General features: G+C 37.8%; 4 protein-coding genes and 2 long non-coding RNA genes across 7 annotated transcripts in view; 3 read left to right on the top strand and 3 right to left on the bottom strand.

Annotated features, from left to right (window-relative positions):
* The first annotated feature begins 1,537 nt into the window (after positions 1 to 1,537).
* Positions 1,538 to 4,777, top strand: LOC311295059. Its single transcript, XR_014628165.1, has 4 exons — positions 1,538 to 1,592; positions 2,457 to 2,497; positions 3,816 to 4,142; positions 4,297 to 4,777. It is a non-coding gene; the product is annotated as an uncharacterized lncRNA (long non-coding RNA).
* Positions 4,778 to 7,905: 3,128 nt separating this feature from the next.
* LOC311295048 (CD276 antigen homolog) lies at positions 7,906 to 10,680 on the top strand. Its single transcript, XM_084416230.1, has 4 exons — positions 7,906 to 8,087; positions 8,869 to 8,909; positions 9,840 to 10,172; positions 10,361 to 10,680. Exons 1-4 carry the CDS (start codon positions 8,077 to 8,079, stop codon positions 10,558 to 10,560), a joined length of 585 nt encoding a protein of 194 aa, XP_084272356.1. The 5' UTR covers positions 7,906 to 8,076; the 3' UTR covers positions 10,561 to 10,680.
* A 148-nt stretch (positions 10,681 to 10,828) lies between these two features.
* Positions 10,829 to 61,192, bottom strand: LOC311295003 (myosin IXB). 2 transcript variants are annotated; one of them, XM_084416170.1, is made up of 42 exons: positions 60,898 to 61,192; positions 47,629 to 48,525; positions 38,452 to 38,546; positions 35,311 to 35,373; positions 32,547 to 32,646; positions 32,365 to 32,465; positions 32,047 to 32,176; positions 28,501 to 28,590; positions 28,314 to 28,430; positions 27,794 to 27,928; positions 27,601 to 27,722; positions 27,383 to 27,524; positions 26,293 to 26,488; positions 25,940 to 26,015; positions 25,002 to 25,094; positions 24,136 to 24,249; positions 23,072 to 23,111; positions 22,447 to 22,563; positions 21,854 to 21,934; positions 21,566 to 21,676; positions 21,335 to 21,454; positions 21,087 to 21,236; positions 20,838 to 20,995; positions 19,683 to 20,744; positions 19,526 to 19,589; positions 18,412 to 18,530; positions 17,664 to 17,770; positions 17,404 to 17,582; positions 17,134 to 17,241; positions 16,523 to 16,693; positions 16,352 to 16,393; positions 16,159 to 16,270; positions 16,005 to 16,078; positions 15,735 to 15,927; positions 15,457 to 15,585; positions 15,273 to 15,378; positions 15,053 to 15,184; positions 14,841 to 14,964; positions 14,577 to 14,624; positions 13,263 to 13,378; positions 13,055 to 13,182; positions 10,829 to 12,059 (listed from the first exon to the last, which is right to left on the bottom strand). In XM_084416170.1, exons 2-42 carry the CDS (start codon positions 48,463 to 48,465, stop codon positions 11,635 to 11,637), a joined length of 6,627 nt encoding a protein of 2,208 aa, XP_084272296.1. In that variant the 5' UTR covers positions 48,466 to 48,525; positions 60,898 to 61,192; the 3' UTR covers positions 10,829 to 11,634. The 2 variants fall into 2 exon arrangements, with proteins under 2 accessions (XP_084272296.1, XP_084272295.1); XM_084416169.1 differs by lacking the exons at positions 24,136 to 24,249; positions 25,002 to 25,094.
* A 2,831-nt stretch (positions 61,193 to 64,023) lies between these two features.
* s1pr4 (sphingosine-1-phosphate receptor 4) lies at positions 64,024 to 67,302 on the top strand. The gene is made up of 2 exons (XM_084416209.1): positions 64,024 to 64,152; positions 65,541 to 67,302. Exon 2 carries the CDS (start codon positions 65,673 to 65,675, stop codon positions 66,840 to 66,842), a length of 1,170 nt encoding a protein of 389 aa, XP_084272335.1. The 5' UTR covers positions 64,024 to 64,152; positions 65,541 to 65,672; the 3' UTR covers positions 66,843 to 67,302.
* A 119-nt stretch (positions 67,303 to 67,421) lies between these two features.
* LOC311295056 lies at positions 67,422 to 80,822 on the bottom strand. Its single transcript, XR_014628161.1, has 3 exons — positions 80,749 to 80,822; positions 74,357 to 75,299; positions 67,422 to 72,279 (listed from the first exon to the last, which is right to left on the bottom strand). It is a non-coding gene; the product is annotated as an uncharacterized lncRNA (long non-coding RNA).
* A 33,208-nt stretch (positions 80,823 to 114,030) lies between these two features.
* LOC311294825 (GTPase IMAP family member 8-like) overlaps positions 114,031 to 121,896 on the bottom strand; it is a gene marked incomplete at its 3' end in the record, with an annotated part of 31,971 nt that continues 24,105 nt past the window's right edge. Inside the window, exons 3-5 of the mRNA XM_084415858.1 lie at positions 120,303 to 120,397; positions 115,853 to 116,446; positions 114,031 to 115,325 (exon numbers count right to left, since the gene is read on the bottom strand). Coding sequence (XP_084271984.1) covers positions 114,031 to 115,325; positions 115,853 to 116,446; positions 120,303 to 120,397 — 1,984 coding nt within the window. The remainder of the gene's footprint in view (positions 115,326 to 115,852; positions 116,447 to 120,302; positions 120,398 to 121,896) is intronic.

Below are 121,896 nucleotides of genomic sequence, written 5' to 3'. Positions count from 1 at the left end.
ATTCGCAAACAACACTTTTCAAAGCAAAAGATTTAGACCCGCAAAAAAGACAAAAAATTGTGTGTTTGTGATTAAGTGTTAGTTCTATACACAAAGAAAAATAAAGGTTTTCAAAGATTTACACGCTCTGCAAATAACTTTGTTACGCAGTATGTTTGATTGAATAAAAAAGACACAAGGAAACTCCACACTTTTACAGAGGACGCACCTTTATTAAAAAATCTGTTGTAACCAGAGATGCAGTGTGACTGTTGTTAACGGCTAATTCTAACCCTCACACACACAACACTTACCGACGGTAAGACGACTTTCTCAATTTAAACTGCACGATGTAGAGTTAAATATATAAGTCTATCATCATTAATTTTCAGTGTACAACAATGTACTCATGAGATTTGGAAGGGTTTTTAGGCGTGTGATATTGAATTAATGTTTCAGTTAGTCAGTAGGCTATGTACCATGGTTTACAGCGTAATGTGTGATATCATGATATTTATGTAGGCTATACATGTGCAATAGATTTATTTTATTTTTTTAAGAAACAACATGGACATGTATGAAATCAATGCTCTGTAACAGAAAGTCATATTTTGATTAGAAACCACAATTTGTTAAAATATTAATTGTTTGTTAATTTATGACAAACAATTATAAAATTTGTCTTATTTAAAATGATAATTACAATATTAGGCTAGTATATTTCCATGCTAAATTTGATCACTAAATCAATATCAGTCATTTTTAAAGCTTTTCCTCTTCGGTCGCCCTGCAGGTTGGAAGCGGAATTGTCCATTACCGCTGTCATAAATAATTTACGCTTTGGAATGAATGATGTCCACAGACAAGGTAGAGTTTGTTGCATGATTTCATGAAAGTATGTTGTATTGTGACATCAGAAACGAAGAAAAACGAAGTAATGACTATTGTAACGCTTGACGTAAAGCAAGTCAAATTTGTAATTTCTTATGTCTCATTCGAACTACAGAAATGTGACCCGGTTTGGCAAACTTGCATAGTGTGGTTATAGCAGATATAGGGCTGCAAAGCGAATCCAGAAGTGCCTTTCACCCCGTTACGACTTGATAAACCACTGATACGATTTTGGAAACATTATTTTAAGGTAAAAAAAAAAAGTTATTTAGTGTTGCTTTAAAGCCCAAAAGTTGTCGTCATGGTGAAACCTCCAAACATTTGGTCTCTCTAAAAATAATTTACATTTTTTTTCTTTTTTTTTTTAGAGCCCAGAATGTTCTTTTCAGGACATGGTGTTTGGTGTCAGACAAATTCACTAAAATATATTGTCCATTACAGTGAACACAAGTCTACTCCTGGGTCCCAGGAGGATATAACCACCACACCTCTCCTTAGCAAATGCACTTATTACACTGAGCTTTACTGTTAAGGTTTGGACTTTAATCGTTGGAGAACCCATGTGGAGTTGTGGACTCCTCCTATAAGAGGTGGAGGAAAAGTCCAGTCTTAACGTATTGCAGATTTGCCCGCTGGTATTTGAATCCCCTTATATTTCCAAACAGCTGATCTAGAGTCCGAGAGTATTCCTCACACACATCTGACTACAACATGCACCGACGGTAAGACTTTCTCAATTTAGACTGCACGTTGTTGAGTTTAATAACAGTCTCAGTGGGGTTTTAACATTAAGTTAATGTGTGATTTAGATAGCATGTAGGCTAACCATATTGAAATTGAGAAAATGATGGTTTTTACTACAAATAAAAAAAAACTTAATTGTAGTTAAACCATGGTAACCACAAATTAACCATGTTTTTGCGACAGTAATAGTTTAACCATATTTGACGAGACGTGTAGCCAATGGTCTGTTGTCTGACAGAAAATATGTAAATGAGAACAGCTTTTTTTGGACATTCGGCTGTATTATATATTAAAATACAGTGTATGAGCACGGATTATGAAAAAAACAAACATTATGCAGAATGCAAGTATAGGCTACGACGTGAATATAGTATAAAGCATGAAGAAAAATATGAAGGTAAAAGAGTAGCAAAACTCGAGAGCATGTAGATGTGAATTTGACAACTTGTACAATAAATATTCGTACGTGTACACTAAATAAAAATCTGAAGTTGAATGCTGAAGTCAAACACTGCAGCAGGGCCGCCCGCCCCCGCTTTCTCTCTCGCCCTCCCGCGCCTTTCTCTCTCGCTCTCCCGCGCCTTTCTCTCTCGCTCTCCCGCGCCTATCTCTCTTTATTTCCTTTTCTATTTGTGACTAGAGTTGAATATTGAACTTTCAAAAGAGCTGTCAAAGCATGATCAGGTGTTCAGGGTGGTCTTTCAAGTTTATTGTGCAGGGATATCACGTTATTGGAAAACAAATTTCGCATATGCTGTGCCTTTTTTTTTTTTGACATGGAAAAAATATTTTAGACTCACTTTATGGATTTAATACCAGCATGTTCTACTCATGGTTTGCAGATGCTGTTCCATCTGTGTGTTGATGTTGTTAATAGATACAGGTAAGAACACCCTGGTGAAAAAAATAAAATAATGTAAAGTATTACTTGCAGCCAGACTAATTCAGGATACTTCAAAACTTTAAGTTCAACTGTGTTAATGATTAGTTAACTTGAAGTTTGCTATTTTGAAACAACTCATTTTGTACCAAGTATATTTTAGTTGTATTTAAAGTGCAGTAAAGCATAACCTTTAGTGTACTTTTGTGTGCTAAATTGGAACAACTTCAAATATACTTGGTATACTTTAAGTATATGCTTCTGTAGTGACTAATTATATGCTTGATTAGTGATATTAAAGTGTACTTTATTTGTGTTACAAGTGCATTACAAATTCATTACGAGCGTCTTCGAAATACACAAGCCAAAGGCTATTATAAGTATATTATATTTGAGGAAAAAGTATATGCTCAATAATACCTTTGGCTTATTCCAAATACTACAAATTGCACACTTTGTCTTCAATAACAAATGCACATTAATAAACAAATATTACTTGGCTAACCTTATTTATTTTTTATGTTTTTCAATGCATTTATCATATGCTTTAATACTTTCTGAAAGCAATTTGTGTCCAGGTAATGAAGTGAATTCCAAGCATGAGGAAGTAAACTTAAACATTACTGTAAAATTGAACGTAAAATATACTACAACTTCAGCAATAATGTATTTTGAAAGGATACTTTCAATGCATTGTTACAATGATCAGTTTCAGTACATAGTTAAAAATATACTTAAAATATATGTTTCAGTGCAAATAAAAACACTTTTAAAAAATAAACATAATTTTATATCTTTCTAAAATATACTAAAGTACAATTATTTTAAAGTGTTGAAAGTTGTATAGTGAAAATAGGTGTGATGAAAGTATGATGCTAATATAATTTTTATATATTTAAAGATAGTAAAAAAGAATTGTTAGTATATGAACTATTGCAAAAAGGAATCTATTTCAAATACAATAAAGTATACTCTTTTTTTTCCATAGGTCAGTACAAACAGGCTAGCAAAAAGTTGGTGGTGACCACTAATACAAATGATTTACTTTGCATTTTTATGATGTAACACTTATTTCAATACATACTGTATTATCTGCAAAAACAATCTGAACTAAAAGTTAGCCTGTATAAACTACATTAATCTTTCCTCTTGCCTCAGTGGCAGCAGCGCTGGAGCTACATGAACAAAACATGATGAATGATTTGAGATGTCACATGATCAATGGCACTCACGTACATTTTTTGAAGTAAAAGTTTGCCTCAAAATTTTTCGACAGCACTAATTAATTATCAAAAATTAAAGATATAATATACTGTTTTAGCCTCTCAGCACAGGTTGGTTGAAGGAGTTGAAGGAGGCTCTGTCGTTTTGCTGTGCAGTGACAGAAGAATTGTACTTGAAGAAAAACAACTGACAATCCACTGGAGACACAACGACACCAGGAATGTATACGATATTATCCGTGGAGAAGTTTCTGTAAGAAACCAAGACCCAGCGTACAAGAACAGAGCAGAAGTTTTACCTGAACATTTCAAGAAGGGCCAGATCTCTCTCAAACTCACCGATCTTCAGCTCTCCGATGGAGGAACGTACATCTGTTTCGTTCCAGCTGTGGGAGATCTTCACAGTACACGACTGGTGGTCAAAGGTGTGTTGTGTTAACTATACTTTTGTTCAACAGTTTTAATTTCCATGTGTTTATAATCAAAGTGATTTAAGCTGTGCACTTATTTTAAAGTAGCCCTATTGTTAGTTCTTACTCCTAATAGAGCTTTGTTTTTGCTTGTTGGTTTGCCTCACAGAAAGATCATTCACAAAATGCACAACGGCTCAAATAAGAAGCGCTGGAACAAAAGCCAGGCTGGGAAGGACTCTGCTCCTCCTAATGTCATCTGGATTCATCCTGCACTTTAATTAAATATGAATTTTGACCGTTCAATGTAAATTTTTTATAGTTGAAACCTGTGTGTTCTGCTTTTTAATGTGCTGCTCTAATCTTGTTCACTACACAGTACACACCATTTAAATGAGAACTGAAAATTAATAACATTAATTACATAATAATATAACATTTACTTAAGTATTTCTTAATAAAACATAATTTATATGAAATCTATAAAGAAGGATTGGTTCTGACGACTACATAATAAGTAGCCTATATATGGGCGATTATCTTGTTTAATTAATACTTCATTTCACATTGATTTAAAACGCGCTGCCTTTTGGCCATATCTAACTTCTGAAACGGCTTACTGAGTGTAATATTCAATAGACCACGAATAAAGGAAAGTGTCAATAAAGGATTCCTGTGCTGGCGTCTTATTATTTCCAAGTGGAGCGGCATCATATCAAATCACCACACATCTCTTTAGCAAATGCACTTAACTTTATACAGTCTCTTACTGCCACCTGCTGGACTAAATAACATCCTACTCATTACACTGAGCTTTACTGTTAAGGTCTATATGGGGACACGGGAGACTGCAGACGGCATACGGCCCAGGCAGTTTTACGCCCCTGTTGTTCCTGATGCGTCCAGTAGGGGGATATACCGCGAAATAACATCATTAAATCGATGCTTGAAACTTACACATTTAATAACCGTCCCGTCCATAGACTTGACGTGACTAATTTAGTGTTTTTTGTTCATTTAAATATAAACGTTACACTGTAGACAGTGTAGCGATAGACAGTGGAATGATTGAAACAAAAAAGTGTCAAGCCACTTTGATTTATTTTGGCCACTGATGATGGGCTGTGCAGAGAAAATTGAAAATGACATTAAAAACATGTCCATGATGTAGCTATTGGTTTGGAATGCAGTTGAAAAAAGAGCTGGGTGTTTAAAGTTTATACAAGTCTAGAGAGAGAGAGAGATTTTCATTACCTTAAGTAGCTAAAGCAAACACACACCTTTATGAGAGATGTGCGATCAGAGTTTTTGTCCAAATCAGTAAGCTATTTTAAGAAAAATTTATATTAAGATATAAATTAGATAATTAGATCATCTCATTTACAAGAAACAACTCAAACCAAAATCTACAGTACATTTAAACCATATGGGACCAACGTTTTTAATGTGGGTTTTATCATATGACGTCGGAAATAATAAAAATATGGGAGTGAGTGTGCAGTTCAACTCTTTACTTTAGAGAGAGACATACATATTGTACATACATATATGCCTATTATAAATGTGTCTTTTGTGTGTTCACACTAAACAATAATAATAATTAAAACAAAAGTTCCAATAATGTTTTTCCAGAAACCATGTGGAGTATGTTTTAATGCAAGGAGCAAACAGGGTCTTACCAGACAACAAAATAAATTTTAAAATAAAATTAATTTTGAAAATGATTGAGACAAGAGCAAAGTAAAGAGAAGACTAGAGGCAGCTAAACCTACAACCTGACCGTCAAGTACTTTTGTCTCTCGAAATAAATTATTGATCCATCTAATGACATATATAGAAATGAATTTATATCTACCCTTAGCTAATCGTTTATAAATAATTAATGTTGCATCATTGCTAAACAACAATACAGCCTCCCCCTACTGGACGCATCAGGAACAACAGGGGCGTAAAACTGCCTGAGGCGGATATCTACCGGTCCAGGGGCCTCGTTTATAAAGCTTGCGTACGCACAAAACGGGGCTGAAAACATGCGTACGCCAGTTCCTGCGCAAAAGGTGGGATTTATAAAGAAAAACTTGACGTGAAAATATGCGCACCTACACGCAAACTCTGACCCATGCGTACGCACATTTTGGAGACGGAGCAGTTTGGCGACACCGATGGTGAGTTGGAGTTAAATGTCTTTTTGGTCACTTTTAGAATTTAGAATTAAAATTAAACATAATACAGACAGATAATACAAATATAATTTCACTCACCAAGCCTGTCACTTGAAGCAAATATCCATTCCTTCTTATGTCCGCGCCAGCGAGCGCGTTGGGCCGTTTAGTGAAACTGACGCAGTTTAAATAAATAAAATAATGATTTAAACTATGTTTTACTTCTGATATAAACATTTAGATTAAATATGCCATTCAAATTATGGAGTTAAACACTTAAACATGAAATCATACTGAAAAGTTACAACATTTTTTATATTCAATTCAATCAATAGAAATATTTGTTGTGGATGCGATTGTTTTTGAACACTTTTCCTGTGGCGTGCTTTAATGTTTTAACCACAGAGATAATTGCTTATCATGATAATACCAGATTGTCTGAGAAAATAGTTTCGTGTAAATAATGCCCAAGGCCTATCTGTTTCCATTAAAAATATAAATCAATTAAAAATACAATTCGGCAAGTGGAAAAGATTGAGAAAAACTTTCTCTGAAATGTATTTTACATTATTTGATTTATGTAGGCTATTCAAAAACAAGGCAAGGATAACTACTTGATTTGTATTAATGTAATGTTTCTTGTACCGTTTATATCATTTGCATATGATTATTCAAAATTAAAGTCAAAATTAAGTATGTGTTCTGAGTTTGTCACACCACAGAAACATGTGTTATTACTATTAGCCACCCAGCCAAATTTGAATGATAAAAAAAGCAGGCAAGTACATAAAATAAGCTATCAAAATATTGAAACCACGCCCACTCGCGGGAAAGCTGCCGTCGCCACACTCAACTGTCACCGCTACAGCCGGAATGGATGCTTCTAGGTTTTACAATGCCATGTTCGAGCCTGGACTAACGTTACCTACTATAATTATAACATAAGCACACAAGGCAACTTACACTTATTGGTGGGCTCGCACTGCCGACGATGGCACCAGTTGTCGGCGCGACGGGAGGATGAAGGCCGAGGCGGGAGATAATCGGTTCGGCCCCATTCACCAGTAACAGCGGATTATCTGTGATTCCCAGTTGTCTCCGACGAAAGTTTATAAAACTATCCAGTGTAAAATGATCACTACAGAGGCGGGTTTTGGCGGTGATCCTCAGCTGTCCATCAAGGTGGCTCTTCACAAAATTAATCCACCTCTTCTTGATGTGATCGTTTTTCGTAAATTTAAATAAGGACACCGATCTGTTTTGTACATGATCGCATCCAGGTAGTAGCCTACTCATTTCCGTGACGAAGGCATAGCTAGCTAGCAAACTGTAGGCTGTAGTAACTAATACAGTAACTCGCGATCGGCAAACTGATGTGAATGAATGTGCTATATTGTTAGGGGAGGGGCAGCGTCAGGGGCTCCAGTGCGTCATCAAGTAGGGGCGTGTCCAGGAGCTCAGGGGCTTCAGTGCGTCATCGAGCCCCCGTTTTAGCCCCGCCCAAAAAATCTGGAACACAGCAATGGTGAAAAACAGTTTAACGGTCTAACTCGACAATTCAGTACTTCACAGGTCACAGTCTTTGTAATATGTTTTAGTAATACATTTCTAACATTTATAATGTGTTTAGAATTTTTTTTAGAATTGCCTTTACAGGGACTTTAAGGTTTGGAAGTCGTTGAAGAACCCATGTGGAGTTGTGGACTCCTCCTACAGTGTATAGCAGATTTGCCTGATGTATTTGAATCGCCTTGTTTGAATATCCCTCACACACATCTGACTACAACATGCACCGACGGTAAGACTTTCTCAAGTTAAACTGCACGTATTTGAGCTAAGTTTCAGTGTACAATAATGAGAATCATTATATGTGGTGTAGCGTTTTGATGTATGCTGTCTTTGCAACACAAATACCATTCTTTCACCATTCACGAGTAGGTAAAAAACAAACAAAACAAAAAAACCTAATGAAACCTGTGCATGACGCGAGACGTTTGAATGAGACTGCAAACAAGACAAGCCAGTGCACACTTATAACGAAAGTCGTGCAAAAGTGGATAGAAAGTTTCAAGAGCTGTCAGCGCCGAGGGATCGGGTAGGGACACCCAACAAACACATTTGCGTCGTGGCAACGTCTGTGACACGTTGCATTCCTACTGTGGCAACGTCTCCATGTCTACGCGCTCGCAACATTGTAAAAAGTAGAATTGTTCATTGATTGTAAATTATTTGTAATCAACACCTGCAAATGTACACTTTGAAGAGTAAAAATTACATGATGGTTTAGCTAACTCAACTTTATGAATTAGGACATGTGCATGACGCTGTGAACTATAAACAAGATGTAGTAAATGCTGCACAAAGATTCATAACAGTCTTCATTCATTTCATTGAGCACAATAGCTGTCAGTAACTAACATGCTCGGACCAGTCAAGTTTACCCTCAACTGCAGACTACAGCCAAGATAGGATGAAAATAAAATGATGCACATTTGAAAGAGGATCGTTGATGATTTTTTGATAGATAATGATGACATCGCTCAGCATAATTGTTATTAAAATGTTCTCTTGATTTCCAGATGCTGTTTCATCTATCTGTCGGTACTGTTAATAGATACAGGTAAGAACAGAGCAAATACTGTACAGAAATGCTTAGAAACCTTTATGAATCTTTTGTTTCGAATCAGTGTTTGGAGAATGTTTCAAACTGCCAAAGTCGCGTGATTTCAGTAAAGGCTAGAGCTGTTGTGTAGAGATACAATTCTAATGGTTAATGAATCATGCGGATTCAGTGAGATATTTATTTATTTTACCATATCTCTAATCAGTTTTATACATTTGTGGACGTTTTAATAAGACATTAGTATAATTGAAAGGAATAATAGTAGTTAATAGTCTCTTATTGGTTTGTTTAGTTAAGCAAACCATGGAACAAACAAAACAAGCCCTGGAAATTGATAAAAGAACACATTGCACAGAGACTTGATAATTATCTTATTAGATGATTAGATAATTGCATTTGATAGATTTTACTTAAAAAACAAAAAAACATTTGGAATGTTTGTAAAAGGTGTTTTATGCATGTTTGGCCTGAGTTTCTGTTGCAAATACACCGTTGTGACCAGCAGGGGTCGCCAGAGTGTGGTGTTTTCAACAATTGGTTAAATTGATTCGAAGCTTTTCTCCCATCACTATACTGTACTGTACAGTAGGGTACTAAGGTTTGAAATCACTAGTGAAACGTTTTACTTTGCAGTTTTATAACTTAATACTTTTTTTGCCATTACAATTTATTTGCAAAACATTTCCAGCATGATTTAAGAAGTTCCAAAGAACATTTTACATTTGAATTAAAGAAAATCTGACTGTACAAAGAGTCACTGATTAATGTAATTTTTTAAGCTATACTTGATTTCGGACCTATAAATAAATAATTGTAATAATATTAAATATTTGAAAGATTTTTAATGTGGTTTCAGAATTTTGGACCTGTATAATAATAGTGAACGATTAAATTTATGTAAAACTTAAAAAAAGTTGTGTTTTCTAGCTTCTCTGCATCTGTTATTTGAAGGCGTTGAAGGAGGCTCTGTCGTTTTACCGTGCAGTGACAGTGACAGAAGAATTGTATTTGAAGAAAAACAACTGACAATCCACTGGAGACACAACGACACCAGGAATGTATACGATATTATCCGTGGAGAAGTTTCTGTAAAGGAACAAGACCCAGCGTACAAGAACAGAGCAGAAGTTTTACCTGAACATTTCAAGAAGGGCCAGATCTCTCTCAAACTCACCGATCTTCAGCTCTCCGATGGAGGAACATACATCTGTTTCATTCCAGCTGTTCCAGTTCATCACAGTACACAACTGGTGGTCAGAGGTGTGATGTAATGCCTCCTAATTTTATACATTTGGAGTTTCTATGTGATTGAAATCTAAACAGAGTTGGTATAAATAGTCAAACATGTTGTACAATATTGTTTTGCATGCCAAATATTTTGCTCTATTCGCAAAATATCGAAAAGTTTTCAAAGCGTTTAATTGTACTCCTAATTTTTGCCTCCACAGAACGGCCAGTAACAGAACACAGCACAGAACGGCCAGTAACAGAACACAGCACAGAACGGCCAGTAACAGAACACAGCACAGAACGGCCAGTAACAGAACACAGAACAGTTCAAGTAAGAAGCCATGGCACAGAAACAAGCCTGGGAAGAACTCTGCAACTCCTACTTCTTTTATCCGGATTCATTCGGCAATGTATTTGATTCTGCCCGTTCTGTTGTGTTGTTTGTTTATAGATGATGTGCTTTTTTTTACATTTACTCGAGCATTTTTAATAAAACATCACAGTTAAACAATTAATCTATTTTTTGTGTTCATTAATTTGAGGTTCTGTGTTCATTCATTGAAAGGTGATAATTAGGACTATCGATTATGAAGAACAGGCAGAGAATGATAGATGGTCAGTGATGCCTCTGGAGTAAAAATGAAGCCACAAAGAATTATGGGTAAGACACATGAAAAGCACACAAGTTTGCGGCCAGTACAAATTGTATTGTAAGAAAATAATTAGTTTCATTTCTCCAATAAATGCGAAAAACATCACTGAGGACTGAAAAACAGCGACACTATTAGGCACGTACGGTCCACGTGATGCAAAACAATTGACATCATAGACATCCAGCCGGCATTCGTTCCATACTTTTCAATCATGACAACATTCAACAGCAGACTTTAGTATTAAACATAATGGCTTGGCCACTAACTGTATTTAGTCCTACACAAAGCTATTCTGAATAGACATCCACGCAGATCCAAAGTGTCATATCGCTTATCAGAATTAAAAAAAGAGTTCGAGTTATTATGGGAAATTGCATTCGGTTATGGCATTCTGGTCCAAGAGGAAAGTGGCTAGTGCTGCATCTTTCCCCTTCCAGTCAAAACTTGTCCATTGAGTGTTTGTGCAGAACTTTAGGGAGGATCTACAGCTTAGAAGTCTTTTAAGATGAACCAAACATCAAGGCGATATTCCTCATGGTTGAATTTATTTTTCCTGTTCGTTAAGGACACAAAAAGGTGCAGGACTGTTTTTTTTTTCTTGATGCTAAAAAGTAAAAAAAAAAAAAATCAAGCAACAAACATTGACATGTCAACGCCTGTGTGCAGCAAAAATCTGAGTCTTTAAAAAAAAGTCTCTTAAAATCCAATATATTATTAGTATGGAAAAGTGCTAGGTGAGACAATTCTCTTCATCAGTCACTATGACCGTGGCAAAGCAGTCGCTGTCAATGGCGGCAACCAATCGAAACGCTCTTTCGAGAGCAGGCAAGCTTTGCAACTCAAACCGTGTCGTTTACGAAAGCAAGGTCCGGGTCGGAGAATCGTCGGGAGGAGGTCGGGAGCTCCGGTGTGCTGGAGGTGTTTGAGGACTCTGTTGAGGACGGGAAGAGGAGATCTGCTCCTGCTGTGATGTAGAGGGACTGGATGCTGTCTTTGCGACGGCCGGGGTGCTCGCGCCGCTGGATGAGGGTGAGCGACAGGGATTTTCGGGGAGGGAGGGACCGGACAGCCGGGTGGCACAGGACCCCTGGGGGAAGTTTGACCGTTCCCGGGATGATAGGGTGGCGACGCTGGAGCTGAAGCCTGGGAGAAGACAGTGAAGGAAGAGAGGAGCTGTCAGCCGGTGTGCTGCTTCCCTGGGCCAGGACGACAGACTTAGGAAGGCAAGCTGGTTTGGATAATCTTGGCACTACCATTGGTTGTCCTACAATAGGGAGACAGAACCAATCAACCCCCAAAGCAGGAGAAAACCCAATGCAGAACCCAAGACATGCCACCAACAGTCATTAAAGGAAGACGACATGCAGTGTCTTATTCAACATACACCCTTTCTAAATGTTACAATCATTTGTTAACAAACAAGTATTCATTATTTCAATGAGCTCATTGTTTCTGCATTGAATTATTACATTGTTTAAATGAATACCTTTTTCGCTAACTGCGATTTTGTATATGTACATTTCTGAAATACTTAGCTTAGACAGTTACCTGTGATAACAGATCACTCAAAAGCCTGGAACACACCAAGCCGACGCCGACGAACTAGCGCCGATGAAAGCCGACTGTGTTGTCGCCTCGCGTCGGGGTAAAAAGCTGCTCCTCTCCTCTCGTGTTAATATTGAAATATTCGCCAAGGAACACTCAGGTAAGATGACGTAACATTAGAACAGCCTTCTATCTGTTGCTATTATTCTCGTGCACTGACTCGTTCACTAAGTTGAACAGTCAATCAGAGTTCCCTCTTTCACCGACGGCCCAACGCCGATTCAACATGTCGAATCAGCCGAAAAAAACCGGCGAGGACCAATTTCAGCCGATGGTGCGGACGCACAAAAACTGCCAGACGGTCGACCGTCGGCTTGGTGTGTTCCAGGCTTAAATTGTAATGTGGACTCATGCATTTTCTGTAAAGCTGCTTTGAAATGATATGTATTGTGAAAAGCGCTACACAAATAAATGTGAAGTGAATTGAATTCCGTCACCGCAAACATGCACATAACACCGAAACACTTGGGTTAGAAGAGATCACAACCTGCTACAGAGTGGACGGCACCGCCACCCTCTTTAAATGCGCCAGGAGCATCCCGTCCAGACCTGCGCTACACACAACAGGGACAGGACCCACACATGGGTGACTACTGCAGAGGAGAGAAAAGGAGATTGGTCCGAAACGGAGGGAGTCTGTACCTTAATACTGACCTTCCGTGTCCGAACAAACTGCTCGCTCGTCCAGTAGACTCTCAGAGCTGACTGACGCCTCCGAGTCAAGGTTCTCCTGGTCAGAACCGGGCTGGTCTAGTTCAGGAAGCCTGCAGGCGAGCTCCTCTCTGGAAGACAAACACCATACAAGAGTCACGCAATCTGTCTCGAATGTTCCAAGTGGTCTTGTGAGACTTCTTCAACATACTTTTCTTGCTTGATGGACTTGATTCGTTCCAACAGGCTTCGCTCAGCTTCTGCGTCTGAATCCAGGGGCTCGTTCTCAGGTACAACACGAAGGTCGGAAGCTGGCTTCTCCCGAATCTAGAGTCCAAAGATAGCAAATTTAACTCAAGATAATGAGATTAACATTAAAGATTCTTCCCTCATTGCCACAAAAAGGGAAACACAGAAAGGAGGTTCTTCAGTGAAGGGTCTCCTGTTCAGTTAGTCTATGGCCCTGTTTACACCTTGTATTGAAATGCGTTTTGGTGGATCGGATCACAAGTAGACGAGGCAGACGTACCCTTTTACACCTGGTGTTTTAAGTCTCTTTTATCCACTTTCAACCACTTCTCTCCTGATTTATTCGAGGGGAGGGTCTATGGGCGGGTAAATGTATGTGCTTTTTCAGATCTTTCGATCTAATGGACAAAATGAGTTTGCAAAATTTACATATGAACGCGAAAGGAAAAAGTTACTGGAAAACATTCGGAGAGCAGCAACTTTTGTTTCTGCTTTGAGAGCCGCAACATAACGCCGAATGTGGCTGTTCGAATGCATTTAGCCACATGAGCCTTTACACTGCGAAAGGAGTCTGATCTAATGCGCTATTTGACTACCTCTGGAAGTGGTGGAAAGTGGACATGCTCAAAATGTTTTCGACCCCGTTTACACATGTATACACCTGTACACCCACTTACACCTGTCCACTTGTGATCTAATTGATGAAATTGATAAGTTTTGAAGTGTGGCACAACCATCCCTTTCGAAGTGGAAATGAAGAGTGCTAGAGATGTTTCATAAAAGTAAGTCTGGAAGAAGGAAAGGTTCAACCATTTGGATGGATGTTAAATTGTATTGAGGAACTAAATACAATTCAAGTCTGGAAGTTTCCATGGCATGAGATTCAAAGGTTTGTAGGAATCAAAAACAAAAGACTAACAGTCAGACTTTACAACTTATTTGTCTTCATGCTTTATACTATTAATGTTCAAGAAACACCAATTTAAAAAAACAAATTGCCTGTTGCTTAATATATAAACAGCATGCGTATTGCTTAATATTCAGCACAACTGATTTCGCATAACTTTGAAATTCATGCCATTCACTGCAGTGACCACCCAAAACCAGCACACATCTACACCGACACCCTCTTGAATGTCTACAGGTCTAAAGTGACACTAACACATGCAGTGGGTTTAGTTAGTATTAGTAGGGTATGACTTTTGCACTGCATGCACACTGGATGCATGAACATGCCACACTACTGGGGTTCACAATACCACAGGGGCATACGTACCGCCACTTCTTTGTAAGGAGTGATAAATCTGAGAGGTAAATGCCAGCACTACAGAGACATTAAAAAAAAAGAGAAGCAAAAAAAGTGTTGCGACAGTTACTCTCTGTTGGTGCCTTGTGGAAGGTTGCGGACTGTTGGGAAAGGTAGTTGTTCAGGGGGGAAAATATGGGCATTTTTCACAGGCATCTAGAAACAAACCACTTCCAAATAATGCAGAAATGCATTCTGATAAACGGCAGGTAAGGCAAGGTAAGTCAAGTTTACCGTGTTTTGTCTTTTTAGCTTGAGCTGATTGACAGCCAATGCCTCAGCGTATTCCAGATGCTCGATCTCCTCCATTTTTTCGTTGTATCTCCGGATCTGTTCGTGAAGTATCATCTCCACACAACTGAGGATAGTAAAGATTCAGTCTTGAGACTTGACTTTAAAACAACAGATTCTTATTAAGGACACACTATAACTTGCAGTGTTCTTACGTGGTGGTTTTGGCAACGTCCTTCATGCTCATGAGCGGGTCGGCGCTGTCCGGACAGCGGAGAATGCAGGGGGCAAAAACAATGGCCAGAGAGTTTGGCGTCATCCGATTGCTCTTCTCTTCCTTCGCAACCCTGAATTGAAACCAGAGCATTAACACCTGACTGCTGCAAAGTATTCTACACACAGCGTTTGTTGTGTACGGAATAAACTCATCTGTACCTGACAAGGTGGAAAATGAGTCTCTCTAAGGTGTTGAAGTTTGCTGTTGGAAGCTGTTCCAAAACTTTGTAAATGGCTTGCAATTGCTCTTGCTTCTCAGGCAGTTCTATGGAAGACAACAGAAGCGTTATAGCAAGCCTGAGGAATACCATAAGGACAAGAGAAAGGTGTCATGGGGACCAACCTATGGCACGGAGGAAGTCATTGTAGTGCGTGAAGGTCATGAGAGGTTCGGGCAACTCCCTTAGCCACTGTTTGACCAAGCCAGTGACCGCATGGATGGGGTAATCCTCCAGACAAACATTCTCTGGGCCTTCACAAGTCATTAAACAAAGTTATCAAAGTGGGCAGAGTAAGCTACTAGACCTCATGCCAACAGTCAAAAGTCTGGTTATGTGAGACTACAAAGAGGTTGTCTTCCCAATATGCCATTGAGTTCTAGTAATATCCATGATGGCTCACCTGCTTCCAACAGCTGGTGTAGCTCCTTCATGCGATTGGCTGAGCCGGACTTCCTATAAATGCCCTCTGTGTACAGGCCGTTCATTTCCACGTGCTCCATCATTATCTCCAGAACCACTGGCACAGGGGTCTTGTTATTGACCAGGTGGCACACGCGCACACCAAAGTGTTGAGATCCAGGCTCATCATCACACTAGACCCAGAGCACACAAAAATCAACAAGATGTTTACATGACTGCTTCTCCAAAATGCTTAGGATTGGATTCTTACCTTCTTGGAGCAGAATGTAGAGCAGTCTATGACTATTTTACTAATGCACTTCTTATGGCAAACCATTTTGCAATCTGAAACAAAAATGGTTCGTCATCAATGTCGTCAGCCCGATTGAAGGTGAATCAATAGGGTAAATATCAGAGATACTCACAACTGCACATGTAGGCCTTCTCCATACCCCAGATGTATGAGGTGCACTGATCACAAGACTGAATGATATTGACTTGGTAGTTTGAAAACACATGGTCCAACGGATTCTCCAACTAATTCCAGACAAAATGTTTACATTTATTCACATTGCAGAGTCAGTCTGAGAGAATGGATGGTTGGCTAGAAATACTTACGCTTTTAGCCTTCTTCCTTCTCATCTTACGACCTTTGGGGGGCTGAGACAGATTTTTTCCCAAGGCAAGTTAAAAAGTTAGCATGTATTTTAAGTTATCAACATTAATAACTGTTATTTAAATCAGATAATAAAAGTCTTGAGGGGTAATGGGGGATGCATGAACTTTCACCTTGGCTGGTTCGGCCTCTTCTTTTTTGATCTCCGCTCTGATGAAGCCGTCCAGAACTGACTGGAAGAGATTGACCACCAGCGGTACCTCACCCTTCTGCTTTTCTCCAGCCAGACTGATCACTTTATTCTGGTAGCAATTCATCAAAGCCTTATACCCGATTTGTGATTTCTGTAGATGCGTGAAGGAAGAATAAATCAATAACTAGATGTTTAAGTATTCTGAATATAAGTTGTGTTTGCCCACGCAAAGCTTGGATGATGTAGGCAATTTCCAGGATTTTGCTTTCTAGTTGCTAAGATGCTTTTGTCCACATGGCTGTGCAGTTGTTAGCATAATGTGAGCAGTTGCTTGCAAGCCCAAGTCAAAAGATCTCAAGTCCCTCTATTAATGAAAATATCATTAAGACATACAATATTTTTAAAACATATCTTTAATGTCCATTGTACAAATGGTTTGTTATTTTCCTAAGTTTAAAACTCAATGTTAATGATTTGAGCAAACTTGTAATAAGCAATAATAATGATTGACCTAACAAATCGATTGATATGATGTAGAGTATGTGGTCTACTGCAGTTTTGGGATGTGTTGGTTGTATTAGCTCTACTCACAGAGATTGAGTACATCCCCTTGATGTTTTCTCTAAACTGCACAGTGGCTGTAATGAAGATGTGCTCTGTTCCTGAAAGCTGTTTTCCCCGTGAGCGCAGGTCATTCACCTACACCGCAAGAGGGAAAGAACAAGTCTGAGTGGATGCAAAGTCTGTCAGAAATTGTATATATTATAAACAGTTTTTTTTTTCTTTTTTACACTCTTCAATCACTATAATAACCATTCAATCAACAATCAAACATCTTGCAGTCATATCCATTCTTCATACCTGATTGCCCAGAAACTCATCGAGGTTGCGTAGCTCATTCGTGTTGGTGATCACACGGTTTAGCGAGGCGTTCCACTGCTCAGAGGCCCGAGTCGTCGAGTGACTGATCATGATGCTGGGAGTCCGACCTAGTCGTCCCGGATGAGACTTTGAATTGTGTGAGCGTGATGGAGAAGTGGCTATGGAAAAGGACAATAGAATGAATGAAGGAAGAATACATTGATCTAAATTAATCACTATGTTATCTTTGCAGTATGCACCTTCTCTTTGATCCAAAACGGAAGCCATGCTCAGGTCTCCATCTTCTGGGGTCTGAGCCTCTTTATGTGGACGCTTCTTCAGGATCTTCCTGAAAAACCCTGTTGTCCTATGGAACAAAAAATGACCATTTCATAAAGTTAGCTGTTATAAGGCTTTGGATATTTATTAATAAACACCCTAGTAAAACATGCTGGTAGGTCCCCTTAGGAAGGGATTTGACACAAAACACTCAAGAAATCACACACCTCTGCACAACAGAATTTTAGGAATCTCCCTCTCTCATAGCAGATGCCTTGCATCCATATAAAGGAGTATGTAACCTATGCCAGGAGTCAGACAAATGACTACCACTGATGCGAGCCAGTGGCCTTGTTTTCCCATGAGTCCAAATGAGTCAGATTTCCTGTGTGACCATGTTCTACTACTGATAAGAGTATACATTTGGGTTGGATTAGTCAATTAACCTTTTTTTTTTTTTTTTTTTTGAGTCGTGCAAATAAAGCAACAGCCTGACACATAGTCTATGCAAATATGTTAAAAAAAAGGTTTCTAGCTATGCTCAGTTTCACACATTGTGAAATGTGTCAAAATGAAGGTCATAACACAATGCAAGAACACGTTACATTTTCAAGGGATGCTCTAGAGGACGCTAGAATAAACTGTCCTCTTCTACAGTCTGATCTGTTTTGGTGAAGCAACAGTTTGAAAAGAATAAAAGGTAGTTCATACTGGTAGGTAGGACAGTACCTCTCTGGGGTCGATGGCTGGAGAGGCGATACTTCTTGCAGGCTGTGGCTGTCGTGACCTTTTTCCTTCAACGTGTTGGCCTTTGTTCTATCAGGACCAGCACCAGTGCTGGACTGTGTCTACACCAAAAGTAATGAGCACAGTAAATGTATTAGTTTAATATAGCACAGTCCAGTGCACAGTAACAACCATTTTTGCTGATTAGATAACAATGGCATAATGGGCAGTCTATAAAGTTTCCTTCTTCCTGTATAGATAACACCCTAAAAGGAAGTTAGTGTAAATGCATCCCTTTATTTATCCCAAACCTAGTAATTACAAAGTGATTAATTACTTAAAAATAGAATCAAGAATGGAGCTTTGAAAGACAAACAATATGGAAAGATAAATTAAATAATAAAGTAAATTTTCTTTAAAGGTTTTAGTCTGTTATCCCATAAGCCCAGTTGCAAAACCCACTGAGCTGTCAGAATAAAAACTGCAGTGCTTTTTTTTTTTTTTTTCAATCAGAGCAAGCTCTACTGTGTTGGCAGTTTGACAATAGGTCGCTCATTTAAATCTGACAGTACAGCATTTGAAATGCTGTGTCCTAAAAAAACCTCTGCCTATTTGGATAACAGACTAAAGGTCTTCAGGATAATTTATTTTCCCTCAGTGTAGCAAAAGTTCAAGATATCTGCAATCCCTCCCATGATTCCAAGCGCTCAATCCACCAGCACACCACAGCTCCCTGGACGGCATCTAATATCAAGCTGCAATACAACACCTCAAATGGACTCATAGGGGGCAAAGGAAGAGCCCAGTACTCTGCATCCTCCATTTCAACACTTTTAATGGGCAAACATATACGTGCAAGGGCGAGCCGCGGCCTACGTCTCAGACGAGCTTTTCCCTAAATCAGCCAGAGAAGCATAATCACTTAAATTTAAGTGATTGTTTCATTAATCATCCTAAATTACCAATGCAACCAGAACAGCAGATTTTTCGGTTGCATTCAGAGAGGCACATTAGCCTCTATGGGAAGCTTGCAGTGAAACTTAATTTCAAGGCACATAATCAATATATCCCTTCACATTTACCATTGTATTAACCAGCTGAATCAAGTAAACGTTACCTGTGATGAGCCACCTGAACCTATTTTGGATACATCATCTAGTGACATAGAGATCCCGCGATTCCTGGTAAAGTTTGGAAAACCACATGAAAAAATATTGTTAGACTCAGAGGAGATGAAGAAAGGTATAAAGGTAGAACAACATAGGAAGCCATACTGGAGAGACTTGATGGTCCTCTCCTCCAGACTGCGGGGTCCTGCCATGAGGTTTTCTGGCTGAGTGTTGCTTCTCGATGGTTCCTTTCTCCTGTTGGCCTCTTCTTTGGCAAGAGCAGGTTGAGCAGCGATGGCCGGGTCGCTGTAGCCATTTCTTCCAGGTCCAGAAGTAGGGATATCTAAGGGTAAGGTGGAGGGTCGAACAAGTTCGAGTGGGACATCTTTAGCATCCTTTTTGCTCTTGTCCCCTTTCCAAGCCACAAAGGTGTACTGATCCAACTCTTTGCTGTCAGACCGCTCCTTCAACTTGCCTTCTGCTTTTCCTGGACTCTCTAGAGTTTTGCTCTTGAAAGGAGTATCGTCTTTCCAGGCCGAAGCCGCCCGCTCACTTTCTCTCTGGCTGTGCTCTAGACCACGTTGTCTCCTCAACTCCCGTTTTTCCTGACTTCTGGATACTGGTAGTTTGGAAAGCGGAGGAGCTCTGTTTTGGCTCTGTCCACTCTGGGTTTCAGGAGACATGGGTTTACCTTGTGTCCTTTCATCTCTGGGAAGTGCGGATGATTCTTTCTCAGTTTGCTTCTGTTGCTCCTTGACCTCAGGGGGAGGACCAGCCTCCACTTGAGGGATCTTCTCAGAATGATTTTGCTTTTTTGGGACAGAAACATCATCAACATGGGCCCTGCCCTTACCTTCAATCTCAACATCCACAGGAGCCTTATTGTGCTCCAGCACTAGTGTCTTCTCATCACCAGGCTGCTTGCCTGATGTTGGAACTGTTGGTTGTTGTAGTGGCGTCTTCTCCTGCCGCTCAGCCTCCAAAGCAAACCGAGCTTCCCTTTCCTCTTGCTCTTTCTGTCTTCTAGCTGCTTCCTCTTCCTCTCTGGCTTTCCTGGCAGTCTCTTCTTCCTCTTTGAGTCGCCTGGCTGCCTCCTCAACTTCTTTAGCTCGCCTAGCGGCCTCTTCGGCTTCCTTGGCTCGTCGAGCTGCTTCCTCCTCCTCTTCTTTTCTCCTCCGAGCTTCCTCTTCCTCTCGCTTCCTTTTCTCTTCCTTTAGGAAGTAGTACCTAACCAGATCAAATCCAAAACTTACTGAATCATGTTCAATAAAAAAAATCTGTATTAAGGTGATTTCATGTTGACTTGTGTGAGGTCTATACCGTTTGCGAGCAGATTGCCCCCTTGCAAGTGCCTGTATCTTTGTGATGGAGGCTCGTGTTTTTCGATATTCAGCTCTTTGTTTGAAACCGCGCCATGCTGTCTGGATCAGAACCACGGCTTGGTAGAACTTCTCTTTGCGGAACCTACGCCATGAGCGCTGTAGAAAAGGTCAATCAAATATTAGACGTGACTAGATTGTCAAACAAGACAACTGCAAGAATACTACCCAAACACAAGTTTTGATATACCTGGATCACGATGGCTGCCTCTCTCATTCGAATAAAGTCCATCCTCTCAATTTTGCCTCTAAACCAGCGCTGCAAGAAAATAATTTTTTGCATGACATCCTTGTGCAGGATGTCCTGAAGCTTTTGCCTTTCAAGCTCTTTGAGATACACCTGTAGAAGTGGAACAATACCAGACATGACTGTTAAGAGTCAATAACTAGAGACATTGTCACTTCCAATTTTTTAGGGAACCCAGAAAAAAATGTAACCTTGGTTTTTCCAATCTGGCAGGTAGTGTGGTCAAAGCCAAGCTTGTGCAACAGAGATGATATTTCCTCCAGGGACGTAGCGTTCTTTGGCAGCAATACACGAAATTGCTCAGTAAACTCCTGTAATGCAGAAAAGGAGCTTTGCTTATTCAGACAAACTATGTTACACATTTAGTTTAATTTGTAGGGTTAGGGCTTCTTTCCAATCACTAGGTCAAATCTATGCGTTACCTGAAAGGTGTATTTGGCTCCATAACCCGACCGTCTGATGCGCACTGTTTCCAACATGCCTGTGTACCGCAGTTGCTGCACAATGAGCGCCTCATCAAAACACATTTCCCTCTGAATGTGAAATATAAAATAACAGACAAAATAACTTGAGTTAAAAGACAGATCTCATAAAATTATTTCTAAAAGACTAATGTGCATTGATGAACAGTTTAAATTAAGACCAGGAATGTGTATTGTCAAATTGACTTTAATTAGTGAACAAGGTGAACAAGGATGTGTTATTTGCACCTTCTCAGCATTGGAGCGGAGGCATCGAATGAAGAATGGTTCCGCCTTCCCCAGCGTTTCCAGGAGCTTACTTAGAGATGTCTACAAGATAGAGAGGAAGACCAGAAGAGAACCACACATGATGCCTTCAGCCTATTACATCCATTGGAGAATAATATTCTAAGCATGCTCTGATGCTAGCATTTGAAATGTAAGAGCTAGAGTTTAAAGCTGTTCCAAAACATAGTGAGATTTCTGTTATTCCTTTCTGACTATTGCCCAACATGTTTTTTTTCTTCTGTCACACCAATAACACGTGGCATGTTTATTAGCATCTCGCTAAGCTAACAGCATGTTACACTAAGCATAAAAATACATAGAAAAATATTATTTTAATTAATATTTGTTTGCTATGTAGACTGAACAGTTGTACAGATCATTTTTCAGCACTGAATGACATATATGTTTACGCACGAACACCATTTGGAACAGCTTGGTGCTTATGATGCCTTTCAATGCTACCTCCACTAGGTTTTGGAACAGAGCATTTGTTTTTAGGCTGAACCACCAAACTTGGCATGAACAGCCATGCTAATCTAATATGGTTTTTTTACTTGAAACTGGGCGCTGATGCTGGGAGGACGTTTCTTCTTGTGTAGATGAAGCAAAGACTTGGTGGTGCGGTCATGGAGGCCAACTATAAACTTCAGCGAACGAGAGTCCAACAGACTCTGCCCAAACACACAAAAACAGAAAGTGAATTTCTCACACACAGAGACTTTCTTTTGCCACATGAGTGCCATGGGAACATGACGGCATGGAAACTCTCATTCCAGACAGAGCCTAAGCGGTAGAGTCTTCAAAACATTTACCCTGCACAGCACATGTAACGGAAAGTCATAAACAATCAAATGGTGATGGAAATGAGAATGTACCAGCTGTACTGCAAATGCTCACAGGTTAAAGGTTTCGAATGGCCACACACACAAATTGTCTATGCAGGACAAAAGCATTATCAAAGGAGCTCTCTATCTTGTATATAAAGCCCAGTTTGCAGAGTAGACTATGTTTTTCTGCTTGCGTACCGATGTTTTTGTTACATTGACGTTACTCTAAGTGTGGTTGAAGTTATCAAACCAGCAGAAATCACTTGCAAGCACCTTGAATGTCAAACAAACACCTAGACTCTGTTATTTTAAATCTGCACAGTTTGATCAATTCAGAAATCGAGAGGTATACCTTGGGAATGAGTTGCTTGGTCTTGGTGTTCTTGCTTTTCCTGTAAGGAGGAAGAGGAAGGTTGATGGTTTGTTGAGATAAGAAGTGAATGGATACAACGTGTTAGTAGAGTGAGTCATGCATTTGCTTGTGAGACATGAGTAACACACTTGAGAAGCTCTGATGGAACATTTGACGAAGAAGAACGTGTAAGATATGTTTACGCAATGGTGTGGAATATGCCGGGTCTACATTTGAGCCCAATCAGTTGTCTAACATCCCCATTGAAATGAAAGGATTCACAGTGTTCTTGGGTGTTAAATCTGACATGTAGACAGAGAGGAAGATGCAAGATTTGTTGCAATGGTGTGGGTCCACATTCCAGCACTTGAGTTTGTCAACCATCTCCATTGAAATCCATGGATTCGCTGTGTTCTCTAAGGTTAAATCTAGCATGTAGATGGCATAGCAGCAAAGATGGTTTCAACAGAGATAGAAGCGTCATGGGAGGAGGGAATGTTGTCTCTTGATACACCTAATCTACAGGAAAGGTATTCCTACTTCAGGGTGGACGACAGCTAGGATGTAAAAGGTTTAGAATTCAAGTGGAGTCGATGTCTGTGGTCTCCGTAAGCAGTGATTCTGCAGCTTTCCACACCTCATAAAACATAACAGACTTAATGGGTGGGTCTCGAGAACCAATAAGCTCATGCAGCATGTTAGCATGTGGATACCATTCCGAGCTACCGTTAATGAAGATCACACTGTTTTCAGCTCATAAACTCTGCATTCCTCTTACATACACTGCTAGAGTGCTATCTAAAAAATAATTGAAATACTTGTTAGATGGGTATTAATAGAGCAGGGTTAAAGGGTGGTTTGAGTTACGCAGTAAATCACATGGTTAGCTGACAAGTAATGCTGCAGATTTGGGAAAGTTTGGGAGCAGGGGCTGTTTTGCGAAGATTTCTCACAACTAAGCTTAGCAGAGAGCCAAAAGCATTGGCTTCAATGCCAAGGCATGAAGGGTCGGCAAGGTGGACCCATCCATTCCATGCCAGAGAGGAGTCAGTGGTCAAACTCACTGGAGGACGTGACGCGGGAACCGTAGGCGACCCCAGGACTGAAGCAGCTTACGTGGATCTTCCCCATCCAACTGCAAGTCCTTAATGGAGTTGATGATTTGGGCATGCATGTCCCTGATTCAGCCCGGTGGAAAGGTGGGAGAGTGAGGGGAGGAGACAGAGGGAGTAGGTAAGATTGGCAGGGAAGGGTTAAGTACAGGAACCCAACACCAATGTTGTTAACAGACTTCAGGGAAAGCAAATGCCCTCCACCACAAAAAAAAAAGGAATCCATAATGTGGACATGAACAAACGCAGGCAAGTGTGTTAAATTTGAAATTAAAAGACCCTTAATTTGGTGAACTATCCCTTTAAGCTTCAGTGGTGAATCCATGCTGTTGTTACTCTGGTTTTGACCTGACGGGGTGTTAAATGGGGGTCGGCACCCCATTCAGCGAAGGCCTGGATTCATGCACTGGTTCACTTACCACACAGATCAGAACAGGAGGTCAAACAGGTAGGATTGGCACTGGGGGCTGGGGACGCACTTCTAATAGCTCTTCCACAAACCAGGATGTGAACCCGCTTCTTTAAAGGACATTTTATTGTTTCCTTCCCACTTGGGAGCACTTAGAGGTAATAAACCTCACAAGGTCCCAACAGGGATTTATGAGAGTATGCTGTGGATTGCGCATTGCTTTGAACAAACCAGGTTAAATACAAACTCTGGCTTGGCCTTTGCTCACATAAAGAAAGAACAGCTTGCATAGTTAGTTTCTGCATTCTGCGAATGTGGTATTTGAGTTTGCTCACAATACCGGAAACCCAGCCTTCCCAAGCCGCCAAACTCTCCGTCTGACCTCAATGTTCTGCTTAAGTCCACTTACTTCTTACTCTCATAACTAGAAAAGATGTCCTCAAAAGCCTCTAGAGGACGCTCCTCTGAATGATCAAAGGAGAAATCAAGCATAGGAGCATGGCTGTAGAAAATAAACACCACACACACACAGTCACTCGAGGGCCGACGCCACCAGCAGGTGCCGATCTATGACCAGCTTTATTGCCCACACGGGTTAAACTTTAGTTAAACTGATCACAGGTCAGTAACTGAGGGGAAACCCTTGAAAAACACCAGAGGAAAAGAAGAGGGACATTGCAGGGATATACTTGATAATTCTCACAAAATATCTGTTCAGAACATGTTATATTTCACCCAAAAAGAAAAAGAAAGAAAAAGTAAGGGACTGCATTTTGCATAAATTATACAGAGGTGATCACCATTATTGTGATCATGACATTTTAATGAAAAGTAAGCACATCCCACCCAACTTTCATTGGTGTAAAGTGGGTAAAATAATGTTAAATTGTCTAGTAATTTATGGTGATTAGCATGAAATAATTGATACAGTGGTATTTAAATATATAAAATGTTCATTTAGTCTCCTTAAAATAGTGTTGATTGTGTTCTTTAATATTATTTCTTCATGCAAAATATAATTTCCTATTTTTGTTCTTTTGATTTTGAGATGAAATATGACCTGGACGTGTTTTTGTGACATTCACGCAATATATATATATACTGTGTTATATTGTGTAGTTGCATTAACACTCAAGACCGAAAAATAGGACGAAGTGTATGAGATTACTGTGAGAATCGGCCTGCAATGTGCCTTTGTGGAGAGACCGTGGTCACATGATCACCTGCCACACAAAGGCTACGAAAGGACAGGATGAGATCAAGTTCCTCACAATACTTCCCCTCTCTTTCTCTCTCTCTTTCTCTCTCTCACTCTTTTAGTCACACCAGCCTGAGTCCAAAGCTTACCGATACATCCTCTCAATGGGCACGTTGGATCTCTGCAGCTCTCCTAGTGGAACTCTGGAGTTTGGTCTGACCACACCTGTACACATTCACACACACAACACAGACACAAACAGAGTTGACGGCGTTATTTCAACATGCAACGAGACACCCCACCCAAAATGTCTTGCAAACAACCTTACTCACTTATTTTTATTATCCCTTCCTAGTTTAATCTTTCTGAAATCCTTCTAAATATGACTGTTTGCGTCACCAGGCAGCTTTCTCACGTGCAGGTTTTAAATAACCTTCTTAGACCCTGAGAATCCACAGTTTTGGTCTAATCTGACACTAATCCATAATGCCTGGTGAGTTACCCGCAGTTTTGGCTGCCCAGCGGCGACCGGCCTCGTTGAAGGCGGCTAATGCGCGGACGCTGGCACGGAGGATCCCCCATCGGAACATGGCCACCGGATCCATCCCGATCAGCTGCCGGACATAAGCTCGGTCACTGCTCCGCAAGAGAGCCACGATATCCGGACGCATGTGATCCGTGTTCTTCTCACGGAAATCCTGTCGCAGCCAATGTACATAATGAGTCATTCAACGAAACAGGTGTCTTTTGCAATGCATTAATATTAATTGGTTGAAATATGAATAGATTAAAAGATAATAAAAACTATTTTATTTTTATTAGCATTTATACTTTTTTTAATAAATCATTTTACTAGGTGTCATTTTGATAACAAATTTTGTAAACATCAACAATTTTATTTTGGAGCCAGAAAAATTAAATCTCAATTAAACTATTAAATATTAATATGAATAAATACAATACTTTTTTTGTATTATAACTTTAACAGTTAATAATTGTACTGTGTGTCATTAAAGGCATTTTGTAAACATAAATTTTTTTTTTATTATTTGACCTGACCAAAAAATATTTTTTATATATTTTGATATTTTATAAAAATATCACAATTTTTTTAATTTTTTTTACTATGTGTCATTAAAGACACAATAAAAATCAAATAAAAATAATATTAATATATAATTGTTAAAGTCATAATAATAAGTATTTTATTGTATTTATTCATATTAATATTTAACATATTAATGATATTTTTTATACAGGTAGAATCATTTATATTTAATATATTTATTATTTTTTAAATAATGAAAACAATATTGTTTATGTTAATACTTAGTATATTAATATTTATTATTATATAGTACAATTATATTACTATTTAAATATCGTAAAATCATAACGTGTTAAACCTGCAAACAATTTTTATTGTGTATGTTCATATTTAATATATTAATTTACCAAAATAATGAAAATATATATATTTTTTATGTTTACAAAATGCCTTTAATGACACACAGTAAAATTATTAATTGTTAAAGGCATTTTGTGCATTTGATTTTCATTTTAAATTAAGTCTTATACTCAGTTGCCGTTACCTTAATCTGGTATTTGACCTTCCCAGCAAAATGGAGGATGACGAAAGCAGGCTCCATCACTGGAGTCGCCACAAAGTACTGATTCTGTTGGTGCTGCTGTTTGAACTTGGCCAGCAAGGTTTTATCAGTGGCGTGAGGAAAGCTACAAAGAAAGTGTGTTATAAATACACTGTTGGGCAATGCTGAGCAACGAACCAGTGAGAGACGAACGGTCTTACTTGCTCTCCTCGTCCAGTAAATAGAGGAGTCCAGTGGGCTTCTTGCTGATGAGGTGAATACATCCCACATTATCGGTGTAGTCGATGTTGTGCCAGGTGATGCCCTCGGACTGATACTCCTCCTGCCGGGGGAGCAAACGCACTTCACACTCAGTTCGCCATTGGAAAAAGAGGTTGCGAAACCCGCACTAACCTGTTCAAGTTTAAAGATGTGCTGGTTGAAGTAATACTGAAGCTGCTCGTTGGCGTAGTTGATGCAGAATTGTTCAAAGCTGTTGGTCTCGAAGTCTTCGAAGCCGAAGATATCAAGCACACCGATAGACAAACACTGAAATATAACGCAGAAACAACATGAGACCTTGAGCATCCCTTGAATTCAACACTGGCTACGTTTACATGCAACCACATAATCCGTTAGTAATGGGATTGGCGGCTCAATCGGACTGAAAAGCCTTCATGTAAACGCCTTAATCGATCAGATTGAGCTCGATCTGAATGACTTTTCGATCCGATTGAAAGGGGCGGTTGATTCCTTTTCTAATCCGATCCAGAGAACATGTAAACACTTGATCGGATTGAAAACCAAACCAAACATCAACCCGATCACGTGTTTAGCGTTCATGTAAACACTACATTCGGAATCAATTCAGTCCGACTGAAACAGAAGGTGTGCATGTAAACGCAGCCACTGACTGCAGCTGTTCCCATCTCACCGAAACAGACTCCTCCATGTCTTTCTTATTGAGCAGCGCGTGATTGATCCGCAGGACGATCCAGTCGAACAGGGCGCTGTACAGGGACTTGGCCATGGAGTCCCGCGCCGTGATTGCCTGAAGGAACGACACTCGTTTAGCTTGTGAACATCTGGTAGATGTATGAGGGCGTTTGTTTCTGGCGTACCTCGCTGTGGCTGTAGGGCAGAATCAGCTTGTCGTTTACAGTCACCGTTTTCCTCTTGGTAAGAGCCTCCACCAACAGCTCCTCCTTCACCTGCAGCGAAACACACGAGAACGCTTGAGGATCGACACGCTTCAGAGAGCATGAAACACACGAGAACGCTTGAGGAACGACACGCTTCAGAGAGCACGAAACACACGAGAACGCTTGAGGAACGACACGCTTCAGAGAGCACGAAACACACGAGAACGCTTGAGGATCGACACGCTTCAGAGAGCACGAAACACACGAGAACGCTTGAGGATCGACACGCTTCAGAGAGCATGAAACACACGAGAACGCTTGAGGATCGACACGTTTCAGAGAGCATGAAACACACGAGAACGCTTGAGGATCGACACGCTTCAGAGAGCATGAAACACACGAGAACGCTTGAGGATCGACACGCTTCAGAGAGCACGAAACACACGAGAACGCTTGAGGATCGACACGCTTCAGAGAGCATGAAACACACGAGAACGCTTGAGGATCGACACGCTTCAGAGAGCATGAAACACACGAGAACGCTTGAGGAACGACACGCTTCAGAGAGCATGAAACACACGAGAACGCTTGAGGAACGACACGCTTCAGAGAGCATGAAACACACGAGAACGCTTGAGGAACGACACGCTTCAGAGAGCACGAAACACACGAGAACGCTTGAGGAACGACACGCTTCAGAGAGCATGAAACACACGAGAACGCTTGAGGAACGACACGCTTCAGAGAGCACGAAACACACGAGAACGCTTGAGGATCGACACGCTTCAGAGAGCACGAAACACACGAGAACGCTTGAGGAACGACACGCTTCAGAGAGCACGAAACACACGAGAACGCTTGAGGATCGACACGCTTCAGAGAGCATGAAACACACGAGAACGCTTGAGGAACGACACGCTTCAGAGAGCACGAAACACACGAGAACGCTTGAGGAACGACACGCTTCAGAGAGCATGAAACACACGAGAACGCTTGAGGAACGACACGCTTCAGAGAGCACGAAACACACGAGAACGCTTGAGGATCGACACGCTTCAGAGAGCATGAAACACACGAGAACGCTTGAGGAACGACACGCTTCAGAGAGCACGAAACACACGAGAACGCTTGAGGAACGACACGCTTCAGAGAGCATGAAACACACGAGAACGCTTGAGGAACGACACGCTTCAGAGAGCACGAAACACACGAGAACGCTTGAGGATCGACACGCTTCAGAGAGCACGAAACACACGAGAACGCTTGAGGAACGACACGCTTCAGAGAGCACGAAACACACGAGAACGCTTGAGGAACGACACGCTTCAGAGAGCATGAAACACACGAGAACGCTTGAGGAACGACACGCTTCAGAGAGCACGAAACACACGAGAACGCTTGAGGATCGACACGCTTCAGAGAGCACGAAACACACGAGAACGCTTGAGGAACGACACGCTTCAGAGAGCACGAAACACACGAGAACGCTTGAGGATCGACACGCTTCAGAGAGCACGAAACACACGAGAACGCTTGAGGATCGACACGCTTCAGAGAGCACGAAACACACGAGAACGCTTGAGGAACGACACGCTTCAGAGAGCACGAAACACACGAGAACGCTTGAGGATCGACACGCTTCAGAGAGCACGAAACACACGAGAACGCTTGAGGATCGACACGCTTCAGAGAGCATGAAACACACGAGAACGCTTGAGGAACGACACGCTTCAGAGAGCATGAAACACACGAGAACGCTTGAGGATCGACACGCTTCAGAGAGCATGAAACACACGAGAACGCTTGAGGAACGACACGCTTCAGAGAGCATGAAACACACGAGAACGCTTGAGGAACGACACGCTTCAGAGAGCACGAAACACACGAGAACGCTTGAGGATCGACACGCTTCAGAGAGCACGAAACACACGAGAACGCTTGAGGATCGACACGCTTCAGAGAGCATGAAACACACGAGAACGCTTGAGGAACGACACGCTTCAGAGAGCACGAAACACACGAGAACGCTTGAGGAACGACACGCTTCAGAGAGCACGAAACACACGAGAACGCTTGAGGAACGACACGCTTCAGAGAGCATGAAACACACGAGAACGCTTGAGGAACGACACGCTTCAGAGAGCACGAAACACACGAGAACGCTTGAGGATCGACACGCTTCAGAGAGCACGAAACACACGAGAACGCTTGAGGATCGACACGCTTCAGAGAGCACGAAACACACGAGAACGCTTGAGGAACGACACGCTTCAGAGAGCACGAAACACACGAGAACGCTTGAGGATCGACACGCTTCAGAGAGCACGAAACACACGAGAACGCTTGAGGAACGACACGCTTCAGAGAGCACGAAACACACGAGAACGCTTGAGGATCGACACGCTTCAGAGAGCATGAAACATGTGTGACCAGCTAACCACAGGAATTAAGGAAAAAAAATATTTCATAATAATAATTATAATAGAAAGAAAATATTTATGACATTATGTATAAAATAATAATAATAGAAAATATTATAAAAATAATACAAACAAATATTATTTCTATTTTATTTAAATAAAAAAAAAATAAAAAAGGAATATATTAGTATATTACTATAGCAATAATGCTATTGTAATGTAAAAAATTATATTTAATAATAATTATTCCAATAATAATATAAAATAATTATTCTTATTCTTATTCAAAAAGTTTTTGTTAATATTTTATTTATTTTATTATTTGAAATATACTCATTTAAATCAATTAAGAAATATATGAATACTGTAATGATACTATTGTACTGTATAATAATAGAAAACATTTATAAAATTATGTATAAAATAAAAATAGAAAATATTTATAAAATATATAAAATATTTACAATAACAATATAATTTTAAATTGTATTTACATTACAAAAAATAAATAAAAAAGGAATGTGTAAGTATATATTACTATTGCAATAATATTAATATTTAATTATTATTATTATTATTACATAAAATAATAATAATAATTTATATTTGTTAATATTTCATTTCTTTTATTATTTGAATTATAAAAATGAAAATCGATTAAGAAAGATTAACATCACAATAATATTAATGTACTATAAAATAATATATATATATATATTTAATTATTTTACTTTACAGAGCAACAATAAAAATAAAATGTAATATTTATGGCAATATAGAGCTTTTATTTGGTGTAAAACTGCGAGGAGACCTTAAAGCGTCCCTTCTGTTGACAACAAATTATAAACAATTCTCATAACAAATTTATAAACAATTCTCATGACAAATTTGGGAAGGAATCCAAGCATTAAATACATGTATATTAAATGCATTTGAAAACACAGCAAATTTTTTTTGTCCCTGGATTTAAGCAATTCACTTGGGTCATACTTGCGGTCAAAAAAAGAAAAATCTGCATAAAAAGAAGAAAAAAAAAAGTTTTCTTGTAAAGGAAGAAAGAAAGAAAGATTGCATCCCTGATGTACAGTTTGAAAAGCACACTCGCCTTGAGCAGGTCTGAGAGTGTGGAGAGCACCTCCGGAGGCCCGACGTCGAGCCCTTCCTCTCTGCCCGACGACTTCTGACTGTACGTCACGTTACCCAGGTACAAGATGGCCGACAGCACCGAGAATATCCTACAAGGAACGCAACCACCAAACAGATCTCAGATACGAGTCTACAAAGACATTCTGGTTGCTCTGTTTTTTGCTGAATTTCTGTGCATTTTTATTACTATTGTTGAACAGCACTTTGGCCTTTTTAAATGTGCTCAAGAAATAAACCAACTCAAACTTGAACTTGTAAGGTTTGACAGGAGACTCACTGTCTTTTGGTGGCGGGCAGGAATCCCACCATCTCCATGGCCTGCTGCAGTCGCTCGAAGTCGTGCCGGAGGTCGTCCGCATCTTCTATCGCGAAGTTTTGCTGCAGGCGAAGAGCAAAAGACCGTTGCAGTTATAGGCTAAGTGGATGTTGCGGTCCTGAAGGACTGTAAATGAGCTTCACCTGTTTGAGGTAGAAGTATTCTTCAGGCTGCAGGAGTCTGAACTCTCGCCGCTCGTCCTCCGACGCGCCCACCAGCAGATAGTAAAACACGTGGTAGTTCCTGCGCGAAGAGGAAACGCCAATAAACAGTCAATCAGGAGCCTGTACCATGATGCTAGTTGAACAAACTCAGGGTTGCAGAATTAGTTTCGAGTTGACAAAATCCAACCAATCCCACTTTCTCTGTCAACTCAGGCTTTGATCCTCAGTTTAGGAGTTTAGGTGTGACATCAGTAGCGAACAGCCAATCACATGCTGAGAAAGAGTGAAACTGAGATTCATTTCTCGTGAGATTCACTACAGAATATTACGACAAATTTTCACAGCAAGAAGAAAATAGCTGTCTATGAAAGAGGCGAAGTAAAAGTCTTGCTATATCAGTCCAAGTAAAAGATTTGAAGTTAGTTTATACAGTTGATAAAGGTATTGAGAGAATTGAACGTTTAAGCTCACATGTAGTCGTTTTATAGCTTTATCTTTTGATTCTAAAGCGTATTTATATCATCTTTATATATTTATTCATTTAAACTGTGCGCAATAATAATTGATGAACTAAAATTGTACATGTGTGATCGATTAAGGGTATAATAATTACATAATATCAAAATCATACAAATGTATTATTCTAAATAAGCATTACTAAAAGCCAGACGATTTTGTCTTTAAAAATCATTTGCTATGTAGTGACCTTCAATTTGGAGTGCTGGAGTGACTTTATCCTATCAGACATGTGACACTTTGCTCACAGCTGATTGGTCCAACCTCTTACCTGGAACATCACCTGACCCGGACCAGGTTAGCCGCGGAGCGTGAGTTACTATGGCGATGAACACTGCTAAAAGCCAAACCACTTTCATGGTGCCTAAAACCCAGGGTTGGCGCAAACTTAACTGAAACATATCGGGCTAGCCACCTAAACCAGCTTCATGGTATCGGCCCCAATCCGGTGTAGTGACAAACTGGGTCCGTATTAGTTAGCTTATATACTAGCATAGCATATAAGCGAATATCCTGATAGCTGAGTTTATACACACACTTACCTTACATATATTCTCAATTATCTTTAATGTAGTAATGTGTTAATTTCAGAGTTAAATGTCCAAATATTTAAATTATAAATAATATAAATTAATGATGTTTAATTATTCACTAAACAGGCTATTATTAAGACATTGTTCAATTGGTTATGCACTAGTGTGTTTTCCTATGCATTATATAGTAAGCTATGCGTATTGTAAATGAATATAATTCGTATATATTTAGGATAATCATTAACTGACAGTTTGGGGAGACGCCATTTCGAGGGAGGATCTGATTTGTCGTGACACCGGCACTTTGAGAAGCTAGTTAGCTACAAACTGCTAACCAAAGGCAGCTAACGAGACTGAAGCTACTGAAGGAGCTGAGAACTTGTTCAAATGAATCGATTCACTGTAGCAAATCACAATGCTACGTGCTAATCTTAGCTTGTTACTCAAAAAGCTGCTTTATTGTACAATATTGTGGAAACAGCTGCCCAATATTAAATTTGAGGGAGGTGATATCTGGTTTTTGGACCAATTAATTTACCTGAACTATTTGAATGAATCAATTCATAAATGATGGTACTATTTATTTATACTGATTTAAATGAGCACTGTTAAATAGATTAATCGTGATTAATCATATATATAAATTATGTTCGATTTGACAATACCCCACCGCCAGACAATTATTTATTTATATTTTAAATTTTAAAGATGTGATATCTTGTTTGAACTTGTTTGAACTAATTTACCTTAAACATTTAAATAAATTAATTCATTCATAAACCATAGTCCTACTTATGTTGATTTAAATTAAAATACTCATTGAGTTTTTTTTTATTACCTCAAAATTTATTTAAATTTATTTATATATAAAATTTGAAGGAGTTGATATCTTGTTTTTTAGACCGAATCAATTCATTATTAAAACATGGTAATATTAAATTATGCTGATTTTTTTTTCAAAATATGAATGTTTTTATTACATACATTAAATTTGAAGGAGGCGATTTTTTTTTCTTACATTATCAAATAAAATGAATCAATTAATTCATAAAAGACGGTCATATTTAAATAAACAGATTTTTAGAGTGTATTTTTCTTTTTTTTTATTACATACAGTATATTTTATTTATTTAAATGTATTTATATATTTTATTTATTTTTAACATTTGAAAGAGGTAATATCTTGTCTTTGGATCAAACTCATTTACCTGAACCATTTAAATTAAAATATTGATCATAATACAGTTTGTACCCCAAAATATAAAATATTTATGTATATATTAAATGTATTGACATCGAAGGAGGTGAAATCTTGTTTTTGGACCAATTTTTTTTCACATGAACTATTCGAATGAATCAGTTCACTAAGGGAAATCCCAACGCCACAAGCAAGTTAGCTTGTTACTCAGAAAGATATTTTACAATATTTTGGAAACATCGGGGCTTGAAAAATGTTGCCAAGTTTGTAGCGTCACTATTTTTAGCCCTGACAGAGCAGGGTCTGTTTTTCAAGTTCTGCAACCTGATTATCTTTCACGACATCCACAGCGATCTGATAATAATGCGGTTAGCGCTGCAGAAATGAGTGTGTGAGCGATGGATCGACAGATACACAGACTCATCTGTGGGAACCATCTGTCTCGAACCAAGCCTGGTTTTATGTCGTTAACTCGAAACGTCCTGAAAGCTTTTACCTCTCGTTCTTCTCTCTGGAGACCAAGCGGGATTTCTCCAGCAGATATTTTTCAACCACAGCCCTGAAAGACAACGAGAAACATTACAAACGTCAGACGCCAGCGGCTCTTTGTCATAAATCTGGGCTTCAAAAGCGCACAGATGTCAATCAAAGCAGCAGATGGCCTAAAGAAAACTCTCAATGGAGAGCAACAGTGAACACCCACTTTATCCCATTCATTTTCCTTTAAAAAGATATTCGATAAAACGTTCAAAGACTTGAACCACACCAACCAGATCTGGGATGCATCCCAATACTACAAACTTTGATTTGAAACAAAAGACTGTGTACTAGTGTGTAGTGTCCACTTAATGACCGTCATCCGATGAAGTAGTCCACAGTACACTGGGCCAGAGAACAATAGGGCCACTGAAAGCATCCGTATGGCTTTATTGACGTCTCTCAGCCTTTCTTTAGAGGAGCACAAGTAAAGTACCACCATTAGGGGCTTTCACACTGGATAGCTATAGGAACTAGTCAGCAGGGGTGCGTAACTCGCTGCACTACCACCATAGTACGATGCATCATTCATTGCAGAAATCAACTGGTTAGTCACGACTGTTTCCCAAAACCATATGTGACCCTGGACCACAAAATCAGTCACAAGGGTCAATTTTCTGAAATTGAGATTTATATATAATCTGAAAGCTGAATAAATAAGCTTTCCATTGACGTATGGTTTGTTATGATAGGACAATATTTGAAAATCTGGAATCTGAGGGTACAAAAAAATCAAAACATTGAGAAAATCACCTTTAAAGTTGTGCATTTCTGTTGGCGATTGTGCTGCATTCACTCACAAAAATATATTTTTTAGCTATTTACGGTAGGAAATTTACAAAATATCTTCATGGAACATGATCTTTACTTTCCTAATGATTTTTGGCATAAAAGAAAAATCGATAATTTTGACCCATACAATGTATTGTTGGCCATTGCCACAAATATACCCGTGCGACTCGAGACTGGTTTTGTGATCCAGGCTCACATATTGTCGTAAATTGGTCGTTCAACCACGTTGGTTAATGATGTCATGATGTAATGAACCCGTTTGAGATTGAATTAATGCTAGATGTTTTGCTATAAATTACAGACATGACATCTGAGGACTATTTCTAATTTTTCTCAGTAATTTTGGTCTATTTCCAGATTCAGTCAAAGACTCGTTCTTACAACGTTCGCACATGCGCACTCTTCAAAAACAGTGCTGTAAATCTCTTAAATCTATCTCTAAAAGACATAAACAACATTTGTATGCGTTATAAATAAAAGATATAGATTGTACTGAATGTCAGCTTGCTTATTTTGCTCAAGATCAGGATGTATTAAGTCCACATGTTATAAAAACAAGAAACTCTGCTTCTAACCACAGGTCGAGGTCTGTCGCTCCAAACCATGGTTTCGGGAAACACCGACTCGTTGAACTGCTGATAACGACAGAACTTATGACCATATTTGGCCAATTCTGCTTTCGGGAAACACACCCCTGTTTAAAAATGCCGTCTGCCCGAGTTTCGGATACTTTAGGCCAATCACTTACACACTTACATCTCTGTTAACAGATAATGTAAACAGCTGAGAAATAAAACACATGTGTAACAATATATAGGATCCGTGCATACGCTCTTAAAGTGACAGCAGCCTAATATTCCTGTTGTTGTCTATGTTTTTATTACAATTATTTTGTATTTATTATTTATATAAAACATTTATTCTTTAATATACATACATATATACATACATAAGTCTAAGTAATAAAGAAATAATTAAATGAATCAATTAATATTAATAAAAAATTATGTATAAATAAATTATTTATATATATACACACACACACACACATATATATACAGTGCCATGCATAAGTTAATACACCCATGCTAAAGTTTACTAAAAAGAGGAATAAAAAATCATATTTTGGAAATTGAACTTAATGCCTTAATTTAAAAAATTAGGAAAAATCCAACCTTTAAGGACACCAATTTTCTCTGTGAATGAATAATGTATCGTCAATAAATAAATGTTCTTCCTTAAAATACATGGTGCATAAGTTAGTACACCCCTATGTTAAATTCCCATAGAGGCAGGCAGATTTTTATTTTTAAAGGCCAGTTACTTCATGGATCCAGGATACTATGCATCCTGATAAAGTTCCCTTGGCCTTTGGAATTAAAACAGCCCCACATCTTCACATAGCCTTCACCATACCTAGAGATTGGCATGGTTTTATTTCAGTTAGCCTAAAAGCTAGTTTGATTAGCATTGAGAGCAATGCAAATCAAACTAGCTTTTAGGCTAACTGAAATAAAACCATGAAATATACATATCCAAAATATGATTTGTTATTCCTCTTTTTAGTCAACTTTAGCATGGGTGTATTAACTTATGCAATGCACTATATATATATATATATATATATATATATATATATAAATTAAATAATTTATTTATACATTATTTTTTATTAATACTAATTAATTGATTCATTTAATTATTTCTTTATTACTTAGACTTATTGTGCTATTTTTTATTTATTTTATTTACACTGCATAAGGGCTAAACTCACCTGGAAGTAAATATTAAACTGATCATGTGAATGGAAATGTATATGATTATATTTTAAATGTATATATATTTTTTTTATTAAATGTTTGTATTTATTATTACATTTAGTTGTTTTTCTTGCATTTATTATACATTTTTATATATTATGATTATTTATTACTTATATGCAACATTTATTAACGTATTTACTATTAATTTCATGAACTCGTCTGCAAATCGGTTCAATCTAAAACCGGTCATCAAACGTATAAAAAGAAATCTAGTTCTTCGAAGTGGAGTCAGTTGCCCAGAATGCTCAACGTCTCGGCTGAGGAGGAACCATGTCAGTTCCACTGGTTCCTTAATTGTGTTTATACAGCGTCTGCCACAGTGAAGGAGGAAGTGATGCGTCTGACCAGAGTGTGATGTCAGGGGCAGATGGCAGGGTGTGTGAGAGCGAACAGCAGCTGATAAGAGCTTCAAAGCCAAGGGTCACTTTCTGAAAGGCCACAGGATCGACACACATCAAATGAAAGCGAAATGAAGGCTTGCTCACCCGCGCACCACTCCGCTCTCGAGGTAATTGACCTGGATGAACTTTCCGAATCGGCTGGAGTTGTTGTTGTGGGCGGTCTTTGCGTTTCCAAATGCCTGTTGAGAGAAAAAAAAACACACAAAAAAAACAGGATGTGTGATTTTGTAAAATGATAAGTTTGTGTTTCGCTTATTTTTACTGGAAGATATGCGTGAATGGCACCCCTGGTAAATGTGATCAAAAATGACTGTAAAAAATACATCTTTTATCCTTTTGATCTTTCATTCAAAAAATGTGCAAAAATCTAACCTTTGAAGTAAAAGAACTGAAAGTGCGGGGGAAATCTCATAATAAATGATCATGAGTCATATTTACCAGGGGTGCCAATAATTTTGAGCACAACTGTATTTGCATTATTTTTCAAATGCGAAAACAAAATTATATTTTGCAGTTAAATTTATAATCTTTAAATAAACCAAACATTTTGTTAAAGACAAATCATAAAAAATTGGTGTTCTTAATTCAAAACATTAAAAATTATATTAATAATAAAAACATTATTATAATTATTTCAATTTTGTATAATAATCAAATGTATTATTATTATGATCATTAACAATAATACATAGCTAAACAACAATAAACTGTTTACTTTAAAACACTATTGTTAATTATGATCATTATTCTGTAAACAAATACTTATTTTTACTATTAAAAAATAGAAATAACAAAAACTATTTCATTAAAACAATTATAAGAAAATATTATTAGTTAAAACATTACCACTATTTTTATTATCATTAAATGACTTTTAATAAGAAAAAAAAGTGTTCTTATTATCATTTCTATACATAATCATAATAATTATTCGTATAACAAATTATGAATAAAAATACAAATCAATATTGAGAGAAATAGACTATTTCAACACCAATACAAATGTATTATTAATAAAAACGATTATGACTATCATTATTTGAATAACAACAATAATAATAAGACAGATTAAAATTACAATATTCTTATAAAATCAGTTTAAAATCAATTTTATACTTTTTTTTTTAAACAGAATATTTAAACAGTCGATAAAGACAAGAGGAACGCGGTTTAATCAGAAATAAGATTAAATCACGTTTCAGATGCAAATAACTCCAGGCCGAGTGACTGAAACAAACAAATATTCTTTATTTGCGTGAAGCGGCTGATTATGCGCTGCGACTCCTGATGTTATCATGGCCTGTAAAAAGTCACATGACCTCGTTCAGTCACACCTCGCCTGTGTGAAACGCTGTGATTAATGTGTCTCTGGCGAGGAAGAGCCGCGGGGCGATGCCAACCCCTGCCCGAGGAACAGTGTTCGCCCACATCGCCCCAACAAAAGCCCTGTCCCGGGGCGAGAGAGGCTCTGTGCATGTTAAAGAGAGAGGCTTTGTGCCAGACACCAGTGGAAAACACACGGGGGAGGGGAAGGGCTCGAACCTAATTAAGATTCCCTGCAGTCGACCTGTGACCCCTTTCACCAAACACACCACTCCATATAGGGAAAGCTCAGTGTATAGTGTTCAGCCAATCAGGACGGCTGAACTGCCCAAAAATTAGCATTCTGTCACTGCTTTTGCTCTCGTGTGGAAGACAAAGCAAGAAACTTCATGCAACTCTTTCCTAACAACAGCTTAAAGCAAGTCAAGCTCCGGAAAGCACAACAGTTGTCCATTTGAGCAGTAGCTTTCCAATAAAGCCATTTCCAGTGGTTTTCCCTCCAGCGAACACACACACACACGTCAAATTTGTGATGGCGCCTAAATTTATGTCTATATCATACAGTATATAGTGTGCATCATCTCATATGGACTAGTTTTATGATGCTTTAACAGTGTTTGTTTTTTATTATAATTGTTTTTGGAGATTGATAGTCATGGTTAATATAAACCTTTGAAAAATGGAAAAGAACGACACGAAGATTTCTCAAAGAATAAAAATAAAAACATTTAATAGAGTAAATAAATAATGAATAAATAGCTAAATAAATAAAATGAGTATAAAAAAATGCATAAGTAAATAAATATAAATAAAGACTAAGCAAGTAAAAATAAACACGTAAATAAATCAGTAAGTAAATAACAGTGTAAATAAAAATAAATAAATGCATAAGTAAACCAATAATTAATTAAATTTAAATCAGTAAATAAATAATACCTAAATAAAATAAATAAGCAAATAAATGACCAAGTAAATACATGATAAATGCATAAGTAAAAAATAAATAATAATAATAAAAAATTAACTAAGTAAATAAAAATACACAAGTAAACAAATATAAATAAAGACTAAGCAAATAAAAATAAATAAATAAATAACTACATGAATAAAATAAGCAAATAAATAAGTAAATTATAAAGTAAGTAAATGTATAATGAATCCATATAAAACAACTATGTAAATAAAATAAATAAATAAAATAATAAGTAAATAAATCAGTTAACAAATAAACAAAGCAATAAATAAAGAATCAGACAAAGCAAATAAAAATAAAAAACCTTTGCTTTTCCTTTAAATCCTCGCTTATCGGGCTTATACTAATTAAAAATAAATGATCTATATCTATATCTAATTATCTACATATCTTTAAGGTTCTCAAGATAACAAAATGAAGCATTTCGACAAACATTTTTGGGGACATGAGACATTTTTGGGGACATGTTCATGAAGAGAAATCACAAGATTCATTGAAAAAACACAGAAGTGAAAGAATTTCCCACAGTCAGTTGACAGTGGATTTGACAGTCGCTAGATAAACAATGCAACACATTTCACTCACGCAGTTCAGATTGAAACACGTCTCCACACACTCCCTGTGATTGGCTGAGGGACTCCAGGGTATGAGGAAACTCAACAAGCCAAAAAGAGCATTTCTCTGAGTGTCGCAACAGCAAACATGCAAAGTCCTTTTTTTCTGCCAGACATGGGAAAGGAAATAAAAAGGGGTAGGGGAGAAGACAGAAACCTGCCGACCTGTCGGGACTAGTTCTTATTCCTGCTGTTATTTGGGAGTCAGCAGCCTCTCGTTCCGTACAGAAACTACAACTTCAACAACATTAAATACCATTTAGCTTAACTGAGATTTGAGCAGAAGCAGAGCCCGAAAACTTCACTGAAATAACAACAACAGCTTCAGCATGTGAAACGGCCTCACCTGCTACTATACATGAGCTCTGAGAACCGGAAAGAGAGCACGGGGGTGGGGGGGATTAAATATTTAAATATTAATATTATATTAATATAATTATTATTAATTTTTAATAAGAACAACATTTATATTTATAACAATAAAAATGTATAATAAATATATAATTAATACAACTTGTTTATTATTTACATTGGATATATACACATACAAATAATATTTGTTTACATATAATAAATAATTTTATTATTATATAATAATTTAATATAACTTAATAAATATGAATTAATTATTTATACTATACATTTAAGTATAATTATTACAAATTATTTATATTAAATATATACAAATTATACAATTTATATTAATGTATAATATTAAAATAATTTATAATTAAGTAAATAAATAAAAAATATATATAAATATAAATAAATAAATAAATAAATGTATTAAATTATTATACAAATAACGAATTAAATATTATATTAATATACTAATTATAATATTAATTTTATAGTAATAATATTAACTTATACTTATTATTATAATAATAATAATAATAATAAATATATAAATAATATTATATGTTTGTGGGTGAATACATATACATATATATATATATATATATATATATATATATATATATATATATATATATATGTATATTCACCCACAAACATATGTACATATAAATATTTATTTGTCGGCTACAGCATACATCCAAAATCTAAGAAATATTTGTGTGTATATATATATATATATATAACAAAACAAACTATTCCTTTCTACATATATTGCTGCCAGACCTGCCCGTTCACCCATCTGGTTTGACGGCCACTGAAATCTAAGTCATCAATACAATGCATCACGAATCAACAAAGGCCCTATTCTCAAAGAGATTATCATAAAAAGGCCAGCAGAATCCTATTACTCACAAATAACACTATGAGACACTCACATGACTGTTAAATATAGCAGCTTCTCCTTTTATTCCCGGAGCGATGAAATCGTCCAAATATCAGGCCAAGACGACCTCGCAATCTCAAGTGAACTGTATGACTTCATTCTTGCTTCTGCCTCTTCAGCATTAGCACAAAAGGACGACTCCGGATGGTTTTGTTCAGTGTTATTATGATATCGTGTTAGCTGGTGACAGCGTGTACTAGCGCTAATTGAGATCACGGACACAATGGCATATAAACAAACGTCCTTCAAGCAGAATGAGGCATCAATTCATTCGCTCACAATAACAAACAATCTACATCTGTACATTTTCTAACTCCAAGTACTTGGAAAAGAAAGCGTGATGCTTGTCCTATAGCATTAGCGCCAATTGCAATACCTTTAATGAATGAAAAATGGAGTGCTCTCAAGAAAGAAATGGTGTGCAGATGGGGCAAATCACACAAACAAGACCTGAATCCAGACTTTTAGTGTTTGAGTATACAGTATTATTTAGCCATTTAGATCTTTAAATTAACAGACGCTTATTTCCAGCAACCTGGAAATTGTAGACAACTGAGATCGTAGGCCTCCAATTAGCCTTTAATGACAGAATGGACTCTTGGGCTATTTCATTTTACAAACTTTTCCACATGTCGACATCCCACGTGTCTTGTTACAGTTGTACCACCAAAAATAGCTCAGACCATCTCACGAGCCAAAGTCCACACAGGACTAACACAAAGCCGAGAGATAAACAATGGCCACAAAATAGCCATTACAGCTTCCTGAGGAACAATATGCTGACTCTAAACACCCAGAGCTCAGATCGGCCAATGAGGGAGTGAAGTCTCTGCAGCTACCACTTCCTGTTGCAAAAAAAAACAAAAAAAAACTGCTTCCTGTTGAAGCGATCAGCCAAAGGGAACTTCCTGTCTGTGGGCCGCAGAAGCATTACTTCAGAGAGGACTCATATTAGCATTACCTGTGAACGAAACACTCACCGTTCTCGGCAATGCCTGAAAAACAGAAAGCAGGGGTGTTTGCAGAGACGTCCTGTTGAACAGCTTAAAAAAAAAAAAGACCTAAAAAAGTCTGTGGCAAAAAAAAAAAAAAAAAAAACCCTCCTGTTATCTGATACTCAATGACGTAATGCACTAAAAGCCACTTGGATCTGGAAGAAAACCACATTTTTGGCTTGATGGATTCCACACTGTTCTCCTGCAGGGCATTTCAAGAAGAATGTACCACATAAATAGGTCACTTACCGTAGATACTTTTTTCTAGTATTTAGTATGCATGCAATGATGCGAAGGTCAAATATGCAGCAAAAGCAATACGGTTGTAGGAGGGGATTATGAGCTCCGGTGAAAAGGCGAGCAAAACCGGTCGGACGTGCTGGTCAACGACAATTGATGCCAAAGATCTCTGTTTACATCATAGAAATATGCGTGTAGAAGCGGAGACAATAATGTGCAGCTTTAAAAAGAAAGGACTGCAAAATTACAGTTTATGTTGTGTCACAGTCCATGAATGTGCTTGTAATACAGTTTAAAGACAAAACTATTTGCTACTAGGGTGAGGCTTTTCAGTAGGTAACAATAACTGTTTCCATTCACTTATTTTTATGTGCATTTTGGAATATCGCATGAAAAAAATGCCAAGATAAGCTTGATTTCTAAAAATCCACATACAAAAAAAAAAGAAAAAGGTATGCAAAAATGTTATCCGATAAGGAAACGATAAGCTACAATGGAAACACATTTACTGAATAAATTCCTCAATGCACATTAAAAAAAGTCATGTGACGACGTAACGGCGTAACTGGACTAACCAGCAGACTTGATCTCATTGCACAGCATCTGAAATGCCTAAGCAAAGTCTGTCAAAGTGGTTTAGTCCAATTACCTTCCAGAACTGTCTGACACGACTGCATTCCCAAACAGCAGGCATCCACCTCCGAAAGCAAGATAACTTTAAGGTGCAGGAAATTATAAACAAAATTATTATATATAGTGGCTTCTCCCTACTGCAGCAACTTCCATTTTTCTAAGTGATATTTACCGCCAGTTTATCAGGAAGTGGCGATTTTGTTCTCTTCGGCTCACTGGATGGAAACTGTGCTTTATTCGCAAATGTTTTATGTGATATTCCAATTTCGCGCATTTGTTAAATTCGCAACTTTGAATTGAATACATAGCTAATAAGAACCAGTAAACCATTCCACAGTTGGTAGAAGAAAACTTGACCATTTACTAACTGAGACTAACATGCTGACGGTGGTACCTTGTTGTCTAAAAGGTTAGAAATGGGAGTGCAACCAAGCTCAGTGGATTTATCCGTCCAAGTGACACGTGGAAGGCTGGACTAGAAGGAACTTTGCATTGCCCCACATATGGTAACATTTCTCTCCAATACAACGGAAAGAATAATAAGTGGAATATTGTGTCCTTTTTAAACAAATCAGCACTTATTGATAGGCTTGGAAGATGGATGAGACAAACGAACTTCATAAGGCCATAAAAGGCAGAGAAACCTCAAGGAGATCTGATTGCGATCATTGAAAACGTCTGGATGGAGCTTTGTTCTGGTCTCAGTGTTCAATTGACCAGTTTTCACAGGCTGCTTCTAACCACAAGCGAAGACACAGGAATATTTGGTTATGAAGCCTCAAGACACGTCTGCCAAGGGACAATGACTATGCTGACTGCGGGGAAATGACTTCTAGTTTTCAAAAACCACAAAGACTGAGGCAAGCGTCAACAAAAAAAACCTGCCCCCTTTCATCTCTTCCAGGACTTGCTATGCGAGTGAACTTTGCTCTGATATAAGGGGGCTGAGATAAGAAACAACACCAAATGGTTTCTCATGATATCATGTGTACAGAAAATGTTCTGAAGTACAAAGAAGAGATGTGAATCTCGGAAGCCACGTGGGTTGGTTTTGTACCTAATAAATTGCCTGATAGATAACTTCACATGCAAGTGTGAAATCTGGATAGGGCTGCACAATATATCGAAATATTGCAAATGTACATATCACAATGGCTTACAATAACTGCATGATTTTAAAAACCAAAAGATTATGAAAAGTATAAGTTTTAGCTCGACGCAGAAAGCAGATAATAGACTGGATGCACGACTGTTACATATGCGTGACATGCTTGATGTTATTAGGCGCAATAAGCAAAGTACTTGCGCGCACAGAAAGCCGCCTCTCGGACAGCGCGTAATCCGTATTTCAGTTCTCTTCCACAGCTTATACAAAATACACACAAAATGATGTCAAAATGCCCATCTTGGTGAGTATGCAAACATAGTCAGTTGTCTCAAATGGAGTAAACAGTTGAGAAAGAAAGCGTGCATGTAACAATATATTGGATATTAAACCTGCTTAATAAACCTGCTTCCATCTTTGTGCTTAATGTTAATGAAACAACAAAAGACAGAGAAAATCACTCACTGCTCTTGACTGAATAACTTTTATAACTGTATATTAAAAGGCAGTTTTTTATTTTTACATTTGATATTCAATTTCTGTTGTTAAGTTAAGGCCTACCTGAAACCTTCAACCCGCTGGTTTACATTTTACATTAAAATTACACTTGTAGCTAATGCTACAATAAAACACTGCTGTTCAATTTCAGAAATTGCAGGGATCCTTCTCACAAAAAGAATGTGAAACATGTATGTTGGTTATATCATTTTCGGTTTTTTAAATATATTTAAGTATAATTAAAATGTATTTTACAAAAAGCATTATCATATTGCACATCGAATATCGCATTATTTAACAAGTTATCGCATATATCGCATTTTTCTTCAATATCATGCAGACCTAAATCTGGAGATTCCAACTTTCCAATAATCTGAACAAAGCCTCTAGGCGATAACCCTTGTGCTTTGAAAATTTCATGACATCACTCTAACCTTTCTCCAAATGCACTCTTGCGAGCGTTTCCACAACGCAAGGGTTACCACTACCATAAATCGCCATGAGATCAGGGATGGGGAAGGGGTTCTGCTGAAATTTTGCAAAATAACAGAATGTGCTTGAACAGGTTTATGGGACAAACTGCATGAGACACGGCCCCCTGAGGAAAGCCTCCAGATGTAGGTTTGCCGATACTGCAACATGAGATATGAAACAAGTACAGCAAGTTGCGACCCCACGTTTCAGGCACAGGCTTGTAGGAAAGCACACTGTAAATAACTGATCTAAAGAGCTACAGTTTACAGTGAAGACTGAGAGACCTCTGGGTAAGCTGTCATTATGGCTGTTACAAAGCATTGTTCAAAGTAAAGTGCTTTTCCAGAGCCCATAGTTCCAACCAAAAAGCCAAGGATTCAAAATCATGCACATAATTAATACAAATCGTACACAAACACTTTAGCAATCAAATTTCGAGTTCTCACATCACTACCATTTTTAGGGGTTAACAAGTTCTAAGGTTAACAACTACAAAGCGCAAACCCATCAACTGACTTCCTTTATCTTCACTCTTTTACTTACAACAAAACATGTGAAAGTTTTTTTAAAACTCAAGAGGCTTGAACTTAGAGTCTGCACAGTGTCAAATGTAAGAAGACCTTTAGAAACAGTTAACCATCCTACATCCCCAAGTCCTCAAACAAATCTTCTGATCCTCAATTTGATTATTGTAGGCCTGCCTTGCGAATGTTCAACATACCGTGCTTTTCCACACCCTACAATTTCAACCAAAGATATATTTTGTGAAGTGAGTTTCCAAGGGTTCAAAGTCATGCATAAATCTAATGCATGATGCTTAAATAAAGATAAAATACAACTTTTTATTATTTTGGGGGGTTGACAGGGTTGATAAACCCACCAATTGATGACTTTTACCCTTCCAATACACTAGAACATAACATCTGATAGGTTTCAAAACTCTCGAGACTAAAGCTCAGAATCTGTCCAAGAGGAAGTTGGCGCTTTCTACTATCCCATGTCCCAGTAAGTCCTTAAACGAATCTACGGATCCAGAATTCCCTTACGAATGTTGTGAAAAATGCAACCAAACCCTGTTCGTATTAAGGTGTTGATAATCTTACCTCAAGCACAGGTCCTGCACCCAAGATGGTTCGTTCCACGCCACTTGCGTAACCCTTTTGACTGAGGGCCGTCAAGCAGTGAATGAGGAAGTTAGTGCTTTGCGTTTTGCCCGATCCACTCTCTCCTGAGATAACGATACACTGGTTGATGTGCTTGCGTAACATGGCATAGTAGGCCACATCGGCAATGGCGAAAATATGGGGTTCCAGCTTGCCCAACTGGTGGTTCTCGTACATTTTGACGTATTTGGGGTTGTAAATGGGCAAGAACTTAAAGGGGTTGATGGCAACGAGAATGCTGCCAGCGTACGTGTAGATCTTCTTCTTTTGAAAGCGATTGCGAAGGTTATCCAAGATGCTGTCCTCACTGAGGACCGGAAGGTTGCAGAGGTCCTCGAAGTCCTCCTGCTTTGGTGGGAGAAAACCCCGAGCAACCAGTCGCTTGGCCTCCTGCTCATTTGCCACGGCGGGCAGGTGCACATAGCGGATGGAGCCATCATGGTTTCGCTCCTGCAGGAGAAAGTAAAACCCCTCGTTCCGAGAATGTTGTTCCTGGGCTTTCCTCGGCCAGAGAAGGACCCTGTGCACTGGAAGATCGGTCGATTCCAGCACCCACTCCTCCCCGCCACACTCCTTCACCTCCGCCAAGACATATAGCTTGCTGGCGTCCAGTCCCAGGACCGCTGCCACATCTTGGATGACGGTAGCTGCGGTGGCCTCCTTGGTGACTCTGACTGTACAGCACGACGCCGTCTCTCGAGCCAGTCGAGGGTATATCTGAAGTTTGTAGGCCTTTCCATCTTGGCTAGTCGTCCCATCGCCATCTTTGACACTCATTCTGACTCAGGATGAGCCCCGTCAGCATTACGTACTGCCTTCGCAACCACCATCTAGCACCTGGAAAAGAAGATGCAAGGAATTAGGCCTGCGATTAATCAATTATTTCTTCGATTAAGGATCCTGCAAAATAATCACTTTACTTTGAGTACATAAAACATACAAATATGATTACAGTAAAATAAGCAACAGACTGGCATTAAAACACCTCTCAACTACGTTGAATGATTGCAGAACACCCTGTGGCCATTTTTCAAATCTATATTTTTTTAGTGCTGTCAAATCGATTATTCGCAATTATTCGCATTTAACATAAAAGTTTGTAAATATATAATATGTGTGTCTATAAACACACATTTACAAACTTTTATGTTATTTGTGATTAAATCGCAATTAATCGATGTGACGGCACTTTGTTCCTTGAAAGTTACAGATGGTCACTACAGAAAAGCAACATTTATTGACGAAGGTTGTCCTTGACAGCACACAGAGCCAACCAACCAACAATGTCATTTGTCAACAGCCATTTTAAGTGATTTTATTGATTAGTAATTGCAGTCCTACATGCACTATGTACTGGCCCACTTTGTTTCTTTCCATTAACCTTCCACTTTCTGCTTTGAAACAAGCTCCAGCAAGTCTCATTCATCTCGATTAGATCAATCATTTGTAAACAAGAGCTTCTGGATTTAATTAAACGGAGATAAGGTGCCATTACCATTATTTGGATGAACCTATCGCCCCATCCCTTATTTGTCAGGCCTGCAGCTCTCCATCTGACCTGATTATTCATGGCGTCAAACTCAGACTAAACAGCTCCTTTATTTAATCTCCCTAAAGCGTGTCCCTGCAATAAACTCTGATCACGAGTGGAAATTGTATCTGTGTAGCAAAGAGTCTCACAGGAAACTGTGGTCACGGTTATAGTCTGTGTGTTGCCGTGAATCTGCCCCCTCATCCTAGCTAGCAATACACAGCACATCTCTATAAATATACAGTACAAAGCCACAGCTGCTACATCATAGGTGTCAATACCGCCATAGCAAATGCATCCCTGCATAGCAACAAAGGGGTATCTATGTCAAATAAGACGATGTGAAAATAAAATGGACACCATTTACTTATTGCACACAGTGTGATACATTTTCATAATTTCATATGGAAATGGAAATCAAGTCCTGTTTTTGGAAGTCACATTACAGAAGAACAATGCTTTGTGAATGCTTTACAAGGAGCCCTAACAGGCCACATGCTCCTATAAGGGCTTCTTGAAGAAGCAAAATCTGACCTACCAATCTAAGCTTATCCAACACCATTTATTTAATTTTCAGATTACTGAATTTTGGCTTGGCAGAGTTATCTCTATGCGGTGGAACAAACGATGCAGAACACTGTACGCTTGTTCTAACTGTAAATTTACGGATACAAGTTATTTCCTGGAAAGATGAGAGCCAAGTGTCTTAAACAGCTGTCACCTTGTATTGAGCAAAATTAAGTTACTCTGGAAAATCCTTGCGAATGAATGGATGTATTTTCTAATGGCTTGTCATAGTGGTGCATCCACTGAGACTAACATTTTTTATCTAAGATCAAATCAAACCATGAGGGGGTCAATAAACTAGCCCAAAGAGTACTTTTTTATTCGTTATATTTCCTAAGTTTGGTAAAGTAAATGAAAAAATGAAAAACATACTAGCTGCATTTGCTGGTAAACAATGGCTAAATGTAAACCTAAATGTCTGTAAAATAAACAGTGGAACTGTTTAAACGTTTCCAGCCTGGTTTCTCAGATGGGTGAAAGTAGGCCATCCTCCTAACTTGGCTGTTGACCATAACCAGAATCAATAAAACCCCAAGGCATGCATAAAGTCTGCGACCACAAAAACAGCATCATCATTACAGCTCATTTTAAGCTGGTCTGAAATAGAAAAGCCAAGCCAGGTTAACTCTTCTCAAAGCAGAAATTGAGACCAGAGGGAGAAGGAAAAAAAACAAAACATGCAACACCATCAAGGGAAAGAGTAGCGTTAACCGTTAACATATCTCTGTCATAACTTGAAAGTCGATAACTTAAAAACTTAAAAGACAGCCTTACTGTGAGCTACGATGTTGTTAATCGGTAGTATTTGCTTTTGTTGAAGCCTTCAGCCTGCATTATTTCATCTTAGTTTTAAAACAATCTTTGTTTAACAGTGGATTTCGTGTTGAAAAACTGCACTACCCATAATGCTCTACAGAAATTTCCACCAATCAGAATTGAAACAAGCAAAAACATCCCAAAAGATCTGGTTAGCTCCATCTGCTCCCATGAAGCTCTCAAAATAATAAAATATCTGAATATGCATATTTTGCAATAAACTTAAAATATATTGTTTCTATATATGCACTGTACTTATATATTTTAAATGAGTAGTTTTATAATTCTCCCATCATTTTGAATTTGATTATGCTGTTCGCAATGCTTCATGGGATTGTAGTTCTTTCCCTCACTAAAGCCGTTAAGTCTTGTATCTTTGTCCGATTTTCAAATCATTTTTTTTGCTTCAAATCAAAGTTTTTTAGTGTTATGATTCACCTCATAGCTGATTGGCTTGGTTCATGGCTTAAAACGCTTTAAAGACTTAAAAAAAAAAAAAAACATTCCTGTCATTTAACATGCATCTAAAAAGCAATGCATAATGCAAAAAAACCTAGTGAGCTGCCTTAATAGTCTACGACCTACAAAAGGGAACATTCTAACAAAAGCGGAGCGTATTTTGAACATTCTAAATAGATCATTGCTTAAATTAGTTAAAGTAATGTAAAAATATATGTTGACTTGACTTCTTGATCAGATATTTACAGTGCAACCATTATTTCCATTTTCCACCATATAGCTTGTAAAAAAGTATTTTTTTGTCTTGATTGATTGTCTTGTCTTGAGTCCTTAAAACAAAACAAAATGTACTTTAGAAGCAAGTATTATGACTAGTTTTCATAGACTCACGAGTGCATTTTGGAAGATTTTTTCACTTCTTTTAAATATAAACAGGCTAAAAACAAGTGAAAAAAAAATCTGTCGAAAACAGTTTATTTTCATAACTGTGAAAGGCAAGTCTTAATATCTTAAGCAGTGTTGCTTCTCAAGTAAATATATCTTATCTCAAAGATTTTTAGATATTTGAAGAACAAGTCAAAAAAGATAAATCAAAAACTTAAGTCAAGAGCTTGCAGAAAAGCCAAATGACTGGAAATCATTGACATGGTTGAGAACAAGCAAAAAAACAACAACTGCAAGACAGTCACAAGCGAACAGTAAAATCATCACCAAAGCGGTACTTCTTTTCAAAAGATCACCAGGATCATCCCTCGAACGGTTTTCTCAGAGGAAGCTCAACTGACTGGCACGAAAACAAAAGTTTTGGCCCCTTTTCAGGAGGGCAACGGGAGAGATTTGTGATTCGCCAGAAGGGTCGATTCTTCAGCTCCTCACGTTTCAGCCTCCTTCAACACTTCCTACGGATAGAGATACATGCAATTTGGCCGAGCTCCCGGGAGAGGGAAAAGAGAGAAAAACCCATGAGGTAAATCAGTCACAGGTTCTTTATGGAGCACAGATGCAGCTGGAGACGTTCTGAATGAAAAGGCCCGTTGAAGTGGAATGTGCGGCTGAAACAGAAACAGGGCTTTTGTTTTAATATCACCTCCATTTAGGAAGCAAGTCTTTTAGCAGACTCGTGGGCAGGGGAAAGACACAGGCTTCCCTACGGACGATGGTCTCGTCTGGCGGACGTTTCCTTCTGGTTCAGGCCTACGCTGAATGATTTTCAATCAGACAGATGAGATGCAAAAATTCAAGAATCCACCCACAGTTCTTTAGATATGACTCAAATCGCTTCTTCAGTGCAAGTCTGGGATTTTTTTTGTTTGTTTTGGTGCTAAAACTTAAGTAACACTGACTCTGAACAATGTAATTTTTTTGCGGAGTGACTTACAGTAAGGTGCAACTTATTTTCCAGAAAATGCGATGCAGATTTGAAGCAGTTCATGTATTTTCTGGAAATCAAATCAATGATCTTGGCGTTGCAAGTTAATCTCTAATATGACAGTAATAGTAACAATAGTAATAGAGATAGTGACACAACAAAAGGGCCAAATGTGCACTATTTGTTTAGTTTTTTTGCCGTTAAAGGATTTACTAAAGACACGCCGTGAACAATTTGCGCTGAAGAGACATGGACAGGGTTATGGCATATGCATTTGTAGGAGTTTTCCTTTCAGACGCAACATTTATGGGAGGAGAGTATTTAAATGAATCATGCAAGGTGATTTACTAAGGTTTGCGCCAGTCAATTTACTGGTATTGGCACCATTATTTAATGCCCAAAAAAGCATGTTTTAAACCAGACGCTAATATGCGCTGCTCTTGGTGGATTGTGTTGATCATTATGGAAATGATCCGGCTGCGTCTCTGTTCTTTAATTTCCGCGTCTTTAGTAGATCAAACGCAGAACTTCCCAATCCCATCGGCTTTTCTGGGAATGCGCTCTCATATTAATTTGCCCTGTTTGGTAAAACTGGGCCTAAAATCAAATGAAGAAATAAAAGTCTAAAAGCCCATTTTAGCCCAGCTAATGCTTCAGTTTCATTAAAGCAAGGTCACGTAATGTAAAGAGGCAGCAGTGGGTCAAGAAACGCCTCCAACTCCTGAGAGAAATCAACTCCAGTCTGAGTGGAGCTCAATAAAACATCGGCAGTAGTTTCCACAGCGGGACACAATCTCAACGGCCTGGACCTCCTGCAGACTCACATGTGCTCCAGCTTTAGTTTCACCATCCTATCCCACCACAGGAACAAGCACTTACTGGAGACAAAGAAACCCTACTATCTCGAAAAGCACCAGATATCCAGAAAGTGGCTCCAGTGATACAAATCACTCTTTAATAAAGCTTTAAACTACAGTTTTATTGACTCTTATGTAGGGTTGCAAAGGGGCTGAATATTTCTGGTAAATTTTCAGAAACTTTCTAAAAGTTCCAGAAACTTTCCAAATATTCCTGAAAAGTTTCCAAAAGTTTCCAAAAAATCCTGAAAAGTTTCCAAAAGTTTCCAAATAATCCTGAAAAGTTTTCAAAAATTCTGGAAACTTTGCAACCACTCTTATGTAAGTTGAGCTAGAGTTTTACATGATTGCACAACCAATGACGAATGCTTGGATACTTTGTCACCATGAAATAAAATTTGACAATTCTTGTTTTGTTTTTTAAGTAATATTGCAGCATTTATTATACATGATTTATCCGTTCACATCATCATTACTGTTTTAAATTCATGTGCCTCGTAAACTTGAATCAGAATAACTTCCCTTTCCCCTTGCAGGATTTCTTCTCTTCTCTGATGATGAGGGCGGGGCAACCTGTCAATCACATGAGATCCACCAATAGCAAACCACAACCATCCAATCTGTTCCCCTTACAGACTAAATCAAGCCCCGCCCTACATTTGTTCTTGTTCCAGATGCTGTTTCACTTGAATGTACGCCACAATAGAGAAGAAAAGAATTGCAACTTCTGTTTCATGCCGACTTTATTAAAGGGTCATTTTTGTGCATTTTTACCAATTAAAATTGCATTTTCAAATTTCATGTCCTCCATATACTTCAACTGTTTGCCATTGGTCAGTCAAACAAGTTAGTGCAATATGATAATGTATTTAAACCTCAAACTGGAACTTGAAACTAGCGGTTATGGAAAGGGGCGGGACATTTCCCAAACACACTCTAAGCGCTTGACCAATCACAACACACTGCTCCAGCTGACCAATCAGAGCACAGTGTGCTTTTCAGAAGGAGGGGCTTCATAGAGACAGGAACTAAACAGAGCGTTACTGACAGACTGGGAAGAGACGAGCTGCAACAATGTTAAAAAAAACATTCAAGCATGTTAACCTGATCTAGTAGAGCCCAAAAAGCAATCTTTAAATTGCAAAGTGTTCTAAAAAAGAAAGAAATCTCACACTTCATCTTTCTTTTGAGATGTAAATGACTCAAAATGACTCTTTGTGCAGAGTATTGCTCAGATATAATGACTGTTTTGAATGTTATCAAATCATGTCGTATCCGATCGACACGCGAGCTCTGTGCCATTTGCATGCATACAGTCTCCTGGACGTGCCTGAGAAAACACGGGCCTCCTAAGCGCTCCAGGGCAAAAACACTGCATACAATACTGACAAAAAAGGGCAGATAGTTAATGAGGAGCAGCCAGATATACAGACTCCATATGAACCGGCATGACGTCAAACCGAGATAAGCTTACATTTTTGATCCTAAAGGTCACCTCTGTCCAAGGGGAATTGCTGATTATGATCCAAAGAAAGCAGAACGTGCATCTCATGTGAAAAACCATGGAAGAGGTGGAAAGAAAGTCAAGATATAAACTCGAGTTGAACATGAGCCTGTTTGTTCCATCTTTAAGATGCATTTAAATAACTGATGTTGTTTCTAGGCTCTACTAGAACAGGTTTTCATGTTTGAATGTTGATTATTTTCCTCATATTCTCCATTGTTGCAGCTCGTCTCTTCCCAGTCTGTCGGTAACGCTCTGTTTAGCTCCTGTCTCTATGAAGCCCCTCCTTCTGAAAAGCACAATGTGCTCTGATTGGTCGGCTGGACCAGTGTTGTGATTGGTCGAGTGCTCTGAGTGTGTTTGGGAAATGCCCCGCCCCTTTATTCTGCGTATTAATTATTTAAATGAGGAATATTGTGACGTGTTCGTTCCCCGGAAGAAACTCAAGACTACAATGGAGGTGTTTCAGGGAGTTCAGAAACAGTGACACTGATATAGAGATTAACACCCTTTGGAATGGCTTTTTCATGCTCAAAAAGTAACATTACACACTAAAGAAAGCTGAACATGGAAAAAAGCAGAATAGGTCTTCTTTAATAATTGCTTGAATGCAATTGAATTTTAAAGTCTTATATCTACAGAAAACACAATGTATATGCATGCATTTTGCAGCTAAACACTCAACCTAAACGGTCAGTGCTGTTTTCGACAAGAACACCAATTAGCCTTTAAAAAGTGGTCAGACAGAAGCCAAAGCTGCATCATGTCATGTGCTTTGCTCTGAAAACATCTTGAAAACATTAACTGCTCCTCCTAAATCTCCTGATATTACGGCCCAAGACTCCGTTTGGCTCTTTAAGTGCTTTCCAATCACTGAATGTTTCTGTTGGTCGAGCGCTCGCAGTCATTACACGAGCTCTGGGATTAGCTGGCATATCCAGAAGGAATGTCACGTCACCGGCAGCCTCGCCTCGATGACTTACTTTTGCCTGTGTGGCGTTCAGCATGAGAACCCGACTAAAGACGACCCAAAAACACTCTTATTTTCACTGAGGTTGAGGGTTGATGTTTTTTCCTCGGCTGCACAGAGATCAAGAAACTATTAAACATAAAAACAATTTACTTATATTATCGGGGTCGGTAAGATTTTTAATGCTTTTTGCGAATTTTTAAAGAGGTCTGTTATGCTCAGCTAGTATAAAATACTTTTAAAACAGTAATATTGCAAAATATTATTACAATGTAAAACAACTGTTTTCTATTGTAATACACTGTAAAATGTAATTTATTCCTGTGATGCAAAGCTGAATTTTCAGTATCATTACTCCAGTGTCACATGATCCTTCAGAAATCATTCTAATATTCTGATTTGCTGCTCAAAAATTCTAAATCAACATCAATGTTGAAAACCGTTGTGCAGATTCATATTTTTGTGGAAACTAGAAAGTTAATAGAAAGTTCAACAGCACTTATTTGAAAAAGAAATCTTTGGTAACATTATAAATGTCTCTACTGTCACTTTTGATTGATTTAATGCATCCATGCTAAATAAAAGTACTAATTTCTAATAAAAATAAACTCATGATGCCAAACTTCCTGGGTCTTATTTTCTTCAAAAAAAATGAAAAAGCCTATTTTGCCTCTGTATATTATATATATAGTATATATATAGTGCATTACATGCATGACAATTATACATTTACCCCAAAATTTCTCATTCACATGATGAAAAGCACTTATTGTGACAGATTTTTTTTTTTTTTAAGTACCATCATGAATATTTGCAATTTTGCTTTACAATGTAAATAATACATTTTATTAGTAAGAACTTGATAAGGATGTATTAAGAAAAATAGTAGTATTTGAACCTGGCTACAGTAATAAAAAAATAGCATGCATTATAAACGTTTGAATTTGGGGGAAATGTGCATAACTGACATGAAAATAATGTCACAATGGGGGGGAGGGAATAGGCTAGGCCTACACTTAATTTTCTGTCTTCAACACAACATATTTTAGTTTGATTTAGTTAATCACCGTTCACACATGAGGTCATCGTGTTAATCGATGGACCATTTCGCGGGCTTAAACCTCCTGCGGCGTGTTTACATCAAATGAAGAGGAGAATGGCGCAGTGTCTGCCCGTTTACTAAACAAACTGCGTCGATAATCAAGCAGAAGTCAACAGAAATCTCACAGCTGTGTGTCGACGCTAACAGCCACGGTTAACGAGCTCTCCTCGACTGGCGACTGAGGGGGTGTTTTATGAAGTCTCTGGCTCTCCAAACTCTCCGGCCACTTTCCACTCAGACACACGCTTCCTGCATGAGATCAATACACAGCCCAACATCAAAACCACACCATGGTCAACCCGCTGACACCAGCGCAAATGGAGGCTCCCATTCATCTCCGGGACAGTATGAGCACGCACATTGTCTCTCTGACTAAAGGTTAGACAATAAACGCTCGTTATTCAGCTGACCTAAACAGTCAGAAATGTCAGGCTAACGCAGTGTTTTAGAAGGGGTTAATGCAGAATAGAGACCGAATGTGTGTCGGCTAGACTCATTTCTTCATGTGCTCTATAATTAGGGTTATTTATAAACTTGGATTGGACGAGGAGAAACTGCTAGCAAGACCGTCCAAGCTTAGCTTTAACAATTTCCGTCCGCTCCTACCACGTGTGCGTCATCTCGAGTGCGCACCACAAAGTTTGCTTGATGCTTGAAAGCTTTTATCTCTCCTCCTCAACCCCCCTCCAAAAACCGACACACCCATAATGCATTGCTGTCAGGCCACTTTGGGGCAACTTCTAGATTAAAAGCCTGTCTTTACCACAGTGAAACAGATGAGTGACCGGACCACGATGGATGTTTCACTAAATTAGGGAAGCATTCCACTGCCATCTGCAAATCTTGCAGATTTTCGAGAGGAAGGCGGCTTCTTTGTGAACCTCATGGAGAAAATGGATCTAATTCTTGCCATCTGCTCGTCAATACACATTACTGGTCTGTTATGATGAATGCATATGAAGCCACTGGTTTATATATCACCAATGGCTTCATATTCATGCATTACAGAAAAAAATTAAATAATAATAATAATATAAGATAGCGGTGGGTGATATTAAATTGGATGTTCAAATAGTTTGCATGCAAGTAAAGATATAAAACGATAGTTAATATTGAAATAATTCGATTTTCCAAATATGCAGTCAAAATGTTCAATCCTTCCTTATCTCACAACTAGAGAGAATGATAAGAAAGTAGTTTTAATAAACAATAGTAGCTGAACTACTATGTTAGATTCATTTCTGTGAGTAATTGATTCTCAGAAGTGAATCGATTCAAAACTCCAATGCGGCAAATATTTAGCAGAAAGCATTTTTCATAAAGGTTTTAGTAAAAATAGAAGCATTCTATCAAATATACTGTGGTTCGTTTATATGCAAAAAATGCATATAAATGAAATGGTTAAATATTCTTTTTTTTTTAAAAGAAGAAAAAAATGCTGCTTGTTTGTACTTTGAAATTATGATGAGTTGAAGCCAAAAAAAAAATATATATATATATATATATATTTCCAAAGATTTGACGGCTGAAAGCTTGCTTTTTTAGGCTACATCGTAAAAGTTTTAGTAAAAATATATGTACAGATAATACTGTAGTTGCAGTTTGTTAATTAAAAAGTGCCTTTTTTGAAACAACTGTGTTTAAAAAGGTTGATGAAGGCTCCTTTGGTTGATGAAAAAAAAAAAACCTATATATTTAAGCCATTTTAGAGCAAACTACAACTACTGAGTTATATATGAAATATTTAAGGCTGAAAAGTATTGTGATATTTGAACAGATATACTGCCCAGCCCTACTTCCAGGTCTCTCATTCAGTGGTTCCCTTTCAATACGTCAGTGCACATATGGTGCAACAAAAAAAGCTTTGTAGGCCGCCCTCTCCACTTCACAATAACCCTTTAAAATAGAGACTGAAAAAAAAAGAAAGAGTGAGAAAGAGTAAATAGGGCAGGGACACCCAGCCGTCTAACACTCCTGGCAACCTGAATTTCCTATGACTACGTCTACATTCATCAGCAAGAATCAACTTCCTGTTCACGTCTCCTAGTCACTGAAGAGTTTCTCAATATGAACCCACCCCCTCTATTATGCTGTTCACTGTCATGTTACATAAAGTACAAATCATTAAAGTCAACAAAACAAAGGTGCGGTTATTGGCTAATGTAGATCCTCTCAAAATGGCCAAATATTAGCCAGTATTTTGGGATTAATATAAAGCAAACATTTTTATTTGGAGTGACATGCACATACTAGTGTTGTCAAAAGTACGGACTTCGGTACCAAGTCAGTTATGAAATTTAAAAATGTGACTATACCAGTATTTCCCTCTAGATGCGTGTCTGATTGGCGATTGTGTTCAGGCATGCAACATATATGTCTGTGATTGGCTACAATGATCAACGCTTCAAAAACGTGTTAACGAGCACTGACACAGATACACACAGGGGCGTTTGAAAGCAGGCGTCATTGAAGCATTGATCATTGTACCCAATCACAGACATATGTTGAGCGCGTGAACGCAATGGCCAATCACAGACATATATGTTGAGCGCGTGAACGCAATGGCCAATCACAGACATATGTTGAGCAGGTGAATGCAATGGCCAATTAGAGACATATATGTTGAGCGTGTGAACACGATGGCCAATCACAGACATATATGTTGAGCGCGTGAACGCAACGGCCAATCACAGACATATGTTGAGCGTGTGAACGCAACGGCCAATCAGAGACATATATGTTGAGTGCATGAACGCAATGGCCAATCAGAGACATATATGTTGAGCGTGTGAATGCAATGGCCAATCAGAGACATATGTTGAGCGTGTGAACGCAATGGCCAATCAGAGACATATAAGTTGAGCGTGTGAACGCAATGGCCAATCAGAGACATATATGTTAAGCATGTGAACGCAATGGCCAATCAGAGACATATATATGTTGAGCATGTGAACGCAATGGCCAACCAGAGGTTCATACGTGAACCATACGTTCAACGGCACTAAAAAAGCTAGAGGGAAATGCTGGTATCACATTTTTTTTATTTCAGTACCAACTTGGTACCGAAGTCGGTACTTTTGACAACACCAGCACAATATGAATTGTTCACAATAAGTCCAGGAACGTGGATTGAAAAAGTACATTCTGATTTCATGATGTCTTTAAAGGTTGACTCATACATTGAACATCTACAGATCTTTGTTTGCTTTGAGGCAAGAGGTGTTTTCTCATGCTATATTCACAAACAAAAATAACACTAACACATGACACGCAAAAATTTCTCTCGCTTCCTGTCAAGTTTCTGTTCTTGGTGATGATGGGTTATTTCCATGGCTGTTCAACACAGACAGTAGGAGGATATAACTCAGTCATAGTTGAAAAAAAGGCCAATCCTAAAGTCCAGACAGGGATGACCACCATCCCATTGGTTTTTCCAAAGACAATAATGATTTACAGGGCTGTGCATTGTATTATTACTTTATGATGCTAATATGTAAACACTTGAAGCTTTGTGACTGTAAACTTAAATGTGACCATAAATAGTATTAGCAACAAAACCCATAAGAAAAACACAATGAAGCACAATGCAACAAGTATGAGGTTCAACCTGAGATCCCAACAGGGTTTATATCCATTGAATTAATTCACGAAGCACAGTTTGAATACATTATTGAGAAATATTAAACTAGAGTACAGATTTATGTACAATGAACCACCACAACAAAGCGGGAAATCAAAGATTAAAGGTTACATTGTATCAATCTAACAAAGGCGCAATCCGGGAAGTTCGTTTTATATCGAGCCCTTTCGCTGCGAACGTACTTTCGTCGTTTATTAATGTGCCTTTGAGTTACTTTCTACCTTAACCGCTATTTTTTCGAGCAAATATTTAAGTTACTTTGATCAGAAATGTTGCTTGAGGTTTTGAAACAAAAGCCTTTTCACTTCCATCCACCCGGAAAGTTTTTGTTCGCCGCCGCGGAGCCGAAAACGACTCGAATAAATGAAATAATAAAAACAGCCGGTAAACTTACCTTGATGTGTGCGTGTTGTGCTGAATAAAGCTTCTCATCTTTGATAAGTTAATAAATGTGGCTGCTCGTTTGTCTCCGTGTGTTTGTGTGTACGTGTATGCGGCGGCTCCTCCTCTTCATCCAGTAGGTCGCCTCTTCATCAATTTCATCCAGACAGGTTTATTTCCACCCCAGAGATCTCTTTAAAAACATAACACAGAGATATGAGTCCGGAGAGGACACACGGACATGGTGAATGCGACCTGAGAGCTTTGTGCTGTCGATCTGTACAAACACACAGCCAGGAAAACTTCTCGTGTGAACAGATGCTGAAAAGCGACGCCTGGAGGATGAAAGGGAACTGCAGCCAGACACCAGGGTTGTTCCTTAATTTATTTTACCCTGTTACTGAATGTTACTAGTTTATTTTAATTGTAAATATTACTTAGGCTTCTTTGTTAATATTTCTACATATGCACCGTTACTTTTACGTTACTTTTTGCTTTACTTATCTTACATTTTTAAATTGAACTCTGCAAGCGTTTGGCATTGAAAAGGTATTTGTCATTCCAATAAAGAAACGTAAAAAGAAACTCCAATAGGCGTTTCTGGGTCACCATGATGTTTGAAAGGCTATAGATTTTATTTCTAAGCTATCTGTCTGGTAAAGGTGAGCAGAGAGCAAAGCCTTGTGGTTAAATGTGAGAAGTACAGCGTGTCTGAAAATGTTTGAAAAAAACTGAAATGTGATTACACTAAACTACGGCTAGATGTCAGTAGAAATTCAGACACTGAACAATGCCAAGTCTGTCCGTCCAGACGTTATAGCTTTTTTGATTTTTGAAGGTATAAGAAGAATGGCCAACATTTCAAGAGCTTTCTATCTCGCTTTTTATTAGTGTGTTTTTCATTTGAAATTGGATGTGTAAACTCTTATATTATTTGAGTTTGTTTCTTTGTCCAGATTCCAGCTCTGCTCACTTTAGACATTCATCAACCAATATCATGAGGTGCATGCTGGGATGCTTTTAAACCGTATTGAAGGAGAACTGAGGAACATGTGTGACGAGCACTTCATGGTGCTTTTCCTTTAACATCCACTACAACATATGCATTTAAAACCATTTTGTTAAGAATTTCCTACGTGTTATCATGAACAACACAATTAGTGCATCCAAACATTGGTTTCCATTGAAATTGCATGGATTCATGCATACAAAGATAAACCATCCATATAAAGGCCTGTTCACACCAAGAACGGTAACGATAACTATATTAGCGTTCACACTAGCGGACGATATCGTTCTGTTTATTCTAAGCGCAATGCAGTTTTGTCTGCCGCTGTAAATGCCTGAGCTCTTAAAGGGATAGTTCACCTAAATATGAAAATGTATTTAATATTTACTCACACTCGTGTCGTTGCAAACCCGTAAGACTTTTGTTCATCTTCGGAACACAAATGAAGTTGTTTTAATGAGATCTAAGAGACAGCTATTAACATCCATTGACCACTTCGCAACTACCACTTTGAGGCTTCAAAAAGTTCGTAAAACTAATCCATATGAATTGAGTGGTTTAATCCAAATTTTCTGAAGAGACATAATCACTTTATATGATGAACAGATTGAATTTAGGCTTTTATTCACATATAAATATTCATCAACTCACTAATGTTGCACGTTAATAGGCCTATAGGCCTATACCAGAAACCCACTGGTTTACATTGACGTTAAAATGACACTTTTTATGTAGCTAATGCAATAAAACACTGTTGTTCACTTTCAGATGTTGTTGGGAGGTGTCTGCTTGAATCTTTCCTGAAGCTGTAAACAACTCCTTTATCACGCAGGTTCTGTTTGTGCTGACGTGGTCATGTTTAATAGTGACACTCTTTTTACTTTTGTGTGGCTTTCTCTGATAACACCTTTTTTTATTTTCAGAGTGCGAGTGTTGAGGGCGTTGGCAACTGTGAAGGGTGTTGCTTCTTACCTCAGGATGTGGTAGTTTCAGAAGTCCCCCCTCCTTTATCTTACCCCAACATTTTCTGGATTAGTATAATACAAACAGAAATTAAGAAAATAAATTGCGTGATGAGTTACAATTTAACTCAAATTAATTAATTTAAAATTGTTTTGGAGGACGGCAAAGAAATTATGCATAGACAAAAAAAGGACTAAATCAGTTCATTTTCACTCTGGATCAGGCATAAGTAAATGCAGAAAACTGTAGTTTCTACTTTATAAACAGTTTACAGGTGATTTAAATAAATGTATAAAACATTGTGAAGAATGTAATGGATCATTGCACATCCCAAATATTTATGATTGGCAAGCATTGCCTTGTCAGTATTGGAAAATGTAGGAAAAAAAACAGCTAAATTTGTTGTTTGAAAATGCAATGCATATTAAGCAGACATGTACTATAGATGATTGAGCTTTGTAAGTGTGTGTGTGTGTGTGTGTGTGTGTGTGAGTGTGTGTGTGTGTGTTTCCACCCAGCTGGATGAGGTGAACTGAAAACAGTAAGGGAGGAGGCCACTTTTACTAGGTCATCAGCGCTTCCTGTTTGCTGACTGGCTTCTGAGAATTGTCAGCTAAAGCAACTTGAAAACTGTTGTAAGGATATTGGTGTAGCATCAGTGTATTTAAAGGGTCTTGCTAAATGTTTTCATCACTGCAACACGTGCTGACTAGAAACTGGCACAATGGCTTCCTGTAGTACTACTAAATCATTGTTGTCCATTTGTTGCAGTTAAAATATTTTATTGCAAATATAATATTGTAAATTCCTTAATAAATGGAAACCATTATGTTTATATATTTATTAAAAAACATTTTTTTATTGAATATTGAATTAAATATTGCTTGTTTTTTTATAATTATTTTTCAAGAATGCATTTTTATTAGATTTATTTCTTTATTATATTTCACTATGTGTTTTTGCAGGCTGTGCAAATAGTATTCACACAGATGACAAATCTTCCCCAACATGTACAATATTCTTTACCAAATCGATATTGCATGAAATGCAACCTGATTTTTCTCATGGTAAACCATGATTTGCCCATATTCTGGGAAGATGTCACAATTGTGCATTTTAGAAACAATGTAGAAACTGATAATTTTTTTAGCTTTCTCCTTTGGGTGTGTCAAATATCTGCAAGAAAGCTTCCTTCCTTGTTACTGCAGGGTATATAATCGTTCAGAGACCCAGCGCTCGAGCTTTCTGCATCAGAGCATGGCTCAATACCAATTACACCAGCATCACTAATAAGAGGTGAGTTAAGATGCACTAGAAAAAAATGTATTTAAGATTTTTTTTTTTGACTTAAAAAAAAAAAACATATGCATATATATATATATTAATTTATGAACGTCTTTTATTAACTATTTAGTAGTAATTTGAACAGAAATGTTTTGCATTTATATTATTGAGATTAAAACCTGTTATTATATTGGCTTTTAACATTATACACCATATAATTATTTCATTTAAATTAAGCATTACAAATATGTATTTGTTTATTGATTGATTGATTTATTGCACGTGTTGGCTCTTTAAACATGCCACGCTGAAATACCCTCTTAACCACAAGTGCAGTAGTGAAACTAGAGATATTTAAATGTACTGTACACATGGCGAGATGAAATTAGGTCAAGCTCAAGATGCGTTTACTTCTTAAATAACATTTTTAGAACTAAAAAACATTAAAAAAAAAATATATATATATTTTTCTTAATTATTTTCATCATTATTCTGTATTGTGTGGGCGGTGGTGTAATCTGGCGGTTACAAATCTGGTAACCGAAACAGACACCGCAAATAGCAGTTTCTGAGATGACACCCTTGTGCACTTGAGCAAGGCGCTTAGTGCCATGCAAGCGGGAATGTCCCTTTAATGTGAAGGCCACTCGAAAGCCAGATTGCTTTTTATAATCACATGGCATCATGTTACCAGGGTAGCTTGGTAAAATGAGCATTTCACAGCCATCACCTTTAGATGGATGATGATTTGACCAAGTAGGATGTGTTCCTGGATTGACAAAATCATAGCGTACACTCTTAAAAATAAAGATTATTTTTTGGCATCTATTGTTCCATAAAGAACCTTTAACATCTATGGAAACTTTCCATTGCATTAAGTGGAAAAATGTTCTTTAGATCATGAAAGGTCTTCACTGTAAGATGTTTTTTTTTTAGTTTTTTTTTTTAAGAACTTACACTGAAAGGTTCTTTGGTGAACCAAAAATGGTTCTTCTATGGCAAAAACTCTATTTTTGAACCTTTATTAATGTTGAACCTTTCCATTGCACAAGACGTTCTTAGAAATGTAGAAAAGGTTCTTCACACTAAGAAGAAAATGATTATTTCAAAAACTGCGCTGATAGGATCTTTGGGGAACCCAGCGTTTTTCTTCTATAAAAAAAAAAAAAAAACCCGCGATTTCAAACCATGTTTTTGAGACTGTCTTTGGTTCACTGCAGTTCATGTTGACTTATGAATTTACAGATGGTTTGTTTTAAAGCATATTAAAAACACCACATAGACATATAAACAACCTTAAAAGCTTGATTTTCACATTTAAACGATGTTTAAAAATGATAAATTTATGATATTCAGTTCATGAATCAATTAACTTTGTCTAACAAATTGTTTTCCATCAGGTTAATACGAGAGGGAAAGGATAATCAGGACGTATCCCTAAGGAGCCGGAGTCTGATTGCCTGGAGTCCGATTGCATCGACGACCGAATCGACCCCAGCGAGATTCAACTCCACGCTCCTGCCGTTCACACCATGGATGTCCTGCGATCTTTCAGCTCCGCCTCTTCCTGTCCAGACGTGTACAACTGGACCAGCAACAGCCTCATCCTGGGGCACTACAACTTCACCGGGCGCCTCCAGCACCGCAAGCCCTCGAAGAGCAGCGTCAGCGCCGTCACCGCCCTGTTCCTGATCTTCAGCGTCTTCATCATCCTGGAGAACCTCATGGTGCTGTTAGCGGTGCTGTTCGGCGTACGCCTGCGTCATCGCTGGATATTCATCTGCATCGCCAACATCGCGCTGAGCGACCTTTTGACGGGATCCGCCTACGTGGTCAACATCTGCATGTCCGGCGAACGCACTTTCAAGCTAAGCCCAGTTCTGTGGTTGTTCCGTGAAGGACTTCTATTTGTGGCGTTAGCGGCGTCCATATTCAGCCTGCTCTTGATCGCCGTGGAGCGCTACGCCACTATGATGAAGCCCGTCCACCAGAAAACCGCCACGAAAACTTATCGAATCTACATAATGGTGATGCTTTGCTGGATAACAGCCTTAGTAATCGGCTTCCTTCCACTGATGGGCTGGAACTGCGTTTGCGACCTGAGAAGTTGCTCCACACTTCTCCCGCTCTACTCCAAGAGCTACATCTTGTTCGCCCTGGTCATCTTCTTCATAATCCTGCTCACAATCGGCGCACTGTATTTTGCAATCTACTGCCACGTCCGCAGTAGCACCGAGACAATATCGGCACGCAGCAGTAAGCGTTCACTGCGCCTCCTGAAGGCTGTGATCTCAATCGTGGGAGTCTTCATGGTGTGTTGGGGACCTTTGTTCATCCTCCTGTTGGTGGACTTCTTCTGCTACTCTCGCAATTGCAGCACGCTCTTCAATCCCGAATGGGTCATCGCCCTAGCCGTGCTCAACTCCGCCATGAATCCGCTCATTTACTCGTTTGGCAGCCTGGAGTTACGCAAAGCCATCGCGAAGCTCCTGTGCTGCTTCTGTCTGAAAGTTGGACTGTGTAACCCCAAGACCTTCATGACCCAGGAGACCTCCAGCACTTCAGGGAGTCGACACAGCAGTTTGCGCAACAGCTTCAGCAAGGTGCGAAACCTGAGCACCAGCCCTCCGCCCGAACTGAAGAACGGCAAGAAAACACGCCTCAGCTCCACCACTTCTTGTTTATCTGCATCAAGCGGTTAGTCCACAGTGGGCAGGTGTGTTTCACCTTCGCCACAGGAACTGCACCTCCTCAAACTCAGAAAAGGCGTGATTGTGACTTTCACTTTCTGCGGGTTAAACGTCAGCTGGTGTGCTGGTCAAAACAAGCAGAAAGGACTTTAAAAGTAAGCAGCTGTGCAACAAAAATATAAAAAAAAAAAAAAAAAAAGCAACTTGAGTTATACATTTAAGCTGAATGCAAAACAAAGCAATCAGACCTGTAAGGTTCTCAAAAACAAACTGCCTTTCATTGTTGTTTTCTGCAAGGATGTAAAAGTAATATAAATATTGTAATTTAAGTATTAAAAAGTATATTTTCATATTCTACTTAAAGTGAAATGTGTATATTTTTGTACGTGCACATGCAAAGTTTTCAGGGTAACATTTTAAGTGTATGTACTGTCAAAACTGTGTAAAGGAAATAAAAATGCATTGATTGCTATTTGTCCTGCAATATTTCTTGAAGATTCTCAGTCAATATCCTTCATTGAACACAAGAGGGAGGCAATATACAGACTTCTTCAATGCAACGTTCTTCTGGACTGCAAAGGGCATTGGGTATTTTCATTGCAAATACTTGAAACTAAACTTATTTGTTAATTATAATATGCATACGGTATTACACAATACTATTCAGATACCCAGTGGTTAAGGTTAATTTAGAGGACAAAACTTTAGGACTGATACATTCAGATCCACATTTTGAAATCCACCCGAGCATTCAAGAATATATAAAAAAAACATTTATGTGCATGGGAAACCACAGCCCTCCAAAAATAACTTGACAGCCCATCTTAAAACCATCTGGACAATCCAGACAGCAATTGGAAGAATGCACAGTGGACGGAAGAAATGAATATGGTCAGAGAGTATATTTAAAAGATGTAGCCTACATGTTAACAAGAAAGGAACATTAGCATATTAGCTGTAGTAGTTTATTTAAATACTTGAGGAAAATATACACATAGATTTTGACTCAAAATGCCCCTGATAGCACATACTTGAAGTGTGTTTGTGATGAATTGATACAAACAAGAATTTACTGAAATGCACTTGTACACAAAGTCAAGCATTAGCACCATGACGGCCTGTTCACACCATTGATGACAACAGTAACTAGGCTATATAGTTGTGATATTTTCTATTTTTATGACAAGTAGGCTATGCACATTTAAGATTTATGTGTTTGAAAGGCCCTTTTATCCAGAGCGACCTACGTTGCCTTCCAGGGACACATTTTATGAGTTCTTGATTTCCCAGCAATGCAAGTTGCTGAAGATAAAAGCGTCTGCCAAATGTATACTTATAACAATGATGACACAGAGCAGACGTACAATTAGAAACACTTTCATAAAGGTTTTTTTTTTTTTTTTTTCTCCAGCTGATAAAGAATAAAACAGTGACACTTTTCCCATTTCATGGTTTCTCAAAAGTGGAAGTCGCCATAGTTGGGTAAACTTCTGTAGCGGCGAATGAGAGACTAAATTTATTTTTCCTGTTCTCATTTGCTCAAATAGCAAAACAAAAACACTGTTGTGGAGTTTTCACAACTTTCAAAAAGAGGACAGAAAATAGAGAGAGATTAATAACGGCAGTCAGAAGATAAAAATGTCAATTTACAGCTGCTGTATTAGAAACACCCTCACAGCTGCAGCATATATAAAAAAAAAAAAAACATTTTAATTGGACCCAAATGTAATATTATAAAAAGTAGTGTTATAAATGTACATGCATTTAAAAAAAAAAAAAAAAGAATATATATACTTTGCACGATTTACGATTCTAATGACCGTTAAAACGCGTCAATGGTCCATTGAGAGCCAATCAGAATCCACCGAACTCCACAGAGCGCGAACATTTAAACCGTCGGATTGCATAACCGCAGCGCGCGCTTTGAACATACCGTAGGTGTCGACGCTAATATAGTCATAGTTCTGTGAACTGACCTAAAAATGGCATGCAAACACGGTCCTGGGATGATTATAGTTTAGTTTATGACTGCATGACGTCTTGAAGGAAACATGGATTTATGTTCTTCTCATTAAAGAGGGCACGAAGGGTTAAGTGCGGTTGCGTGCAGACAGACCGCCCCGCCCCGCGTGATTACCGCGCGTCGCCTCCAGGTGTTCTGCAGACAGATAGGCTAATGACGACGTCCTCGGGTTTCTGCACATTTGTAGCTGGTTAGCTTCCATTCAAAGCATTCACAGTCCATGCAAATTAATTCAACATTTCAGTTAACTTACAATTCAGAGCAGAAATAAAGGCAAACACAACGTTCTCATTGTCTAGTATCTCATTTAATTTAGAGAAACATGTTGTTTTAATGTTTGTGTGAAAAAAAAAAAAAAAAAAACATCTCCATGAATCAGATACAACCGATAACCTGGCTTATTATTGTGATTTGCATATAATTTCACAGTGTGATATTTGGCTCTGGGCAACATAACAATGATTCTTCCCTTTAGGACAATAGTCTGCCAAACAAGAAATTAAGCATGTGTTTATCATTATTCAGTTGCTTCATGATTTAACTTGCTTGTGAGATCCTCAAGGATAAAATTAACCCATTTGTTGCCAGAGAAAATGTCTGCAAATGCAATAAATAGGGTGTGCATGCTGATTGGAGGACAGGAAAACATGCTGCATGCTGATTGGAAGGGAGTGAGGAGTACTGCTTGTTGATTGGAGGATAGTAGCACATACTGCATGCTGATTGGAGGACAGTTCATCTGTGCCATGAGGACCTCACAGGCATTCATTTGGTGTCAACATGTCTTTAAATTGTATTTTAATAAATACATTATAACCACTTACATTCAGCACAGATGTGAAATCCTTCTTCTGCATGCACTGGATCGTGACCCCGAAGGATCTACGGACGGTTTCTTCACACGGCTTTGCTGCTTTATTACACAGCTGGTCTTGTTCAAGTTAAACCAATTATAAAGCGCACAGCTCTGGTCTGGACCGCAAACACACTGACTACATGGTGGCGGAGGGAACAAAACAATATCAAGCATCTTAAGGAGGCCACGTCACGAAATCTGGTCAGTCTCTGAGCGCATGATAAAAGGCCTCTGACATTGCTGTGAAACTAAAATAAGAGGCTTTCTGCTTTCATCCCCACAGCTCCTTCCCACTGATGCATTTATGACCTATAATTGTTTCTGAGTAGCACAAATCTTTCCAAGTAGCTGTCGAAGCCGAGGACTGAGAACGGTTGAAGACCGCAAGACCTGCCATATGGAAACTTTCCTGTATAGATGCTATAAGACAGATCAATCAAATTGTGCAGTATTTTTTACTACGTAGTAGTTTTTGACACCCTAGCAACTAACAGTAAACCACTTAAAAACCCTAGTAACAACATACAGTAGCAACATGCTAAAACTATTCAGAACATCCTAGCAACTTCATAGCAATGTTCTAAATGTCTCAGAATTCCCATGCAACCGCAAAACAACATGTTAACAACTCAGAACACCCTAGCAACTGCATAGCAACATGTTAAAAATCTTTCTGAACATCCTAGCAACTGCACAGCAACTTGTACTAAACCACTTGGAAGGCCCTAACAACCACATAGCAACATCCTGAAACTATTTTAAACACCTTAGCAACTGCATAGCAATGTGCTGTAAACCACTCAGAACACCCTAGCAACCTCATACCAACATGTTAAAATCCCTCAGAACAACCAAGCAACAAACCCTTAAATCTCTTTCATAACACCATAGCAACAGCATAGGAACATTCTAAAAAAGTATTAAGAACACCCTAGCAACTACATAGCAACATTCCAAAACAATTAAATAATAACTACATCGCAATGTGCTGTAAACCACTCAGAACACACTAGCAACCATATAGCAACAGAATAAAATCACCAAGCAACTGCATAGCAACTTCCCAAAAACTAAGAATACCCTAGCAACTGCATAGCAAAATTCTTAAAGATGTTCAGAACACCCTAGCAACTGCATAGCAACATTCTAAAAAAAACATTCAGAACACCCTAGCAAATACATAGCAGCATTCTAAAAGGTGATTATAACACCCTAGCAACTGCATAGCAACATTATAAAATTTGTTCAGGACACCCTAGCAACTGCATAGCAACATTATAAAAGGTGTTCATGACACCCTAGCAACTGCACAGCAACATTATGAAAATAATTCAGAACACCACATCAACTGCATAGTAACATCCTAAAAGGTGTTCAGAACACCCTAGCAACTAGCAACATTCTAAAAGGTGTTCAGCACACAAATCCATGGAAACACATTTTCAAAGTACAAATCCTTAAATAATTTTAGTATGTCTAAGAAAGGAAAATTCAACAAGCATCATAATAAAAATGTTTTAATAGAATTTTATCTTTTCTTGTTTTCATTTATAGGCTATATATATATATATATATATATATATATATATATATATATATATAAATAATCTCCAGTTGTAAGATTTTCCCTAAATGTTACAGGAGCTGCTCTGTTAAGATTCAAAAAAGGAAAAGCCAAAGTTAGGCTGCAGAAAGTTAACAGTCTGAGGTAGATTTATGATACACCTGAAACCTTCCATTTTTTATATGCATAAATGGATATGGCAGCGCGTCCTAAATTAAGTCTCTGGCCATAATTCATTTCCACTATCTTTGACACCGGCGAACACGCAGAGACGCTGCAGGCCTTTTTGAAGCACGCCGAATATGAGGTAAACCCTGAAACATCTTGATATTGTGTGTTCCCATGGCCATGCTGGTGCTGAGAACAGAACACAATGCTGAAAATATGGATATGGCTTTAATCAGTATGCAAAGAATCCATTATCCTCAATGCCTTGACTTCTAATGGTTAACCATTCATATTTTATTAAGGTCAGTTCGCTCGGAAAACATGCTTTATATTCACTGATGACAGATGTTGATGTACCAAGTTGATGAGAAGCACACTTTACGCTGCTTGGATAGGAGTAAAGGACACAAAATGCTGATTGGAGGAAACTTTCGAAGTATGCTGTATTCTGATTGGAGGAGAGTAAAGGACAATTAATGCTGATTGGAGGATACTGAAGTATGCTGCTGTAGCAAGGTTAGATGTTGTGGGAAGAAGGAGGTGGGAAGAAGGCGAACATTCAAAGACTTAATAAACGTAAGATAAACAAATACAAAATGAAAGTAAAGACAGCAGCGCCTCACGGACGACTGCTGTCACATATAACAAAACACAACATAAATCCAGGCCTGGCCTCTCTTGATCTTCACCGTCGTCGCTCCTCCTTTATGCTTCCACTCCTCCGTGAGAGATACAAGACCGGTGCGTCGCGCAGGTGTCGCTCATTATCAATCATGCCACCGGCCTTGCGTCGTTCTCTCACGGCCCTCGGCCTCGTTCAGCTGGCCACAGCTGCATTCTGATTGGAGGAGAGTAAAGGACACTGAATGCTGATTGGAGGGTATTGAAGGATGGTGCATGCTGATTGGATGAGAGTAAAGGACGCTGCATGCTGATTGGATGAGAGTAAAGGACACTGAATGCTGATTGGAGGGTATTGAAGGACGCTGCATGCTGATTGGATGAGAGTAAAGGACACTGCATGCTGATTAGAGCATAATGAAGCACAAAGCATGCTGATAGGATGAGAGTAAAGGACACTGCATGCTGATTGAAGGATAAAGAAGTACGCTGCATAATGATTGGAGGAGAGTAAAGCAGTGGCGTTTAGGACTTCACTCCTGTTCCTGCTGAACTGAGCCAGCACTCAATCAGCACACTGATACCAGTTTAGCAGGCACAAGAGGGCACAGCCCTCAATCGTTTCTTCAAAACCACACCATTGCAATTATACAAATGATCTGAGAGGATTTGTCTGAACAATTTGCAGGGATGGTCAGGACACCACGCCTTGTTTGAAAAGACTCTGACCCCAATTTGCAGTTAATTATAGGTTAAAAGTGCAGTTACCGCAGCTAGCAAGCGCAAATGCCAACACCGACAACCCTACACACCAGCAAGTCTGTTCCCATTTTGTTCTTAAAAACAGTCGCATTTACCGTTGTTTGGCGAATTTTGGTTGAGGTGATACATACTCCCATGAAGCAAATTACTTAATCGAGGCAATCTCCCTGTAGTATTTAAATACTTCAATGTTTGTATACACACACATACACATGTATGTATGTATGTATGTATCTATATATCTATATATATATATATGCATATTTTACATCTCCCTCATATTTAATTGTATTATTTTGTTCGCAATGCTTCATGGGAGTGTAGTTCTTTCACTCACTAAAGCCGTTAGGTTCACAGTATTGCACCTTTGTCTTTTGTCTAAACTTTTTTTTGCATCAAAACAAACTTTGTAATGTTATTCACCTTGTTTCTGATTGGCTGGATTCATGGCTTACAACTCTTTAACAAAGACTCTGAATGAATGGCAATGAATGGAAAAAATACTACCGCTGAAACTATTGCACAAACAAAATGATATAGGCCTAAATTATCATCAATGCTGCACAAATAACCACCATACAAGGCTGCATTTATGAAAACTATAAAAATGGAGCAGAACTCGATCCATCAAAGTGACGGATAATGATTTGTTGTAGCGCAACCGATGTCCCTCCCTGCTTTCCTGGAACATCTACACCTCTCTGCTTTTTAATGACTGGAGTGAATTTACTAACATGCAATAACTGGTCTAAATGGACTTTAACTTTGCGTGCCAGTGCTTCCATTGTGTTCGACAAAGTGGTCAGAACCTGCTCTGTGAAATGAAAGCCAAACACATTTGCTGCATCCATCTCAGCTAACAGTATTCAAACCACGGGTCTAAGAGCTTAACCTGCCTCATTGGCGTGCGTGTCCTTACTGGTTTCACATTTACTGGCATCCCACCCTTCATTACGCCCAGTTCCTGCCCTGTCTCTCTTTTGAAGCCAGAGCAAGTAGGTGGACCACCTGACCATGCATCATACAGTTCACTTCAGGCACTGAACTTAGCCACTGTGAACAGTATTCTTGAGGGATCAATGCTCACCAATTAGCTAAGCTCTGCGCCTTGAGCAAGTGATGACCTGATGGACCAGCTCGAGATGGAAAGGGTGTGACCGAATGAGGCGTATTAGCTAGAAACAAGATGTATCTTTGGTAATTATACCCGCTTAGTCATTGTGACTTTGCACAAATAATTTACAATGCTAGATTTGAACAAAAAAGTCAATATCTTCCACACTTGAAGCTGTTCTCATAAACGCACACTTATATATTAATGCCCCATGTTGATACCAAGATATCAGTGTTTGGCTTAGTGTGGCTCACTTAGACCATGTTGTTTGAAGTTTTGACCAAACCATCTGATTCTAAAAAGCACTGACTGACGTTCAAAAATAGTTGTATACATAAAATAAAATAGGCTTTTGGCATGTACCATCAGCCAAGTCAGCAGTATTTTATTCAGGATTTTTCAGTCAATCACAACATACCGTTTGATAAGCGTCAGTCCTAAGCGCCGTGGGTGTCAAACATGGTCTGCATCTCCATTTTATTTTTAAACTTGCCAGATGCCCTTTTGCCTTCGCCGATATTCCAGTAAGCCATTATCTGTCATTCCTGAGGAAACATGATATTTCCAGAGCGATGAGTCACTGTTTGTGTTATTGAGTCTGAAAAACATACCAAGCACTTGCACTCATATGAACTAAATGCCAAAGAGGTTGCATAAACAAAGTCTGAATTTCAATATGTTGCAGCAAGCGCCACGTAAAAAAAGAGTTTTACATTTTCTGAGGCAGCATTCTCAAAAAAAAAAAACAATTGCGCTCTCCTGAGAATCTTTGCGTTCGCTCACAAAACGTTTGAATTATTTTCGAGTTAAAGCCAAATTTCAAAAGTTTTGTGCGGGAATGCAACATTTCTCGCGGGAACGCAAAACTTTTGGGAGAGAATGCAAACGCATTGAAATATAATTTTCCCATGTCCCTTTAGGGGCTCTGCACGAATGAGCATTAGTAATAGGCTAGTCATTTTTGGCTGATTAAAGTAAAATCGTTTCCAAGGTGGAGCAAGTACATTTTGATGAATGATAAAACCAGCACAATAAAAGCAGGAACGTGCATTATGAAAGTAAATAGGGTCAGTGTTGACGTTGAGCCACATGCACACAAGAGCCCTGACAATCTAATTCAGACAAATCTCTGTGGTTCTTTGTCTGCTGTTATAGGATCTCCAAAATACCCCCGGTCCGGTTGGCGGTGTAGGTGTGGCACCTGAAGAACTGTGCAGAGGTGGAAATCCCTGGCAATGTGATTTTCAATTCTGTTTATCTACCAAATCACGGTGCCAGGAACCCTCCCCACCACAGCTGCAACTTTAGATCCAAAAAGCTTTACAGCTGCGATCCAGCTGCGTCCCAGGACTGCCCGTACCCTATGGGGAGAGAAGGAGAGATAGTCAGCTTATCCAAACCAGGTCGGCGTTGTGGGGTTTGACCCCGGGCTGCGGTGTAAACCACTCTACTGAGTATCACTAACACTCTCAGGGAAGCTTTAAAAAAAAAAAAAAGTAGTTTCAAAGGCAAGCTTCTCATAATTTAAAGTAGTAAAGTTAAAATTACTGATGTTACAAAAACTTCCTGTTTGTCCCACCAATTGCAGATGGAGTGAATCTTCAGGAAACCTGTTCGAAAACAGTCATTATTTAGCAATTTCTCAAATAATTTACGCTTAAGGTCCTTGCACACGGAGTCCGAAATTTTCGTATGTGTTTTTTCGTATTTGTCCTTTCACCTCTCAAAATGCTTGCTACAAATGTGAAAAACGCAGAAAATTGAACCCGATCCGAATTTTTTACGACCGACGAAAGTTTCAGAGGCAGTGTGTAAACGTGATTGACACAACGTGAAGTCGTATTTATATTTTAACATGCGAAAAGTTCGGACGAAAATTTCAGACTTGTCACCTTAAAGGAGAACTCCGGTCAATTTTAACATTGAGCTAATTTTTTTGTACATTTGGAGTGCTGTCAATACAGAGAACAACGACAAAAATCGGTGTTGCCTACACCGAGTTATTCTATTTTTAAAATTTGCACCCTATTGACTTCAATGGGGCAAGTAGTAAGCCTGCTTTTTAGCCTCTTAACATCCTTTAAGTGTCATTACAAGTGCACAGAAAATGTGAGTGATTCCTTCCGAGTGAACACGAGTGGATCTGACTGCAGTAGATGTTAGAGATATTAATAAAAATGAAGTTAATTCAGCCAGCGCTCATACCTTTGTTTACATCCTGTTTTCGGTGGAAGGCCATAGTAGTCGATTGTCGAGTTCACGCGCGTGATCATAGGTACTAAACCTATGCGCGTGAACTCGACAATCGATTACTATGGCCTTCCACCGAAAACAGGATGTAAACAAAGGTATGAGCGCTGGCTGAATTAACTTCATTTTTATTAATATCTCTAACATCTACTGCAGTCAGATCCACTCGTGTTCACTCGGAAGGAATCACTCACATTTTCTGTGCATTTGTAATGACACTTAAAGGATGTTAAGAGGCTAAAAAGCAGGCTTACTACTTGCCCCATTGAAGTCAATAGGGTGCAAATTTTAAAAATAGAATAACTCGGTGTAGGCAACACCGATTTTTGTCGTTGTTCTCTGTATTGACAGCACTCCAAATGTACAAAAAAATGAGCTCAATGTTAAAATTGACCGGAGTTCTCCTTTAAAGCTTAAGTCAACTTTACAGTGACGCAACAAATTTGAAAACGTTGTTTGCTAGATGATAAACTAAATTGAAGCTAAGAGGATCATATATTTTAGAAAATTATGAGACTAATAATTAAAAATATTATAAATAAATGTTTATAATATAACAACACCTTTTTGTGATCACTGGAGCATGAAAGACATGAACCGTCATCCAAAAGAGTCAGATTTAGCACTTCAAAATGTCTAATTTAATGGTACAAAAGAATTGAACGACATGAGAGTGCATTTTTTATTAGGTTTTAGTGAACTATTCCTTTAAAGTAGCACTGCTTTTCGAAACTTCAACGTTCCGCATATTAAATGGGGAAAAGGGGAATACAGTCTGAAAAACACAGCACTTAAACCTAGAATGCAATAATCGACTTCTAGATATACATTTTCTTGTTTAGCTGATAGACAACGACTGCGTGAGAAGAATCCAACGTGATTAAACAGCAGATGTTCCCGTGCAGACGCCACAGATTCAGCTGCCCAGTCAAAGTTCATCATTTCAAAGCGTTCAGTAGAAGAAGAAAAAAAAAAATCGCCTGTGTTTTGAATGGCTCAAGACGAGAGAGCTGCAAACAGCTACCGGACAAATTTGTTCCCAGAATCCTATTTTAAGGGCAGAGTGAATTTAACTAACAGTTTTTTTTTCTCTTCCTTTTCCCTCTTATGGACTGAAATTTCCTCAACAATATAAAACGAGGGGAAAGGGGGTGAACGTGCAGAAAAGAGTTTGCTTCGGTCCTGTACAAAATGTCTCAAGTCCTTTCATGGAGCTAATCGGAACAGAATGATCCATTAGATTTGGACATTTCAGACTGGAGGACGGGAGAACCGGATTTCAAAGCCATGACCACAGCTACTTTTCGTGCTGCAGAAAAATGTGATGTATTATTGTTGTTTCCACAGCATTCCTGGGCCACCCTCATAGTGATGTCATAATGGCGCGATTGTGCTCCTGTCTGATACAGTTTTCCTGAGGGAGAAGATATTTATGTATATTTATATTGCTGAATCTATTTTAGACTGATAATTTTCCAGCTGATCTCAGATTTTTCCATGATTTATAAGCTAAATACACATTATATATCACCTCAGCTATGTTACATGCATCACTACGTCATATTATAGTGTTGGTGTACACTGGGTTTACGGTATAGCAAGAGTCTGCAACTGTCCAGCTTTCTCCAGGAAATTGCTAAAGGGGGTGAGTTGAGGGTATGTGTCAGTGCGCTGTGAATAGAACACCATGGTGCCAAATTTTTCCAGGCGAGGAAAATGTATGTTAACACCTAGTCTTTGCTCTTCCCGTACTTAATCATGAATACCGAATGGCTGTCTATATTAAAAACGACATTAAACCAGTGACTGAAAAGAGGAAAACAGAAGCCAGAAGTTTTACTTCTGTGCTTTTGAAATATGGGAATTTTCTCATTGCCAAATACATTTCAAAAGTTTACTGTAAACGTCCGAAAGTGACTTTGCAACACATCAAACAGAGATTGCAGCATAACTGAGCACTACATTTAAAAAGTGAGGTGTTAAAGGGATAAAACACACAAAAAAAATAAAATTCTGTCATCATTTACTCACCCTTACGTTGTTCCAAACCTGTATGAGTTTATTCCTTCTGCCAAACACAAAAGAAGATATTTTGAAGAATATTTTGATGGGCCCTATTGACTACCATAGTATATATATATATTTGTATTCCTACTATGGAAGTCAATGAGGCCCATCAACTGTTTGGTTGCCAACATTCTTCAAAATATCTTCTTTTGTGTTTGGCAGAAGAAAGAAATTCATAAAGGTTTGGAACAACTTGAGGGTGAGTAAATGATGACAATTTTTAAGTAATAAAAGTAGAACAGAAGAACAGAATAGATCACATATTAATCAAATACAGCATTGCATTTGCATTCATTGGTGAAGTACACTTTGCATGAGGAAGCAATGAAGGATTTTTTTTTTTCACTTTCTGTGGAATTTCCATTATTATTCTTATTAAAGGAATAGTTTGCCCAAACATGAAAACCCTTGTGTCGTTCCAAACCCATAAGCTATTATGTTGAAGCTAGTCACTATAAACATAGCCATCACTTCATAAAGCTGCTTTAAAATGGTTCACTTTTGTGTTCCACAGAAAAAAAAATAACAACATACAGGTTTAGAATGGCATGAAGCAAGGCAATTAAATGATACGTCTTGAATTTTGGGTGAACTATCCCTTTAAGCCGATACTCCAAAGATTGACTGCGCCACACAGCTCATGGCCGGACTGGTTCTGCTCCGGCGAGCAGCCATGCAGGAAAAGGTCAAACAAAATCTCTGAGACTGATTGGATAATGGCCGCATGGCCCCATGTTTGGAAGCCGTTAAGACTAAATCATCTGCGGTAGAAATGTCAGATTCTAAAAACATTTCTGTAGGGTTGGTACAAGACTTTTCCAATGCCTTCTACCAAATCGGGGTGAATATATATCACGAATAACAAAATCTCTAGAACGCACACACATAAGAAGAGGGAAAACGAAGTATGAAGTAATAAAATGAAGAGGAAATATTTCTGCACTACTTCTAGGTCACTAATAAACAGCAAGTAAATGATTGGCATTGATCACGTGACTCTTTGACTCGGTCGAAGAGGCTCAAGATGCTCTTTGGATCATGTCAAAAACAAAATACTAAGACATTCATGTTCATTTTCCAGTTCAACTTTTAACTCAATTTGTTATGCTGACAATTTAATGTATAATGGAAAGTTTGAATTAAATTAGAAAAGCAATTTACTAGTGGTCTCAGACATTCGGATCCCACCCCGCCGTATTTTTACACTAATGTGAAACACGTTTTTGCACGTAACATTGCATTGCATCCATAAATTACACACATGGAAGCATTTTACCAAATTCACTAACCAGTCTGCTAATATTTCATCTTCATGAGAGGTCACAGACTCAATGATTGTAGAATAAACACCATTTAACTCTAATTTCCTTTGAAGTGCACATGACGGAGACTGCCGCAATGCATATGAAACACCAGAACGTGTTGACATGGGCCGACTTTGATCTTGTCAATGGGGAAAATCCATCTTCCCAAACATACAACGTGTCTGAAATTGCTAGCATTTCACTTCTGTGACGTATTTCTCATTGCAAGCTGATCGTCACTTCAGTGCATTACTGTCCTTCTTGTGTGCACGTACAGTTACCTGTAGATACAAGTTTTTACTTCTATATCTGATCAATATAGCAGTCCCTCATTTTCCAGTCACATTACATTACATTACACAGCATGGCCTTTCTGCCATGGGACGTTTTGTAACAAGTGCGTGATATTTTTTCGATAGAAGAGACATAAAACAAATTAAACTAGCATGGAATTAAAATGAAGGGATTTAGTGGAGACCTTCTGTCTCACAAGGTGCCCGTAGCACTAAAAATGTAAAATATGAAGCCAACGCGTTATAGGCCTGCGTCTCCACGTGTGTGAGCTTGTACTTCATCACCCACAGCAGAACTTTCCAGAGGGTTTGTTTATGGCATGCTTGTAAAGTAAAAATGCAGCAGTCTGGCCTATCAACATGCTTTCATGATGTGGTTTGAATTTGTCTGGCTGCCTGGTTCAATCATTCCAACCGCATCCCATTCATGAAGGACAGAGTTTGAAACGATGCATAAAATTTCCATTCAAACTTTCCAAATGGGTTGTAATACACTCTCAAACACATTTTAAAATATATCAGGGTCCCTGCAGACTGCAGTTGCACCTTGTTCAATACAGTTCAATACAGAAACTATTCAATCCCAATGCAAAGTACATATTGCTTGTGTTTGCCCTGAGTGTCTGACAAAGCAAAAAAAACTTATTGATCTGCTTTGGAATGTTTCAGTTTCATTTCAGTTTAAACTGAACTTAAAACAGATATAATTGTGGAAAATGATCATAGATCTTTACACTCAAAATGAAAACTCAACATACTTTGCAACAGTATAGACAGACAGGCATATAGACAGATACATAAAGTATACTACAACATACAGTTTGTCAACAACTTCATTACAAAAAATGAACCAAAAAGTCATCAAGCATACAATATTGAGACAAAATGCCACTTACCGCATTAAATCATTAATTGTGACCGTAGGGTTCACATGAGGATGTTGGAACTGAAGTGAAGTGAACCTCACCAGATCATGTCATTTCACATCGAACTCCGACGAGAATTTACCAATTCTACTATGGCGAAGGTTCGCCTCTTACTATTCATGATCCATGTATTAGCCATTTGACGAATACCAAGCGACGTCAGAAAAACGTAATTAATATTTAAAGTGAAAGCATTTTCTATAGGAAGGTCGGCGGACGACGTCAGAATAATTTAACTACTGTTTACAAGAGCTCAATTTGCCATTGGAAGGCTGACAGCTACGTCATCGCGATCTAATTAATATTCAAATGACGAACCGTTGCCGTAGGTTTAGCGTTTCGCGCGCTGCCTATCTTGAGGTAAGGAAGGTAACGTCGAATTAACAGCTAAAAACTATGACTAAAACTTGATGAGTTTGTTCCAAGACCACACTGATGCTGTCAATCCATCATCTGAGAGAGAGAAAAAGTGGGATGGAGGGAGAGATAGACTGAGACATGTCTAATTATTGTCCCAGAGGATCCTCACAGTCCATTTATGAATCACCTCAGCGCGTTTTTCTCCAGCTCCAGAGAATTCTTCACCATGGCAATAACATTAGCCTTTAGCCAGAGGAAGAAAGCTTTTAGTGCTTAATGCTCTCTCTCTCTCTCTCTCTCTCTCTCTCTCTCTCTCTCTCTCTCTCTCTCTCTCTCTCTCTCTCTCTCTCTCTGCCCCCTCTTTTTGGCCTCCTCACTGTTTTATTCCTTCAAGGAAAAGTTCACCCATAAATGAAAATTCTGTCATTAATTATTCATCCTCATGTCATTCCATACATGGATGTTGTTAATTTATTTTAATGTGGAACACTAAAAGACTTAAAATATCTTAAATAATAACATAATCTTCAAAGTACAAGTCAAATGGTGTTATAAAAACTTACACTATCCCATATCCCATAGGCTATACACTATCCCATAAAGGAGCACTGTCTATCCTGTCAACTAATCAGAATGCGTGCAAACATTTTGAGCTACTACAGTAATACTTTTGGTTTTATTTGCATCACATTTTAAAGCAATTATTTTTTTAGGGAGAGATGGAAAAAATCATTATGATCCAATCAAAATGTTCGATGCTAACAATCTTTGACAACAGTCGTCGTTCTTTCCTTTCTAAATTTACTGGTAGAAGATCTCAAGAACACTTAAAATTCAATCTGAACTTAATAAGGAAGTGTTCACATAAACTGACAATTTAAACAGTCCCATCAGTCCTCTTTCCGTAATGCTGCAGTGAAACCTCAGCTATGTTGGAAAGAAATAGCATTGAGTGATGTAAATGTTGCCTGTGGCCATTTCAGATCTGCGCGATGATAACTATTACCGACCAAATTTAACTTACTAAACATTCAAATTTTGTGGCAACCAAACCTGAGATAACATTTTTTTCCAACATTTCTTTCCGATTGTCCACAAAAAGCACTGTATGATATTTGCAGTGACATGGAGCGATGGAACTTTTGCTAGCCTTGGTTTGTTTGTTTTGCCGGCGGCTTTGCCAGCGTAGTGAAGAAGAAGTGTGGCTTGTTTTGGTCTGAGTGGGCAGTGGTTGTGCAGATGCCATGCCAGCCCGTCGCTCTGCTCGGAAGAAACGCCCACACACACACACACACACACACTAACACAGACACACAAAGACACAGTGCCGTGTAGACGGAGGCCTTGGTGGTATGTGGCAGATACCCAGAGCTGCAACCCACTCCAATGCGCCAAGAAGAATCCCTCTGTTCATGAGGTGGACCATCACAACAGACTAAACAAGGGAAAAGGTCTTTCTCTTGTGTAACCTGAAAAGAATGAAAGACTTCCAATGGCATAGACCATGAAATAACAAGAATCCTCTCTGATATACAGTAAGTTGCATGCAAGTTTTGACCTGATGATAACTTGGAATTTGTTTGGAACATACAGTCTAATTCATTATGCATCACTCATTTCTATAGGACTACACAAATCTGCAAGGCTCCACCATGTGGTCAAGATGCAGAATTGTTTCCAAACATAACACAAGTGATTCCCAGAAAAATGCTTCGTCCTGTCCCAGCTTGAAATGCAGAGACGTCAGAGCTGTGGTGCAGTGGATTGTGCACATAATTGGGTGTGTAAAAGTGCTCTTCGCTCATGGTGACCCCACACTCATTCACTATCTTATAGAATAAAGTAAAAAAAGCCCCAAAGACAGCATCTGTATAGTAATACATTCAATTGTTGATGTGTCTTAAATCTTTATGAATCTCTTTGCTCTTCATTATTAGGGTTTTAAACAGACCACCTTGCAGAGAACTCTGGTCTGTTACTCTCTTCATATTTCTTTATTTCTATCTTTTAATTCTATATTGTGAATGATGAGAGAGCCTGACTCAGAATGATCACATCTGTGGTTACATGCATCCTCTTGAGCAGATGAACATAAAATCCTAAAAGACTGCCTGTACTGGAGGCTCCAGACCACAGATGGGCCTCCACATCTGGCAGCCACCCCTGTGCTCACATCAAAGTCCGATCCTGGATGGTGAGGACAGGTGGCATGGTAATCCCGTTCGAAGAGGCCCGTGGACATCCAGACTTTAGTAGCATATGCAACTATGGGTGGGAATCTGTGCATAGGTTTGATTGTTGTTTACTGTTTTGTGTTACTTTTCTCATTTGACTGCGTTAGACAGTTAAATGGGTTAAAAAAAAAAAAAAAAAAACTACTGAATTAATGTGAACCTTGAAATTTATTTAGTTTTTCTTCCCATTTTAGTCAACCCAATATTATAAAACAAATGTCCTTTAAGCTGACTAGAATCATTAGACTGCACACATAGTAATAAAGCAAGGCAGGCAATTTTTTTTTTATATATATATATTAAAAATAGGAACAAAGAAGCAAATTACAAACAATAGGACAAATACATTAGAATAAATATACAAATTAAATAAACTTTTCAGGTACAGTAGCATAGGTTTATTTAGCAAGAAATGCTACCGAAATTGAATAATGAAATGTAAAAATAAAACACTGTATAGTCTTCACTGTATAAATTAAATATAAATTGATTCATATTAAAGATTTAAAAAAATGATTCAGTCAAAAGCAGTGAGTGTTTTAAAAAAAAAAAATTATTAACATTAATTGATGATTACACCTCATTGAGTCCTTGTTCGCGGCTTATTGTGATTAACGTCAATGACTTTAAGTAGTACTGCGAAGTTAAAGTGCAACACTTTTTGACATTTGCGAATCGATGCAAATCGGAAGAAGAATCGCGATTCATATAGATTCTTTCCCGCACCCCTATATGCAACACCCTTCAGGTCAGGATGGTGCAATGGTGGATCTCACATTATCCTGACGCATGCCTCACCGCAGCTGATCTGAGATCATTGTTTTGCCTGTTCTGCTGTGTGCCCTGCACTTCAAACCCCCTCCGCCTTTAGGAGCGTGCTTGACGTGACCAATTCATCATCTCTCCCTCACCGCTCCATCATTCACACAGGCAATCCATCAAGACCAGACGCTGAGACAAGGCAGGGGAGAACAGAGCCGCTCTGAATGAGACGGTAATGCTGTCTGCAGCCATTGCTCAAGGGAAACGCTTGACGTTACCACTTTAAGAGTAGTGTTGCAGTTTTAATACGGATGTAGATTATATCTCAATTACAGCCTTGTCCTCTAAACACTGGACTGGATGCAAAGGAAAAATTGTTAGATGTTTAGGAAAGCACTTCCCTGCTTTGTCAACAGCCTGACCTTTGCAACACCTTTAATCTAGACTTGCTTATTATATCCATAAGAGGACCATTTATTCATAGTTTGTAAACACGGGCGGCGATCTGGCAACCGGGCTCTTTCTCATCACTTGTGGCTATGTTGTTTCTTCATTTCCTGCATAGAGCCTTCCAGATTTGTGTCTGGATCACTGACAGCATATCAACAATGTACAAACACTTCCTGATGTCTCCAAATCCTCAGGTAGTCCAGAACTCATGGCCACAAATTAGGATCTGATGGCGTGATTTAAATAAGGTATTTAACTCTCTGTTGCCCTGGGGCTAAAAGGATCAAGATCCTCTCCATCTCGGGTATTTGTATGAATTTGGTTTAAATCACAGTTAATATGAGCCAACACTTTTAAAATTACCTTGAAGACAAAAGAAAACCTTGGCTTGAAGACAATAATATCTTGCCATGATTCATAACTCAATCACAAACAAATGCAAAATGTATTCCAGTCCTACTTTTTCTCCGATGAAACATGAAAATAAAAACCTTGGACTCTGGGATATGTGCTATTCAAACTATAAATGACTAATCGGTTATGCAAAAACTGCAAAAAGAAGGGGCTGTGATTCAATCACTTACTGATTTGTTTAGTAACCTTGTCAGTACAGTACTGTACGCCAGTTGGTGCTTCCAGTAACTGTTTTTATGCATTATAAATGCAAAAGTATTTTAGATTAAATCAAAAACATCCAAAACAAGTTTCATTATCCTTAGCTTTGGGATCATTCTTTCTCTTTTTGTAGAACGAGACTGGCACACAGCTAACAAAATGCTTCCCTTTATTCAGTAAATGTTGGCCAGCGCGATCAAACACAAAATATTCAAATTTTCACTTTTCAAATTTCAAGAAACATAAGTGCAGCACTGATAAAACTTATTGTGACACAATTACATGTAAACGGGGTTATTTAAGTGGAATATCGTGACATTTTGCAGAAGTGGCCTGTTTTTATCATTGTTTTCTTCTGAAAAGTGATGTGAAACAAATGTCTTACTCATTGTTATGATATTGCGTTCCCTTTACTACTACGCAAGACAAATATGTGTTGCACAGCAGCCTGATTAAATCAGAACAGTTTTGATGCATCATAATACATCTGTGTCATACACACAAAGTTTGAATTTATAGTGTGTCTTCTGTTTGTCGCTCTAAAGGTCATACACTGATTTAATGTCAGGCCTGAAGCGTTTTTATATTAAAAGGCAGACCATAGACATCACGTCCTGTTCTTTGCTCTTTTAGAGTAAATGGCTTCTTTCAGAGCCATAGTGGGAGTTTAATTGCAGCATATTAAATATGTTTTTATTACAGAAACTGCCGAGCCCACACACATACCGCTGACTTGCTGCAATCTGTTTTGATGCTTGGCCAGTGCTTTCCTGGCTCAAAAATTTGGTTCTTAGAACATTTTGCTAATGTTCCCATTAAGTTCTGAAAATGTTATTTTGGAACGTTCTCTCTTTAAATTTTTATTTTATTTGTATTGTTGGTTATACAACCGTCAGCAAAAAATTAAGAGATTGAGAACTTTACTTTTGAATGTTCTCTGAACGTTCTGAAACAAGTGTGTGGTAACGTTTAAAAAATGTTACATGAACTTCTAACATTCCATGAACGATGTATAAGTAACGTTTTGAGAATGTTATGAAAGACAGGGTAATTTTGAACAAATGTTCTCTTATGGTTACTGGAAGAATGTTTATTAGTTCATCACATTAGCCTAAGTTCTGTAAACAGTTCTGGTTCCCTGTTGGGTTATCACACTAGACTAGATAAAAACATTATGCCAATTTTGTGACGCACAAGAAGTGCAATTACACTACCCGTTATGTTTCAAAAGAGCTTTGGTCAGCCACATCATTGCAGCATCACAATAAAAAGACAACACGTTCAACATGAAACAGGGTCATTAGGTGTATATAGAGGCCTAATGTAATATATTTATACAATTCTGCAAATCGTCATTTATCTAACCAAACCATAATGGTGAACACGATATTAGACTCTTACAAGGGAGTTTAGTTTAGCCACATTTGCATTTTCCAAACATTTGGAAGCCCATCAAGCACTTTCGAGACAATATCGTATGCACCACTTCACAATATTTTCCCAAAAAGAACATTAATGCCTCTCTGCAAAAGCCCTCAGAACAATAACCAGACAGTTTGCAAGCTGTAAAACACGAGATCTTGTGCTCGACAGAGGAAGGAGAACTATAAAGAGTTCAGGCCAACCTCCTGGACCCGATGAAATTGATCTGCTCAGCTAATGGACGACACGCATCTCCCCGGTTTAAGGAAAGGCTAGACGGGATGTTGGACATGCTCTGTGCGTATGGGTCAGAGGAGGCACTGAGACAAAAGTGGCACTTTCATTTGGAGTCCAAACTCTAAATATCAGATAAAGGGTTGCCGTCCTTGCCTCCGTGGCTTTCAGAGAGCGGGAGCGCGTCTGAAACAGGATATGAAGAGATGAGCCATGTGAGTCTCTCCTGAATGCATTAATGCAACTTAATGGAAACGCTGGCTCCTCCAGGACTACTCCGTCCATTAGCTCTGACTGCGCTGCTTTTCCAGACCATCAGAACTCAAGCCAAACTGGACAGCTCTGTTATGTTTACGTCCACGTGTTTATTACCCAGAACAAGAGCACGTCTATAGGCAACCTGTTCACCGGCACACAAACACAAACAGATGTGAAATGTATAACTATTTAGCTGGTCATTACGTAGACAAGGGTTGAAAGAAAAAAAATAGTCAACATTTTAGTGCATCAGTGTCTCCTCTACTGAGACCAAGAGGCCTGTGAAGTGCCGAGCACCTCCTGCTGGAGAAGATAAACATCACAGACTGTGATGACGTGCTTATCAAAGTTAATAAGAATTGTATGGGCATTCATAACACTATTGTGTTAACGCAGCTGTAAAATGTTTCTAATACAGCTGCTGAGGGAGTGACCGTGAATTTGACATATTTCTCTCTTCTGACTGCCATTATCACTCTCTCATCATTATTTTCCCTATTTTGGAAAGTCGTGGAAACACTGGAACCCTGGAAGTGTGAAAAGAGCTCATATGGGGAAACAAACTCATTACATTATTGTATGTTATTCAGTACATTTATATAAAATAAATATTTAGTTTATGCCAGAAAATCTTTAAGATGTACAACAATTTTATAATAATTTAAAAATATAAAAAGTAATGTTTCCAGTGGTATAAGAAGAAGAATCAACTTGATAATCATGTAAACATTAACAAATAATGTATTCAATTATGTTTTAATAATGTAAAGCTGTGTATTTTCCTTCAGGAGGCGCTCAACATTATACATGTATTAAAACATGGAGAGACTTGAAACTCAGAGTAAGAAATCATGATGGGAATTCCGGCTCTTTTTAGGGATCCGGATCATTTGGCTTTCAGCTCTTTCAGCTCCCAAGCGGCTCTACATTTAGTAAAACCTCTGGCTTTTTAAATTCAGTCACATTTAGGAATGTTTGGCCTGTGATTGATATGTATGCACATAGGCTACTTCACTTAAATTATTCAATGTAATTATATGAAACCTTAAATTTTATATTATGTTTAGTAAAAAATCGTATTAGGCTAATGCAAAACTATCAAACACTATAACATATTGAACATTTTATTTATATAGAACTATCCAAAATAAAACCATTCCAAGCAAATCACACTTAAAACAGCACACATTTATGAGGTTGTTAAAGGTTGTTAGTCCCAGCTCGATATGATAGTTTAACTTTACAAATGCTACGTTCTGCCAGTATGTTGTCTGTTAGCATTCAAATGCTACTTTCGTTTGCATGTGTTAGGCTACTCATCAGGGGGGAAGGAAGTCGACCGGAAGTTGAAGTCGGCCGCGTTCCGCCATCTTTTAGCAGAACTTCACCTGCAGTTAGCATCCCATTGACTCCCATTCATTTTGGCGTCACTTTGACAGCGAATAACTTTACATCTGAGGCGTTTAAAGACTCCATTTGTCCATTATTTATTTCTAAAGAAACACGACAATGTATAAAATGCTCCATTACCTTGTAGCTTATGTTAAGGCCCCGTATAAGCAGTTTTTGTAAAAGTAGGCTAACGATTGCGTCATAACCACGCGACTCTCTGTCGCACAGTAGAGAGATTACCGTATGGACAGGAGGAGAAGCTCGCGGGCAATCGGAGGGACGTGGAGGCAAAATGACAATATAATTAATCAGAATACCTAGCAAAAGTTGCTCCTGCTCCTAGCTCATGGACACCTCCTACTCACACTCTCCGTCTCTGCAATTCGGAAGGGAATGATTCAGATTTCTCTTGGCACAGCTACTAGAAGACAGACGGGTCGATCACACTGCTCGACCACACGCACTCCATGCAGTAATTGTATGTTAATGTATAGCCTACTGTATGTTCCTGTGACGAATCGAGAGCAGCGGGGTAATGTCATCACCACACGTGATCGCAGGCACACACACATCAAAATAACATTCAGCTAGTGAATGCTTGATGTGTGACTAAGCAGTCTAGAGAAAAAAAAAAGAATAATAATAATATTATATTAATAAAGATCCACTTAGGTGTGTTTAAAGTCCCCAATCAAATACGGAAGGTTAGATTGAAAAAAAAAATAGGAAAGCATGTGATACTAACTAATCTAGCGTGAGCAAAGTTATCTTTGATAATCTTCAGTATTTATCATGACAAACACTCGCATTTGATACTCAATGAACATTAATGTGATAATTTGTTGCTTTTTGTTTTAAAATAATATTCTAGAGTGGAATTGAGCCGCCTATAAATGAACATCGATACGAACAGACGAATATATAAAGCCATTAAAATAAATGAAGATTAATAAATGATTCAAATATGAGAAATTACATCATCATTTAGGTTTCTGTTGTGTGAATATGAGCTTGATCCAGTTCAGCTTTTCTGGATCTAATGTCAAAACCATAAACCAGCCACGCCCACCAGAGCAGTGACAACCAATCAGATCACAGCTTCAACGGAATCACATTGAATTGGCAGAGGAATGTAGAAGGTATGGGTGGAGGGCCCACTGCAAGCCCATTGAGGGAGGCTGCAGGGACTTCACAAGACAGTCTCTACACTGGACACTCCTTGGTATTAGAGGGTTGCAGGAAAGAAGAGCCACCAAGAACATCACAGAAGCTGCGGAAAAAAAAAACATCAAGGTGGCTGTGGATCAAGAGGGGTGATCCATGGGTAAGTGTGCTACTTGGACACACAATTTGTTTGAATAAGAAAAATCTAGGACCTTAAATGAAGTTGGCTAACTAAAGTTAACTAAAGAACTCCACAACTGTAAACAATGAACCTTGTCAAAGAGATAATCCCAACTAGAGAAACCCGGAGCTAAGTACTTTATGGCCATGCAAGCTTCAAAGAGATGAGTCTAGCTAAAGGAAGAAAAATTGCAAACGTTAGGTAGTTTGTAAAAAAATGGATTCGTGGACCTCTGAGGGACGTCTCATGGAAATCTCTTAAAAAAACAAACAAACACTAAGACTGCTTTTACATGATCAAAATGAATCAGATTAATTTAAAACAATACTAGATGGACTTATATGTGACTATTATGCCTAGATGACACATAATTCTACAATTATTATAACTATTGAATGGTTGACTGAAAGTGTTTCTTGTTTCCTATTCCAGTGTGATTGTCTGCTCATAACTCAGAAGATGACTTGAATGAAATCTGTGTAAAATTTATCGTATTCTTATAATGGGAATCATGTCTAAATTGTACTCTCTGTTTAGAGCAGGAAGTTAAGAGACCATAGATAACGTGTAATTTATGGGGAGAGGAGGAGAAACAGCCACCTCTGAACTAAAGACAGAGTCTAATTGGTCAGAACTCCCCCGAGAGACTGGACCGACTCCTAAGGTTAAAATCTCAGGACACGAACAAAGGATCAGACAGAGTCAGAAGACAAAGGCATGATCAAAATCAGATGAAAATGGGTTAACAGATTAATTCATGCCATCTATATTTCATCTCACTTCCTTTCTTTTAGTTAGTTTATTTTCTTTCTGTTGAGTCTCGTGTTCTAAGTTAAGTTTTGCCGCAAAGCCTCAAACTGCAACTCTGCTTCATTCATCCGCCAATACACCACCGTGATTGGCTGACCAAGGCATCACTCAAAGACACAACCAGAACCCGGGAAACCCCCTTTTGAGGCAAAGATGCCAGATGAAGGAAATCCCCATCAAAGACCAACACAAATCATGTCCACAAAAGGGGAAATGAAACTAGACATTTATATTTTCAGTAATCAAGAAATCCAGATGTACTCTTACCTAGTAACAGAAGGGTTTGCTGGATTATACAAATGAAGAACCAATCATATTGGAGAAAAAATATGTAATGTATCATGTCACCTTTGTCATGCTCCTATTCTATAAAAAACTGTTGTATTCTTTTTGCTGGTGGGATTCTCTCTGAAATTGGTCTGAGATCCTCCGGCCGTGATTAAAGCATATTCGAAGGCATTGTCTGGAGTCTGTCTAGTTAAAGTTAGTGGAACACTAGAGACCTTATTCCCAAGTGCTAGTGATCGTAGGGGTCAAGACGGGTCAAGACGGGTCAAGACGTTGACCGCCTCAGCCAACGTCGATTAGGAGATGCTAGAGTGTAAATATTATTAAGTGTCGACTGGAGATGTCCCAGGTAAACGTAGGGTAAAATCTACTACAATGTTAAGCTGTTTATTTTCCTCCAGGACGTCATACATGTAATAAAGCATGAAGAGACTCTTGAACCTCAGAGTGAGAAAACTTTATTGATAAAGGCAAGCAAATACATATGACAGATATACAGCAGTAGAAGAAAAGTGAGATCTGAGTCTTATAAAGAAATATATTAGAAAGAAATATAAACAATAAAGCCTTTTAAATTTTTTAAAATCTGACAAAGTCAGAAGAAAAAAGCAAAGAGAGAAAGCTGTTATATTTCAATGTGTTTACGTTCAGCCAGTAGATGAGCTTCATTATTTAATCATTATTACATTAATTATTATTAATAATTCTTATTAACACCATTAACCATCACTGACTGACCAATAATAACACTGAAAAACAGACAAGATCTTTTAAGTGTGTTTAAAGTCCCCGAACAAAAATGAAAGATTTGATTGTAGAAATATTAAAAAAAATTTTTTAAAGAAAAAAGTAAAAAAAGAAAGAAAAGTTTTTTAAAGAAAAAAAAAGAAAAAAAAACAGGACAGCATGTTATAGCTAGCGTGGGCAAAGTCATCTTTGGTAATCTTCAGTATTTATCACGACACACTCTTATTTGACACTTTTAGCATTAATGTGATAATGTGTTGTTTTTTGTTTTAAAATTATCTTCTGGGGTGGAAATGAGACACCTATAAATGAACATTGATACCAGCAGATGAATACATAAAGCAATTACAAATAAATGAAGATTAATAAATGATTGAAATCGTTATAAGAAATTACATAATCATTTAGGTTTCTAATGTGTGAATATGTGCTTGATCTCGTTCAGCTCTTCTGGATCTGATGTCATAAACCACAATAATGGCAGTAGCCACGCCCACCAGAGCAGAGAGGACCAATCGGATCACAGCTTCAGTAGGACCACAACAGTGGACAGAGTCTGAGGAATAAACACATCAAACTGAGATCAGATCAGTCAATAAACACTAATATCAGCGCTGACATCAACTAATATTTCTGAATACACAGAAATATGATCAAATCTAATCAACAATCTTATATTCGGTTCCAAGTGAGTTTTTATACGGTCTGTCATCTCAAACTGTAAAGATTCTACAATTCAACATGTAAATAGTAAATAAGAATATTTAAAGGAGAAGAAAAATTATCTTCACTCACCATAGACAGAAACTCTGAATGATTTTGATGAGAAGAATCCTGAAAACATCAGTAGTTTATAATCTCCAGCATGTTCAGTTGTGGTGTTTGTGATGGTCAGAGATCCAGTTTGATTGTCCAGCTTCAGTCTGTCTCTGAATCTCCCATCAAGAACATCATCATATACAGTGATTCTGTCGGCCGTTACATTGATTTCAGCTATTAAAGTTTTTTTATTTCCAAACCTCCACTGAATCACATCATCATCCTTCATTTCAGTAAGATTAGAGTTTAGAGAGACTGAATCTCCCTCAGTCACTGACTTCAGTCCTGAATTACCACACACACACACACACACACACACACACACACACACACACACACACACGCACACACACAGAGAGAGAGAGAGACGGTCACTTGATGGTTTATAAAAGTAAATCGTTTGAAATTTAAATTTGAAATGAATATCATCATTAAACAATATAAGCAAAATGGAGTTTGGATTAATAATTGAATCTTTGTCCTGATTAAAATATAAAACAAGTTAAACAATTATTTAACTCACCAAAGACAAAGATAAAGAATCTCTTGATCTCACTGTTGATCAGTATATAAACTCCATCATGTTCAGTTGTGGTGTTTGTGATGGTCAGAGATCCAGTTTGATTGTCCAGCTTCAGTCTGTCTCTGAATCTCCCATCAAGAACATCATCATATACAGTGATTCTGTCGGTCTGTTTATTGATTTCAGCTATTAAAGTTTTTTTTATTTCCAAACCACCAATGAATCACATCATCATCCATTTCAGTAAGATCAGAGTTTAGAGAGACTGAATCTCCCTCCTTCACAAACGGATATTTACCAAACACTCCTGAAGAACAGAGTTTTTCACAGATTAAAGCTTTAAAATCACTTGATGTTGGTTTGATGAAGCTTCACTAAAATACTTTTAATCATTTAAATGTGAAATTAATAATATTCTCCAGCAGTTTACAGACAAAATATGCTAAATGAAAAGAGAAATAGATTTATTAATGGAAAAATAACAAAAAGACTCAAAAACAGTTTTTAAATATATAGAGGAGAAAAAGAAAAGAAAGTGTTAGTATTAACTTAATGGAGGAAAAGAGTAACAAGCACCACTTAAATGTCCAGCCCGCAGAAGTCACACTTACCCTGTAACTACATGAACAAGAGTATATTTCTCCAGTATTTAAGCAAAAGTTGCAATAGTTTTAGTTCTCAGTGCACTTTTGTTAAAAGAAAGTCCTGTATAAATGCCCTGATATGGAGCCTATCATTTTTTAAAAAGCCTATATGTGTTGGTATACTGTTATTACAGAACGGTTTGCAGTGTCTGTTCTCGCTAAATTGCTCTCAAATGTAAGATTGTAGTATCATAATAGTAGAATAAGTAAATCCCAAATGTGGGACCGTATCACACTGTAGACATGGAGATACTCACCAATGACATCGAGATGGAAACTCTTGATCTCACTGTTGATCTGTAGTTTATAACCTCCTTCATGTTCAGTTGTGGTGTTTGTGATGGTCAGAGATCCAGTTTGATTGTCCAGCTTCAGTCTGTCTCTGAATCTCCCATCAAGAACATCCTCATATACAGTGATTCTGTCGGTCTGTTTATTGATTTCAGCTATTAAAGTGTTTTCATCTCCAAACCTCCACTGAATCACATCATCATCCTTCATTTCAGTAAGATCAGAGTTTAGAGTGACTGAATCTCCCTCAATCACTGACACTGACTTCACATCATCATCACCAAACACTCCTGAAGAACAGAGTTTTTCACAGATTAAAGCTTTAAAATCACTTGATGTTGGTTTGAAGAAGCTTCACTAAAATACTTTTAATCATGTAAATGTGAAGTGATTAATATTCTGCAGCAGTTCAAAGACAAAAGATGATGAATGAAAATGAGATATTTAAACAGTTTTATTTAATCAAGTGACTTTAATCTCAAATAGGAGTGTTTTCTCTCAGGAAAATCACACATTATTTGTTTCTATACGAGAATAACAGTGAATGTTAATCCTTTCTGACTAATTTAACCAGTAATTTATCACATTAGAACAGAAACAACTGAAACCACAAAAACACATTTAAAACTCACCATCCAGACGCCACAAACACAAACAGAGCAAAACTAATTTGAGAAACATTTTCTTCATCGGTTCACTGAAAAGCCCACGATAGTAACTCTTAATGTCTGAAACACTCAGATTGCTCTGATAGACTGAACTGAGATATTTATCTGGTTGTGTGTGAATCCTCCCCCAACCTCAGTTAGTTTCCGCTCACACATCCGTCTCCTTTAACATCACGAAAATCAACAAGCTTTTGCTGATCTTACATTTTCAAATGAATTCTGGCCCTGAATGAAAACTAATAGCAGAAGAGTGAAATATTGGATTAGATATCTGTATCTACTGGTGTGTTATTTAGTGCTGTGAGCTGTCAATCATATTTGACCTCTGACCTGTGACTCTTATTTGACTGTTGATGGATTCACTTTATTTCAGTGTAAAGATGTTTTGTGTGGAGTGGAAGATTGTGAGCTTCTTATTAGCAGGAGAGAAAATGAAGAAACGCTTCAGCCACAAACTACTGACACACACAGAGACGACAAACATCCAGCAGAAGCTGTTTATCCTCCGACAGATCAAACCACACACACAGATGTTTGTACAGATAAAATAAAAGGAAATACTATTGCAGCGTAGCCTGACTACGTCAGACTTCGTACTTTCGCTCAATTTCAGTTCGCTTCTGTACTCAGTCTGAGATAGCGACCTATCTCCCAGTTTTCCTCCGGCCTCAAAACAGCCGGCCAATCAACGAACAGAGGGCGGGCTGAGAGCCGTGACGTAGACGCTAAGCGCCGAGTTTAAGATTGTAGTTTAGGTTAGGGAAATCAAAAACGACCGCGGATATGGAGACACGGGATGCAATTCGCTCTGTTGTGGAGAATATTCCCGGCATTTGCAAACTGAAGCCTATTTCAAATATTATTTTAAAAGTACTGAACCTATTTCAAACCTAGTATTGCAGTGTTTAACCCACCTCGGTGACACTGCTCCGTGATGGCAAGTCCATGGACTTGCTCTGCTTTTTTATGGTCCTTGGAGTTTTAGAGGGTGTATCACGGTCTCATTTATCTGTCGAGCTCGAACTGGCACCCTTTTGACAAGTCAGTGTATACCATGTTCACTCCGCTATTTCGCTCGATAGTTTTGTTTTCGCATCATACACTGTAAACCCTAATAAGTTGAGACTACTCATATGATTGAGGAAAGTGGTTGCGTAAGTTTTTTTGAGTAATGGGAAAATGCTAACTTAATTGAGTTGACCTAATGTGGTCTTCTCATTGAATTAACTTAAATGCTTAAGTAAAGATAACTTAAAAGGCAAATGGACTTAACTCAAACTTGCCAGTTTATATTTTGTTTACTTATTATTAAATAAATAAATTTTAAATAAATTATAAATCATTAAACCAAGTTTTGTTTTTCATATCAAACAGATTTATTAGGGTTCCATTACATATCTTAACTTCTATAATGCATACTGACTGAACATCGTATATTAACATTTAATCAGTAAAAAATACAATTACAATACTTGCAGTAAATTAAATCTATTTAGAAATTTAGAAATTGACCAGATTAGAACAATTAACCTTCGTCTGATATAAATGTATGAAAACACAGGATTAGGATGATGTCAGCGCACGCAGTAACAAGTCAGTGGACAGTGGGCTAGAAAATACGGTTCCGATAAAATATGACATTGAAAAACTTTGCTGTTGTTTTATGGTAAACATGTTATTTACAATGATTTTATGAATTCACACTTACCTTCGTCTGATGTAGGCCTAAATCACACAGAAAATACCAGACGTTGGAGCAGGAGCGGGAATTAATGGCTCGAAAACAACGTCGGGCTAGAAAATAAACTGTTAGAACATTGAACAGATTTTGATGTTATGTTCTGGCAAACATGTTATTTAAAATAGTTTTATGAATTCAAACGTTTTCTCAGCCTCAGAAAATACCGGACGCTCTCTGCGCGCGCAAGAACTGCAGTGAGTCAGCGGGGGAGGGGGAACTAGAACAGGCTCGAGAGTCGAGAGAGTAACGTTAGTCGATTTAAAAAAAATATCACAGGCGTCAGGAACTGAAAGTCTCGTGTGATTCAGCTCCAAATGCGAGGCCTGAAATGTCCGGCTCCGATTTAACCCCGAAATTACTGATTTAATGCAGTGTCAGTGCCTCTGGCCTGCTGCCTGCATCAGCAAATTCAAGATTGAACAAAAAAAATACTGCCTTGTGTATCGACCAATCAGCGTGTTGTCAAGGCAGAATTTCAGGTATGACCAATCATATTAAACAGAGACATAGAGAATTATTTAAATAACTTGAAATTTTGAGTTCATAACACTTAAAATCTTAACCCGAAAGATTTTTGCTGCCAAATGAGTACATTAAACGCAACTGTTTAATTTTTGATGCAAAAACTTGCTATTATAAGTAATGTTAAGTTATGATAACTTGATTTCTTTATTAATGCCAACATTGGGGTTTGCAGTGTGTTTACAGTGGAAGTTTGATGCGGCTGAGCCGGTGCATAACACGTCATAACCAAACGTTATGTGATTGGCTTACGGGTAACCAATGATTTTAAACTTCAGGCTAGCGCCCCCCGCGAGAAAGAAAACGCTTTTCAATTATTTTCAATTATGCCCTTCCAGACTCTGTCTACGAAGCAAAGCGAAGTAGCAGAGTCTGGTATTACCAGGCGTCCATTTGACTCCTAAATCAGCCACTAAATCACATGTATAATGTCTGTCTGTGTTGTTACAACAAAATTTATGAATGAACATTAATGCAAACATACAGTAACATGTAAATGTAATTGTTCATTTAGAGAAATATTATTTGGTTTCCAGAAAGTTTTGGTCTTGGTGAAATTTGATGAGAAATGCTTGAGTTCATAATCAGATATTTTGCTTTTGATCGCAGACTTTTTTTTTTTTTGCGAATCTGATCAAAATAATTAACTCTTTTGAAACTCTAGTAAGTTTACCTTGGTCTTCTTTTCATCCGGAGAAACTGAGAAGTGTAGATTTCTTTACCAAACGCAAAGACAAATGCAAGTAGCCTACAGACTCTAACTGACCTGGTGCATTATATAAAATTTAATAACCCTCGCTAAGAAACGGGGTTTCTTTAAATGATTCATGTCATTCAGCTCAGGTTTTACAAATTGCTAGAAACAGGGGATTTTATCATCTCAATCTTAAAACTCATTCTTTCCTCTCTTTCTTTCTTTCTGCAACACATAAACTAATATCTAATACAAACACATAGACACATTCATACGAGTTAGAATAATCAAATAGTCTTGTTTGTATTTAAAGAGAAGTGTTCTTGTGTTATGTGCTTACGGATTAAATGTCTTAAACTGCTGATCTATGTTACCGTGCTAATAGTGTTTTCACTATAGTTTGGATATTAATATCCGCTGCAGAGCTGATTACAGCCTGATTACAGCCCGAGTGAATGCTGGGCGAGTCATTTTGCTCAGCCGTAAAATAAATGATTCTTTCAAAATTCCCTATAATTTAATTTTGGGCTAAATTGGCCTGTTTTCCTTATACAGCCTCGCCGGTTCATGAGCTGCAAGCTTTGCGTTTTGTAACACAAGAAAACCCCAGAAACACAAGAAGGGCAGCCATGACCTCAGAGAGTCAGGAGGCCGACGGTTCAGAGACTTTTTTCGTTCCCTTTGTTGAAAACCTAAAGAGTATTTCATGTTGTGTCAGGTGTGATCTAAGTGCATGTATGTCCTGTTCCTGGTTATGGGTTCTTATTGTATCGGGAGAGGTGTTCTTCTGAATACGAGTCTGCATACTTGTGTGAGGGGGGTTTGAAAAGCTACAGAAGTTTTTTTTAGTTCTGGTTGTGAGGAGAACGTGTGCTCACATTAATAAAAAGCCTTAAACCCATAGAGTGAGTCTTATAATTTCTTCCAATCACTACAATATGAACTAGCTAGAGATCATGGGAATGCCGCTTTCTGAAAAGGAGATTGACCCAAATACTGAAACGGTTCATGCTGTGGTTGAGGCCTGAGAAGCACAGAAGTTTAAGTGCCTTATAACAGAGGTTTACTTCACCGCTGAAGGGCAAGAGATTCACAGCTTGAGGTGAACAAGATCTGGAAGGACAAGAAAAGACCAACAAACTCCATTCAGTCATAAACTGTTGTGTCCAAAAAGAGAAATTCTGTGTTCACAATATAAAAGACAATGTTTGTGAAGAAATTCTATAGTGAGAAAGCAAACGACACTCCAACTGAACAGCAAAACCAACCAGACAGAACTAGTCGAGTCAGTGACAGAAGAGACTGAGTAAATAACTCCTGATAACATGTGAGTTCAGGGTGAGCCACTAGATGGAGGAGTTGCTCCTCAGACGAGACCACAGAGACAAATCACACTAGAGATTTAAAGACTTTATCGTTCCCTGTTGGAGGAAACGGAGCATCGATATGTTGTGTTTATGTATTTCACTGTGATCTCAAAGTATATTATAATGTGTCCCAAATCAGTATTTTCTCAGGTTAAAGGAGAAGCTGGGGGAAGTTGTTTGTTTATTATTGTGGATAAAAAAATATATACTGTATATGTGGCACACTGCTAAGCTCTTTAAAATGTATATAAATTTGTTCAGGAGGCACTTGGCATAATAAATGTAATAAAACATGGAGAGACTCTTGAACCTCAGAGTGAGAAAACTTTATTGATAAAGGCAAACAAATACATGCAGAAAATATACAGCAATCTTTATTCACTTTTTGTATATAAGAGAAATACATACAAAGCCATTCAAATAGGATTTTAAAAAATCTGACACTGAAAGAGAGCACAAGCACAAATAATCATCAGTAATTATCATGACGAAAAAACACTAGAACAAAAAACACACTTGAAGAACCTTTAAAGTTCAGCATTCTGCTTTAGACTTCAATATTCAATTCAATTAATTTCACATTTATTTGTATAGTGCTTTTCACAATACACATCGTTTCAAAGCAGCTTTACAGAAAATGCATGTGTCCACATTATAATTCAGAGTGATCTGTTATCAGAGGTAACTGTCTAAGTTAAGTATTTCAGAAATGTACACAAAATCACAGTTAGCTAAAAATGTATTAATTTAAACACTTTTCCTGTGGCATGTTGAGTTTTAATGTTTTAACTACAGAAAGAATTGCTTTTCATCATAAGCTGATTATCTGAAAAAAATATTTTCCTGCCTATCTGCTTCCATGGAAAATATAAATCAAGTAAACATACTATTTGGCTATAGTGGAAAAGATTGAGAAAAATTTTATCTGAAATGTATTTTATACTATTTGATTTATTTATTAAAAAACAAGACAAGGATAGGCTACTAAATGATTTAATGTGACGGCACATCCGTATCTCATATTTTCATTATGTCTTGCACCGTTAAATGTGGTTTCACGTGGATATGCATATGCAAATAATATGCAGATGAGGATACGCATAGTAAAACGAGGCGATGTAAGCTCCATAAAAGGTTATTTCGGGGTGGAGACGCATGTATTTAGACTTTTCCTTCCAAAATGTTTGTTTGTAGCGGCAAGAAAACGGATTTGTAGTCTACAACATGGAGAAACATCCGTTAATGTCACTCACAAACATTACTAGGCAACCAGTAGCGGGAACGCCCACGAACGCCTAGAAAGCTCACTGCCGGTCAATGGCGACATGCAAAGACGCTTGTAGTGTGAACGCAACCTGAGTCAAGATCAATAAATTACAAAACGTAACAGCAAAGTTACCTTTCAACTTCTAGAACAAGTCCAGTTCCCACTGATTTGAATGTCTCTACATATCAAAATGCCCGTGATTGCCCGCACTTGACTCCTAGTTTACTTTCACTTTCGTCCTTTGCAATAATGCCCAATTCGCAGTTTGCTCCACTCACACATCCTTGACTATTGCAGCATAAAGGTTAATTTTTCTTTGTCTTGTTACATTATAAGGGTCAAAATCACCATAAAGTGCCTTTGAGACTTCACAATTTCCACAAAAAAATCTGAGATTTTCCATTTAACTTCATATGTGTTGTATTAAGGAGACATTAGGCTGTTAGAAATGCATATTGGTCAAGCTCCAGCACTTTTTATAAATTAACTGCAAGCTGACAATATAAGAGCAAACCATAAAATATGTCCACCCTGTCATGGACAAACTCATAGTAGAATAAATACATTTTCATTGCATAGTGATTATAAAATGTAGATCTGAGGAAAGAGAATGTGTCCCTTTCCCAACAAAACATTTTAGTTAATGGTAAAAGTATTTTGATAATAATGAAGTTACTGCTTAAATATGTATTGCCCAATAAAATATGCGATAGTTGCACATTCTATTCTAAATAAAATCTAACAACAAAGATATTTATTCAAACTTTAAAACAATACTAACTGGCCCTCATTTGTTTATTAAGAAATCACACACAAGGTTTTGTTAACTTGTTAAAATAATTAGTTTATTTTCATCAAAGTTGCACATGACAGGGTGGACAACAAAATGACAGGGTGGAACTTGACATGACAGGGTGGACAGATGCTTTAATGTGTGAACTAGAACGGGGGAACATTTTAAAAACAACAGGACCTTCAAGAAACCCTTAACCAATAGAGAAGAAGAAGGGGTCTGGCTCAGGCTGATTTTCAGGAGTTGCAAATGTCCACCCTGTCATGAACCATGTCCACCCTGTCATGTGACAGGGTGGACATTTTTTGGCTAAAGTTAGTATTTAATGAGCACATGGTGTACAGCAGTTAGCAAAGTGATTCACTGTTGAAGCTGACTGTGCACTGTATAAAATGTATATTTAGAATTTCTGAAAAGTTTTTATATTAATTAATATTTCACAATGACAGGGTGGACATGTTAAGCTTGACAACACGCAACTACAAACACAATATCATGAAAATTAGGAAATATAAGTGTAGATACTTTCTGTGTGTGTTGCAGATGTTTTAACCTCCACTGAATAAAGACTAAATGGGGGAGGGGATGTCACTGAGTACATCAGTCGGTTTCTTAAAGGGGCGTTTACCCCATAATGACAGGGTGGACAGCAATTTCAAGGACACATGCAAACTGCTTAATATTATTATGAAAATAAAATATAAATAATCAAAATGACTTGTTTTATTAAATAACTTGCTGAGGACAATAAGTACATTAAAAAAGTATTATAATTTTATGTAATTTAACCACTTTTTACACTCACTGAAGTTAGCTGAGCAGCGTGTGGGACATGCCAAAATCACATACATCCAATCAAAGAAAATGGTATAAAATCAGAAAAACACATTTCAAGAGCGAACTTGTATGTGTGTAAGTGTTTGGCCATTTATAATAAAACCTCAGAATATCATTATTTTGCATTATGTTCATGATGACTGAGCGATTCTGATGAGGACACCAAAGGCACTTTATAGTGATATTGACCCATAAGATAAATTAAAAAGATTAATTATATTCCAAAAACATAAATTCAGTGTTTTCACGGTCAAAAGAATGTCTATTTCTAACTCTTCCTTCCTGTTCTTTTTCATAATTTCTTGCGCATATGTACCACGTATAAACTATCAAAGTCAAGTGATAGCCTACATTACAAATAACACAAAATATACATTTATCATTGATGAATCAGAATTTTTTTTTTTATTTCTTGCTTATGTTTTATCATTTGCATCTTAAATATAATTTAATAAAATGTAATCATCATATTTTCAGAAATCATTATTATCATGTTGCTGTGTTTCTCATAACTATAATTTTGATGTTTTTACCATTATTAGCATTTGCAATTTATGCTTAATGCCTTTCTTTTATTAATCGTTTTGCCTCAGATGTAGCTGATTCACCTGGGTGAACTTTTGTGCTTGCTGTTTAGAAGAGGTCAACAGCCTGTAAGTTTGCAATAGACAGAAGACAAAGGCTCGAATGTCTTAGAATAAAGTGATAAACGAACGTTATCTGAACATCTTGAAGAAGGAACATGTTTTGCAGTTGTTACGTGTATTGTATTAAGATTAACAACTTTTTGACACTATGGGGTACCAGACAATGTGTGTACATGCTCAATAAGAGGAAACATGCAGGATCTAAGCCCTTTGCAGATCAGAAACTGCATAAGAGGAAGTATATTTTCTGTACTGTTCAATATACCTTGGACTTAGACCTTGCTCCTTCACAACCTGTCTTTTCAAAGAGCGATCTCTCAACCAACTTTACTTATCTTTAGGCAAGAATATTATACTCAGTGTGTTAATTATCTTCTACTTAGAAATATTAGAAGTAATTTTAACTGCTCATTTTATGTTTCTTTATTAAACTTTTAATCCTAATTATGGATGCATTAATTTTACTCTTCATTTATTATTTGATTGTCTGCTCTTAAGAAATAAAATTGGACTTAATCATCTGACTGGATCTCCTGCATCAATCATGAACATTTATCAAAACATAACAACAAGTCTTAATATAAGTAAATTATAAATGTCGTTATGGCTCTAACAACTGATCTAGTCTCAGTGCTTTGATATTATTGTATTTCTTTCTAATATTAGGAAATTCAATAGTTTTTGTTGCTTGATAACACGTGATTCATACAATACTAAGTAGCCTACTGTCAGGGATCACAGAGGATGCAGACAAGATGGTAAGGTTAATGGTTTTATTTGCAGGAAGTGCGGAGATGCAGACAGATGGTGAGTAACAGTAACACAGAATAACAGTGGATGCTTAGCTGGTTGGTAATGTCTTTCTCATTGTAGAAGATCTCGGGCTGAAGGCAGAACAGGATGACAGGCAGGACGGAACGGAGAGGATGAATGGCAGGCAGGAATCCAGGTAAGTGTTCAGGAGTCTGAGGGTCATGTAAGACGGGTATAGACGAGACCAGACAAGGAGTGAAGGGAGAGTGCTGAATATAAAGGGTGGTTAATGAGGGAGTGCAGGTGATGATGATTGGTGATTGCGTGAGTGAGTGCAGGTGTGCGCCACGGAGGATTCTGGGGAATGAAGTGCACACACGAAGAAGGCAGCATACGGGAGGGGGGGTGGGCATCCTGGAGTCCGTGACGGGAAGGTGAACCAGGTTCAGAAGTACGGACTCCAGGATGGTGGCAGGACAGACAGAGGAGGTGATCAGGACGGTGCAGGCTGAGCAGGGGACCATGGCGGTGCGGACCCTTCGGGTGGCCATGGCGGTGCGGACCCTTCGGGTGGCCCTGGCAGGGACGACTGATAGCCCCCCCCCCCCAAAATTCCTTTGGGGAAATATCAGGTTTTAACACTGGACAGGAAGAGGCAGGGGGCGAAGAGGGCTCTGTGCTGGGCGGAACCAGCGGGGAAGAGGGCTCTGTGCTGGGCGGAACCAGCGGGGAAGAGGGCTCTGTGCTGGGCGGAACCAGCGGGGAAGAGGGCTCTGTGCTGGGCGGAACCAGCGGGGAAGAGGGCTCTGTGCTCGGCGGAACCAGCGGGGAAGAGGGCTCTGTGCTGGGCAGCGTTGAGGGCTCTGTGCTGGGCAGCGTTGAGGGCTCTGTGCTGGTCAGCGTTGAGGGCTCTGTGCTGGGCAGCGTTGAGGGCTCTGTGCTGGGCAGCGTTGAGCTGGACAGGACCAGCTGTGAAAAGGGCTCTGTGCTGGACGGGACCAGCGGTGAAGAGGGCTCTGTGCTGGACGGGACCAGCGGTGAAGAGGGCTCTGTGCTGGGCAGCGTTGAGGGCTCTGTGCTGGGCAGTGTTGAGGGCTCTGTGCTGGGCAGCGTTGAGGGCTCTGTGCTGGTCAGCGTTGAGGGCTCTGTGCTGGGCAGCGTTGAGCTGGACAGGACCAGCTGTGAAGAGGGCTCTGTGCTGGACGGGACCAGCGGTGAAGAGGGCTCTGTGCTGGACGGGACCAGCGGTGAAGAGGGCTCTGTGCTGGGCAGCGTTGAGGGCTCTGTGCTGGGCAGCGTTGAGGGCTCTGTGCTGGGCAGCGTTGAGGGCTCTGTGCTGGGCAGCATTGAGGGCTCTGTGCTGGGCAGCGTTGAGGGCTCTGTGCTGGGCAGCGTTGAGCTGGACGGGACCAGCGGTGAAGAGGGCTCTGTGCTGGACGGGACCAGCGGTGAGGAGGGCTCTGTGCTGGACGGGACCAGCTGTGAGGAAGGCTCTGTGCTGGACGGGACCAGCGGTGAAGAGGGCTCTGTGCTGGACGGGACCAGCGATGAAGAGGGCTCTGTGCTGGACGGGACCAGCGGTGAGGAGGGCTCTGTGCTGGACGGGACCAGCTGTGAGGAAGGCTCTGTGCTGGACGGATCCAGCGATGAGGGCTTTGTGCTGGGCAGATCCAGCGAAGAGGGCTTTGTGCTGGGCAGATCCAGCGAAGAGGGCTTTGTACTGGGCAGATCCAGCGAAGAGGGCTTTGTGCTGGGCGGGACCAGCGAAGAGGGCTTTGTGCTGGACGGGACCAACGAGGAAGAGGGCTTAGGAAACTTTGGCTCTGGCTCGGGGAGAACGACACTCACAGACTCGGGCAGGTGACTGGCTCTGGCGGGCAGGCGACTGGCTCTGGCGGGCACACCCGTTGTACCCTTATACATGGGTACATATCAGTACCCTTGCAGTACCTTTCAAAGACAAATATGTACCTCTGGTGACTAAATTGTACCTTATAAGGTGCAAATTTGTCCTTTTAAGGGTACTGCCCCAGTGACAAGCGTTTTGTACCTTATGGTGGCAAATTTGTACTCCATACAACACATTAATAAGGCCAGAATGCTCTTTATCATTTATTAAACATTCAAAATTATTACATTCTCACATTTTCACAGGATGAATATTTTAAGCATTATCACAATGCGTCATATAACAGGATGCATATATTGAGCAATTTTACTTATATAATCAAAAATTGTAAACAGTAAGAATATTAAGCTTAATATTATATTTCTTTTTTTTTAATCAGTACAATACATTTCAACAACTTTTTGTTTAGCATGTAATAAAACATGTTAACATTAAGAATCACAAAGAAATTTCTTTTTTTTTCCAGATCAGTATACTAGATCTCACTTTAAGTAAATTGTTCTTTTAAAAAGAGTTTTGAACATCAAGAATGACAAAGCAATCTTTTTTCCAGCAGTACACATTTCATTAATTGTAACTTTATACCCTTAAAACATTTGATCACAAACACACATTTCACCAAACACAGTACTACACATTTAATTTGAACTTTTTAAACATTGTTGAGGATCACAATTTATCATCAGCAGAGTAGGTGTCAAAGGGCCTGAAAGTCCATCTCTTGCCCTGATTTCATAACTGTGTACGCATGGAAGTGTAAAAAAATTTGCCACACAGAAACCATACAGTATTGACATTTAAAATGTACTCAATTTGGAAAAATAGAGGAATTTCTTCTGCATGGACATAGTCAACAATGAATACATCTTTTAAAGCATACTTCACACTGTCAACAGTCACTTCTGAAACACGCTGAATGTCTTTGCACAAATCTTAATTTCCATGTACATTTGTACCTACTACCATCTCAAATTCATCAAGGATTTTGGGAGTTGAAAATTCCCAAGCATTTTCAGCACACGATATTAATTATTCGGGTGACAGTTATTGGAAGGGGCTTGCCACCCACCTCAGTAATCTTTGCTATGGCATGCTGCAGGAAGGTCAATGTATTTTTCTGTAGGGTGGATAAGCCAAGTTTAAAACATAGTAAGCACTGAATGCTTCAATTATCCCTTCTTCAGCTCCTATTCCCCTGCACACCTCCACACCATCCACTTTGATGAGGACTTGAAGCCTCTTGGATAAAGCCATTTTCCAGTCAGTTTCTACCAATTGTATGGTTGGGTATGGAGTATCAGCATCAAACTGTGAGAAGAAAAGAATATGTTAAACATATCAGTAAAACAATGCAACATCCATCAGAACTGAATAACTGGATCTGTATCAGAGTATTACAAAATGACAGTTTAACAAGTTTCCTTTACTCATTGTTAGCCATATTTCTGCAATTTGCTAAAATCAAAGTAACTGGAAATAAACAAATGTTGCATAAAATGCATGAAATTGTTTACAAGCTGGTTTCAAGTGAATACATGTTTTACCAATGATACAATTTGCGCATGAAAGGGCAAACCCAGACAGAAAATTAAGATTTAACTCTTTATAAACTTTTTGAAGCAACAAAGTTGTAGTTGAGTGGATTGTCAATGGAGGGACAGAAAACCACTCAGATTTAATTTAAAATATCTTCATTTGTGTTTTCGAAGATGAACAATAGTCTTACGGTTTGGAATAACACAAGTAATTGATGACATTTTTTGTGAACTATTAAAGCCTTTAAAGTGACAGCAGCCTAATAATCCACAGCAATTACAACTGAATTTTTTTTTTTTTTTTACATTTATCCTTTTTCTGTTGTAATTTTTTGTCCTATAGCTTGTGATTACATTCTTTGTTCTAATTTTATTATTGTTTACTTTAATAAGTTTGAGAATGTTTTACTCTACATTAGACTAGTATTTTTTATAGACTAGTTTTTTTTTTAATCAAGTTTATTTCCTACAAAAATAACTATATTGTGAATGTGATATACAGTATATCATTATTGTGAATTAAAATTATTCATATTGTGATATAAGATTTTGGTCATATCGCCCAGCGCTAGATCACAGTTTCTCAAGGATATACTGTATGGAAACTAAGCACACATTTTCAACAAATGTATTTGTTGAGCACCTATACTTTTAATTAACAAAACTATCAGTCCTAAAAGTTTAGAAATAGATTATCACAAAACCGCTACGTTTTATGTCAATACCTGGTAGATCTTCTGCAAGCATCACTTCTCTTGCTTCTTCGTAGATTTGGGCTAATGGAGCATTTCTTTGAACAAGCTCAAGCACCTTTGGCACAATAATGGTAAAGCCATCCTTGAAGCGCTGGCTGGCTGGCGCTGACAGTTGATGGAATGCATTCAGTCAACTTTATCACACAACTGCAAATAGACAGAAAGGGAAAGTTAATCATTCACATGAACATGAATAAAATCAGACATTTTTAAAATTCTATGTTGCCTCTTTCATTGCCATTTCCCTTTAGTAATATCATTGTACAAATATTTCTAAGCTTGAATGCACATATATTTGTTCACCTGAGGGTTTAGAAAATTCAAAGAGTTATAAGAGTTACAAAAGAGTTATAAGTATAATTTTAGTATACTTTTATCTTACATCAACATTCAATATTTATTTTAAGCAGAAAACTGATATAAAAATCGGTGATATCACTGACCCCTGAGGGTGTTTTTAAGAAAGGGTATTTCTTAAGTATATCCTCCACAGTCATCCCACCTCTTATCTCGTTTCTTCGCCATGCAAAAGTTCGCTGCATTCTTTCTTTGACCACCAAGGTGTCTAGTCGCATCTTGCTGTACTGGATATGCAGGACATTCACATGACCCTCAATAAAGGATGCATCCTCACCAATGACAGCAATCTCCTATTGGATCAAATTTAAAAGTACAGAATAATAATAATTAAAATAATAATAAAAGTTAAACCTCAAAAATGCATGTCATTCACTATTTCCTTACCTTAAATTTTTATGATCACAAAGAGAGATAATACATTTAAGGCTGCACAATGAATTCAAATATTTCTCTTTTTTTTTTTTTATATATATTTTATTGTTATTGATGGTTTAATCAGACTACTTGTTCGGTCAGGCAAGTAAAATTTCTTTTACTTGCCCCTTCAAAAAAATCCACTTGTCCCGGACAAGCGTTAATGTTGAGCCCTGCATCGGCCACTCTGCATTCTAAGATATCGCATAAAAGAAAAAAAATCTATATCGGTCGACCACTAAACATATGACAAATATAGTACTCAATGTTATACTTGCATTTCTGTTGGTGGGATTCTGCTGGCACTGGCTCTGTTATCGCCTCCATCTCATGTACAAATTTGTTGAACTTGGACTGTTTTTTAAAGGAGCCTTTAAATAATCCCCGTCCACCTCATTTTCTGAAAAAAAGAAAGAATGATCAATGTGAGCTTTAGGTTTTTAACAGCAACAATAAAATCAATGTCTTTTTTGAACAATTTTTAAACTTTCAATGGAAATTCATCAGTATAAATTATTACTTTAATTTAGAAAAATACACCATAATAACGGTACATATACACTCAGAAAAAAGGTACAAAGCTGTCACTGGGGCAGTACCCTAAGGTACAAAAGCTAAAAGGTACCAATATGTACACTTGAAGTACTAGGCCAAATATGTACTGAGAGTAACGGTTACCTTTTTTCTGAGTGTATGATTAAAAGCAAACTTATTTAAAATAGTAGCTCAAAGACTAGAAACTGATTTCACGAGTTCACGAGTTTTGATAAATGGTAAACTCACTCTCTGTTTTCAATCTACAGTAGTCGATTGTCGAGTTCACGCGCGTGATCATAGGTACTAAACCTATGCACGTGAACTCGACAATCGACTACTGTGGACTTCGACCGAAAACGGGATGTAAATACAGGTATGTGCGCTGGCTGAATAAACATCATTTTTTATATATTTCTTTCACATCTACTGCAGTCAGATTCACCCGCGTTCACTCTGAAGGAATCACTCACATTTTCTGTGCACTTGTAATGACACATCAAGGATGTTAAGAGGCTAAAAGCAGGTTTAAACATTGCCCCATTGAAGTCAACAGGGTGCAAATTTTAAAAAGAGGATAACACGGTGTAGGCAACACCGATTTTTGTCGTTGTTCTCTGTACTGACAGCACTCCAAATGTACAAAAAATGAGCTCAATGTTAAAATTGACCGGAGTTCTCCTTTAAGAGCAACAACAAAAAGTTAGAAAAATTTAAATTGCATTTGAGAAATTAAAATTGACTCTCTCTATACAATTATTATTTTAAAGTGTTTAATCTATTTAATTTTGAAAAGTTAGGTTTATGTTCACTGTGTTAAACTCAAACACATGGTGATTGCATCGGACAATTGAAACTTGATCAGTTCACAAACTGCTATGGCAGATAAAAAGGTATGATTCTCTGGCCAGAGAGGGGTATGAAAGTATGTGTGAAATATGGTGTTCTAAGACCGCGGTTTTCAAAGTGGGGGCCGCCAGGCCAGGGTAGGACGACACAGCAAGTTAGAAAAAAAAGAGAAACTTTTTTTATTGTTATGTATTGTACAAGCTTGCCCTGCCACATTAACTTTTTCCTTTTACAAGATGTCATGATGGCTCTCATCGAACAAAACTGATTCTGTTCCAAATGTATAGAAATATTGTCTTGTTACTGTTTAACATGAAATTTCACAGGTCTCATCAAAAAAAGGATGACCAGCCAGACAAGCAGATGACTGAGTTAATACATGTGTCACTAATAAAAATACTTAAGGTCTCCATTCACAGGTTAAAGCAGCCAGGAAAGTGTTCAGTCCACAAACAAGGTCCAGTGGGGTGCGGTTGGAAGGTTAGAGAGTGTGACTCCTCCGTCCAAACCTCTTACCTTAAACTACACCAACCAACCTCAACAAACCCCGCACGCCAACGCCACCACGAAGCATAAAGTTGGGGATCAAGGACGTGCAACGTACCTCCTTCGCCAACGAGGGAAAGCCCATTGCAAGAGTCACCCTGATGAAGTAACGAGATGATCAACACACCTGGAAGAAGATGTGGACCAACTAATGGTTTAAGCTTAGTAAGAATCCATTTGTGTGATGATTTTGATGATTTTATTTGATTGATTCAAATGAAAGTGTTGTATATTTATATACATCTCCCGATTTGATTAGTTACTTATTCATTTGAAAATATTTCAGGTACATGTAAATTGAAAAGAGTTAAATCTCTTAATACCATAGACTATATAGACTCTCACTAAGTACATTATTGTTAAAATAAATGATTTAGGGATTATTATGGGTTTTAAAATCTGAATGCAGGCATTACAACAATAGATGCTACAATTTGTTAATAGTTGCAACAGTTGTTATCTAAATAAGAGAGCATGTGTGATAAGTAGTTTTGCTAGACCTGGAGCCTCATTTATAAAACTTTGCGTAGGATTTGCGTCAGAAGTGGCGTACGGATGAAACATAGGACGTGCGTACGCACAGAAATATTCGGATTTATAAAACCGTGCGCACGCACATCCTACGCAGTTTTCCCTTAATAAATCACAATCACTTCTAAATGTAGCGCAGCTTTTCGGCTTCATGTCACGCCCATAGTTGCCCATAAATAGTCCGTGAAACGCCCACAAGTTAATATTCATCGATTGCGAAATCATGGCAAACACTCTAGAGGAAAACCAAGATCAGCCGTTGTGCGTCATTACGCATTGTGATGGCATCATGGCATTTTATTACCATCCGTTTGATTGCATCCGACAAGCTACAGATGTGTGAGGATGAATTGCATAACATGCAATATTATTGCAGAACATATTTCACTTTTCTTTTTGCAAATGTGTGTTAATTTGCATTTCTGTTGTAATCTTCGTTTGATTTTGTTTGTTTTACACTGCAGATCGATCAAACGGGTGTTCGTGTAGGCTGTTAATTGTAAGACTTGCTTTGTGAAGTCTTCATGTTATTTATGAGAAGCAGTATTGCCATTTCTTTTACACAACGGTCTACAGTTTAACACACTTTCACAAACTTTCACGTGTTTCTTCCATCTGCCGACAGTGTCGCCATTTCTCCATTTCCCATTTTTGTGCGTATGCCTGGGTCAGAGTTTGCGTGAAGGACCGCACATTTTCCCGTCAAGTTTGCTTTTTATAAATACCAATTATTGCGTAGAGAGCGGCGAACGCCTTCTTTTGTGCGTATGCAACATTTATAAATGAGGCCCCAGGTCAGAATATTCTAACGCAGTCCAATTAAAGGCACACTATGCATAGTATGCAAGATTTGTACCTTAAAGATACAATATGTATTTTTTTTCTCCGCTAGGGGTCAGGGATAGTTGAATTTACTCAAAAAAATGTATGGTAAGTGGTTCCACACAATGGATTTTAGCTATTCAAATGCATTAAGTTGAACTTATTAAATTTTAGTTCAACTTAATGCATTTGTTTAAATGTAGCTAAAATCAATTGTGTCGAACCACTTACCATACATTTTTTTTGTAAATTCAACAAATCATTTTTTTCTAACTAGAAAAACTAGACTAAATAGACTCTCACTAAGTACATTGTTAAAATAAGATGTCAGCTGTCAGCAGTAAAATAGCTAGTTGAATATGTGCTTTTTGCAATTTTATGTTAACTAAAGTCCAAATGTTTACTTTCTAAGTGAAAGGCTGCACTATAATGAAGGCCCATCGCTAAAAAAAAACAGCCTTTTTGATGAGAATAGTATAAAAAGCTTTGTGTTTTTTTTCTCGGGGGTTTTTTATTCTGAACTTTTTTGAGTAAAATATAACCATGTTGTGATGGTGATTCATAAAACCTTTTAAACAAGTTTCAGAGTGATTTTTACCTAGCATTATTTCATGTGATACAGGGTTGCGATTGTTATAGTGAGATATTAATATTGGCAAACGCCCAGTGACTCTGATTCAACATCTAGCATCTTTAATCAGGTAAGGGCAATATTTGATTGCAGCAGGTTATGGGAATGTTTTACAGAGGTTACAGCAGTATAAAAATACAACACTTTCTGAATGAACATGCAGGAAAACAGTGTGAGTGATGTATACGAAGGCGGGGTTGCCCTTCGCAGCAGAACACTCTGATGTCTGTTTGTGAATGGCCTTCTTGCAAGAATAAAGTAGCCTACTTCAAAGACAAGAGGGTTTGTTTTCATTGCAGTCTGACCACTAAATAGACAATTTCCGTAACAGAGTAAAGCCAGAGAAGAGGAGAAGCAGGACACAGAGTGATGATGATAAAAAGGAGGATCTTTATTGAAGAATTTTGTTTCATACTTTTTCTGATCAGCATGAATCCTAATCCACAAATGACTAATCAGTGAATAAAAAATTGTATATAAATGGTTTAAATGATTATTATTAATGAGTATATGATAAAATGGAACAATAAAATGAAAACATGATAAATGATTAAAAATGATTGAAAAAATGAAGAATAAATGCATATGAAAGAAAGAAAGTTAAACAACACAAATGTATGGTTGCTTTCTTGAAGCAACACACAGTTTGCATGTGAAGATCTTTATAACCTATAACTAGTTTTAATATAACAAGCAAAGGGAATGGAAATCTACTGCTATAGCCGTTAAACTGACAACTCATGTCTTATTGCAGTTCAGTTATTATCTACATAATTGCATACAATTTCAGCAAAATACTCTCTATCTGATACCACAACAAATAATCAGATTTTAAACAGATAAAACAAATGAATATACAGATTAGTAAAACAAGCACAAATTTTAAGAAATAATATAGAGGAAAACAAAGAAAATATCATCAAGAAGAAGCAACAGCCTCTGAATGTCAGGGTGAAGGAGTTAAATATACACTCGTAATATGGACCAGACCCTCAGCCACCTCTCAAATGGAACACACAAGATGCTTCTCAGAAAGTTAAAATCAGTTCATTTTGCATCAAAAAAAAAAAATCAAATCTACAATAAACTAGAAAGTACAATAACCTAAAGGAAAATTCAAATCATCATTTTTGGATTAATTTTTGATTCCATACATTTATATGTGTCTATAAAATCATTTATCAAACAAGTTCTGATAAAAGACTAGAGTGCCAACATTGATTACATTTACATGTGCACCAATAATGCGATTATTTCTAATAATCAGAGTAAGGTCTTAATCGCTTACTTTTAGATGTTTAGATGACACAAGCAAAACTCTTCACTCCAGTTTACATGCAATTTTCATTATTCTGATTATTCGCTAATAATATGGTCATTCCACACTCAGATAGGCATACAGTATGCATGTTACCGGCCATTGTATTAATCTACTCATATCAAATAAAATAAAAATAATTTATGGACGTACTGGAAATCATTCGTCGCCGTGATGAACATCGCAATGCCGGGTTTGCCTGCGCTGTCTGGATGAAGATACAGAGCAGAAACTGCATGCGCAGCGGCTTGAGTTTAGCAATTTGGAAAAGAGAAAAATTCCGAATAATGTCACATTTTCAGAGTTAACGGAGTTAATTCATTAAGTTGTGTGAACAACACATGGCATCCATGAAATGTAGAACCGGTAATAACGAGGTTAAGGTGTTTACATGCCTGTTTAATGTGATTAAAATCAGCGTACACCACATAGTTTAATGCGAATATGGTTACTACAATTATGAGCTTAATCGCATTAGTTTGATCGAATTATTGGGTTTACATGAGGTAAAGTTTAATCGCAATATTGCCAAATGAGGGTGCATGTAAACGTACTGAGTGACAGCTCAACTGGCATCTTTACTATTAGCAACTCCAAGAACAGCTCCACCAACACCTCCAGCGATGGCTCCAACACCAGCTCCAATAAGAGCTCCAGTACCAACAGCTCCAGTAGCAGCAGCTCCGCCAGCACCAATAGATGCTGAAAGAGTAGCTCCAGCAACAGAACCTGAAACAGCAGCTCCTCCACCACTAACAGCTGTTACAACAGCTCCAACACCAGCTCCAACAGCAGCTCCTCCACCACTAACAGCTGTTACAACAGCTCCAACAGCAGCTCCTCCACCACTAACAGCTGTTACAACAGCTCCAACACCAGCTCCAACAGCAGCTCCTCCACCACTAACAGCTGTTACAACAGCTCCAACAGCAGCTCCAACACCAGTTAAAACCAATGCACCAACAGCTATCCCACCAACAACAAAAGCTGCCATTTGAAAATGACTCTTGTACTCGGAAAAGAAATTTTCAAATGCTTTTTGGCTCGTTGTTTCTCTCTCTGCTTCTAACTTTGCTCTGACACTCTTCTCTGTCTCCTTTACCACTCTGTCAATCTCCTCTTTACCTTGATTCTCCTCTTGTTGTTTTCTCTCCTCTTCATCTCTCTTTCTCTGTTCTTCTGCCTCTCGTTTGATTCTCTCAGCATCTTCAAACATCTGATTACTGTAGTGTCCTCCTCCATTCTGCTCTATCATTGTGTCAATCTTCTGCAGTAGATCGTTCACCTGCTCTCTGTTATCCTCAGCTTTATTGTCTAACACGTGATATCTGCCTCCACACTGACCAACTAGTTTACTTAATTCTTTGTTCTTTTCAACGAGCTCCTCTATGGTCTCTCCTTCTAGCTGATCTCCATTAGTGAAGAGAATGATGGAGTATTTTAACACCTCCTCACCAAACAACATCTCAATGATCTGAGGAATCTGCTGCTCCTGTTCAGTGAATCTGTCAATTACTCTGAGAACAATGAGAAAAGCATGTGGTCCAGGACTGGATATATAAACACTTCTTGCTACCTCCATTATTAAATCTTCAGTTTTAATAGAAGTGTCAAAGAACCCAGGAGTATCAACTACAGACACAGATCTGTCTGAAACAGTCTCGTGTTCCACTGAACAATCACAGGTTACTGAATTCGCACTCCTCTGAGATATAAACTTTTTCTGTCCCAGTATTGTGTTTCCAGTAGCACTCTTCCCAACACCACTTTTACCCAGAAGAACAATCTGTCGGGATAAACGTCTATCGACAGGAATATCCTGGATGTTGATTGGAATTCTTTGCTTTGGTTGTTTTGGTACTGCAAAAAAAATAAAATCAAAATCAAAATAAAAAAACAATCAAACAATCACTTATTTTATCCTGTAAACCACTTTTTCACTGAAATATTCTGGTGTGGGTTCCTGGCCCATGCATTTAATTCCCAGTTCTGGGATGACAAACTTGAGATGGAGAAATGTAAAAGGGGTAGAGATGTATGAATATCCATGAATGCGCATGAATATTATGGTAAATTTATATGACTATATCTTACAGTTAACATACAGTAAATATCAATTACACAAGCAGATAATAACAGGCCAAATCACTGCTGCTTATAAACTCCAAAACTTTGGGATTGTTCTATTTAAAAAATATATAAATATCACATTTTTCTTGTCCTTAAAGGATTTCCTTTACTGAAACTATAATCTCCTTTGGCAAACAGATATTGTGGCCATAATGATAAATTAATTTATTTATTTATTAATAAGCAAGGAATCTCAACATTAATAAAATGATGCATGGCTAAAATATTCCCTTTAAATCTAGTTAAAATAAACTTACGATTCTCCAAGTTCCTCATGAAAACTTTAGATATCAGAGAATTGACTTGACCACTTGGTTCATTCGTCTTGTTGTTGAAACTGTGGAATCTGCCCTCATATTTCTGAATAAGTTTCTTCAAGGTTTCAGTCTCTGTAATGAGTTGATTTATGCTCTTATTTTCATTTTTGAGTTGATCTTCTCCAGTGAAGAGAATCCAGGCTTTCTGCATGCGTTTTTCTCCCAGTAGCTCCTCAATCTTCTCCACAGCTTCTTGATCTTTTTCAGTGAATCTGTCACACTGGAGAACCATGAGATACGCACAGAGGCCTGATTCATTTTTCTGCAGAAACTCTTCATATTTCCTAAGCTCTTCCTCACTCTCTGAACCAGAAAGTCCCGGTGTGTCATAAACAGTGATCGGTAATTTACAAACATCGGCGTCTTCACCAGCAAAATCTTGAGTGAGTAAAATGGAGTCCTCTGATGTGAAAGCTTCTTTTCCCAGTATTGTGTTTCCTGATGTACTTTTCCCAACTCCAGTTTTTCCCAGCAAGACCAAATTCAAACGCAGATTTGACAGCTCATTTGTCATCTCCATTTTTATTTCGTATCCTATAAATGAATAAAATTAACATGGTGTAAAAGAAAAAAATACATGAAAAACAATTTACCACTTTTGCTGTTACAATAACATTTTAATATCAAATCTGTAAAATTAAGGTTAAGATTTGACATGTGATTATCATCTTACATATTTGCAAATATGTGTTGAATTGCTGGAAAATAGCTTATGAATCACTTGTTATGCAATATTATCACCCAATATTGGATTCAATCTTTTTCTCAACTTGTTCTCTTTCAGTTAGGACTGGTTTTATATTTCTATTTGCATCTGATTAATTGTAGGCCTCATTTATTTGATAGTAGGCATCTCATTTTTTGAGTAAAAAAAAAACATTATTTTTGAATAATTTTGGAAATATTAAATGAAATCTGAAGAAAATTGGCACTGTTGATCACACTAGTCTACTTTAATATTTCACCAGGAATTTTGTTTTGAAAAACTTTTATTTTGTACAAAATGGCAAACTGTCACTCTTGTGGTGTTCCCGGTCAAAAATGACCGGCCTACAAAAAATAGCTTATAAATCACTCGTTATGCAATATTATCACCCAATATTGGATTCAATCTTTTTGTCAACTTGTTCTCTTTCAATTAGGACTGGTTTTATATTTCTATTTGCATCTGATTATTCATAGGCCTCATTTATTTGATAGTAGGCATCTAATTTTTTGAGTAAAAAAATAATAATTTTTGAATAATTTTGGAAATATTAAATAAAATCTGAAGAAAATTGGCACTGTTGATCACACTAGTCTACTTTAATGTTTCACAAGGAATTTTGTTTTGAAAAACTTTAATTTTGTACAATATGGCACAAAATGGCACATTGTCACCCTTGTGGTGTTCCTGGTCAAAAATGACCGGCCTACAAAAAATAGCTTATACATCACTCGTAATGCAATATTATCACCCAATATTGGATTCAATCTTTTTGTCAACTTGTTCTCTTTCAATTAGGACTGGTTTTATATTTCTATTTGCATCTGATTAATTGTAGGCCTCATTTATTTGATAGAAGGCATCTCAGTTTTTAAGTAATTTTTTTTATATTTTTGAATAATTTTGGAAATATTGAAGAAAATCTGAAGAAAATTGGCACTGTTGATCACACTAGTCTACTTTAATTTTTCACCAGGAATTTTGTTTTGAAAAACTTTTATTTTGTACAAAATGGCACATTGTCACTCTTGTGGTGTTCCCGGTCAAAAATGACCGGCCTACAAAAAATAGCTTATAAATCACTTGTTATGCAATATTATCACCCAATATTGGATTCAATCTTTTTGTCCACTTGTTCTCTTCCAATTAGGACTGGTTTTATATTTCTATTTGCATCTGATTAATTGTAGGCCTCATTTATTTGAGAGTAGGCATCTCATTTTTTGAGTTAAAAAAAACATTATTTTTAAATAATTTTGGAAAAATAAAATAGAATCTGAAGAAAATTGGCACTGTTGATCACACTAGTCTACTTCATTTTTCACCAGGAATTTTGTTTTGAAAAACTTTTATTTTGTACAAAATGGCACAGAGTTACACTTGTGGTGTTCCACTGGGCCATTGAGGGCCATTGTTTCAATTGGCCATTGAAAGTGAATGGGAGAGACATGTGTTAGAAGTCCATGAGGAATATCTTTATATCTGAGTGATGGATTATGGTGAGTTTGGGCTCTTTTTAATCTTAACAATCTCATGTAAATAATGATGTGCCATTTTCCACAATTTATGCATGCTTCATTGAGTTATGAGTTAAAACGCGACATAAGTGCTATATCTTTAGAGCTGAGTGATGGATTATGCTGAGTTTGGGCTCTTTTTAATCGTGATAGTCTGCTGAAAATAATGATGTACCGTTTTCTACGATCTGTGCATGCTTCGTGAAGTTATGAGTTAAAACCAAACGCGAGTGCTTCATGAGTATATACTTGGCTAGGTGCGTCTGTGGTATTTTCTGTGTTAGAACGCCATGAGGAATATCTTTAGATCTGATTGATGGAATATATTGAGTTTGGGCTCTTTTTAATCATGAGCTCCTGCTGGAAATAACGATGTGCCATTTTTCATGATCGATGTATGTTTCATGAAGATACGAGTAAAAAGGCCAAGTCTAAGCTACCTTGATTGGCTACGTGAGTCTGTGCGTCTGTGGTTTTTTTTTGTGTTAGAACTCCATGAGGAATATCTTTAGATCTGAGTGATGGATTATGTTGAGTTTGAACTCATTTTAATTGTAAGCATCTGCTGTAAATAATGATGTGTCATTTTCCACAATCGGAGCATGTTTCATGAAGTTACGAGCGGAAATGTGTCTAAAATTCAGCATCCATACATGGTTTACACATGGGTCTCTTGAAGGGCTTCTTTTAGAAAAACCTAGCTCAAGTTTAGTAAAAAGCCTGAAACAATTATGCTTGTTGTATTCTACTAATTGAGACCTTTCAAATGACATATGACACAGGACTATCTGAGCTGTATGATGTATTTGACATATTGCTGAATGTAATACAAAAAAGTAGTTTATAAATTATCTTTTTTTTTCTTTCTATTTATCAGCAAATAACTCAGCACTACTTAGGAGTTTATCAAATTGGCTACATTCATTGTAAATTTCAGACACTAAGCTTTCAAATGACACCTATTTTAAGTTGATCAAGGTAATAGTTTTGAAAAAATATTGATTATTTATTTCGCAGCTAGGTGGCGCCTGCAGGGGGTACACTCAGTTTTAGAGTGATAACTCAGCAGTTGTTAGGAGTTGATCAAAGTGATTAGATGCATTAAAAAGCTGAGATTCTAAGCTTTAAAATGATACATATTTTGTGTTGTTCCATTCATTGGATGCATTGGTCTCTCCCATTCACTTTCAATGGCCCATTGAAACAATGGCCCACAATGGCCCTCAATGGCCCAGTGGAACACCACAAGTGTAACTCTGTGCCATATTGTACAAAATAAAAGTTTTTCAAAACAAAATTCCTTGTGAAAAATTAAAGTAGATTAGTGTGATCAACAGTGCCAATTTTCTTCAGATTTTATTTTATTTTTCCAAAATTATTCAAAAATAATGTTTTTTTTACTCAAAGATTTTGATGCCTACTCTCAAATAAATGAGGCCTACAATTAATCAGATGCAAATAGAAATATAAAACCAGTCCTAATTGAAAGAGAACAAGTGGACAAAAAGATTGAATCCAAAATTGGGTGATAATATTGCATAATGAGTGATTTATAAGCAATTTTTTGTAGTCCGGTCATTTTTGACCAGGAACACCACAAGAGTAACAATGTGCCATTTTGTACAAAATAAATGTTTTTCAAAACAAAATTCCTGGTGAAAAATTTAAGTAGACTAGTGCGATCAACAGTGCCAATTTTCTTCAGATTTTATTTAAAATTTCCAAAATTATTCAAAAATAATGTTTTTTTTACTCAAAAAATGAGATGCCTACTCTCAAATAAATGAGGCCTACAATTAATCAGATGCAAATAGAAATATAAAACCAGTCCTAATTGAAAGAGAACAAGTTGACAAAAAGATTGAATCCAATATTGGCTGATAATATAGCATAACAAGTGATTTATAAACAATTTTTTGTAGTTCGGTCATTTTTGACCGGGAACACCACAAGAGTGACAAGGTGACAAAACCCCCCCTAAAAAATTAAGAAAATTGTCACAAAACATTTCAGAAGTATAAATAACATTTGTGAAAAAAGTCACTAAGTTTCAGTCCAAAGCGATAACATTAACTAGTATTTTCGGGAAAAAGAAAATCTTCTCCGGGTCAAAATGACCCGAACACCACATGAGGGTTAATATAGCAAAGGGAGTTGTTATCCTTACCTGTGCGGAAATGCACTTCAAGATACAAGTGAAAATGCTGGAGAAAGTGAAAATCTTGTGCTGATAAAAGACTTGACAGAGATGTTCTGAGAATACTGCTTTCGATTTCAAATCGTATGAGTTTAATAATGTTGAAAGGCGGAGCAAAGCCAGATGAGTGTTAACCTCAGACAATGAAATAGACCAAGGTTACATCAAGACTCTCTAAATGAAAAACATCAACATATTTTAATTGTTTCTGAGCTTGAAGCACTAAAGAAGACGAGCAGTTTGATCACTGTATACTACTTAGTATTGTATGAATCACGTGTTATCAAGCAACAAAAACTATTGAATTTCCTAATATTAGAAAGAAATACAATAATATCAAAGCACTGAGACTGGATCAGTTGTTAGAGCCATAACGACATTTATAATTTGAAATAATTTACTTATATTAAGACTTGTTGTTATGTTTTGATAAATGTTCATGATTGATGCAGGAGATCCAGTCAGATGATTAAGTCCAATTTTATTTCTTAAGAGCAGACAATCAAATAATAAATGAAGAGTAAAATTAATGCATCCATAATTAGGATTAAAAGTTGAATAAAGAAACATAAAATGAACAGTTAAAATTACTTCTAATTTCTAAGTAGAAGATAATTAACACACTGAGTATAATATTCTTGCCTAAAGATAAGTAAAGTTGGTTGAGAGATCGCTCTTTGAAAAGACAGGTTGTGAAGGAGCAAGGTCTAAGTCCAAGGTATATTGAACAGTACAGAAAATATACTTCCTCTTATGCAGTTTCTGATCTGCAAAGGGCTTAGATCCTGCATGTTTCCTCTTATTGAGCATGTACACACATTGTCTGGTACCCCATAGTGTCAGAAAGTTGTTAATCTTAATACAATACACGTAACAACTGCAAAACATGTTCCTTCTGCAAGATGTTCAGATAACGTTCGTTTATCACTTTATTCTAAGACATTCGAGCCTTTGTCTTCTGTCTATTGCAAACTTACAGGCTGTTGACCTCTTCTAAACAGCAAGCACAAAAGTTCACCCAGGTGAATCAGCTACATCTGAGGCAAAACGATTAATAAAAGAAAGGCATTAAGCATAAATTGCAAATGCTAATAATGGTAAAAACATCAAAATTATAGTTATGAGAAACACAGCAACATGATAATAATGATTTCTGAAAATATGATGATTACATTTTATTAAATTATATTTAAGATGCAAATGATAAAACATAAGCAAGAAAAAAAAAAAAATTCTGATTCATCAATGATAAATGTATATTTTGTGTTATTTGTAATGTAGGCTATCACTTGACTTTGATAGTTTATACGTGGTACATATGCGCAAGAAATTATGAAAAAGAACAGGAAGGAAGAGTTAGAAATAGACATTCTTTTGACCGTGAAAACACTGAATTTATGTTTTTGGAATATAATTAATCTTTTTAATTTATCTTATGTAACAATACAAAGAAAAATTAACCTTTATGCTGCAATAGTCAAGGATGTGTGAGTGGAAAAAAAGGTAACCGTTACTCTCAGTACATATTTGGCCTAGTTCTTCAAGTGTACATATTGGTATACCT

Source organism: Rutilus rutilus, assembly GCF_951802725.1.
Source record: "Rutilus rutilus genome assembly, chromosome: 8".
NCBI lineage: Eukaryota > Metazoa > Chordata > Actinopteri > Cypriniformes > Leuciscidae > Rutilus > Rutilus rutilus.
Note: the sequence above shows the minus strand (reverse complement) of the source record. Positions and strands in the feature narration are given on the sequence as shown.

What these genes read in the sequence shown, in the direction of transcription:
- LOC311295003 (XM_084416170.1), bottom strand. Translation starts at nt 48,465, where the DNA reads ATGAGTGTCAAAGATGGCGATGGGACGACTAGCCAAGATGGAAAGGCC. An exon ending in AAGAGGCCGAACCAGCCAAG is followed by an intron (nt 16,394 to 16,522) that starts GTGAAAGTTCAT and finishes AATCTGTCTCAG; the next exon opens with CCCCCCAAAGGTCGTAAGAT. An exon ending in GAAGGAAGAAGGCTAAAAGC is followed by an intron (nt 16,271 to 16,351) that starts GTAAGTATTTCT and finishes GTCTGGAATTAG; the next exon opens with TTGGAGAATCCGTTGGACCA.
- LOC311295048 (XM_084416230.1), top strand. An exon ending in GGTACTGTTAATAGATACAG is followed by an intron (nt 8,910 to 9,839) that starts GTAAGAACAGAG and finishes TGTGTTTTCTAG; the next exon opens with CTTCTCTGCATCTGTTATTT. An exon ending in TACACAACTGGTGGTCAGAG is followed by an intron (nt 10,173 to 10,360) that starts GTGTGATGTAAT and finishes TTGCCTCCACAG; the next exon opens with AACGGCCAGTAACAGAACAC.
- s1pr4 (XM_084416209.1), top strand. Translation starts at nt 65,673, where the DNA reads ATGGATGTCCTGCGATCTTTCAGCTCCGCCTCTTCCTGTCCAGACGTG.